This window comes from Lathamus discolor, chromosome 5 (genome assembly GCF_037157495.1).
Source record: "Lathamus discolor isolate bLatDis1 chromosome 5, bLatDis1.hap1, whole genome shotgun sequence".
Lineage (NCBI taxonomy): Eukaryota > Metazoa > Chordata > Aves > Psittaciformes > Psittacidae > Lathamus > Lathamus discolor.
In genome coordinates this window covers 19,222,504-19,337,190 of record NC_088888.1, presented here as the reverse complement: position 1 = coordinate 19,337,190, position 114,687 = coordinate 19,222,504, and the positions used below count along the sequence as shown (strand labels likewise).

Here is a 114,687-nt window from a genome sequence, read left to right as displayed (position 1 = left end):
AGGACCCGGAGCGCTTCGCTTGAGCTCCGGCGGTTTTCCTAATCCGTGGGCAGCCGCGGCTCGTCAAGGGGAGTGTGGGGGTAAAGGCTGACCGTCAGCAGTAATGCTGGCACCCACAGGGAAACCTTCGGTTGAGCAGTGTCTTCACTGCTATGATCTCCCCTGGGCCCAAGGATGCTTAGCTGGCTATCACAGAGCTGACTGCAGCGTATTTCACCCACAGACCTAACCTGCCTGGTTGCAGGGACAAGTGAGAAAATCTCTTCAGACCCTCGATCTAAACTCACAGGGGAGAACGGGGAAAACACACACAGAGCTCAAGAACTCATTTAGGTCCAGGTATTGCAGGTAGAGCCCAGCTTCCTTGACAGTCTTGGGAAATCAGGTGTCTCTGCAGGTACTTCCCCAGATCCAAACTGGGAGAAAGCATAAGCTGCAGAATGTGCTGGAAATTGCTTCACTTTTTCTGAGCTCTGAGGCTCAGCCTTGGTGTTGGGATGAGTGGCTTGCTATTGCTCACTCTGTTCCCCGGGATGAGCAAGGAACAGTCCGTAGGCCTTACGGTCTCACTAAAGGAGATGCATCAGAGAATTGCCAGCCACTGCTTCTTGTGGGAATAGGTGTGACAGCCAGGGTGCTGCTGAAGGAGCTCCTCTTCAAAAAAGGCTGGGAATGCATTTCCTCTTGCCTTTTTTCCCCTGTTTCCATGGGAACAGCAACAAGCAGGAGCAGCCTGCTCTGAATTTTGTTGCCTACTGCTCAGGCACCCCTGCCCAATCCTTTAGGCAGACTTTGCTTGGCTCTTGAGGGTTTCAGACCCATCCTCACACGATGGATCCCATGCCTCCAAGGAGAGCTCACCACTGTGTGTGTGTGTGCAGAGCAAGGCAAAGAGGCACAAGCCCAGCACTACCAGGATTTCTGTAGCAGCACTCTGTGCTGTTGCATGCACACTAATAGTTGCAAAGAATTTGCATGTGTACACGCAATGTCTGCTTTTTATAGTGCTAGGGACTCCTGGAGGAAGCGACTTCAGCTAGACCAAAAGGCGCTGATGGAATGGTCACCCTTCAGGAACAGCTCTGGTTTTCACTCACAGAAGGGAATGTCACCCAAAAAGAGCAAAGCAGAAGGTGGAAGGGGAAAAGGTGATATGAGTTTGTCTTTGCATTAATAGCCCAAGGTGGCTCTTGCTCCAGGGAATTTGTTCATTCACTTTTGAATGCATGTTAACGTTGGACTTCTAGATGCTGCATGTATTCTGTGGCAAGGAGTTCCACAGCACACCCACAGGCCCAAGGAAGCACCTTCCTTCAGTGTGCCCATTTTGGGCTTGTTGTCAGCTTGGACTAACCCTGGGGAAGCAGGCTGCTGCCACCCCTATGGAGCCATCCCCACAGAGCCCTGCAATTTACCCTCCACCAGTGGATTCACTAGCTGGAAACTACTACTGGAAACAGTAGTAGGGTTTCTGTATTAGGCATCTGTGATACTGGTCCCAGCAGCATGTTTTCTGTGTCTTGGAAATGACGTTTCCAAGCACAGCTTGCTGTTTCTGAGCTGAGGTGTCACAAAGAAGTCCTGTCCCCTGATGTGTCCAAACTGACGTTGTACAAGTTCTGGAAACAGGCATGTGGCAGGTTTCAACCCCCCACATAGGAACCCGAGGGCATGGCAGATAACATGCTACAAAAAGCACTGGAGAATAGGAGAAATAATGCTGTATGAGGCATAGGCCTTTTGGAAACTGAAGCAAGATGGCCAACGTCCAAGACTGTGTTCTATGTCACCATCAGAGGGGGAACCCAGCAGTCCTAGTTATAACACGCTGCCATGACCACTCAACCCTCCTTTCCTTGAGGGCAAGAGATGAAAATACATTTGCTCTAATATGTGAGAATCTCCTCCCCCCCCCCCCCCCACCCCCAACACACACTTATTCCTGTAGGTGTCAGGATGTTCTATTGGAAGATTGCATTGGACAGCAGGACATTTCGGGGGGGGGGGGGGGGGGTGTGTGTGTGTCTGATATGACCAAATGGCTGAAAGAAGAAGGGAGGCTTTTAAGATGTGGTGACTGAAGCAGAGGTGGTACCCTTACTGGAATATCAATAGGTTTGTTCTCCAGATACCCTGTATCTGCCACCCTGCAGAGACATTCATATCTCCAAGCAGACATAAAGCACGAGGTCATATTAGCAGTATTTGTTCACTTCCCATAAGGCATCAAACCAGAAAAATTCTCGCACTTCTGCCTCTGCTAGTTACAGAAAATGGCCCTTTTGCTCCTGGTTAAATATGGTTTTAGTTACCCATGCAGTAAATTTGCATTTAATTCTGGACAATTTTGACAGAGGCTGCATTTTAAGCCAGATGACCATAGATACCTACTCTTGTCCTGGTATTTGTAGCCTAACTATAAAACTGGGTTTTGCAGCATCATATATTATGTTTAGCTTTATTTTATCCAATAGGCCAAGTGTGATCAAAACTTAGTCTTTTGTTCTGGAGTAATCAATGATTCCTTGCAATCTGCTGCTTTTTGTCTCTCAGGAAGCTGTGTAGCAGAGAATCCCCTCATGGTAGGGTGCAGGATTTTCTAATTCAGAAACTGATGCCTGTTTAATTGAAGGATTTCAAGGGTATTTTGTGCTGACTGCCTGAGCCTTCCAGAGTGTGTCACTCCAATTAAATTACTCCTTATTAATGCAACAAGGGAGTGTGGGTGAAAGAATGTGCCTCCTGACCTGGTTAAACAAGATCCCTTTGCCACTGCTGGTTGATGGGGGTGGTAGCACGAGTGCCGTCTACCTCTGCAACCATTCTCCTCTAGGAAATCTATGCCATTAGTTGCATTTTCCTTTGCTGCACTCAGAGTTTGTGCCTGCTGGGAGGAGATCCAGGTGTGCCCTTTGGTACTGTGGGAAGGAAACCCACAGGGGTCACTAATTTGTGACTGGGGAACAAGTTTCTGTTCAGCATCACTAGGCAGGGGCCTGCATCTGCATGGGCAAGATGCTAGCAGTCCACAAACACACAAAGTCTTAAACTTCATGAAGTCAGTGGCTCCTGCTCCAGGGTGCTTTCACAGACGAGAATTGCTGTCATTGGAAATTCTTTGATCCCTGCTCTGATCCTTCCCTTTCCAACAGGCTGCCTGTTTGCTTGTTTTCCATCCAGCCCCACAAGAGTCCATTTCTTTATCACCACAATTATTTGTGAAGCTCCACAGAGGTTTCTGGCTCAGGTTAAATTAGTTTCCTCTCAGCAGCAGCCCAGCAGGATACCCAGGGTCCTCTCTCAGATCCCCCTATAGAAATGAAAAGCAGATTCAGAACTGCCCAGATGCTGTTTGACAGTCCTCAGGACATTTCATCTGATGTAACTCTGGAGCAGAAGCTACCACCCCAAGTGCCTGGAAAATGAACCAAATCATCCACTAGCAAATGCCTTGTTCTGCCTGAGCTTTTTCGCCCATCACCCCCAAAAATAAGCAAGCCGTGGAAACTAATGCCTCAGAGAATTTAGCCTATCCCTAGTTATGGTTCTGGGAGTCACCTCCCTAAAAGCAGAAAATAGGAGAGTTGCAATTTGCCTACCCTGCACTGAACAGTTGGAGCTGATGCATCCTGGTCTGGGGAGGCATCCCTTCTCCACCCGACTCTCCCCATGGACCTGAGCAGGCGGAGGAGATGAGGCCCTTCCGAGGAAGGTGCTAAAAGCCCGCTGCATGACTGGCTGCATTACTTAGGGACTATCACACAGGCTGGGGCTGGCAGTGAGGCCAGTGTCCTGGGGTATGGCGTGATCCTACCTTGGGGAATGCCTGCAATCCCACCTTTGGTGTGCCGGGAGCACCCATTATCTGGGCAACATGGACTTGTTCATCACTTATTCACGGCGCTGGGGCTCCTCCATCCCAGGGGATGGCCACCTGCCCTCTGTGTGCCCTGTGCTCCTGCTCAGCACCTTAATATTTCAGCTTGCTCACCCCACCTCCCCACTGCCCTGAGCTAGCCATCCTGCTCACTCTTCCCTCCTAACCCCTGCCTGGGCTCCTTGCTTGCTTACAGTAGAGTGGCTCCACCAGACCTGTTCCCAAATCACTCTGATGCAAGTGTGGAGAGTCACAAGCTCTAATTCAGTCTGGCAGCTGGGTGGTTTAACTCTACTGAGAGCAGAGCTGAGCTTGCATGAGTAATACCTCTGTCAGCACAGCACAGCTTGTTAGGGACCGGCAGAGTGAATAGCCACTTGGAGCACTGTTAGGAGGCAAGGACTGGGCTAGTGGGGGACTGAAGGGCTGCGGTGAGGTGCTGAGATGAAGCAGGAAGCAACTCAAGCAGAATGAACTCAAAAATTAAAGTTAACCCATCCTCCTTTCTAACAACCATCAGCTCCAGTGTGGTGATGCTGAAGCCTGGGACATGGCATCCATCTGTGGTCTCAGACAAGGTGAGCTGGGGGATGGTTAGAGGAGTTGAGATTTTTGCTCTGTCTTTGGTAGTCCCTGCTGGATAAACTGTGCTTAGAGAGTCATGAATAAGCGATATCCTGGTGACGGAGCACGGCCTTCCACAGCCATTCCACAGGGAGGGAGGAGCTCTCTTCATTAAAGCAGTGTGGCCTGACAGAGGTTATCAGAGCCACCCTCTGGAAGTGAGCCTGTCTCTCCAGTAGCTATAAAGGGAGCCCCAGGTGCTGAGATTTCTCACCTAGGGTGCAGTTTCACCATCTATTTAAGCATGGTTTTATTATCAGTTCTCCAAGACCATCTGCCATCCCTTCCCCATTCGTAACCACATCTGCCATCTCCTTTGGGAGAGCTCTGAGCACATACAGCTGCACACACACACACACACATAAATAAATGCATACGGAGACCTTATCAGCCATGCATTTGCTCAGATGTGAGCAGAGAGTGCTGCTGCTGCAGCCACTGAGCTGACAGCAGTTACACAAGGGGGACCTAATTCAGAATGAAATTTGGTTAAACTATCTGCAGGTTTTGTTCATTCGCTTTGTAAGCTCGAGGATTTTTAGTGCATCTTTTACAGATCACATTCTGCTTGTGGAAGTGAGTGCCATGGCTGAGGATGGGGTGAGTTAGGTGTGATTCCCATTCAAAGTGTTAACTGATCCTCCTTGTCCGACTTCCTACTCATCACACACATATATACACACAGTGAACAACAGAAGGAACTAGAAACTGCCCTGTCCACTGTGGGACCGTGGGCAACAATGGGAATCATGTCTCCTTCTCAGGGAGGAACTACCTGGGCAACATGCTGACCACCTACCATATGTAGACAAACCTAATCTGCTTCAGATTATGTCATCATATTGGCGTGATGGATCCCATAACATTATGGGAGTGCACAGCAGAAGGACTAGAGTCAACCAGTATGGACCCCAAGGAGGAGAACTCTGACTAGAAATAATCCCTTACTGCAAAAGCACACAGGTAACTGGAGCAGCATCCTTGGAGACATTCAAAGTGACCCCATGGTTTCAGCCAGACTTGCCACAAAAGAGCAGCGAGTGTTTTCTAGGCTGATTACCCCAGAAAATGGGTACCTGAGGAGGACCTGCTTTGCACTGGTCTGTTAGAAAGCTCAGTCTCACTTCTGGGCATTGAATCTTTAAGAGCCGTGTTCCTGCTTTACTCTGTTAGGCCAGAAAGCAGACTGACCCAGTTTGGTGCACTACAGAGCTATTTGCTGTCAGATATATGGAACAGCAGTCAGAGAGAGCCTTGTTGCCTTTCCTGCAGCTTTCCTCACTCTCCCAGGGCGTCTGCTCTCAGTCAAGAGCCCAGTGCACATGGCTTCTGGGCCAAGATCCCATAGCTGGAGTCCCAGGCAGAGGACTGCTTTGGTGCTTAGGGTGCCCAGAGACATCTCTGGTGTGACAAATGCAGTGGGAGCTTCCTCAGGTAGGGATCTAGCACCTTTCTGATGGGTTCAGTGCTTCTAATGCTGGGGATGGCAGAGAAGGGCTGCATTCTCAGGGCATGAGACAAACCAGTGCTCACATGGAACGAAAGCTGTGCAGTTGGCAGTCTATGTGGGGGCATGTAGCACCAGTCACATTGCCTAGTATGAATTACTGTGGCAACAACTACTTATAACAATTTAATGTTGCTTAAACATGTCAGAGGACCACAGGTGGGAATTACGGTGCCATTATTTTGCCTCTGACTAGGTGCATACTGAACATAAACTCATTTTCCCCATCACTCCCAGCCACACCTCGCTTATTCAGCTCGAGGAACTGCGGAGAAGATGCTGGTGCCAAGCAGTGTGCAACTGAAGTGAGCAGAACTTGGGTTTGAGAAGTCAGATGGAGAGACCTCGGTTTCACTTAGGAAATGAGAGGATGGAATTGAGGAGAGGGCGTTATTACCGACAGTGCCGGGAGGGTCACAGGTCGCCGGGGGAGTCATTCCCTTGCCCAGGCTCTGTCATGATGCTCCTGGCAGTGCAATGGGTGGAGAGACTCTCTGGGCCTGGTTTCTTGCCGGAGAGGCTGTAAGCGCTGGGTACCTTCGAGCAGCGTGTGTTTACACTGACCTCTAGTGGGAACAGATCCCTGCCTCTTCAGTGTTTCCCTGCAATTTTAGCCATTTTAAGTGACACATCTTAAGGGGGACTGGAGAGAGCTCAGAATTACAGACTTAAGAGTAAATCATAACATCAAGATCGGCCTCGTATTATATTTAAATTTTTTTATTCCCTCTACCACTACTTGCCAATATACTGTATATATTATATATATATGCATGTGCTTCTGTGTGTATGTGTACATGCATGTGTATGTATGCGTGTGTGTATATATCTACATCTATATACCTACAGAGCTATAGATCTATATCTATTTAAAGACTCTGAAAATAATGAAAGTCCCAAACCCACATGTCCAGGCAGAAAAGCTCTCTGTTAGGAAGACAGCCTGAAACAAAGCCCAAGCCTTGCTGAATGAGTGACAGAAGGCGAATAATGGGGCAGAGTGGCCAAGTTCATCTTTCAGACTTCCCGGTCAAAGTACCCAAAAATTTAACAGAAGCACACCGAGACAGAAGAGGGGTGTCAGGAGATGGTGCCTGAGCTGGGTATTAGTGGGTGCAGTTGTAAGGTCAGAGCAGAGGGTGGCTGGACCTGGATGCCTGGGTGGCATAGCTGATTTTAATGGGGAATGCCTGGTCTCCAGAGCTGAGCAGCAGCAGACCACTGCAACACAGCCCTGGGAGAGCACTAGCCAAGCACAAGCATGAGCTCAAGAAAGTGTAAGGCTCACCTTAGGGATGCTGCAAGATCGCTAGCTCCAGCTAAACTCACATCATCAGCAGAGGAAGGCCTCCTCCAGGGGCTACTGGGCAGCCAGAGGTGTCAATTGCTTGCAGCACGCTGTGAGTTCCAAGTGAGGGCACTCGAGTTGCCTCCCTGCAGAGCTGGTCCAGAGCTTATTATTAGCTCAGGCTCTGTGCTTTAGCTGAGACACTCCTGAACCAGTACTACCCTGGGAGCAGGATCCACACCTATCCCCCAACCAGAACAGGACAAGATACTCAAGAGGTGACTGCCACTTTCTGCAAAGCAAGCAGCAATTAGTTCACAGTGAAGTTAAGTCTTTGTGCATCACCACACAGGTTTGTGCTGATTTGACCAGACTGGGTTTCTCCCAATATTTGATTTGATCCATGCAGAAGTGTATAAGGAACCATTCCATTATGGAGCCACATCTTTAGTAATATCTAGCATGTTACTAGGGAAAATGGCAGAGAATTTTGTAAGGTATTTGATGGGTAATCAAGTAGCAGCTGGGTACAGAAACCTGAATGAGAAGAAATTCTGGGTGGAGGTCAGAACTTCAGATGCACGTAGAGCTGGGGCGCAACCACCAGCAGGGTGTGAGAGGGAGTGACAGGAGTGGCCTATATCGCTGCCCTGCATTGGGCACAGCTGATAAGATGTGGGAGAAGATCCTTTCCCTTAGTAATTGTAGTCTTGTAGCCAAGGCAGTGCCAGCGACACAGCTGGAATACTGAAGCAGATCCTCAGCGTGGGAGGAAAGCTTGTGACTGGAAACTACTGATGCCAACAGAAACTTCCCCTGCCTGCCTCCTGCTACCCTCGCACCCCAAAACCTTTCTTCCTGCCTGGCTGGAGTCACTTTTCATGGGCAGCTCTCCTGCAGCAAGGCTGAGGTTAAAGGCCTGTGTGGGGAGAGTGACACAAATCCGAGGTGGCAGCTGCAGCATGGGAGGGGGAAGTCATTGGCACTTTGCATGTGGTTTGTGTGAAGTGGATCCCCTTCCCACCACCAAGCTCTCCCCAGGTGAGCTCCATTGCAGGGGATCCTTCCCCTCCTGCTGGGCTGAGCTGGGAAGATGGGCACCCTGTAGAGGCAGAAAGGCATGTAAAGCAATAGAAGTGATAAGTCAAACTGATTTTGAAGTGTCACCTGCACTCAGCTATTTAGGTCTATTCTGAGGAAACCTCACTGCTTGCGACACTGTAAAGTAACTAGATTAAGTCCATGCAGATCCATGAGGAACACAACTGAATAGTTTTGATGTTGGAAGGGGGCACTGAAAAGCAGCCTCGTCAATCATTCACAGGCAGGGACTATTGTTTGAGCTTCTATTTTCAGCTTTGATCTCTGTGTTCTGGCTGTTCTTGTGTGAGCCCAGCAGTCCACTGTGGGCTATTTGCCACACAGAAAGGCAATGCGAAGTGGCTGAACCAACCGACTTGTTCAGCCAGCTGTAGAAACTGCCTGGCTTCTCCCTTTGCCTGTACAGGCGGGACAGACAAGAAGTGTCTCCGTGGTTGAAACGGGTTAAACCATGCACGTGGGAAAAGCAGGCGCCTCCTCGCACCTATCTCTGCTGCCTGCAAGTGGCATCCCCCGTGCCGTTTCTCACAGAGCCTGTTTGACAAAGCCCCATCCCACCCCTAGCAGAGCCGTCTGCTGTTTAAAGGACCCCGGCAGAGCGGGCAGGGGAGGGGGCAGGTCCGGGGCACCCCGGCGGCTCAGTGCAGCGTTCCGCCTTGCGCACCTGGGCGGGTTCTCTCCCTCCCGGTGCTCTAGAGCGGCAGAGGAGAGAGGCAGCCCCGGCCGGGGGGACCAGGCGGGGCCGGGGCGGCACGGCACGGCACGGCACAGGGGGAATCCCGGGCAGGCGGGGCCGGGCGCGGCTGAGTCAGGAGGAGGAGCCGAGGGCTCAGCCTCAGCGCCGGCCGCCGCTCGCCGCCTTTCCGGCCATGAGCCCCCCGGCCGTGTTGGGGCCGGGGCCGCGGCGGGCGGGCGGCGGGCGCTGAGCGATGTCGCGAGCGGAGGGCGGCGAGTGCCGCAAGGAGGCTGCGGGCTGGGAGGGCGAGGACGGGCAGTGCGACTCGGGCATCGAGTCGCTGCGCTCGCTGCCGGGCGGGAGGGAGACCCCCGCCGCCGCCGCCGCCGAGACCTCCCCCGCTGAGATCCCCCCCGCCGCCGGGATCCCTCCCACCGACACCTTTGCCGAGGCCGCCGCTGCTGAGGAGCGGCTCGACTCCAGCTACGGCTCCGGCGCCCTCCCCGAGCCCCTGCCCGCACCGCCGGCCGCCTGCCGCGCCGAGGAGCCGCCGCCCCGGGGGCTGAGCCGGCAGCAGCTGGAAGCTCTCACCTACCTTTCGGAGGACGGAGACACGTGAGTGACCGCGGACCCTGCCCCGCGGCCGGCCGGCCGTCCTTCCTCCATCCATCCCTGCTCGGGCGGGTTTGCCAGCCCGGGCGCCCCAGCCCCGGGCTCGGCCCCTCGCAGCCAGCCGGCAGCGGGGAGCCGGTGCCTAGAGATAAGCCGGGTTTATCTGCAGTGGTCCCCAGCCCTGTCCCGAGGAGCGCCCGTTCTGCTGGGCTGTGAGGGACTCCGTAAGCCCCTGTCCTAGTGCTGAGCATGGATGCTGGGCACCCTGGCATGGGTTTGGGCGGGTGACCAGTGGGGCATCTGAGCCAGGTCCAGAGAGTGAGCAGGGAGAGGCACTGCAGGCAACGTGGCACAGAATGGACCCACTTGGGGAAGTAAAATTCTACTTGCTATGGGGCTGCTAGCAACTGGAGGGGCAAATCAAACTGCCACTCTGTCTCTTCCCTAGACAATGCAGTGTTTCCTCCCCAAGGAGGAAGGCTTGGTTGTATGAGATAGCACATAAGCAAGAGATCAGCTAAGCAGGGCAAGACCTTGAGATGGTTGTGTTAGGGCCAGAGATGCTGCTCAACCGAGCAACCCACGAACTATTTGTTCTCAGGTGGAAATAGCCTTGCCTTGCCAACCCGCCCGCACAGCACAGCTTTCAGCACAGTTGTGACGCATGCCCTGCTACAGGGCTGCCCTCCTGAGCCTCTGTGACAGAGATGAGTGTTTCTTTTCACAAGGGGGGGGGGGGGCTTCCCACATTTGTGATGCCCTCTCGAGGGCAGAGGCATCACACCAGAGTTATTTGGTTTGGCTTCTGGTAACTGCGTTCAGCTAATCACAGCGCTTTCCTGTCATATGTTCCCTCGACAGAAGGTTTTCATAATGAGTGCATCGGTGCACATACAGAGCATGAGCAAAGTGTGCTCACAGCTAAGAAGGGCAAAAGCTTTCCTCCAGACCTAGGTTGGACTTTAATACCAAGTAGTGATGCAAGAGGAAGAGAAACTGAGAGGCACTGGCACAAGCAAGCAGATGTCTTCAGCAGAGGGAGCAGCAAGGAGGCTCTGTCCTTGCCTGGCAGAGCACATTGGTTCTGAGGCTGAAGATGAGCTGGGAGCCAGCTGGAGTGTTTACTTCCCGGTTAGGAAGGAGCCTGTGCATCTGCTAATTAGTTCATTAATGCTCGCTGGGGGATCTGCTCCCAGGATTGGCTGGAAGTCTCGCAGCAAGCAAGGTTATCCTAAACCAGCCTCCCACGCTCCCCAGTCAGGCGCCTGCATGATGCTTCCTAGTCCTGTCCTGGCTGCAGGCTGGCTCTGGGGCTCCTCCGAGTGGAGGAGCTTCACCACCTTTCCCAACTGTAACACTAGAGCCAAGGTGCCCACAGGGAGACCCAGGAGTCGTTTAAACTGTGGAAGACGAGCTCCCCGGGCTCATCAGTCACACAGTGCCCAGGGCTCCCTGCTTGCTGTTCTTTGGTGAACCTGATAGGTCCGGCTGCTTGGAGATGCTTTGGCTGCTTCGGGCTGTTCTGTAAGGTGGCTGAGCCCTTTGCTTGTCAGACATGCTTGGAGAGACCTAACACAAGCATCTCATTAACTAGGAAAACATTAATCAGTGGTGCCTTGGTTACTGTAGGCAGGAGAGGCTCTTGGAGAGCTCTCCAAATGGTTGCAGTTGCTCTTCTGTTTTCTCTCACTCACAGTTCAGAACAGGAAATCAGTAAAGAGTGAGGGAAGGAGTGAAAAGTCAGCTGGTGGTGCAGCTCTTAGAGCTCTGGGCAGGCCATGGCTGTGGCTGTGTCAGAGCTGGCATTCTCGGGATCTACTCCCAGCACTGTGAAGAAAAAACCCTATTCTTGTGGTTAGAGTGGCTGTGGATTTCTGCCTCTGCTATTCCTGTCTCTCCTCCTGACCCTGTGGCAGAGGTAGGCGGCATTTATATTTAGAAATGCTGAACATCCACCACTGAGTTGATGCAAATGGGGACTGAGAACACCCAGCGACTCACTGAGCTGCCTCCGGTTCTGTACACAAAACCAAGTCGGGGCTGCTAGTAATGCTGAAGTCTATGGAGCAGTTGCTCATCTAGTGACAGAAAGTCCCCAGAGAAAAGGAATCAGATGGCTTCAGGCTGCATCCCTTACATCCAGCCAGACAAACCCATCAGCTTCTTTTCATCTTTGTCAGTGGTGCATTTCCTTGTGTGTCTTGCTTTAATATCTGCCACAAAACAGCTCCAGGCTGAGAATTAACATCATGCTATCACTGTATGTCAGGAGACTTGGGCAACAACACTTTCCTGTAATTGTAATTCTGAAAACACAAAAAGTTCAGGGGTTTTGGCCAAGTAGTTCCCGTTTCCCCAGATGCCCTGGCTGGTACCGAGCAGAGAGCAGCCTGCACAAAGGGAGCTGGCAGAAGTCTTGGCTCTCCATCTGACAAAACTCTTTGCTGACCATAGCTGCCCCAGGCTTGCCCACCCGTGCTGCTTTGCGGTGTGCCTGTGAGCGGGCTGTGTTTTTCAGCCCAGTGCTTGTTGGGGAAGTATGGGAGGCAGAGGAGCATGTGCTCAGGCGGGTTGGAGCATCAGCAGGATCCTCCTTGGAAACCTTCCTGCCTGCCTCTGTGGGAGAGGAGCGTTAACCCAGGCAGGGTGAAGCAATGGGGCTAAAACGGGCTCTTCCTGTGCTCAAAATTAGAAGGGGTCCTGTTTCTGCAGGAAGGAAATTGGCTAACAAGGGAGGTGGGGGGTGATGGCCAGTGAAATGTGTGGGTGCCGTCTTCCAACAATCATCTGCCCAAGCGTCAGCTCTCCTCCCGCCTGCCCGGTGCTGCTGGCAGTCCCTCTGCCTCAGGGAAGTCAGAGCTGCAGTAGCTGGGCTCCAGCACCCCAAGAGAGAGCAGCAGAGCTGGCATGGCAGGAGAGATCAGGGATGAGGCATGGGGTGAGAAGCAGAAGATGGTGGGGGCACTTAGGGAGGTGATACATATCCTGCTTATTCTGTGGCTGGGTAGAGAGCAAGGCCTGTGAGCTCAAGCACAAGCAGTTTCCTCCAAGCATCCATCTTTTCCTTGAGAAGCAAGTGGCCTCCTCCAAGCAGCCATCTCTTCCCTGTAAACCAGCTCCTTTTCTGCTGAATGGAGTCCCGGTGGGACTGCTCCATGTGGAAGTGAAGGGAGGGGCTTTCCAGCATGCAGGCATGGCTAGTTCTGACCAGGCTGCAGGCAGCTATATTGCTGTGCCTTGGCCTCCGAACAAGCTCAGCCTTTGCTGGGCCTCACTGAGGAAACTCTCTTTCCCAGCCTCGCCAGGCAGATGTATGAGTCCAGTGTCCTGGGAAAGGGGTGAGTATGGGACCAGCTCCTGTGAAATGAGATAGATCACCTATTGCATTCCAGCACAAGGGAAAACTTCACCTTTCACTTGGGCTTGTGGCAGTTCTGCCAGCTCTGGAGAGGAAGAGTTGATGGACCAGTGTGGGAAATTAGGCAGAGCCTTCCACTCTCTAGGACTGCATATTCTGTCTTAAACTTCAAAACATGTTTTTCCTTTCTGCCCAGGCTGGTCCTTGGGCCACATACTAGTTTATGCCATCAGTACCTGATGCATGGTGATGGGCCCCTTGGGCAGCTGGTAGAGCTTGTGTAGTCTTGCTCTGAGCTATCTGGCTGTGCCATGCTGCAGAAGGCTGAAGGCTATGCCTCTGTAGGAGGGTAGCTGTCTTCCGCATGGGGATCCATATGCAAAGGAGCATGGCTCCTCTGTGGGGCTGAAGGTCAGGGGACCCCAGCTCAGTCATGAAAGAGATACCTTGGCCTCTTTCAGATGGAAAATGGGACAGAGCGGTTTTGGTTGGGTGTGTGTTTTGGGGAGGGAGGGGAGCAGAGGAAGCCTGACTTCCTCCTTCCACTAGAGACAAGTGCTGGCCTGTCTGCTGTTAAGAAATCACGTGCCAGTGACTTGTAGGCTGAGATGCCTTAACAAGGGCTTAGGGGACAGTTAATCGAGTAAAATTGGGGCCCCATGGGAGCTGATGTTCTGAGCTCTCCTCCACCATGATGGTAGGGAAGTGGTCTTCCCCACTGAGCCCTTCCCTGGGTGGGTAGGCACCCTGTGGGGTCACGAGCTGCTTCTCAGCATTCACCAGCGTGTGCCAGTCATAATCCTCCCACCTCATGTCTCTCTGTGCTAGAGGTCTTCCTTGTGCAGGGGAACAGAGGTTGACCCATCCAGGCTGCCTGCTCGATGCTTGCCCTCCTGATCACTGGTGTTGCTGAACCCCTGGATCCAAGTGTGTGTGACAGAAGGAAAACCACTGTGAAAGAAGCAGAGGGCTGGAGAGACACAGTTTCAGGAATGATTAAGAAAAGATGGATGCAGAGAGCAAACCTGGTTGCTGTTTGGCTGCGAGTCCCTTGGGCTGTAGCTGGCTGCCCAGCAGTCAGCTGGCTGTGGTTAGTGGGAAGGAGGGATGCTCTTGTTTTTTCCAGAGGACCTTTGGAAATCTCCTTTGCCCAATTGCCAGGGAAATTCAAGTCTGTCACGCATTGCTCCTAGCACACTGCTGTTGTAGGGCAGACAAGAGAATGAGTCCTAATGTGGGGCTGGCCAGAGGGACAGCGGAACCTTCTGTGTCCAGCTCCCCCTTCCTGAACTCTCAGCTCTTCCTCTGTACATGCTCAGGAGTTTGGGGTGCAGGAGAGGGCACAGGCTCCTTTAGGATGCCCCAGAAGCTGCTGGCTGCTGCAGGGGTCCCCTGTACAGCCTTGGTGTAAGGTGGGTAAGTTCTGGCACAGCCTTCTGAGATCATGCAGGCACAGAGGTTTTTTCCCCCGTTTTGGGTGACTTCAGCCTGGCCTGGAGGAAGTTTCTTCACACTTTCCACCTGCCTTGGTTTGCCTTGGAGCTGGGGAGAGGCACAGGGAACTTCAGCACAGAGGAAGCGAAGGAATGACTGGAAATTTCCATGTCCTGGGATGCAGCAGCCTGCTGCCTAGCTGTAACAGATCGGTTGAGGTGGGAAGGGCTTCAGGTCAGGCAGGCTTAGCTGCTGCTGTGAAAGGGTTGAGCTCAAATTAGCACAGAAAGTTTGATTTTTGTTGGCTTGTGGGGTTTTTTAATACAATGTGGATAAAAGGAATCAGATGTGACTGAGCAGGAAGAGAGGCCATGGGGTCTGAGCTGTGAAAGTGGTTACTGGGCACCTCTCGATGAGCTCCATGTGATACTCTGTGCATCTGGGAGGTGGAAAGCCCCTTTGATGGGGCACATGCAGGGCTGAGGGGGCCCTGAGATACCCAGGACCCATTGCTGGTCTCATTAGAAGAAAATCCTGAGGCAGTGAGGATACTTGCGAGGCTGTAGATGATTGCTGGGGTGCGTTGTACAGGCCCTGGCAAAGTCCAGGCACTGTCCTCTTCTGAGAGGCTGCTCTGACCTCAAGATATCTCAGCGTGTACAGAAACTGTAGGAGAATGTATTTGCCTCCTGATGAGTGAGAATGGGAATTTGCTCCATTTAAAAGGTCCATTGGCTGTGGCATTTTGGGATGTTTGCTGCTTTTACTGCAATTGTTCATCTTGCTTCTCAGCCATGACCCTCTGGGGTGAGACGGCCTGCTTTCTGGCTGGGCCCATCCCTGCAGTGATGGTAGTGTGGGACAGACCCCTGTATTGCAGGGAGCAGTGTTGCATCTGATGCATCTGATGTTCAGTGCTTGTGCAATCCTGGACACACCATCTGCTCAGAAACTGAGAAGAATGCTCACATGTGTGGGTGCAGAGGCTAGAGGGTGTGAGGCCAGGGGTGCCGTATGTGGGTGAACAGGGGCACCTTCATCTCCCCACCTCACTGGAAAACAAGACACCCACAGCCCTCTTGCAGTGCCTCCCCTACCAGGCAGCCTCCAGCACCCCTCATCGCCAGCAGCTACACCAGACCCTCTGCAGAGCACCACAGGAAAGCTGGAGGCTGGCTCCCCTGCTCCATCAGTTCCTAGCTCTCTCTTTGGTCCCAATAGCAGCAGCCTTCCTCCCCCCTCCTCCAGGGAAAGGGAAACGAAACCTGCACAACAGGAGACCCAGGGCTGGAGCAGGGGATATGGGGATGAGCCTACAGCTGGCTGGGATTCGCTGCTCCCTTGGAGCTGCCGGAGGGCAGCTGGAACAGCTTTTTGGAGCAGGGCAGCATTGCATTGGTATGCAGGAAGGGAGCCAGGCTGGGCTGGCAGAGGGCTGCAGGGCAGGATGGGGCTGTGCTGGCTGAGCCTGCTGGCAGAGGTTCATGCTGATGGCTGAGGAAGCGGTTAGCAGTGCAGGTTACGGGGCTGCAACAGGAGAGCAGGGTAAGTGTGGAATTCCCCTGCTGTTTTCCTCCTCCCTTGCTCTCCATAATGTTGCTGCTGGGGCCATTTCCTCTCCTGAACAACTTTTTCATGTGTTAATTGTTTGCATGATTTCACACTGCTCCACTCAGCCAAAATGAGGAGCTGGGAGTGAACTATTCCTGCTGCAGACAGGGATCTTATCTAGAAAGGGAGAAAAAAGTAGAAAGAGAAAAGAATACTAGGAAAAAGCTAATTCTACTGAACGCTGGAGCCCTTGTCCTAGGTGATTCTGGGGTTAGATAGTGAAGGGAGAGACTTCTGAGGACAAGGTGTCTTGTTCTACACATGGCGGGGATCTGCATGATCAGATCTGCACAGTCTTCCCCTTTTCTGGAGGGAGAGGAGAGGATAGCTGGAGATCTGCTGGGACTTCCTCAGTTCCGCCTGTGTCTGAGCTGGTGTCACCCTTACCCCATTCTCCTGTCTCCAATCCTCAGGTGCAGACAGTTTTCCTACCAGGCACTTGAGGTCACTCAGAAGCTTGGGAGATGGACAGCACTATGGAAATGGATGCTTTCCTGTGCCTCAATTAGGACTGCCTTGGGCATGGCATGCTCAGACCTGGGGACATCCCCAGGGATGGTCCTGACCTCTCTGCTCCAGCATCATTATCTCTCTGATGATGGGTAGATCGCCTTGTTCCAGGGATGCCCTGTGCCTTTGCAATTCAGAGCACTAATGAGACTGCTTGTGCCAGGATGGAGCTGGTGAGCAAGTGGCAAAGGTGAGAGCAAGCCCAGCAGTCTGTACTCTTAGGTTGACCACATTTCCCTTGCCCACAGCTCCTCCATCCACAGCCCTTTCCAAACGCATGTTTGCCCTTTCCAAAAGTCGTTGCTGGGCACCCACCCCGCAGCTGCAGGCAGGAGCATGGGGAGGTGGAGAGCAGGCAAGCAGAGAAGGCAGAGGTGTGCAGAGAGAGGGGCTGAGCGTGGAGGGGTGGAGGGTTTATTCTGGCCAAGGCACGTGGCTGGGTGAGGAGTGGTGCCTGGCAGCGAGCAGGTATCTCTCCATCACTGTGCCCTGGCTCTGAGGCCCAGCTGTGAGCGCTGTGTGCCTGCATGCAGCAGCCTGTCAGCAGCTGGACTGCACGCTGCCATGGCGGAGATGTGTGCATGTAGCCTTGGCCAGGAGAAGGTGGAGATTGGCACGATGCCTGCACCTCATGTCTCCCAGGGGTAGGAGGTTTCCCGGGTTAGCTGGAGGCAATCCTGATTCCGGGTTGGCACCAACAGCCTGTGGCACAGGGTGCACACGTGCTCTTGGTGCGCTCATTCCAGGTGTCCTCGCCGTGATTCCAAGTAGCTCACGGCTCTTGCAGCCATTTCAGGAAGCTGAGGGCTGTCAATGAGGAGGGGGGGGGGAAATGCAGAAATGAAAGCACAGGAGGAGGCTGGACCTAGGTGGAGAATGAAGAGGGAAGGGTGAAAGCAATCCTTTGAAGCAGGCACATCCCAGCTTTGGGGTGAAAGCCTGAGCTCCAGGTGGCTGGGGATGCTCAACCCCGTTGCCTCTGCGGCATAGGTCCCAAACTTGCTCAGCCCTGAGTGTCTGCTGCCTTGCTGAGCTGCAAAGTCACCCAAGCCAGGAACAGCTGCCTGGGGTTTCCACATCCCCTGGTGACTGCCCCACTTGTCCCCATGTGATGGCGTGGTGTGCTGTGGGTAGGGGCAGAGGGGATGGGGGATTCCTGGGCAGGCTGGGGCTGGCTGTGGTGGGGAGAGACCGCTGGCTCTGCTCTTTCCCCCAGGAGCCCAGCATGGCTCTGGAAAGTGAAAGCAGCGGAGGTTTAAAGTTCCAGCCCAGTTGCCTTGGGAAGTCCCCTGCCTGAGCAGTTGTATCTCTTCCGTACCTGAAAAAGGCAGATCCCATGGCCTTCTGCATGTGGTGCCTGGGAACCAGTGTGGAGAAACAGGGGCTGTCCCTGCAAGCAGGCAAAGGACACCTTGGTGCAGGTGCCACGGCAGGGACCAGAGGCCTGATGCAAAGCTCACAGGGAATCCCCCTGCCTGGATCATACCCAGGCAAGAGCCTGCCAACGGGAGGGGTGTTCTTAGAGCTGTTTCTGCAGCTCTGCCCCTCATTCTTGCCCTCTGCTACCCTGGCCTGGGCCCCTTGGCTGTGCCTCTGCCCCTGCCCGTGGAGATGCTCTGCCCTGGCTCACAGCCCCCTCCCCTGCCCTGGGAGCACTGGCAGTGGGGATGCACCCCGTGGTGGTGCAGTGGCAAATGTGAGTGGCCTCTCCTACTATTGGGGAGTTCTCTGCTGCAGCATGACCCGGGGCTTCCCCGGGGACAAAGCCTCTCCTGCTGGCTATAGCTTTTCCCCCTGATGGCAGAGCAAAGGGGAACCAGCCTTGTTTTGTCACCAAAAATGGGGCTTAACTTTGGGAGAGTGGCCTCTGGGTTTCTCAGCACACTCATGTCACCTGGCAGCTCGTGAGAAGGCAGCCCCACTTCTTCACTGCAGCACTCTGGGGCCAGGTCTTGCCCTCCCGCCTGTGAGGGATGCTGTCCACCTCTCACTGCAGGTGCCATCCCAGAGCTGGGCTGTATGGTGAGCAGGGTGTCTTGCTGGGGCTGGCACAGCTCTTGCCCTCCGTCCATCAGCCCTGTTTGCCTTCAGCAAGCAGCATGAGTGGCAGGAGCCTGCTTAGAGCCTGGGTTTCACTTTGGAGCTGACATCTGACAGAGATAAAAGCCACCCAGTGCAGTGGCGACAGTGGCTGGGACTGGTCCCTCCTTCCAGGGCGGCCTGGAAGTGCAGCAGGTTATCAGAGGGGACTGGAAATTCCCTCTCGGCACTGCTTCTGTCACGGTCTCACTTCTGTTCTGAGTGCACAGCGGCTGGCGTCAGACCCAGCTGGAAACAAAGCCTTTCCTTGGGCTGGGGGACTCCAGGCTCCCTGGCCACCCCATGGCTGTGGGGTCCTGAGGAGCAGGACTGCATGCTGGCCACCCAGCTCTGATGGCCCCAGTGTCCCTGTGCACTCTCCGGCTCCATGCCAGCACTGTCACAGCAGGGCTGGAAGGGAAGGATAAGGATATGGGGGAGAGAAGAGGAAATCGGTGTGGGACGGCAGCGTGGCAGGCATGGGGACTGTACCCTGCAGGTGATCTTGGACGAGTGCCGGGCTTCTGCCCAGCGTTGGCTGCCTGCCTGCACGAGGGGAGAGCGGAAGCGCGGTTCGCAGCTGGCAGCGGGTTACTGGAATTCCCCAGGCAACAGCCAGAGCCCATAGCTCCCTCTGCAGCTGCCAAACCCAGCCCTTAGGCTCAGGGGAACACATCCCAGGCTTTTTGGACCTGCACCAGTTGGAGGTCTGGCTTTGGCCAGTGCTGAGTCTAAGCCCTGTGCATGCTGTGAGGTGTGAGGGAGGACTCAGCATGAACAAGAGGGTCTGTTCCCCATGTAGATCAGAGTGAAGGACTGCCCTGGGGAGCCTCAGGCCACATTCCTGTCTTAACCTGCTGCTGAGCTTCCCCAGGGAGAGGGCAGGATGGAGGAGTTCCAAGCTGGTGACAAGGGAAGGGAACTGGGTAAGGTGCGTAGATCACTCCTCCATGGAGCAGTGGAAGATACCTGCTTCTGAGCACAGCACTTGGGACTTATTTTTCTTCCCCCCCCCCCCCCCCCCCACTTCCTGTTCCTCCATAGGTTGGTTCACCTGGCCATTATCCACTGCGTCCCAGCTGTGGCACTCTGCTGTATTGCTCATCTGCCCAGGGAGGTGCTGGAGATCCAAAATGATCTTTTCCAGGTATGAGGATGTGATAGGCAGAAGATGGGAGGAAGGTGGGTCCTCCCTCAATAGGTGCCCAATCTGTCTCCAGGCCCTCAAACCTGCTTCCTCCAGAGCATGGCTAACGTCCCATGTGAGCAGCCCCTTTCCAGGGAGGGGAAGAAGGGTATGGGAGACGCCCTGAGAAAGAGGTGTGAGAGCTCCCAGCAGCACAGGGTGAAGGGGTCCTTTACAAGGCCTAGGATGTTTCAGACTGCCCTGGAGGGTGGAGCAGCCATGGCTTGAATATGGCAGGGTAGATAACCCGGGAGAGTGAGATCTGCCCCCCATGGGTGATCCCTGAGCTGAGGCCCAGCGGGGCAGCAAGCTGTTTGCACTGCCCCGGTGTTAGCCACGCTTAGTGCCGGGACAGGGATGGGTTCCTGCTTGGCAGCCTGTCCGTGCCACCAGGCTGGCTCCTGTAGGCTGGTGTGTCTCATCCTGCCTGGTGTCCTGCAGGGCATTCCCCCCTTCCCTGATTTCCGTCCCCACCTCCTCTCTAGACCCCGCTGCACCTCGCCGTGTACCTGGAGCAGCCCAGTGTGATCCAGGCACTGATCCACAAGGGAGTGAACCCCGGGCTGCAGGACCGCAACGGCAACACGCCGCTGCACCTAGCCTGCGAGCAGCAGCACATGCAGTGCGCCCAGCAGCTGCTGCAGGGCACGGCCCCGCCGCAGGGCACCCCACAGCCCCACGGGCACCACCACGACCTGCAGCTCCAGAACTGGCAAGGTGAGACCTGCAGGCAGCCCGGTGTGGAACCAGTGGCCGGGTTGGGCCACAGACCATGAGCTGTGTACGCAGGGATCTGGGAGTGCAGCAGAGTGGGCATGCAGACAGGGCTGGTGTGCCTCAGGGTGGATTGGGCTGACTGTGGTTCTCTCTCCTGCCTCCCCATCCCAGGCTTGGCCTGTCTGCACATCAGCACCTTGAAGGGGAACATCCCGATGATGTCTTTGCTGCTGGACAGCGGTGCCAACATTGACGTTCGGGTAAGGCTGAGCTCCCTTGAGCACTCCGTCCAGCTTCAGGGCAGGCACTGCTGTAAGAATGGGAGGCACTGGATTCTGAGGGAGCAGAAAGAAAAGGTCCTTGAGGGGCTGTTGGGTGCTGTGACAGCAGTCAGGGTGAGGACTGCCCCCTCTGCACCCTGTGAAGCGGGTGCTATGGGACCCATCTGAGGGGACCCCGCACGCACGCCCTTGTGGTCTGTGGGTTGCAGGAGGGCACAAGCGGGAAGACCCCATTGCACTTGGCCGTGGAGTGCCACAACCGCAGGGCTGTCCAGTTCCTGCTGCGCAATGGGGCGTACGTGGATGCGCAGATGTACAATGGGTGCACCCCACTCCACCTCGCCGTGGGCCGCAAGGATGCCGCCATCGCCGCCATGCTCTCGCACTGCGGGGCTGACACCCTGCTGAGGAATATGGAGAATGAGACAGCCCAGGACCTCGCTGATGGCAACGATGATGTGAGTCTGTGTGTGGGGAGGCTGTGGCTCTGCAAGTGTGTTAGGGGGGAAGCTCCTCAGAGGAGTTTCTAGTTGTGCCTGTCCTCCCCTATAGGGTGCAGGCATTGGCTCGGGGGTGCCTGGGGTGGCTGCCTGTTGCCTCAAGCCCTGGGGAATGCCCATAAAGGGTTTCTTGGCACTTCCCCAGTGAGGTGGGAGGCTTTAGGACTTGGGGGTGGGGGACTTAGGTCTGGGCCCCTACCCCAGCTCTGTGGACACACCACCTTGGATCTTTATACATCCACACCTTGGCCTTTGCAGCTCCTCGCCTTGCTGCCCTTCGATGACCTGAAGATCTCAGGGAAGCCTGTGGTGTGCTCTGAATGAGCGGCTGGACTCCTTTAGCCTGTTGGGCTGCCTCCTTGCTCTGCACTGCTGCCTGATGGGACCTTGCCTGCCTGCAGTTCAGTGGGAGCAGCACCACTATGGGACACCTATCACCCCCTCCCCTCTTTGGAAAAGTTTTGTTGGCCTCAGGCTGCCTTCCCAGAGGGAAGAAGGCAGCACTATGAGCACTACACAGGGGAGGCTTTTCCTTGAGTATTCGTGTCCAGCAGCAGGACTGAACAGGGGTCTCTAGCTTACACAGCGAAGGAGCAGGAGACGACTCCTTTGCACGCTGCATGGTGGACAGAGCATCCTCTGGCATCCCCCCAAATGCCATCAGAGTAAGCGTGCGGTGAGGCAAATGAACGCTCACTCTAATAAACATTTGTTCTTGCTGCGGGCACCTGAGGTCTCGTGTGATCAAACCCGTGCTGCTCCCCCGCAGCATCAGGAGGCTGAGCATCACCCTGGGGGCTGGGCACAGGGCTGCAGGGGCTTCCCCACCGGCCCGCTCCCTCTGGGCCTCTGCACAGCAGAAGGTGTGTGGGAACACAGGGACTTCCCCGCTTGCAAAGCCTTTCCAGTGCTCAAGGCTGAGGCTGGGGGATCCCAGCCTGGCGCTCCATTCCTGTGCTGTCCTGCCGAGCTTCAGGCCTGAAGAAAGAGCACAGGAGATGCTCGAAGACCAGGTTGTGGATCCCTGCTTCTGCTATTGCACCTGACATCTTGCTGCCTTGTTGTGCTGTGGTTTCCTCTTGTACAGAGGATACAAAGATCCTGCCCCATCTCCTGGCTTGGGAGGGTGTTAAAAAACTTGGGGCATGGGTCTTCCCTGGGTTTTAGCTTGCCTCGGGCTGAGAGGGGAGGAGATGGCAGGGTTATTTCCACATCCCTGCTGATGTTCAGCTCGCTCCCCTTCCCTGCCCCTTCTCCAAGCCAGAGAAGCACATGTGAGGCATTAAGGAACCAGCAGCCAAATATGCTGTGGGAATGAAGACACTGAGTGTGCTTGACCGTAGCTCAGCCAGCGACGTTCCCACTTGATGCCTGGAAGCAGCTGCTATTGTTCGGGGCAAATCCTGGGTGGTGCAATCGCACAAGATGCTCTGCAGTGAGCAGTGTGCTGTCGTTGCCTTCCTCCCTTCGTGGAAAGGCAAATAGTAAGGGAATGCTGGCGGGGAGGCAGCACAGGCCCCCTGCAGCCCTCGCTGTAGCTGGCGCAGTCTCCTCGGCAACCCTGGGCTGGATTGTTCTGTTTCTTTTGACTCTTTTCCTCTCAGCCCTGCTGCCAATGAGCCATGTTCTGCTCATGGGCCTCAGCCAGGGCCTGCCGGGAGCTGGTGCCCCATGGGGCAACGCTGGTGCCGCCTTCACAGGGAATGTGGGGCCCTCCTGGGGGCGATGGGTGCTGCTGGGCGGTGGCATGGTGGGGCTGGGGTTGCAGCTGGTGGGAAGGGGAGGGAAAGGGCAGAAGCCGGTGATCTGTGTCCAAACTGAGGGTGGGTTTTTTGAGGATGCCTTGTAAAACGTTACTGGTGTCCGCCTGGGGGCGGCAGCCGGCCCTGCAGCCTCCCCGGCCGCTGCAGGAGGCAGCGGTGTGTGCCCGGGGCACGGCCGGGCCCGGCTCGCTGCTCTCCCTACGTTCCGGTGCCCGGCCTGGCGCCGGGGCCTCTCGTCCCCCCGCTCCGCTGCTCCCGGGCCGCTCCTGCCGGCAAGGCCCACCGCGGCCGGACACAGCCGGGGGCACGGCGGCGCTCCTCCGCAGCGGCAGGGGGCGCTGTGAGCTGACGCTGCGCACCCACAGGGCGGGTGTTCCGCCACCGCTGCCGCCGGGAGGGGAGCCCAGGGGAGCCGGCCGGGCGCGGGGCCGGGGCCGGGCGCAAGGTGGGTAGCGAGGCTGGGGCGGGCGCGGAGGGCGGGCGGCCGCGGTGCCCCGCTCGGCAAGCGGGCAGGGGTGGGAGAGGGCTGCCGGCCCGGTCGCTGAGGACGTGGCCGCCCAGCCGGGAGGCGTCCCCGGGGCTCCGCTCGCCCCGCGCCCAGAGGCTGCCTCTGCACGGGCTCACGGCGCCGGTGCCCGGGCTGAGGCCGCCGGAGCCTCGGCGTAGCGAAGTCCCCGGGCGGGGCCGGGATCCCGCACGCCTCTTCCTGGCCGGGCACCCCCGGGGCCCGGGGCGCCGCTTGAGGAGTCCGCGGGAGCGGCCGGCGGGGATCGGGTCCCCCTGGCGCCCGGCGCTGCGGGTGGCGGCCGTGGGCTTCCCCGCTCCAGGCCTGCGCTTGGGCTGAGCCCTTCGAGGCGCAGGAGTTGAGCTCCTGAGGAGCGGCGCTGCAGGCAGGGGCTGTATTCAGACCTCTGGCCCGGGACCAGAGTGTGCACCGCAGGCAGGGGGCTGCGGCCCAGGCCGGCGCTGAAGCGGTGCGTTCGGGCACTGCCGCTCCTGCGCCGAGGGGAACAGTACCCGGGTCTGTTGTCTCGGCTGCCTGGCCCCAGACTAAGGCTCCTTTCATGCCTCAGAGGGCCGCCTGCTTGCTGTGCGCGGCCCACCCCCCGCTTTCTACCTGTAACACTGCCGTCCCTGTTCCTTCCCAGCCTCGGTGGGGAGGGCAGCCCTGCTGCACTGAGTCATCTCTCGGGGCCTGGGAATTGCTAGCGCAGGCATAGAGAGAGCCATTGTCCCTCATAGCCTCCTCTTCACTGCCGCTGTGGGAGAGCAGAGCTGGTTCTCCTCCCATGGCCACGCTGAGGGGGCCGGCGGGGTAGCAGCAGGCACAGTCGTGCTGAGCAAAGCTGGCTGGCTTTCAGTCCCTGTCAGGTTGAAGGGAGTCGTGGCCCATGGTAGCAACCGATCCTGCCATTACGCCTGACTTCTGCAAAAGCAAACGGCGTTTCTGCACAACAAGAAGGCTGCTGCCCTCAACCCGCGTTACTTAATACAGGCAAACCCAGCAGCACGTGGGCAGCTTCAGCCCCAGGTGCCTGCACCGAACCCTGTTGTTGCATCCTGCAGTGATGCCCTGCAGCAGGAGAGATGATGGGTGGAGGTGTCAATCTGCCGTTTCTTGCGGGGGAGAGCAGGGGGAGAGATTGGAAGCAGGCACAGAAACCCACCCACAGCTATTTGTACTTCTCCACAGGCTGGGAATTTCTGGTCCTTAAGTCAGAGAAGGGAGATTTCAGGCTGAAACATGAGCCTCGGCTTAGGTCAGGTTGTTGGGCGCTGGGAGCCTGGCCACAGCAACTGAGGATAAGAAAAGCCCCTGAGGCCTTTCCCAAGGTGACAGAGGGTTTAGGGGGAGGATTTGTGCATGAAATGATGGGGGGCTTTCTTGCCCTTAAAGTTCTGAGTTTCTTCATCTGTGAGTTTCATGTGGGGGCTACCATATGTCATAGCACTATTGTCCTGGGGCCAGGTACTAAACTGGGCCTAAATTCCTTTGACTTGCTTGGTTTTGGGGAAGAGGGAACTCACATCTCTGGCCCTTTTTTGTCACATTAGCTCAGTGTCTTCTGCTGCGTGTTTTTGTAGCCAGCCCCACAGCACCCTCGCCTGGCCCTCAAGGTGATCTGGAGGCTTTCTCTACTGAGAAAATCAGGGCAGGGTTGGAGCATGGACCAAGGAAACCTCATACCCTGATGCAGGAAGCAGTGGATTGCTTTGCAAGGCGGGGGATGCACATGTGGCCTTGGGTGTAGGAACTTCTCGCCTGCTTGCTCGTTCTGTTGTGTACTTGGTGCTCTTGTTCTTTATGTGGCCCCTGAATATCAGAGGTTTGCCTCTGTGAGGGAGGGTACAGCAGAGGGAGGAGCTCCTTCAGAAAGTTTTAAAGCTGTTTTAAAGCTGGCTAGGTCACCTGCTAGGGCTGTAGCTGAAGAATATCAGCTATGCCTTATCAGATAGTCCTGGTAAAATCCCAACCAGGCAGCTGGCAGGAAAGCTCCTTCCCAGCCTTGCTCCCTGTCTGTGTCCTGCCACGTGGGTGACCCTGGTAGTTTCCTCTGGGCTGTGGGGACTGCCTTGGCATGCTCTCTGCCAGGGCTGCATGGGGTGGTGGGGGAAGCTGACACCCTGAGCCCTCCCTGCTCTCCTCCACTCACCTGCACAGCTGGAGGGGAAAGCTCTGAGCTGTTTGCTCTCAGAGGAAGGCAGCTCTGGCCACAGGCTTGAAACATGAGCTGTAGGTAAGAGTCACTTTTTCCATTCTGTGACCTTTACTTTTTTTCAGCTGGGATCTGTGCTAAAGTTTAACCTAAAACAGCGAGGTGCGAGGTGCAAGGTGCTTCTTGCATTTGGAGGAAGGGCGTTGTCAGAATCTGATGGTTACAACAGTGTTCAAACAATCTCTCCAGTGATGGAAACTGAAGTTTCCAAGTCCACGTGTTCCTAACCCAGAGCAAACACCCTTAACAGAAGCACTTATAAATGTGTGGCATATGCTTTTCAACTCCAGAGAGCTTTTCCTACTCCATGTGCTGCCTTCATCACTGCTGTCGCTGGGGTAGGATTTGGGTGCTGGTGTGGAGCAGGCTGGGCAGCAGGGGGTGTGGGCATGCAGAGTGGAGCTGACCAGGTACTAGCAGCCCATCAGCTGCCTCTTTCTCTGCACAGATTTTGCCTTCCCCTTGTACTGGCTTCCCTCCCTACGATGGCGACTGGTGAAGAGATCGTCCCTGCCCTGCAGGACTCATGGGGTGACTTCTGGCTCTTCCGTTTCTTTGTTAATGCTGCTGGCTACGCAAGTATTGTGGTGCCGGGATTCCTCCTCATCCAGTACTTCAAGAGAAGGAATTACCTGGAGACAGGTAATGGCAGGAGCTTCCCTTCCATATCCTGCCCCCCTCTGAGTTCTCTGCACGCCCTTGGTCAACACGGTTCAGTGCTGACAGGTTGTTTCCCCAACCTCTTTTGTCAGACCAGGCTTGAACAGAGATGCATCCCAGAGCTGTCTCAGTAAAGAGGGAGGCTTCCCCTCTCAAGCTAGTGCAGCTTGTGGTGCCTAACTGGTTAACTCTTGTCTCTGTGGTTTCTTTGTTTCCCTACCCTGTTCAGGCCGAGGCATTTGCTTCCCTGTCATCAAATCGTGTGTGTTCGGCTCTGAGGTGAAGTCTGTACACCAGGAGGATGGCTCCCTGCCAGCCCGAGCAGAGCCCACAGAGTCCTCTACAGCGCGACAGGTCTTCAAGCTGCTCTTCTGCGCTGCTGGTCTACAGGTAGGGGCCCCATGAGCGGCCATTCCTCTCTGGGAGGAGGGTGTGGGCAGCAGGTTTGTGGCCATCAGTTCTCTGAACAGCAAGGATGCAAGTGCTGTCCTTGATTGGGGCAGGGTTGGAGGCTGGGACACAGCCTCTCAACCAGGGTAACCCACCAGAGGTGCTGTGTCACCTCTAAGGGCTGTGGAGGTCCGTTTAAGCTCGTGTCATCTGGGCTGGGACTACTGTCCGTCTGATTGCAGTCCTCTGCAGCCATGGGTAGGGAAAATTCTGTGATTCAGCACATTGTTATGACTGCTTTTGTTCTAGCCCTCATGTCAGAGTAGCAGATAGTTTTAGCCCTATTATTTCCCTCTTATCTCTGGGTCATCTTCTGGAGCTGATGTATCCTACCTTGATGGATTAGATTCAGATACTGGGGAGAATTACTGAATTCAGCTACAGATAAAGAGGAATTTTTAACATGAGTTTCCCTAAGTCTCAGCTGCAGCCTGAGTGTCATTAGGAAGGGCAGCTTTTGGGGTCTCTGAGGACTAAAAACAGAAACGTGGGCATTGTGAGAGAAAACCCCATGCAGCCAGCAGGAGACATCCACCTACTGGCAGACAACCCCGTCCATTCAGACTTGCAGCTCACCAGCTCACCTTCCATCTCTCTGTCCCTCAGTTTCTCCGGAGGGGATGTGCTATGAGAGGACGTCTGTGTTACTTTTGCGGGGGGCTTGGTGCTTTCACACCAGACATAGCAGAGGTGGCAGCCAGAACAGTGATAATCCCTGGAGAACAGTTTTGTCTGCTGGGTCTGAGACTAGATTTAGGTGGAGGAACTGAGCCTAGGGAGCTGGAAATAAAAAAACCAATGCAGAGGCCACTGGGAAAACTGGTAGGACCTGCCGCAGGGAGCTGGCACCAAACCTGCAGCAGTGCACGGCTAGCGTTCCCTGGTTCTGTTGGTCTGGTTCAACAGGGAGCTTACAGTGTAACGGCTCGCAGTGCAGCCGGATGTTTGCTTTGAGGGCTTCTCTCCCCTTGAAGAGGCTGTAAACTGAGCAGGTTTTGTGTGGACAGGATGTTCCCGGTTGTAACCAGATGGGACGCTGGGTTCCCTCAGAGGGGTGGAGTGGGAGGTGGCCCCATCTCCCAGGGTCACATTGCGGTGCAGAGGGTGAGGCAACGCTGGGGCAAGCAAGGATCTCCTGGGGTCTGTTCTTCCTGCGGCTGCCTGCAGCTGCCCTTTGTGGGTCCTGACTGTCCCTGTGCTCCTCCTGCTTTGCAGGCCTCATACCTCACATGGGGCGTCCTGCAGGAGCGTGTGATGACGAGAACGTATGGTGCCACTGAAACAGAACCTGGTGAGAAGTTCAAGGACTCCCAGTTCCTCGTGTTCATGAACCGCATCCTGGCCTTTACGGTGGCTGGTCTGTACTGTGCCCTGACCAAGCAGCCGCGCCATGGGGCTCCCATGTACAAATACTCCTTTGCCTCCCTCTCCAACATCCTCAGCAGCTGGTGCCAGTATGAGGCACTCAAATACATCAGTTTCCCCACCCAAGTGCTGGCCAAGGCCTCCAAAGTGATTCCAGTGATGATGATGGGCAAACTGGTGTCACGCAAGAGTTACGAGTACTGGGAGTACCTGACTGCTGCCCTCATTTCTGTGGGGGTCAGCATGTTCCTGCTCTCCAGTGCTCCCAACAGACATGTGTCCACTGTTACCACTTTCTCAGGCATAATCCTCCTGGCTGGCTACATTATCTTTGACAGCTTCACCTCCAACTGGCAGGATGCCCTCTTTGCCTACAAGATGTCTCCTGTGCAGATGATGTTTGGTGTCAACGTCTTCTCCTGCCTCTTCACGGTGGGCTCGCTCTTGGAGCAGGGTGCCTTGCTGGAGTCGGTTCGCTTCATGTCCCGGCACTCGGAGTTCACGGCCCATGCTGTGCTGCTCTCTGTGTGCTCCGCCTGCGGCCAGCTCTTCATCTTCTACACCATCAACCAGTTCGGGGCTGCTGTCTTCACCATCATCATGACACTACGCCAGGCCTTTGCCATCCTCCTCTCCTGCCTCATCTACGGGCACACTGTCACCGTTGTGGGTGGGCTGGGAGTAGCTGTTGTCTTCATGGCCCTCTTCCTCCGTGTCTACGCCCGCAGCCGCATGAAGAAGCGTAGTAAGAAGCTCGCACCAGGCGAGACCCCTGTGCAAAAGGTCTAAGGAGCTGAGGCCATGGTGTTTAAGCTGTGCCTGCTGTCCTGCCTCTGCCTTGGGATACTTGCTTGATTTCTGAGAACCCACTGAGGAGCAGGGTGGGGTATGGATAGACTGGACCAGTGACTTACTTTTCCACCTGCTTTTCCTGGGGAAGGGGCTGAAACAAGCCCAGGGAATGCTTTGGGCTGCCACAGCTCCAAACCTTTCCGTTTGCCTTAATAGGTCAAAGACTTTCAGGCAAGACATGGGCCTGGGGGCTCACATCCTGGGGGACAGCCAGCATGAGGCTGCTGGTACTCCTGCCCCACCTCTGTCTTGTGGCTTCTCCAAAGTCACTGATGAACAAGGGAGCTCTTTTCCCTGGCACCATCTTGCCTCTAGCTAATGCTCCTCCATTTCTGTCACTGCTACAGAGCTCAGTTGGAGGAAAGGGCAAGCAGAACACTAGCTTTCTTTTTCAAACAACTCCATGTGAGTCAAGTCCCAACCTGAGCCTGTCCCAAGGCAGGTGAGGTGCTCCAGGTAGGACAAGCAGAGTTAAGGGAAGGACTCCCAGCCTGTCCTACCCCAGGCCTGGGCTCTACTCTGAGAGAACACTCTGCAGTGCAGGCTGGTACCTCCGTGGCTGGTTTTCTCAGTTCCTTACCCCTGCTCTGAGCCACTTTTCTCCGCACCCCTTAGCCCAGGCTGGCCGGTACAGTTCTCCAGGCTTGCTGAGTTCTAGTTTGCTTTTTGGTTACATCCGCTGCTGTCACAGGCCAAAGGCTGCGCTGCCCAGAAGCCCCAGCATCACCTCGGGGTGCCTTAGTGCCACAGGTTCTGGGCTTTGCAGTTGCCATTCAGAGAAGCACAAACAGCCCCTCTTCTTCTTGCCAGCTGGAGGCACCAGGCCCAGCTTTCTTGGGCCTGGCCAGAGCCCCACTGTGCCTGGGGGGCTGAGCAGTGGGGCAGAACTTGCTTGCGGTGCCTTGCTCCTACTCCACAGGCAGCAGGGGATGAGCAAGTTGGGCACCTGCTTCCCCAAGCAGCAAGGGATGGAGCAGTGGAAGCTGCTCTTCCCCAGGAGCCTGGGTTTTACTGGTTAACCCTTTTCTCCTCAACACAACCTGACTGAAATTCCAGCAGGTTTTGGTACTTTTGAAAGGCAACTTTTTTCTCTTTTTATTTTATTAAATTAAAAATATGCTGCATATAGTGCCCTGGGGGTACATGTTCTTTTTATATTTTTTTTCCTAGCTACCTCAAACGAGGGGAGAAACTTCCCAACCCTTCATGTGTCCCCCCTCAGTAGTCTCCTCAGGACAGCAAACCTGCCTTTTCTTTCCAAACACAGGTGCCTCTGCCCAGGCCAGGTATCAGAAAGGGTTGGACCTAAAGCTGCAAGGCCTGACATGATGTCTTTGCACACATGACTGGGGAGCATAGCCAGGTTTGGGCCACTGCTTATGCCGGTGAGGAGGTGGAGGAGCTTTTAGCCTGGCCCTGGTTTGGCTCCAGGGCTTCCTGCATGGTGCAGCTTGGGCAGCCCCAGAGGGTGTAGCTACAGCCTGTGTACCTAGAGAGGGGGCGCGCAGAGGCCCAAGTCACCAGTGCTGGAGCAAGGTCTGGAGGAACCTATCATTTACAGGGTGCATCTGCACCACGACAAGCTCCACAGGCCCCCCACCAGAGCCAGTGGAGGATTGGGGTGCAGATGATACACTCTACAGGTGTATGTGAAGACCTGGTGAAAAACCTTAGATGTAGGCCTATGCAATCCAGTCATATTGAGGTCTCGGGTCAGAAACAGACCCTGGCCTAACACCTGGAGAAAGGGGAGACCTGGGTGAGGGCTACAAGAGGAGGAGACTAGGGCCAGGAGCTGCTTACCACAGTGCTGTGCCAGCAGGGGTACCGGAGGCTGTGCCTAGCACAACCGGGGCTTCAGAGCACTTGGCTCTCCAGCAGTTTCACCTGTGCTCTTTTTCTAGCTCCGAGCTCTTGAAAGTGGCTGTGCAGCCTCACAGCCCTTCATCCTGCCTCTGCAAATGCCACCCCAAACATCTGCCCCCACTACCTGCTGACAGACTGAAAATGGAATTAATTTTTACTTCGGTCAAAAGAAGAGGGCAGAGAAAAAAATAAAAATGTTGTGTGCCAGGCTGGACTGGGATCTCTGTAATGCCAGTGTAGAGTTGAAAACAAAGTTAAAAATAATGTACTTCCATAGAATGGTTGGGGTTGGAAGGCACCTTAAAGCTCATCCTGTTCCAATCCCCTGCCACGAGAAGGGACACGTTCTGCTAGACCACGTTGGTCAGAGCCCCATCCAGCCTGGCCTTGAACACTTCCAGGGATGGGGCATGACTTTACTCATTTGATATTTGGCAAAACCTTCCCATCCAGACAGAAACCTCGTTAAACACTTTCCCCCCCTCCTCTCCTGAGGGAGATAAACCCATGCTGAAGGGACTCGCCAGCTCAGCTCCAGCACTGCCCTAGCAGTGGGCACCTTGACAGCTGCCCACACAGGCAGCACAGCACCTTGGTGTGCAGCGAGACTTCAGCAGGCTCTGCTGCCTCCTTCCCTCCCTGTTGAAGATGGACACTGGCTAAAGCCCACTCCATTTTGTGCCTGTGGTGGCTGGCAGGCAAGCAAAGAACTGGATGGTGTCACTCTTCCCTGACAAACCCCAGAAGGCACTGTGGCTGAGGGTGACAAACCCCACTCGTGGTGGGAGTTCAGTGCAAGCTGTAGATTAATCAGATGCCCCAGGCTTCTCAGGGGACACAGGCAAAAGACCAGATACTGGTGGCCAAATACTGCCAAACCACCACCACACACCCCCCACCCCTGCCGGCTGCAGAAGCCCAGAAAGAGCAGGCTAGAGGTGGAAGGAAAGGAGGAGTCCAAAGAATGAAGCCTTTTCGCCTAAGAGCTGAAGAGAGGCAGCTGGAGTACAGTGCTGAGCTGTCGCTTCCCCCCTGCCCTGCACCACAGCAGAGCAAGCAGATGGCTCCTGCCCCAGGGATGCTCGGATCACACCAGCCAGCAGCAGTCCAGGCTCAGGCACTGGCAGCAGCTCCGTGTGCAGTTTGGAACATGTTTGTTCCCAGTCTGTGGGTATGCAGCAGTCCAGAGCTGGAGAGCTGCCCACTGGAGATGGCCCTGCCTCCACAGCAGGCCTTGTGTTTCTCCTACCCCCTTCTTGGTGCCTGGGCAGGCATAGGATATGGTAGAGATCACCTAAAGCAGTGTGAAAACCAGTCACAGTGTAGGGGAGAGATCAATGGCCCATTACCCTCAGGCACAGGCTGAGACCCTTTCCTCTGTAAGGTAAGCATGAAACACAAAGGACCCTGGTAGGTAAATCCCATTCTTCAATATTTTAATTTCAGAAGAACATAAAAGCCCCAGGAAAATAAACAAAACATAACTGAAATACAATATCCTACCCTGGGGGTTCAGGGAAGCAGCAGCTCAGAGGAAGGGCTCTCCCACCCCAGTAGAACAAGGTTTGATGCCTACTGGGAACATGGAAGACCCCCTGGTGGGAACAGAGAAGTCTGATGCCTCCTCACCTCCGCTCCCCATCAGCTGGTGGGAGCTGTTCCTACACAAGCAGAAAGACACAGAACAGACATGCCTGAGGCTGTCTGAATCATTCACTACTGAGAAACGGGGAATGATGACGTCCTGCACCCTGCCAGAAACAACCCCACACAAGCAAACCCAAGAAAACAGACACCACCAAGGAGTCAGTAGCAGCTGGTGGCAGCAGACCCCCCCTTCTAAGCAGACATGATAAGGGGCAGAGGCCTGGCAGGTGAGAGAAGAGGCTTCCTCTTGCTTTAGTCTACCTCTTCCATGCGGGATGTATCTTCATCTCCCTCCAGAGGGGGAACTTCATCAGGGGCAGCTGCACTGGGTACCTCTGCAGTCACCTCATCTTCATCAATGCCTGGGAGAAGGAAGAAAAGGGAAGGATGAGACCTCCAAGTGACACCTGATCCCAAAGGCATTTTCTGCCCACAGTCTGAAGGACAGGACTATTAGCATCCAGTAGTTATGCCAAGCCACATCTCCTGATTTACATTTTTAGCTAAATAGCGAATTTGGAGGAAAGAAAGCTGAGTCCAAGCACAAGCTGTTTATCAAATAGGTCATATCTCCCACAACAGATTTTTGACATCCACTCTGAAGTAATAAGAAACACCTCAGTTTGAGATCTGAGCAGCTTGGCAGTGGCTCCTTGCCCTGGGGAGGACAGGACAGTCCACTCAGAGCCCTGAGACCCACCCAAAGTACCTTAATTCCAGACTTCACTTGCTCCTAGCCACCTTATGTAGGGAGCTAGTTCTGCACAGCACACCAGCAGCACAGTTACTGGCCTCCCTGCCCCAAGACAGTACACGCTACCCTGACCAGCTTACTTGCTTTCAGACCTGCTTTCAGCCCTGAGAAGCTGCATGGACACCTACCAAGCCCCAGTTTGATCATCCTGTAGATGCGGTTGGAATGGGTTTGTGGATCCTCCAGGGAGAAGCCAGAGGAGAGCAGAGCAGTCTCAAAGAGTAGCACCACCAGATCTTTGACAGCTTTGTCATTCTTGTCAGCATCAGCCTTCTGGCGGAGGGTTTCCACAATTGGGTGGTCAGGGTTGATCTCCAGGTGCTTCTTGGCCATCATATAGCCCATAGTAGAGTTGTCTCGCAGTGCCTGAGCCTTCATGATGCGCTCCATGTTGGCTGTCCAGCCGTAGGTGCTGGTGACGATGCAGCAGGGAGATGAGACCAACCGGTTTGAGACAGTTACCTGCCAACATAGCCAAGGGTTAGCTGAACAAGGTCCATACACCCTGGACTAGGCCCAGCCACAACACACAGGATACCACAGAGGTCTTTGCCCCAGGTTCACCTGAGGACACCCCAAAGCAAGCACAGATCCTCCAAGCAGCTCCAGTACTGCTGCACAGATCGGTTCGGACAGCTCAGCCAGCACCTTCAGCACCCGCTGATGTTTCTGACACTTACCTTCTCCCATCAATGCACGTTTTTGGGTAAGTGCCCCTCGCCTGCAGCCTGGCTGCTTAGAGCAAGATGGTGCATGCTGGGATCTCCAGTCTCCTTTAGCGGCTCCTCTGCAGGAGATGAGAGGCATGCGTTGAGCTGGGGCCCTTGCCTGTATCACAGAGGAGAGCCAGCTCTGCTCCCTCCAGCCCAGAGCTGCACACCCTGCCCATCTCACCTTCTCCACCTTCTTGTCCAGGATCTCCTTCATGAGTTTGCAGAGGGTCTCCAACTTGGCCTTGCTCTCCTCCATCTTCTTTTTCTCCTCCTCATCCTCAGGCAGCTCCAGCCCCTCTTTGGTGACGGATACCACAGTCTTGCCATCAAACTCCTTGAGCTGCTGCACGCAGTACTCATCAATGGGCTCTGTCATGTACACCACCTCAAAGCCACGCTTCCGCACGCGTTCCACAAAGGCTGAGTTGGCAACCTGCTCCGTACTCTCCCCTGTGTTTGTGAGGTGTAGAAATGAAATGTCACCAAGACATAAGAGCTGGTTTCAGCAGGACAAACAGCACCAGTCGCTCAGAACCCCTAGCATGAAACTGGATGCAGCCAGGGCTCTAAGCCTGGTGGTCTTCCTCCAGCACCCAGGGACAGGCTGTGATTCAGCCAGGAAGGTCTGCTGAGATCATCAGCACCTACCTGGAAAAACCTGCTCTTAAGTCAGGGGCTGGTCAGCAGGTAACCTGCCTTCACCTCACTACGACACAGAGAAGCTCTGGCTCACCTGTGATGTAGTAGATACTCTTCTGGTTGTCCTTCATACGGGACACGTACTCTGAAAGCGAAGTCATCTCATCACCCGACTGAGATGTGTGATAACACAGCAGCTCTGAAAGGCGCTTTCGGTTGGTTGAGTCCTCATGGACGCCCAGCTGGGAGCAGAGGAGATGCATGAACCCTCCAGCACGGGAAGTGCATGCACTTGGCCGCCTCTGAGGCACAGCCGCCTCTGCCCACCCCCGATCATTTCAGTGTTGGGCTTAGGGCAGCCAGCTGCCCACAGAGTCTCTGGGGCACTTGCAAAACCCACTGTATCCCAACACCCACGCAGAGAAGACATTGCACAGGGACAAGGCTGCTCTTCAAGGCAGACAGGTCATGGGCCGCCCCGTCCTGCAGGTGCAGGGTGCCAGCTCACCTTCAGATTCTTGGAAAAAGCCTCATAAAATTTCTTGTAGTTCTCCTTGTCCTCTGCCAGCTCGGAGAAGAGCTCCAAACACTTCTTCACAATGTTTTTCCGGATCACCTTGAGGATCTTGCTCTGCTGGAGCATCTCACGAGAGATGTTCAGAGGCAGGTCCTCAGAGTCCACAACACCCCGGATAAAGTCTGAGTAGGGGAAATGAAAACAGGCATCAGGTTAAGAGCTTCATCACAGGAGGAAAAGCGTTAAGACACTGACTGCTGTGTGCCCACGCCGGTCGTGCCACTCTGTACTGGGAGCAGTACCACAGTCTGTGGTAGTCCTAGCTCCATACTGGGACACAGAGGTAAGGGGCTCTTACTTAGGTACTCGGGGATGAGCTCATCACAGCTGTCCATGATGAAGACACGCCTCACATACAGCTTAATGTTATTCTTCTTTTTCTTGTTCTCAAAGAGGTCAAAAGGGGCACGGCGCGGGATGAAAAGCAGGGCCCTGAACTCCAGCTGCCCTTCCACAGAGAAGTGCTGCAGAGACAGGAAAGAAAAACAGCTGCCCTGGTGCTTCCCTTCTGCCCCAGGGCCCACTGTGGGCAGGCTGAACTACTGCTCGTCAGCACTCGGACTGGCAGCCTGGCACATCCAAGCAGCCTGCATTTGTTCCTCCTCAGCCTCACTTCCTCCTACATGCCAGGGGTCTCTGCTATCCAGCAGGCCTGGACAGACAAGTTATGTCTCTCTGAGGCCAAACACGCTTCCATCCTGGTTCTAGGCTGGCACTACCAACCGCTCCACCTGCATCAGAGTTGCAGTGCAGGCTGAGGCACCAAGTGGCCTGGAGTCCTCAGTCCCCCTGAGGCCCAGCCATGCGGTGGGCTGGAAAGGGGCCCTCTGCCTCACCCTGGAAGCCAGGGTGGTCCAGCACTCACCTTGACAGCCAGATGGTCCTCCCAGTCATTGGTAAGGCTCTTATAGAACTCGCCGTACTCCTCCTGGGTGATGTCGTCAGGGTTGCGTGTCCAAATAGGCTTGGTCTTGTTCAGCTCCTCCTGGTCAATATATTTCTCCTTGATTTTCTTGGTCGTCTTCTTCTTGCCTTTATCTCCTTCCTCTTCCTCCTCATCAGAGCCCACATCCTCAATTCTGGGTTTCTCCTCGTTTTTAGATGCTGACTCTTCCTCTTCCTTTTCATCTTTCTCCTCCTCTGCCTCATCATCACTGATCTCTTTCTCACGCTCCTTCTCAGTCTATGGAGAAAGGGACAAGCAGCAGTCAGGTTTATCCCCAGGCAACTGTTACCAGGAATCCTTTTGCTCCAGGTGAGAGAAATTAGTATCCTCCAAGGCCCAATAAATGCAACATCTGAAAACAGGGCTTCTCGTGAAGCCAGGCCTCAAAGTACCTCCACAGCACGTGCAACCAAAAGCTGTGTCTGAGAAAATGAGACAAAGGGCACAAAACCACCAAGCCTCCGTGGCTGGTTTAGATGACCTCCGGCTGCACAGATCAAAGGCCCAAAGTGTGTCTGGATACCCACCACCTCCACCCCAGCCTCAAATTATCTCTGGCCACAGAAGCTGGAAGCACCACTGCTCAATACCCAGCAGCCTGAAGCTATGTGAGGGACCAGAAGTTACTCTGCCCTTTTCTGGGCTGTTGCTCACAACATCACCCACCCCTGCGTCCAAGCTTCCCAATGGGTCCCCACAGTCCTTCCCTTACGTACATAGAGTGTGATGGGGTAGCCAATGAACTGAGAGTGCTTCTTCACCACCTCTTTGACACGCCGCTCCTCCAAGTACTCTGTCTGATCCTCCTTTAAGTACAGGATCACTTTGGTGCCCCGTCCAATGGGCTCACCTACCGTGCATTGAGAAAAACATTAGCGTTTCAAGGTATAGTGCTAAAGGGCTGACTCCAAGTAGGACCAGCTTCTTGATTCTAAACGCTACTTGATACCTAACGAGCGTGACTGACAATGCAGCATAGCTCTGGGAAGCACCAAAAAAAGGAATGCTTCCAGCAGGTAAATATATTATGTGGATTTTCTGTACAATACATACCATGGTCAGGTCGGACAGTGAAGGAGCCCCCAGCTGATGACTCCCAAGCATACTGCTCATCATCATTGTGCTTGGTAATGACAACCACCTTCTCAGCCACTAGATAGGCCGAATAGAAACCGACACCAAACTGTCCAATCATGGAAATGTCTGCACCAGCCTGTGAAAGAAGAGGAAGATTGACAGATCAGTGAAGAAACAAGAGATGTCTACAGCTGATTCACAGCAGCAAGAACTGGGTCAAGCATGCAAAGAAAAACGCAAGTGTCAGCAGGCAGCCAGCCCTACCCTCGGCTTCTCCCTGCCGCTGGGAAGGTGCGGAAGCACAGCTGGGTACACCAACAGCTCCCACAGCCAAAAAGGCAGCATGGGTATGGTTATATTCCAGTACAAGCCTGTGGCCCAGGCCCTAGGAACCTCATGCAGCTAAAGACAACCCACCTGCAGGGCTTCCATGAAGGCTTTGGTTCCAGATTTGGCAATGGTGCCCAGGTTGTTGATGAGGTCTGCTTTTGTCATCCCAATGCCAGTGTCCACCAAGGTGAGTGTGCGCTCCCGGGAGTTGGGGACTATGTCAATCTTGAGATCCTTACCACTGTCTAGCTTTGAGGGGTCAGTCAGGCTTTCATAGCGGATCTTATCCAGTGCCTAAGGGAGAGAGTGATGCTCACCGCCGCCCCCCCACTCAGCACACACCGCCCTCCCACAGCAGGCACCCGCCTCTCCCCGGGCACCCCACGGGACATCAGCCTCCCCGCTGCGCCGAGGAAGGGGACCGTGCTCACGTCGGAGGCGTTGGAGATGAGCTCCCGCAGGAAGATCTCCTTGTTGGAGTAGAAGGTGTTGATGATGAGCGACATGAGCTGGGCGATCTCCGCCTGGAAGGCGAACGTCTCCGCATCCTCCTCATTGCACTGCACTTGCTCAGGCATCTACAAAGCAAGCACAGCCCGTGAGCACCTAGGAGAACCACGGGAGGCCCGGCCCGGCCGTGCGCCACAGCCCGCACAACGCCCACCGTTCCAGGGGAGAGCAACAGCCGAAAGGGAGGCGGCTTCCCCCGGCCGCCTTTTCTAGGCACGGCCGGGACTCAGCACACACCGTCTCCTTCCGCCTTAAAGCGTCCCTGGTTCTGGCAGCTCACAGTAAGCGGCAACCAGCGTTGCCGTTTTAACGGCGGCTGCCATGGTGGAGGCGGGCCGCAGTCTTCAGCTTCATGCCGTTTCCGGGCCTGCTGCCGGCAGCGGAAGAACACCATCACGGTGAGCAGCAGTAGTGAGGCACTTCCAGAGGCTTCCAGAGGGGTCGTGAGTGGTGCTGGCGGTGGCGGCTGGTGCTGGGCTCCGCACGGCTGCGGGCCTGGGAGGTTTCTGCTGCCGCAGCGGCATTCCCGAGGCTGAGAGCCGCGCAGCTCTGCCGTCCAGCGGCTGGCTGCAAGCAGACCTTGTGGATGAGGAGGGGGGAAGATGGCAGGAGACGGGCTGCGGGGATCCCGTTGGAAAACAGCGTTTGGGCGTGCTAGACTTTTAGCATTCAAGGGTAAAATAAATCTCATGTTCTATCCTCCCTGTCGGGGCTGCAGGCGCAGGGAAGCCGGAGGGGGGATGAGGGGACCCTGCCTCACAGCCTTCGCTGAGGCTGGGGATGCCGCGGGGTGGCAGCCGCCGGCAGGCGGTGCAGTGCCGCCCCCGGAGCAGGAGGTGGCACTGCGGCTGTTGCAGGCACAAGGAAAGCTTTCGGGTGCGTGTGCTGCGGGTCCGTGCACCCCGAAATACGCAGGTCCATTCCCTGCTCGTAAGTGCCGGTGGTCCCTGGTGAACCCTGAGGGCTGCGACCCGTCCCCGTGCTGGCTCTCCACTGAGCCTGCCCGCTGGGGGAGCACAAGCCACTTCACCGCCCAGTGCTGGCTATGGCAATGCCTGCTGCCTCCGTCCCTTAGCCCCTCCACAGCTCTCTGCCGTGTGGCGATGGAGACACACACATACCCAAAGGGTGTTTCAGTGTTTTTATAGAAAACGGCAACTGTACAGACGCGTTTACACAGATGAGGGATGGGGAAGCCAAGGGGAAGGTGAGGCCTCCCCCTGCAGCTCAGGCGGGCACAGGGAGGGCAGCCTGGGTGGGAAGGGAGCTGCTGCGTCTCCTCCGGCAGCCCGCAGTGGGACATCCCGTCACACAACTAGGAAGCAGAAACACAGTAACAATCACACACAAAGTAGGGGACAAAGGCAAGGAGAGGGGGAGAAGGTGGAGTGTGGAGACCCCCTCCTCCCTCAGCCTAGCCACGGTGTGGGGTCTTTATGTGGGTGGGACACAGATGTCTATGCTCAGGGATACTGCTGGGCAGCGGGATGTGCGCCGAGCAGGCAGCAGGGATGGGAGGCTGGCTGGGGCTCTCCTGCCTGCTTGCAGTCTCAGCAGCAGAAGTGGGATGTTCCCAGCCCCCTGCAAAGAGAGGAGAGCACGTCCCTCGGTGCCTCGGGGACAAGGGCAAGTGAGGAATAACACTGGATACCAGCCCTCAACTCCGTCAAGACAAGGAGGCTGGGAATGGCTTTTGGCCTTGAGCTGGGGAAATTACACAGCGTGGGAGGCAGCTGGACCTCTGCGAGATCCCGGGGGTCTTACACACACACACACAGCACGGGGAAGGAGAAGGCACGTAGGCCTGAAGGCATCACACAGCCAAGCATGGCAGGAGCCAGGCCAGTCCTGCAGGAGTGGAACCGTCCCTGGGTCTAACATCTGCTGTGGCAGTGTGGTTTGGCAGGGGCAGGCGTGAGGGGTTATCTCCCCACAGTGCCAAGGTGTCCAGGGTCTTGGAGGAGGATGCGGAGCCGTCTCTCAGTGTCCCTGCACCCTCCAGGTACCTCTGCTAGATGAGAATTCGGAACAAAAAGGAGACGGCAGCTCCTAAGGCCAAGCCCAGTGACAGGAAAAAGGCCATGACAGCTCCAGCTGTCTCTGCTTCATGGGCAAGCACTTTCCTAGGTGGAAAAACAGGTTATCAGATGTGTCCTAGGCGATGCGTGTCCCATGCCCTGCTAAGTTCAACGAAGAGCTGAGAGGAGGCCACAGAGGAGCCAGAAGCTGTGCTCCTCTGCACAGAGGAACAGCAAGAACAAATCCACCTTGGCCCCAAGAGCCTGCCTCCAAAGCAGGGGCTCATAAAAGCAGAGTGCATCAGGCAGGCTTCCCTCAAGCTTCCAGAGCCAGGGACACCCCTCCCTGGCTCCTGCCCCCATGCACTGCAGCCTGCCTGGCTGAGCCCCAGCAAGGCTGCTCACCCTGCTGTGGGTGCTGTGCTCGCCAGCATGGCAGGTGAGGGAAATGGGGAGCCCAAACAACAGCTTCCTCATCTCTAGGATGTGGAGGCACAAGGCAGATGGGACACTGGGGTTGTCTGCCCTGAGGTAGCGGGATTCCCTGAGGTTCCCCTCTGCGCCTGCACCCCCTTCTCAAGATGCGAGAGCTGAGCAGACGCAGGCCCCAGCAGTCATGCTGGGGCTGGCATCTGGGCTGGAAACAGCCCTTCCACATCCACAGCTCTTACTCACTTGGGCCCGAAGCACATGCAGAGGCTGGCCAGGTAGCCGTTGGAGACAGAGAAGAAGATCATGAAGACGATGTACCAGGCATCGTGTGAGAATACAACAGGCAGGTAGTCACGGGGTTGCACGTTGCACAGCATGAAAAGAGGGATAAAGATGACACGGAGGGCCACCATCACTGGCAGGAGACAGCTGTCCTTCCCGGGCTGGGAGAAAAACACAGGTCACTGAGCAGCTCAGGAGGGGATATTCTCTATCCCATGGGATGCCAGCTGGGGCTCTACAGAGGCTGTCACTACTACACTGGGGCTGAGGAGCCACAGAGATGGCACAGATGCTGAGAGACTTTCTCTGCTGCAACAAATCTGAGCATCACCACCTAACTATGGTAAGGAGGTCTGAAAGTCCTGCCCCAGCCAACCTGGAGAGCAGCAGCATTAGAGCCAAAACACTGAGCTGGGCTTGTGGGCTACTGCTAAACCCTTGCTGGAAAAAACAGGCAGGCAGGAGAGCCTTGTTTATGCTCATACAGTCTCTTCCTGCAGCCTCGAAGACAAGGCTGGCTGAGGTAATTCCCCTCTGGCACCTCAGGGCCTGCAAAGTGGGCCTTAACCAGCTCCTCAGCCTCCTACACCATCCCCCAGCCAAGTGGGGTAAGATCCAGCAATCTGGGAAAGGGATTATGCTGGGGCTGTTCTGGACAGTGCTGGGAATAGCACAGACTGAGTTATGGTCATCCCGGATCCTAGCAGAGTTCCTGGACATGTGAGGCTGGGATGAAGAGGCACCATCCCCATGTTGTTCCTGCAGCTGGGACCGAGCCCCTGGTACCAGACATTCCTGGCTCCATCTGGGGTCCCCTCAGTGAGGTGCCAGGGTTGCACATGATGGGGCTCTTTGGTCTCAGGTCAGGAGGGACCCACAGCTGCCTCAGGAGCTCCTGAGCTGGCATAGCCAAGGGACACTGCATGAACATGGGGGAAGCTGAAGTTAGGACAGCTGCTGCATCCCGGGGCAAACTAGCAAGAGCAACAGCCTCTTCTGCTTGAGGAGGAGAAAAGGAGCAAGTGGGGCCCCAACCAGGGAAATGAGGCCCAAACCACACACACAGTCAGACTTTCCACACAGCCTTGTTTTGGAAATGTCTCCTGCTGGGTCATCCCACCAGAGAGGCTGTGGCCTGGACACCAGGCAATGCGGCTCATGGCCAAGGCCAAGAGCAGCCAGCAGTGGTGGCCAGGGGAGAAGCAGCTTCAGGCTGTGGGGAAGCCAGGCCCGGAGAGACCCACAGCATGTGTTGTGCTGAGGAGCTCCTCTAAACAAACAGCCTGAACAATACGGGGGGAAACAGCGCTAGGGGGGTGGGTGAAGGGGCAGGAAGAGACACAGACAGGACAGGCCCCTTCCTCAGCCACCCCCATTACAGCTCCCATCCCTCAGCCCCAGCAACTCTGCACCAGGCAGGGGAGAAAGGAGCAAGGGGATGGGTCAGGGGCAGCTCTGTGACCCACATGGCATGGCTCTGCCCTGCTCCCAGGACAAGGCTCTTTAAAGCAGCTTTGTCCTGTGCTGAGTCCAGAGGTTTTATTTTGGGCTGCCCTGTCTTTCACCCTCTTCCCCTGCCGCCGTCCTGTCTCGCTGTGTGCATAGCTGGAGTGAAGGTTTGTTTACAAAGAGGCTGAAGTGGAGGAGGCAGCTTCATCCAAGCCATGCCAAAGGAGGGGTGGGAGGAGAGGACAACACTGTGGTTCTCGGCTCTGACCCATAAATCGCTGCTTAGCACCTAAGACCCAGGCAGGAGTTGCTCTGCACCTCCTTCCTGTTCCAATCCATGGATGGTAGCCTCAGCAAGAGCCATGGCTGGGGCTGGGGTCTGCCTGGGCACTGGTCTGCCTTTGCTCCCTGCCCCATGCTTACCCATGTGAAGAGGGCAGTGAGACTCCGTCCTGTCCAGTCAAAGACATTAAAGAGCAGGAAACAGGAGACAGGGATGAAGTATAAACCTGCAGAAGGGGGGAGAAGGTAACTGATGAGCCCAGGGTGCCCCAGGGCCTCCTGCCACTCACATGGAGACTGTATTTTGGGTCTAGGTCATCCTGGTTTCCCACTAAGCCCTGGAATGGTCTCCCAGCCAGGCCAGTGTCCACATCCAAACCACTGTACACAGCAGTTTCTTCTTCCCCTCAGGCATACTCTATCGGGTTTGTGTGGCAAGGTTTTAGTAGGAGGAGAGCTACAGGGGAGGCTCCTGAGAGAAGCTGCCAGAAGCTTTCCCTGTGTCCAACAGAGCCAATGCCAGCCGGCTCCGAGACAGACCCACCACTGCCTGAGGCTGAGCTCATCAGCACCAGTGGTAGCAGCTCTGGGACAACATAGACAAAGCAGATTCCCCTGCAGCCTGTGTTGCAGACCGTGGTGAGGCAGCTGTGCCCCTCCGGCCCGTAGAGGTCCATGGTGGAGCAGATCTCCACCTGCAGCCCAAGGAGGACCCCACGCCACAGCAGAGGCTTGCCCAAAGGAGGCTGTGACCTGGTGGGAAGCCCGCGCTGGAGCAGGCTCCTGGCAGGAGCTGTGACCTTGTGGTGAGAGGAGCCTGCACCAGAGCAGGTTTGCTGAAGGACCTGTGACCACACAGGAGACCCATGGTGGAGCAGTCTGTGAAGAACTGCACGCCATGGGCAGGTTTCCTGTTGGAGAAGTTCATGGAGGGCTGTCTCCTGTGAGAGGGACCCCACAGTGGATCAGGGGAAAAGTGTGAAGAGTCTTCCCCAGAGGAGGAAGGAGCAGCAGAAACGTGATGAACTGACCACAGCCTCCATTCCTCATCCCCCTGCACTGCTGGGGGGGAGGAGGTAAATAAATACTAAGTAAAGTTAAGCCTGGGAAGAAGAGAAAGGTAGGGGAAAGTTGGTTTATGGCTTAGTTTTTATTTCTCATTACCCTGCTCTAATAAATTAAACTAATTTCCCCAAATTAAACTCATTTCCCCAAGGCAAGTCTGTTTTGCCCGTGATGGTAATTGGTGAATGATCTCTCCCTGTCCTTATCTCAACCAACAAGCCTTTTGTTACATTTTCTCTCCCCTGTCCATTTAGGAGGCGGCTTTGGTGGGCACCTGGCATCCAGACAGGGTCAAACCACCACACATACCTACTACTTCAAGCCTCACTTTTTCTCCCCCATTTGTTTGCCGTTTCCTCCTACCCCGCCCCATCCCTGGCCACACTTACCCCATTTGTTTCCCTCTCCGAGGACAGTGGACACCTTAGCTGTGATGGCAGGAAAGACGCCGATGGTGACAGTGAAGACGAAGCAGACAGACACAGCCATGACCCAGAGCTAGACAGGTGAAAGAAAGAGGCTGGTACCAAACACAACGCAAGAGACCAGCGCAGGGCTGGTCTCCTCATCCCCTGATATGAGGGTCAGGGCAGGGGTCGCTGGCAACCCACAGACCTTCTTAAAAATAGCAATGACCGAGGGCTTCTCATCAGGGTTGTGGATAGGGATGACCTTTGAGTTATTCTGCTCCATCCCATTGGGCTCATCTGCAGGGAGAGACACAAGTAGGGCATAGCAGACCCCAGAAAGCCGAGATCTGGTTTAGTCCTTCTGCCTCGTTCTTCCTCTCTGCTCTTCCTTTTTCCTTTTCCTCTTCTCAGTCCCTCACCTTTTTTAATCAGGTCTCTCTTGGTCTCCAGCTCTGCATTGTACACACTGTACTCTGTCTTGTCCTTCATGGAGTAGTATCGGAAGAAATCCTGCAGAGAGACAGCCACAGAGAACTCACTCACACCTGAGGAAAGAAGGCTGTCAGGGGCTGCATGGTGACAGCAGCAATAGGCAAGATGGGCGAAGAGTTCCCTCCACTTGTGTCTGATACTGATGCTTTCCTGCTTACCCAGGGGCTCATTCCCACAGTACCAGTATCCCAGAGAGGTCCCTTGGAACAGGGTAGAGCTTGCCCTGACCCAGGAGGTGAAGGCTGGTAGGAGCCACTGCTGGGGTGCTGGTGGGCTGCAGTCCTCCTGCCATGGTGCACAAAGGTCCCACATCCCCACTGCCTTCCCCACCAGGGTGACCAAGTCTCACCATGCGGGGCAGAAGGATGTAGGAGAAGATTGCCAGCACGATCGCCACACAGGCCGTGGTGAAGTAACCAATGAAGCTCTCGGGCTGCTGGGCGCCAACTGGAGCACAGGAAGGGAGGAGACGGGGGAAAAAGCATGAAGATGATGAGGGCCGGTAGGAAAAGGCTCTGCTGCAATCTCCCACCCAACCCTACAGCATGATCCCAGCAGATCCTGTCAACAGCAGTGCTCTGGAAAGGCCCAGTCACCCACAGGGCTGGGATTACTCACTGGCAATACTGAAGATCATCGCCAAAGCAGCAAAGGTGCCTGCCAAGCCCTGCCCACTCATGATGGGAGCTGTGTAGCTGGCAGGCAGGAGCCCTGCCAGCCCAAAGAGGCTGCTCTGGAGGATGGCTCCAAAGGCTGCAAAGGGAAAAGATGAGCAGAAATGAGAAACCAAAAGCAAGGATGGACTGCACCTCTGCAGGGAGCCAAGGCCCTTGCCCTGCAAGGCAAGGCAGGTCCCCCTCCTCCTTGGCTCTCCCTCAGTGAGTTTCATGTTTTTCTCCCTACCCATGGGGCTGTGCCCCTTTGCTTCCCCCCACTGCCTTACTCACAGTTGATGAAGACGATGCTGATCATGGTAAAGACGAAGAAGGGAAGAGGCTCCATGGCAACCTTCACCATGATCGCAGTGACTAAAAACACCAGCCCAATGGCCACCAGGCTGCCCGAGATGCGGATCTGCTGGGGAATCCTGCAGGAGAGGGTCTCAGTGAGGAAAACCCACCCACCAAAAGCCTGTGAGGCTGGTGCCAAGCTCTCCCATGGGAACCGGAGGCTGGTGTTTTGCCTTTGACTTGACTGAGCAGGCTGCAGCTTGGCTCAGAGCTGGGGCAGGATGGGCCAGGGCTGGGCAGCCCAGTGGGGGCTGGCAATGGCAAGGACGGGGCAAGGCTCACCGCTGGTGGATGAAGGAGTTGAGGCAGGTGAAGATGAGGAGGGGCACCATGGCGCAGAGAGTCATGAAGTTGTCAAACATGGACTGCAGGTAGGATGGGGACGCAGGAGCCTCACCGGTCTGGTTCCAGCCGCGGCTGCTCTCCTCCGGGTCTGCGAGGCGGCTGATGAAATACTGCGAGGGAAGGAGCCTGGTGGGGCCCTGGTGCTGCGAGGTCTCCCCGTAGCACACGCAGGCAACCCTTGTCCTCCTCCGGCCCCATGCCCAGCCCTCCTGCTGCCTCAGCACAACTCGTCCCAGCCAAGTCACCCATGCTTCTGTCTCCTGCAGTAAACTGGGGGCTCTTCTGTGCTGTGCTGCCACACCTACACCATGGTCCCTAGATGTGACAGGGGATGATCAGTGTCATGGGCAACAGCAGGAGGGAAGCCCTCACCTCCCTGGCGGTCATGAAGAAATTCCATGGCAGCAGTGTTCCCAGGCCGAGAATGAAGAAGATCAGCCAGACAGCTTTGTACCTGCAGAGGGGACAGAGCGGTTTGGAGTGGGACGGTGGGCAGGGAGGCAACAGGCATTGCTTCTATCTACAGCAGTGGGAGGCACCAGGAGGAGGAGGAGGGAAGATGGAATTTATTGTCCTGCCCCACATCCCACATCTGGGATGCAGGAGGGCCATGGGAGACCCTCCCCAGGAAGGTACGAAGGCAGTGGGAGGCTGGCACGTGGTACCCAGAGACACAGCGGCTGTCAACAGAGCTGGGAGGGAGTCACACTCCTGGTCACAGCCCGCTTGTAATGGAACAGCTGAGCATCCCAGGGAAGGGACAGCTCAGTACCCCAGTGAGCATGCAGGAGAGAGGGTCCCACAGATGCTGGGTGCCCCTGTCCTCTCCCCCACCTCCTGGTATCCTGGACGTGCCCCCACACCTACACCACAGCCCAGCATTACCTGTCTTGGGGCCCGTCTCTTGCTGTCATCTTGTGCAGCAAGATTCAGCACAGGTCCCAGTGAGTCTCGTGGCCACTCTCCGCCTGGAAAGCAGACAGAGAATTTTACATGGAGTGAGGGACACAGGCCAGGCAGGGGCAGAGCTGGCTTCAACCCCCCGGCCATGCCACCGGGTAAGTGCTCCACAGGGAGCCACAGAGAGCCCGCAAATGGCGAGAGCACAGCACAACGGCTCTGGGAAGCTGTGGCTCAGTCCTTCAGCCGGGGCGCAGGAAGCCCTCTCTCCACAAGGAGCACTGCTTTCCCAGGGTGCCCTGGCTGCCAGCTGCTCCGCAGCAGGCTCTTAAGGGATTTGTGAGCCTGCAGCTCTCTGCCCCCAATCCCGGGGCTGGGAGCAAAGCATATGCGCGGCAGGCCGTGTCCAGCCGCTGCCCTCCCCACCTCCCTCCAACGCCCGGGGCACAGCGGCACAAAAGACACATTTAATTCTGCAGCCTCTGCGGCCAGAACCACCGACGCAAACCGCTGCTTCTTATTCCCTCTTCCCTGGGGCGCTCGCAGCCCTTTCCTGGGTCACCTTGGAAAGCCAAGGGCATCCCTGGCACTGCTGCTCCCCTTCCCCCAGCACCCACCGCTCTTTTTCCCCCATCACCACCTGCCCAGCACCTGCCACTACCCGGTAGCCCCAGGAGCCCCAGCAAGGGACCTTCCCTCCCCGGTCCCCCCCTCCTCTTCCTGGGGCACAGTGGGACTAGCCGCCCAGAGAAGCCACAGGCCTGCCTCGTCCTTTTCCAGTCCGGGCAGCGCAGCATGGGGTGTTCCAGCACCTCTCCCAGGCCGTCATCTGCAGCGAGGCTCTCAGTGCTGAGCCCCCGGCCCACCCAGGGCATGCCCCTCAGGCGGCTGCACCGCTGCTGCCGGCTACAGCATCCCTGCCTGCTCCCGGCCAGGTATGGGAGGAGGCAGGCAGGAAGCAGCATTCTGGGATCTGTAGTCCCTGCCAGCCCCAGTATGTGTTAAAGGCAGCGGAGCCCGTCCCTTGTGCTCGGTGGCTCTGGGCACAGCTCGCCTCCTCCCTTGGTGTGTTCCTGCAGGGTGGGGAGCCTACAGCTGCGATGGAGCCAAAACACAGCTGGCAGGATGTGGAAAGGGATTTGGGAAGCCTGCTGGCTGCTTGGAAAAGCCAGAGCAGGATGACAGGTATGTTTGCCTGGAACCCAGAGCCCCACCAACCCGTCATGCACTATCCTGTTGATGCCAGAGCCATCTGCAGCACAACTCCCCTGCCTTCCCATGCAGACAGCTCCTGCCTTGCCCTTGGGAGCCACCTGGGCTTCCAGAGAAAACATCCCAGCATCTCCTCCCAGCAGCCTGCCGGTGCCTCTGGGGGCAGGAGGCGCCCTGAGCCCTGACCCTGGGTTAGCAGGGGGATCTGCAAACACAGCTGACACCCTGCTGCCCCGCCGGGGCCACGGCTTGTCCCCGAGCAAACAGATCTCACCTCAAAACAGGCGGGAGAGCTCCAGCTCCCCCCATGGCTCCCCAGCAAGCCCTCAACACACTGCCCCTTGCGCAGCCAAGCCCCCAGCTCCGCTCCCAGCCCCCAACAGCTCACACCGGTGTCCCAAGAAACAGGGGCAGGGACCCTGCAGACATACCTGGGGAGCAGGACAGAGCCAGGGCAAGCCCCGTGTTCGGTGTATTTGAAGGGGCGTGCGTCCCTTCCACACCCCCTGCTCTTGGGGTGAGCGCCAGGCCCCGGCTCAAGTCACGGGGGCTGAGCCCATGCGAGCCTGGTGGCATCCGCAGAGGAGGAGGAGAGGTGTCGGGTACCAGAGCTGGCACAGGGCCGAGTCCCGCTGCCTGGCCAAGGGAGGAAGGGAGGGGAGCTGTGGAGCAGGGAGCATGGCCGGGGGTGCTGGGCAGAGCGCTCCACCATGCCGCTTCCCAGCCACCTCCTGCTTCCGTCCGGAGAGCGCCCGCATCCTTGCGTCAGGAGCCCGACCTCCCCGCGGGCGCTGCCGGCCGCAGCCTCTGACCCGCTCTGTTTGTTTTCTGTCTCACTTCGCTAAGTGCCTCCTAATTTTTTCCACAAGGAGCTGGTGCCTTTGTGCCAAGGGGCGCCTGGGTCAGCACTCATTACAGCAGGAAGCGCGTCCAGCCACCGTGCGTACCAACAACCCTACAGCAAACACAAACCAACGCCAGCAGCAGGTGGCAAACCCCGCTCCCAACCCGCTGAGAGCAGCCCCACCATAAGGGACACAGGGACATAAGGGACCAGGGGACAGAGGAGCAGGGGACAGAGGCCACCCTGCAGCCACCGGGCTGGCACAGCACAGCTCTAACCACCTCCTGGAGGAGCCCCCTGATGTTTAACCCAGCCAACAGCCCTGTGGCTGCACAGCCTTGGGACAAGGAAAAGGAGCAGCGGTGTTGTGCCTTGACATGAGGCCATCCATTTTATTCCTGGGTGTAGAACAGTCTGTCTTATCCCCTCTGAACTGATGTGTAAGCAGACGGAGCAAGATAACACCAATGGGCTTAACAAACCTCAGGCTAGCACCTCTAAGCAGGTACAAACAAGAGACGGCACGATTTTAATTGCCTGTTCACGCCGCACAAAGGCCTTGACAGATGCTAGTTGACACCTGTGTATTGGGCCACACTCAATCCCATCGCCAGCCAAGCCCGGGGAGGCCAGGGCAGCACCAGCCATCACCAAAGCCGCCCAGCCTCTGCAGAACTCGCACTGCGGGACAGCCACACCTGCAGGCAGCCATTTGTCACCAGGCTTCCGAGGTCTCCCTGCCTCCCCCTTCCCACGCACTGCCTACTCTCCTCCTTTCTGCTTTCAGCTAAGGTGAGCACAGCACACGCTTGGCTTTCCACGCCGGAGCGATCCCAAAGTGCTGGGTAGGCATGCTATACACAGAACCACCGCCTCGCTGAAGAAAAGCCCTTCACACCACGCCAGTGTAGCACTGTCCTTGCAGTCCCTACACAAGGGGCTGCCATCAGACCTGAAGGAAGCACCCCACGTCCTCCTGCCATCACCTGCAGGGGATCACTTTGCAGGGATAAGGTCATTGCTTCCTCCGAGTGTGGCCAAGATGGAGCTGGGCCAGCTGCCTCACCAGGCTTCACCCCATCCCTACATCCGCTCACCCCTGGGTGACACCAGGACGGGGGCTCATCCAGGTTTACTGTGGGCAGGGAACAAGCTGGCATGAAGTGCTGGTGGCCATGACTCAGCTGGAGGACGTGAAACACTCTGAGACCACCCGTTTCGTGAGGTTTCATGTGCATGCCTGAACTCTGACCAGACCGCTCTCAGGTCCTCCTACCTTGTGCTGGGGTCTGGGGCACCAGCCTGCTGGGCAGCGTCCTGCCTGCCTCCACCTTCAGCTGCCAGCTGCAAGCACGCGTCCTGGTATTGCACAAGACATATGAGTGTGCACAATTGTGCCCCATTACTGCACCGCTGGCACAAATGCAAGTGCTCCCAAATTGCGAGTGCTCCCTGGGTCAAATCAGAGGCCAGTCTGACTCAACAGCTTGTCTCCATCAAAGGACAAGACTGGCACAGGCATAGACTTAACTCCCTGATGGCTCCCCCAGCCTCTGAGCTGGGAAGGACACGCTGTTGGTGTGTTTTGCAGCCACAGTGGGTTTCGTTTCTGTGAATTGCTGCGTATCCCTCTAACTCGGGAGTCTCTGAGTGAGAGCATCTCTCCCTGCACACAGGGCCTCAGCTGGGGCTCCCCTACACTCACCATCAAAGGGAGGATGAACATCAGAGTGGCTTCTCCATGCCAGCCGAGGCTTTACAGGCCTGGATTGTATCCACCCTACAGCACATTTTCCAAACAGAGGAATTCTAACTCACTTAGTCATCCAGCACAGCTCCTCCTTGCTGCCTTCGGTCCTCCCGGCTGCTTTCCTCCCAACCTTGCCCTCGACCCTTCCAGAGGCGCTGGGGTTGGGGGCACACAGGGACTGCGAGGGGGTGATGCCAATCTGAAGAGCAGCACACGGCTTTCCTGCCTTGTTTCTCAAGAGGCTGATTCTATGATGCGTTTTCATGCACGCCAAGCTACCCGAAACTGCCACAGGCCTTGCGGCGAGTGACCAGCTCAGCATGTAATCTTGTTTGTGAATTTGGGGCTTTTTGTTTCCCCTGCCTCCTCGGTTGATAAATACCGGTTGATACTTATCTAAACTGAATTTCATCTGCCTACCACCCAGTGTTGTAATGGCCTTCTGCACTCTTCCTAGCTGGCACTTGTCCTCATGAACCTGAGTAATCCAATCACCTCAGCAAGCCCTGTCATCTCATTGCTCATTCCCTTTTCCAGGTCACTCACAAACATGCTCAAAAACCATGGGACCCAACGCAGCGATCTCTTTCCACTGCAGCAACTGACCACTGACTCCTACACCCTCCTTCCTGTTTTTGTACCAATTACGGAGCCATACGGGGACCTTCCCTCTTGACCAGCCAGTTCCCTTAAAATCTGGGCTGAAAGCCCTGACTGAATGTTGTCTGGGAAGTGCTGTGGGCACCCCCAAGCCAAGTCCCTACTAAGTGCTGCCCCAGCTCGGGGGCCCCTCAGCAGGAACCTTCCCGGCTGCCCATGGACCCCATCCCTGCACAGACAGGACACAGCAGATTCACTGCTCAGCTTTTCCATGAAGTTCCTTCCTTCAGGCCTTTCTTAGAAACGAACGTCACATCTTTCCCCCCTCCCATTCCCCGGGGGCCAGGGCAGTTGTGAATGAATGACCAGAGGCCACATGTGACAGGCAGCGGGTTCACCCTCCCTTTCCTTCTGGTAAACATCGCCTTGCCCTAGCAACTTGTTGCTGTTCAGGCTTTGCTTTCTAACCCTTCCTCTGCAGATGCTCTAAGGAGCCCCCCAAAAGAAGGTGGAAGAAACTCTTCTGGAGCAGAGAGGCAAAAGCTTTATCCAGCTTTCCTGCTACAGCCTCTCCTCCACTGATGCCCCATCCCATCAGTGGACTGCAGCAGGCTTCCTGCTCCTGGTGTGCCTTGTGAACAGTTTCCATCGGACAGCTGATAGCACTTCCTATTACTCTTGTTCTTCTCCTTTCTGAGCCCTGCCTCTCTGCAACAGGCTGCACCATCTGCTCCCCCAGCGCTGCTCGTGCCTCCATCCCAAGGAGCAAATTTACCCGGGGTGGGGGGGGCAGGATGAGGACATTTCTGCCTCCTCCCTTGCCTTGCTGCCTGCACACAAACCTCTCTGCATTGCCAGGGCCTGGCAGGCAGAGTCAAACCTCCTGCAGGGCAGCCCATGAGGACCCTTAATGAGGTGAGGGTCCCTGGGCAACGTTTCTGACCCGCTTCACCTTGCTCCCTCCACTCCCCCATGGGCAAGAGCAGAGGCAGTGCTTAGACCTGCTCTGCCTTCAGGCTTGCAGTGCTTCCGGCAGAGCTGGAGGTTCGGAGGCTCCCAGCACCCGCTGTTATCTCTGCTGCCGGGTGGCGCGGGGGGAGCGTTCAGCCCCGTGGTGTGTTTTGAACCCGTGCACCAGACAGCTGCCGAGGCCCTTATCTGGAGAGCCCAAGGAGCCCCGAGAGGCTCCCCAGGCACAGCAGGTAAAGCAAGCCGTCTGCAAGGGACGTTCCCCAGGGCCCAGCGGGATGCTGTCCCTGTAGGGCTTCCCACCAGGGAGACGGGGGTTGGCAGCGACGGGGCCCTAAAACTACCCCAGGTAACACAGCTCTCGCACCCATCACCAAGTCCCACAAGGGACATCCCACACCAGCAAAGAGGTCCTAGGGGTGGCAGCCCCACAGTGAATGCACGCACCTCTCTCCTCAGCACCCAGGGAGTGCCCAAGCCCAGGCAAACCCTTGGCCAGAGAAAGCCCCTCCAGGCACCCAGACAAGCCCCTGGCCACCCGGATGGGTGCTCCTGCTCAGCGTCCCATCAAATGCTGCGGGGGGGGGGGTGGGGGGGTGGATTTTAATGTCACAGCAATGAGCTTACCAGCAAGGCAGCTTGGTCCCAGACCTTTGCTCCTGGTCACTTCAAGCCACAGGACTGCCAGGACAGCGCAGACTTGGGAGAGGCAGGAAAAGCCCCACAAACATGGGAGCAGCTGCCTGCCCCAAGGCCGGTGGTTTAGAGGTGCAGAAGGAGATACAGTGCACAGCGGGGCAGGAGCTGAGGAGGGACGTCATTTCTGAGGCAGCAGCGTCAGACAGGGAGAGATAAGCTGCTCTCAGGAGCATGTTTGCAGAGACAGGATTTGCAGGGGCTCTCCCAAGGAGCTGGTTTCCTTAATGGCACCGCTAGGCTGTTGTCCCCAGGGGCAAAAGAGCATTCCCTCCAAGCCACAACCTTGACCTGCTTCTGGGCAGGCTGGGGAAAGAGGCATGCTCTTCCAGGCTGGGCTGGGGCTCCATTTGTTGGAAATTCAGAAAAATAAAGACCCTTTCTCCCAAGGGGGGAGAGAAGGATTTGCTCAGGGCTCCTCCATTCAATGCAGCTGCAGAAACCACCTCCAGGACCTGAATGGTGCCTCCAGGCAGCCCTCAGCACCTCTGGGGAGGTGTGGTTGGGGTGACCCGCTATGGGCAGGCGCAGAGGCTCACACCGTGCTCATGCCACCTGCCCATGGCTTCCCATGGGTTTAGGGAGTGCCGGGGAATGCCTCCTTATCTCAGGCCTTCATCCTTGCCTGGCATCCTCTGCAGCCAGCTGGACCATTCATGTCTGCAGGGCTGGTCCAAGTGCCCCAGGGGTGCTGGTATGGTTGGTGGAGGTGCTGCCCGGCTCTGCCATGGGAAGAGGGGGGTACTGAGGGAAGGGGTGCTCCCTAGGGTTGGCCTGGGGGCTGAGGCGGGAAGAGACACAATGGGAGGAAACCAGGTTTCCGCTTCCCAATGGAGAAAACCTTACAGGACCCTGGGGAGAGCAACCGGACACCATTAATGTAAAAATCAGGCGAAGTGGCCAGAGGAAGCCCCGAGGCAGGAACTCATCCTTCTTGCATCTCTATGCCTGGGGCTTGGTGCAGCGGTGGCATAGGCCACCATGTACCCGGGTAGCCATGCACGGACAGAGGCAATCCCAACCCTGACACAGCTCAAGGCACAGTGCTGGCTCCCGGCTGCCCCACAGGCAGTGGCACTCCTTATTTCCACCCAGCCCCTGGTGGGCTGGCGCAGCACTTAGGTAAGAGCCCCTAGGGCATGGATGCCAGATGGATCTCTTGCTTTAGCAGCTCCCCCTGAGCCATGCTTGGGCTTGCTCAAGAGGAATCCCCATTTGTGCAGATGGTATCTCGCTGGCCGCACCTTGGGCAGCAGCTAAAGCACGTCGTCAGAGGGATGGGCTGAGCCTCTAGGACAGCGTCCCCAGTTTCCCCCCTCATGTCTGCAGCTGAAAGGAATGAAGGTGAGACCTGTAAGAGGGAGCACGTAGTAAGACAGGATGAGAACAAAACAGCTCATGGCCAGACAAGCCTGAAGACAAGGACTCAATGAATGCATGGGAAGAAACCCATGGGAAAAGTCCCATGGCTCAGGAATGGAAGAGGGGAAAGATGAGTTTCTTCATACCCTGCCTTCTCCTGGGCTGGAAGGACCATAACTACCTGCAACATGTAGCTATTCCAAGGTCACCACTCAGGAGCAGTACTGGAAAGGAAGAGCAGCCCTGCAGGAGGCCACCCGCCACTGGTGCCCCCAGGGTGCTGGAATAGTGAGTGGAGAGGATTCCCCTGGTCCTGGCCCCAGGACTGAACTCAGACCTGGCAGACCCAGGAAGCAGCCAGGCCAGGGACAGTGGAAAGGAGCTGAGCACAGAGCATCGTGCGGTGAGAGCTGGAGGAGAAGGATGGGGACAGCGTATGTTGCAGCTCCTCAAAACAGCCCTGCAGTGAGGGGCAAGGCTGGGGGGGGGGGCTGTGAAATCATTGGAAAGTCCTTTTAAATCCTTCCCCAAGCTATACATGGAGCCCCCTCTATGCACAGAGTCCCTGGCACAGGAGGCCTGGAGAGTAAAACTCAACCCCAAACATGCTCTGTCCTTACAGCTCTGGCTGCTTTCCATACGGAGTCAGTGCTGGATGCAAATGCGCAGAGCTGGCAGCAGGCAGGCAGGGGCCCCAGCGCTTCCCACACCCTGCGGCAGCTGCTGATCCACATGGACCTGGGCCGTGCTGTCCCCTCACCTCACCCGGTCCCACCTCTCCCCGTGTGGAAGAGCATCCCTGGAGCTGGGCAGGGCATGCCTTGCCCTGCACGCAGACACTCAGCAGAGGGGCTGCAGCCCGGCCAGGCAGAGCTCATTTTCCCCCACCGGCAGTTTTCTGGAGGCTGGTCCAGGCTGCACAGCTGCTTCCAGGTTAGTGGTGGGGTGGAGGAGTGAAACCAGAGCCAGAACAACACCATCTTCCCCCCGCGCCACGATCTCCCCAGCTCCCAAGCTTTGGAGGTGATTCCTCCCTGCTGACCCCTGGCAGAGGCTGGGACCGAGATAATGGGGACAACCACAGCCAGACCTGTGGCAGGTTGAGGTTGGCTCCATCCTCCACATGTCAGCTGTGCCTGGCAGCAAGGACAGAAATACAAGGGCTATTTTGGGTCCCTGCAGACCAAAGTGACCTTTGGTGCAGGCCAACTCAGGAACAGGGGCCCTGGCTGACTGCTGCTTTCCGCATGGAATGTCCGCAGCCTGACTGGGAAAAGGGATGGTGAGCAGGGAAGCAGGATTTGGCACCTGCCGCTGTCCCTCTGCCAGCTGCCTTGTCCTGCCAAGATCCTGCTCGTTGTCTGGACAGCCACAGTATCTCTCAAAGCCCTAACGCTTCAGCTGCTAAATGCAGCCATCTCACAATGGATGGGTTTATGGCAGCTCTGCCCCTGGAAGCGGTTCGTCTCTGTCACCCCTAGCCAAGGGGCACCCCAATATCCCCAGAAAGGAGGGAGAAACAATGGGTACCCCTGCTGGGTCTGCTCCTCGAGGAGCCACACATGCCTGCACGTTTCCCAGTGGGTTTTAAACCAGGCTGAGGGGAAAACGCTGCCTACTGAGAGCCGGGCTTGCCACGTCCCTGCTTTGCAGCAGCTCCAGAAAAGCTGTCTGGGCAGCACATGGCCTGTGGACCGGGGCATAGGAAGCCAAGGTGGCAGCGGGCCATCAGTGGTGTGGAGCAAGCAAAGGACTTGGAGTAAACACCCAGAGCGGAAACACCACAGCTGGCACCCTCTTCCCTCCTCCCTGAACAGCTCAGCTTCCCCAGATGGCCTGCCAGGACTTGGGTCTCACATGTGGAGCCAGAGCAGGGCTCCAGGCGGACACCTCCTCCAGAGGGAGTAAGTCAGAGCCCAAACCTCCCGCTCTTTGCGCTGGCCATGGCAAACCCATGGCAAAGAGAAGCTTTATCTGAGTAGGAACAGGCAGGGAGAGCCAACAGGAGGCGAGGAGCTCATGCCTGCGTCCGCCCATCCCTGGCAAAACAGTCTCCCACACGACTGACAATAACAAGCCTGCTGCAAGCAGGGAAAGGGCAAGTCACATCCCCTCCAAATCCCAACCTGGAGGCACTGCCACATCCATGCAACCAGCCACCACCCAGCGTGCTACAGCCGTGAGGTCCTGCACTGCCTGGGACCATGAGCATCCTCAGGGATGCCTCAGGAAAGCATGCAGAACCCTGCATGAGAGCCACTGAGTGCTCTGCTCATGCGGAAGCAGCGCTTTGCAGGTGTTGGCATCAGCTTGCAGGCTCTGCAAACCTCCCCCGTGTTGATTTGGGAAGCAAAGGAGATGAGGGCGGCACTGAGACACCCTGATGGTACCATAACCTTCATCAAGATGTGCTGGCCATCTGGCAAGGCATCCTGCCGGAGCTTGCCCAGGCGCCTGAGCACGCTTGGACCTGATGCATTCCCACAGTGATGGTGGGCAATAGGAAGCCCAGGAGCCGAGTCGTGCTGAAGGGATCCCTTTCTGGCACACAGCATCCTCCCTCGCAAACACAGGGGAAGGAAGGGAGGGACAGCTTGTGGCAGACGACTTGTATTTGTTTATTGATAGCCAGGATCTTTACTGCTGTTGGGTTTTGTTTCTGCACAAAGGCCCCAGTTTTGGATCAAGCCCAGCTGCAGAGCCCAGGCAGAGGAGCACAGCAGCTCCCTTCGCCCTCCGCAAGGCACAGCTCCTGCTCCGCATTGCCTGGGAAGCCAGCACCCGCTGCCCCCAGGGTAAGAGTCCTGTCAGGGAACACACTGGCAGATCAATGCCCTGATGTGGTTCACCACGCAGACACACCGGCCTTGTATTGCCACAAGGAGTAGATGTGAGGATGGGAAGGAGAAGCTGCAGAGAAGGGTGGATTGCTTCTTAATAGCTCGGTTGTGTTGCTGTTGGTTTGCCTCCTCCCGTGGTTAATGGATAACTCTCCTGGTCTCACCAGGATGGAACAGAGATCTATCCAACCCCTACACCTACAAACACTGACGGTGTTTCCCAAGAAAACTGAATTGCCTCAAACTTGGTGCTGAGGTCAAGAGAAGACAAAGGCTGCTGAAGGAAGGGCAGGCAGCTCTTTCAGCCCTGAGCCGCTGGCCAGGACCAAGAAGACAGCTGTGCCACCAGTCCCTCCCACCTTCCTCAGCTATTCTCCAGAAGTAATCCCCAAGCCTAAAAGGAAGGAGATCCTCTCACAAGGATTCCCCACAAGCAGACCTGTAGCAAAACTCTAACAGGGCTGCCCACCCAAAAGCCCTCACTGTCTTTGAGCCAGCCCTGCTCTGGAGGTGTAAATCATCTCCCTGTCCCTGCATGGCGCTGGTGAGAGGCTGTGCTAAGTGTGAGGAACCAGGCAGGGTGAGGACCACACCTGGAGCTGCAGCATGGGCAGCAGTGAGGGAAGCCAAGCAGGATGGCTCAGGTGGGACACCCCTTGCAGGAGGCTGGGGTCATTTCAGTGGTAGTCCAGGGGCACTGGCGGGCATTCAGGTTGATGGCTTCCACTCAGCTAAGCAAGGCTGATGGCCCGGTCCTGCTGCCATGACTCAGCCTTGGTACATGGCTGGAGCAGGCTGCTCCCAACCTAGCCTTGCTCTTCTCCTCCTCCAGCCCCTGCCTGCCTCCTCCCTCCGTAGTTTCCCCAGTCTGCTCATTCCATGAATTTCCAGCTGGAAATCTCACAGTGAGGCGCTTTCCCATCAGACAAGTCCTAAAGGAAATGAACTAAAGCAAATCTCGCTGGCAGTGGTGGGAAGAAGGCAATAAGGCTCTGCGGAAATCTGCCTGATTTCCTGCTGGCTCCTTCTGCACGAGCCAGCAGCAGGCAATAGGTCTCAGCTCCCCTTTGGCCTGAAAGAAAAAAAAAAGCTGTTCTCCTGGAGCTGAAATCTGACTGTGCTTACCATGGCTCAACCAAGAGGCTGAAAGAGAGCCTCGAGCACTGCACTCAGAATGCCAGCCATAACAGCCATGCGTACCCAGTGCTTTGAGCCTCCCCTTTCTCAGGATCGGTGAGACCACAGAAAAGCATGCTTCAAGCCAGAGCAGGACCAAAATGTCACAACAGTGATGTTACTCACACCTCCAGCATCAGCAATGAAGTTACGCACCATCCCTATGCAACAGCTTCCCTTGTCTCATGGGAGCAACAACCCTTATGCATGGTCCTCACGCAGCACCATGGCCCCTGTCCCACGTGGGGACCTCAGAGCCCATGTAGACCCAAAACCTGACCAGGTCTGCAGGGCCTGGAGTGGGAGATGGAGTGCAACCTCAGCTGGGGCACTCCAGTCCCTCCAGACCTGAACTACTAAAGCAAGAGATCCTGATATGACCAAACTCACCCCCCGTCTGCCCCTACTCCATACACATCTTTCCCCATCCCACATCTTACACACTGGAAGCACTGCTTAATTAAATCCTAATAGCTGGGTGGCTGTTAAAACCCTGACTCCTGCCCATCTGTAAATGCATGTACCTCACCCCGTACAGTGCTCTGCACCTGAGCTGGGTCCTAGTTAGCATAGAGATGTGACCCCACAAGCTTGCTGTCCTGCAGTCCCGCAGGAGCAGTGCCGGGCTGGTAGGGGTCACAGGGCAGAGCGAGGTGCTAGGGAGGCTCAGGAAGGCGAAGGGAGGAGAGTGGAGTTTGCACAGTAGGGGCTCTGTATGACATAGCAAGAACCACAAGCAATAGCACTCTGCTGATAAGAGTGGGTGCTGCAGCTTCTTTAACGCTGCAGCTTCTTTAACACTTGCCAAGGACCTGCATGTTAGGCTGGATGAAAACAACACTGACCTACATGTGCCCCAGAGAAAGCACCACAGGCTGCTCTCTGCCTTCCTGAAGCTGATGGCTGGTGCATTCCCATCTGGGCAGGGTAGGTGGGTGCTCCTGGGCTCCCTCTGACCCAATGGGGTGGTCCCCAAGTCCTGCTTCTGCCAGGGCAGCTGGGAATAGAGCCAGGCAGAATGAGGAAGGTGCACCATAGGAATGAATGGGTCAACAGGTGCTTTTGTCCTCTATGCCATCTTCCCTCCAGATCAAAACAAGGAGGAAGACAGGTCAGGACAGGGCAAAAAAAAGCCCATGGCTCATTTTCAAAGAGGAAGAGGCTCATTAATACCTACCAGCCCAAGATAATAAGAGCAGAGATGACACGACAGGGAAATTATGCCAGTAGTTAATTATGCAGCTTGGGGAGGAAAGGTGAAGAGGGACAACTGCAGGATGGAGGTTTCCTACTGCTCTGTGGGATGGCACTGGTTCAGGCTGAAGTGAGTTTCTTCAGCATCTTCACTGCAGGTACCTGGCACAGCGCAGAGCCCCTTGTCTGCACTAGCTAGGGGCAAACCACCTCCTGGGGGCTGTGCTACAGCCCTCAGTGCTGTGCAGAAAGCGCCCTGTAAGGAACATCTCAGTGAGCCAAGAGAAAGCCTACCTGTCTTTTCCAGGAGCAAAAGGCAGCAGTGAGAGCAGGAGTGCCCTGGAGAGCACATGTCTGGTGCTGGCACTGCACTGACACTGTAGCAATAGCCTATGAGCCACACTCAACCAACCAGTGAACTCAAGAGAAAACATCCCTGCATAGTCACATCCTGAGACAGCTTTGTAGTGCTCTGGTGAGACCCCACCTGGAGTACTGTGCATAGTGCTGATGTACTCAACATAAAAAGGACATGGAACTGTTGGAACAAGTCCAGAGGAGGGCCACGAGGATGATCAGGGGACTGGAACACCTCCCGTATGAAGACAGGCTGAGGAAGTTGGGGCTGTTCAGCCTGGAGAAGAGAAGGCTGCGTGGGGACCTCATAGCAGCCTTCCAGTATTTGAAGGGGGCCTATAGGGATGCTGGGGAGGGACTCTTCATCAGGGACTGTAGTGACAGGACAAGGGGTAATGGGTTCAGACTTAACCAGGGGATATTCAGGTTACATATATGAAAGAAATTCTTACTGTGAGAGTGGTGAGGCACTGGCAGAGACTGCCCAAGGAAATTGTGAATGCTCCATCCCTGGCAGTGTTCAAGGCCAGGTTGACCGGGCTTGGAGCAACCTGGTCTAGTGGAAGGTGTCCCTGCCCATGGCAGTGGGGTTGGAACTAAGGTCCTTTCCAACCCAAACCATTCTAGGATACTATGAAGGCAGGGCTGGAGGGAACCCAAGGTGTCTGGCAGCCTGCAGGGGCTGACAAGCAGGAATGATGCCAGGATGGGGTGCAGAAGGGGAGTGGGATTTCCCATGTCGGCACTCACTGATGTCCCTGGATTGTGTCGGCTCACAACAGGCAGCTGAGGGGCCGTTGGGCTGCTTCCTGCGCTGGGAAGTGCACCCAGCTGTGGCCAACAGCTGCACAAATTCCTCCTGCAGCCCCTAGCCCTGGGGAATCTAGTGGGCTCAAGAATATAGGCTCACTTGTCTGCAATCCCACAGCACCAGGGCTTGGCTGCTGCCGCCTTCCCACACAGCCCGCGGCTCCACAGCCTGCTCCCGAGAGTGCTGGTGAGTACAGGCAGGGACTGTGCTGGTCTGGCAGTATTAGCACCTAGCAGGGGTGTGAGCTCGGATTTAACTACAGGCTCAGATTTTACTACAGGGGTGGGGAGGACAGCATAAAAGGGCTCCACAGGAGCTCCTGGTGCTCCTGCCTGGGCCAGGCTCCCCGTTAACACAACTGGTTTGCTCAGGAAGGGGAGGAAAGAAATCTTCCCCAGCAGCCCACAGCCAAAACTGGGAGCATTTTCTCAAGCAGGACCTGGAGCGACCCCGGCCCCGCGGGTTTGCTGCCAGCCAGGGGGCTGTGCCCCACTGCTCGCACAGCAGCACATGGCGCCCAGCCCATGTGCCTTCCCGTGGGTCCTCGCAACGCGCGCCCAGCTGCGGCACTGCACACAAGCAGACACAAACACGGCCGATGGCAGAGATGTGCATCCCTGCAGCTGGAGGACAGCGGCACTACCCCCTCGGTGAAGTCCTGCATCCTGCATCACTGCGCTTCCCAAAAACACATGCTAGCTGCTCTGCTTTGCCTCCCCAAAACCACGTTCTCCTCACAGCAGTAACTACGGAAGGAGATTTGGAGTTACCGTGTGAGGCAGCACAGAAGAAAAGTCACAGAAGAAAAGCCCCCATCCCAAAAGGCAGCATGTATGCACGCAAACCCCCCTAGCCGCCACTCACACGCCGCATCCCCACCTCGCCGCGGAGCTTGCGGCGCCGCTGGCTCCTTCCCAGGGCTCCCGGGGCGGGGGGGAACCACGTACCCGGCAGCTTTGAAACGCTGCTGGGAGCCATGCAGGGAGCCGGGGGGAAGGGGGGCTCGGAGGGCAGGGTACCACCTCCCCGACTTTAAGCCAATACCTTGGACGCGGCTGCCCACCGCTGCGCCCCGCTCCTTGCCGGCTCCGGCGCCTTCTGACCCCGGTGCGGATGGGAAGCGACCTCCTCCTTACCCGCTCCGCAAACTCCTCCTTCCTCTTTTGCCGCCTTCAGCGCCACGCGGTTCCCGCATGGTTCTCCCCGCCTCCCCCCACCTCCCCCCGCGGGGAGGGACCCTCCCGGGCGGCCCTTCCACCTGCGCCGCGCTCCGGCACCTCCGCCCGGCTGCCCCCGGGGGAGGCAGCGCGGACACATCCCCACCGCATCCTGAGCTGCACCCGGCTCCGCTCTTGCGGCCCTGCCCATGCGTTACTAAACGTTACAGCTCCAAAAGGAGCTCTGCGTTATAATATGGCGCTAAATAGAGCTCGAACTGGCTCTGTTTCCTCCGTCCATCGCTTGTTACCCACGCTGCGTCCTAATGCAGGCAGAGGAAAAAGGCAAAGGGGGTTCCCTCTGCTGGCGGTTAGCACTGATGGGTGTAAATATATATATATATAAAATACATTATACATTATATATATATTATACATATATATATACACACAGGTGTATATAGAATCATAGAATGGTTAGAGTTGGAAGGGACCTTAAAGCTCATCCAACTCCAACACCCTGCCAAGGGCAAGGACACCTTCCACTAGAGCAGGCTGCTCAAAGCCTCATCTAACCTGGCCTGGAATACTGCCAGGGATAGGGCAGACACAGCTTCTCCGGGCACCCTGTGCCAGGGCCTCAACACTCTCACAGTAAAGAATTTCTTCCATATATCTAATCTAAATCTATATCCTTTTCCAGTTTAAAACCATTCCCCCTTGTCCTGTCACTACATGACCATGTAAAAAGTCCCTCTCCAGATTTCTTGTAGCCCTCCTTTATGCGCTGAAAGCCACTCTGAGGTCTCCCCAGAGCCTTCTTTTCTCCAGGCTGAACGAGCCCAGCTCTTTCAGCCTGTCCCCGTAGAAGAGATGTTCCAGCCCCAATCATCTTTTATATATATATATATATATATATATATACGAGCATATGTGTATATACATATATATATAATTATCTTGGGTTGCAGAGAGGCTCAAAGACAGCTTTTGCACTGTTCATTCATGGTGGTGCTGCCCAGGATGGCAGGTAATGTGCAGACCCCTCTGAAGTTTAGCCATTCCCCTGTATCCAAAGAATAAGTGTCATGTGTGTCCAGTATCCAAAGGGGATACTGAACACACATGGGCTCAAAGCCAGTTTTTTTTTCTGGCTGCCCGTCTCCAGGCTCCTATCTCTCCAGAATAGGTGTCTGCTCCACTGAGATAAAAGCCTGTCGGTTTGCTTAAGTGCCAAGGTACAGCAGGACTCGGGGTACTTTGTCCCGCAGCAAAGGGGAGTGCACCTGAATCCAGCCTCGTATCCGGGTGGTTAAATGTTCTGCAGAAATCTGTTTTATGTATCTCAGTGTCTCCAGGTGCTTCTGGTGGAGCACGGGCCCCTCCTCACTCACTGCTCCCCTATGCTGGCACCAGGAAGTCCCTGCAGCCGCTTTGAATGCAAAAGCGTTTGATCCATTAATAACCAGCCTCAGAAAATTCTCTGCAGACAGTGATGCAGTTTGGGTTGGAATTAAAATCAGAAGTTAAAACACCCCCGACCGCTCTGGCAGATTCCCACCCTCACGATCTCTCAGTGTGATGATCTCTAACACACATCTTCCTGCAGAATCCAAGCACCAAGCTTGTATTTTAAGAGATGTGCAAAACACCGCCACATAACTAGGCCTTAGAGGAAGGGCATGTTCTTTTAAAATCTAACATACATGTTTTACAATATTTCTGTCTGCACTGATTTTCACTTTTTCTCCCTTTTTACCCCTTTGGCCTCTTGGAGTTGTCTTTATTTTCCTTTATTGTCTATTTTCTATATTTGGAATTAATTTTCCTATCTCCTTTGCCATGAGAATACAAGCACATCCAAAAGGGCACCTAAGAGACACAAATGGCCCATAAATCTATGCAGAAAATGCATATATATATACAGGCTTCCCAGGGAATGTGTATAAACATTCCTTCCCAGGAATCACTGAATCACTGTCCCTGTAAGTGTTCACAAACTGTGTAGGTGAGGCCTGCAGTGACATGGCTTAGTGGTGGCTTTGGGAGTGCTGGGGAACGTTTGGACTTGTTGATCTTAAAGGTCTTTTCCAACCCAGTGGATTCTATGAGTCTATAAGCAAGGAGTCCCCAGAGCCCGAGAAAGAGGCAGTGGGGACAGGGGTGAGACAGTTCTCAGTGCTCTCCGAGACACAATGATGCCACTGCAGAATGTCACCCCCAGGAAGCAGCTTCTTTGCTGTCCTGCTCTGCAGCAGCCTCTGGTGCTGGATCTCTCCCTCTTGCTGATGGTAGATACTTGTTGTGGTTATGGGGTTCCGAGGCCAGATAGTAGGGTGCACTGACAACATCAAATGAGCAGCAGACGATGTTGTGAGGTACTAAGACAGGAAGACAGGAGGCTCTGGTCTTAAATGTAAGATTCGTATCAGATCAAATTCAATTTAAAAGCTCCCATCTCTGCTTCAATTAAGCTCCTGCTGTGCCTCCCAGGCAATGATGGATCCAAGCCCTGGGCCTGCCTTTCTTCAGCCCACTTTCCCTAAGCCTTTCCAATCTGGAGGGTCTTCTGGGTTAAGCTTCAACACAGGAAAAACCTCCATCCTCTCTTCTCCTCTCTTTCTCTCCTCTCCTCTTCTCTCCAGAAAAAGCAAAATAGAAGAGCGAGGTTGCCTGCTGTGGGATGTCTCATGTCACCTCCTCTCTAACTTTCATGTGTGCCCTGCTGTCACAGAGCCCCATGAGCCCCTGTGGCAGTCCCTGCGACATGGATGCTGTGGCTCCTCAGCACCCACGTTTCCCCTTGTCACGTCCACATGCTCAGCAGCACGAGCTAAAATGTGTCAGCGCCACAGTTTTATTCTTCTATATAAGCTCTGACTTCAGCACAGACTAAAAGGTGTGGGAAATGATGCCTGAGTGCAGGGTCCAGACTGGCGGTGCCCAGCCGAGCCGCCACCATGCTTCCAGTAGCCATGACAGGGCTCTCAGCATCATTAAGAGCCTCAGGCCCCGTCAGGAGGAGAAACACCACAAAATTTACCTTTGAGTGGATATTCTGGGAAGTGTCTGCTTCAGGACAGGGTGAGTGCAGCCACTGCGTCACCTCAAGCTTTCAGCAATGAGGTGCATAGCACTTACCATCACCAAAGGACGGGATTAAGTGTTCTCTAATTCACAGCTCTGTTCCTGTCCACACAGCCGATCCCAAGCACGGGAATCAACATCTCTCAAAAGATAAGTCTCTCGGTGGAGACAGGGGGGTTGAAATCCATTAGTGCTGAGCAGCATCACAGCCACGGGTGACTGCAGGCAGACAGGAGGCCAGCACATACACCGGAGGGGAGGAGAGGAGAAAGGCAGCTTCCAGCTCCTAAACACAGGACGGGCTGTCTGCAGTGTCTCTGCACAGACCTCAAGAGCAATATACGGCCCTTGGGGCGTGTGATGCCAACGCCAGTGTGTGGTCTCAGGGGGACAACACCTCCTCTGTGAGGGGAGGTGACAAATGACACAGCTGGTGACAACTCACTGCCCCACAAACACGGTGAGCCTTTGCTGGAGAGCCAAGCTGCCTTGCTTCCTTTTGATGGGGGATGTGTTGCCTTTGCAGAGCCCTCTGCTCCCAAGTGACTCTCATGTTATCATCTTCACCTTTGTGAGTACAATAACAAGCCTCCCAGAAGAAGCAAACAGCTACCAAAATGGTTTCTGCTCCAAACTGGAAACAGCTGCTGCTTTGCCCAGTACTGGTACTGGGCCCACCGCTGTACACCACCAGTACAACACACAGAGCTAGATGTTTCTCCCCTCTGAAATGTAGGCAAGGAGAAAAGACAACCTCGACTGGAGCCTGGGGTCTTGTTGCTGTTCCACCCTCCCCATCTCTGAAGCAGCAGCATGGTGCCAAAATACGCTGCTGCTGTTGGCAGATTGCTGCTATCCCCCGAGCAAAGCAGGAAGGCAGAGCCCTGGTTTCCCAGAGGAAGGCAGCCAGCAGAGCCTCTCGCTTACATAAAGCTGGGAATCCCATGGACATGCTCCCCAGGACACGCTGATGGGGCTCGAGCTGCCCACACCTTAGAGTTTTTTTCCTGCAACCTCAAACGTGCACTGCAGGCACCTGAACCCCAATCTGTATGCTCTGCCCTAAGCTAGTCTGCAACAGGCACAACAAACAGGCAAAGTGCGCTCCCTTCAGAGGCATCTGCTGCCAAACCTGTCACAAAAGCTGGGTTTTTTTAGTTGGGCTTTTTTTTCCCCCTCCCTTCTTGTAGCAATTCCCTGCTTCAACTAAAGCCATGAAATCCAAAAGTGGGAAGCAAACAAACAGCTGGTTTGGAAAGCAAGAGTGAAAAGGGAGATTTATTCCAGGCAGTGGGTAATGCATCATATGAGATGAAGGAATATTTTCCATTCCTCTTTGGTAATATTTGAATTTTAGGGCCTGAGGAGACAGCATTTGCAGGCACTCAGTGTTTCCAGGATCCTTTACACTTGGCACTCAGGTCAACCATTATCCTTGGAGATTTGCAAGCACTTTGCAACCATACATTAATAAACCTCCCAGCCCTCCTCTGCAATGAGATTTCCCTCTCCCTCTAATGTGCCTGTGCTTGAGGCAGGGGAAACTGAGGCACGGCGAGGCCATCACCCTCCAGCAGGGCAGGATGCACACATAAAGCTCTCCTTCCCAGTGCAAAACTGCCCTTCCCTTTGCCAGCGTGACACACAGCGACAGCATTTCCCTCCATCAGGCTCTGCCCGCCCTGTAGCTCACCTCAAAAAGCCTCTGCGCTGGCTCTCAGTGTCACAGAGCAGAGAAACAGAGAGCCAGTGTGTTTAAAAGGCAGAGCAGGGCAGGCAGGAGTGGGGTAGCAAGCAGATTAGCAGCCGTATCCGATTCTCTGCATGTGCAACAAGGCAGCGGAGCACAGCCGGGTTGGGAAAGGGGGAGAAGGGGCATTTTAATCAGTCACATGGAGGGAAACACAGAAGATGCTGGACCTCTGTCAAGTGCCAGCAGGTTATTAACCTATTAGCCAATGGGGGGGTGAAAGGGGGGGGTTGGGAGGGGTGACCACTACAGGGTCCTGGGCATCCAGTTATAGTGAGACTGTTGGATGCTCTGATAGTCAAAGCATCTCAGCCTGTTGCTGAGATCAGTGAATGGCCTGGGGACAGTTTTAGTCTTCCTGTTCCCTTGCTGGCCCTGGCTGACCCCGCAGCAGGGCCCTGGCTCCAGAGCTGCTAGCAGAACCTTCTGGGGTGGAAGTTCTCTGGTCATTACTTGCAGGGCTCCTGATGGTGACCCCCTGAGACCTTGATGCCCTGTCCTGAATTTTGGGAAGAGAGGTGGCAGGATGGAGGTGACACTCACCTGATGGCCTGAGCCCGGCTGGAATGAGGTGGGAAAGGAGCCGTCTGTGATCCCCTCCTGAGCTCTGCCTGTGGCACGGCAATCCAGCCAGGCACGTCACCGCTTGCAGGGAGCCATGAGGATCTCCATCATCCCGCCATCCTTCTGCTTCCTCACACGACTCAACCTGCCGGGATAGAGTCAGGCAGCTGCCTGGGATTTCTTCACCAGGGCACTGAGGGCAGCTAAGGAGGAGCACTGGGTGAAAACCTGCAAGGAGAGGCCAGGGAGAGGGAGGCACATGCTGCCAATTAGCCCCACGGCCTACCCATGCCCAGCATCCCCCCTCGCTGGTAACACCAAGGTGCAACGCTTGTGCACTGCTACGCCCAAAGCACTCACAGCTTCAGTGAGCAGCAGGGAAGGGCTTTGACCCCGAGCACCTCCAGCCCAGTGGTGGGGCTGTGGGTATTTTCCAGCTGGGCAAGCAGAAACAAACCCCATTGTGCGCTAGGTGGGCACAGCTCGGTAAGGGGCTTGGAGTGCCCACAGGGCTCCCAGGGGCTGACATGGACAGTGGGGTCCAGCCAAGCTTCAGCTCCTCTTAGATGACCAGAGGAGAAGGCCGAGGGCCTGGTACCCTGTGGGACAGCAGCATCTTTGGGATGCAGAGCATCTCCCAGCTGAAAGGTTGTGGGGAGACACAAACCCCTCTGCCTAAACTACTGCTGAGGGTCTCTCATCCCTGTCACCTTCTGACATGATCCTTCCCCCACAGCAATCCCTCCCCACTCCATCCCCATCGCTCTGCCTCCCTTCTTGCACTGCTGCTGCCCTCTCCTCTGCTCCAGCTGCCCATTTGCTTACTCTTACAAGTAGTTACTGCCTAATGACACCAATTAGGCACTGAGTTGCTGGGTGACTAGTTACTGAGTGACAGCTGCACAGCCATGGCCAAGGGTTAACCCCTGCTGAGACCTGGGCAAACTCAAGACACACAGTGCAGGCTCCCACCAGCCAGGGTTAACCTGGCACAGTGGCAGGCAGCAATGCCCTGCAGCATTCAGACACGGCAGCCCCGGGGCATGGCCACTCTGAGCACCCAGCCTCACCATGTCATGGTCTCACGCTGGGTGTCCTTGGCGGAGGAGGGAGCTGGCATGGGCAGGGACAGCTGCACTATAGTCAAGGTCATCCGGCCCATTGAAGCTGTGCCGGGGGCACATCCCGCTCCTTGGCCTGCAGCACCAGCCTCCCGCGATGGAGCAGAGCCATTGAGGAAGGAGCCTGCTGGCACACGGCCACCCTCGTAAAACACCACAGGGGAGCTGTGAGCAGCTGGGAACCGGGGAACCTGGCAGGAGGAAGAGGGTGGCAGCCGCTGTGTGGTCCCGCTCCCTGCAAAGCCTTTGTAGAGCACGGCTGAATCCAAGCCCTGAGCCGACACCTGAAGCCGTGGCTGCCCATCAGCCTTCCTGAAGCACCTCAGTGGCAGTGGGCAGTCATGCTCTAGCTCTCAGTGGCCAGAGGCTGCTCACCCTGCACGGCAGGGCAGGGGCAAGGCACCCGCTGCTCCCGCAGCCAGCCTGCTCCTGGGCAGGCTCTGTGGCCAGTGGCATCCCTGGGACCATGGCACATGGCCATCTGCAGAGATGAGGGCTCCAAACACAGCCCCTGGAGCTCTCACGGCTGTGTTGGCCCTGGTCTGTGCCCAACCCAACAGTTGCTGGCTGGTGTGGCAGAATTCAGCCCTGTGCAAACGTCTGGCACGGCTCACTAAATCCTGTTTGGAGGCTAAGCCCATCCCGTCATGCTTTCCCCCTTGGGCGAATGGGCAGCAGAGCTGTGGCTGAATGCTCCCAAACATCCCCTAGGGAAGTCTCCAGGAGGACCCTTTCCCACAGCTTCCAACAGTACCAGCCATTCATCATTTTCCCTCCTTGCCAGTCATGCTTCCATGGGTTCCCAAGTGGAAATGAGGCCCCCAGGCCACCTGGTGAAGCAGAGCCATGAGGCATCAAAAGAAGCGGCAGGCTGAACCCATGACCGGCAGCCTAGCCATCCGGTATCACCTGGGCATCATCCGGCCTGCCCTCCCTCCCTCCCTCGGCCCCTCTGCAAATCCACCCACGGGCAGAGGATGTGTTCGCGCGGCCCAGGGAGAAGGGAACTCTCAGGGGGGGTGTCCTGCACCCCTCACGCGTGGGGCTGGGTGTAACCTCCCTGGAGGCCCTGCGCTCATGCTGCTGGGGGGGCTGCAGAGTTCTGGTTGCCCCTAGAGGGGAGCCACCTGCTTCTGGGCGCTGCCCATCCTGCTGTGAGGCTCCGCGCCCCCGGACGGGCTGCAGCGGGGCTGTGCTGGGTCTCTACCGGGGGCTGCGCTGCGACCCCCGCCAGCACCCACAGGCTCACGCATGCCGGTGCTGCCCCCTGCTGGCGCGGCCCGGAGCAGCCCTCCCCTTGCGGCGGCCCCCATAAGGGACCAGTAGCTGTTTGGGGAGCCTAACCCGGGCCCCCCCCAACCCGTGACCGGGAGCCCACGGGGAAGGGCTTAGCCAGCCGACAGGATTAAGTGGCCCCGCGGCATGTGGGAAGGAAGGTGGGAATGCAGAGAGGGGGGAGCAGCAGTGCCTGGTGGGAGAAGGTCCACACTTTCTGAACCGGCAAGTCATCATCCCAAGCTGTCCCTCAGGCAGTGGGATAGGGAAGAGCAGGCAAGGGCCGCAGCCCAGCCTCACTTTGAGGATGAGGAGGCAGCAGACTAGACCAGGGAGATGGAGGCAGCACTGGCACTGGGAGCAGTGCGCACCAAGTGGGACCAGGCACCCCAAAGCACAGGCAGTGATTCGAAAGGCTTGTGGTATGCCCCCGTACTAACCCATGGCTGTGTGCAGAGTGGAACTGGGGATGTGAGGGAGGGAGCCAGGAAACCTGGGGTGGGGGATAAGCAGGGAAGTCATCCAGCTCTTGCTTTGGAGGAGGTGTGAAGGAGCAGGGCAGCATTTGCCTGTCGGTACCACCATGCAGAAGGGCAGGGATAGAGTTAGAAAGCAGATTTCAGGGTCCTGCTGTCACCCAGGATGGATCACCTGAGGACACAACACAGTGACAGTTACCCTGAGCACAATACCTGTCTTGTGGGGCTGTGCTTGCAGTTCAACTGCTGGGCATGGAGAAAGGGGTCCTGGCTGGTCCCCCAAGATCCCTGAGTTTCCCAGAAATGGGACGGGACACGATGGGTCGACATGGGACAGGACAGGGAGAAGCACAAGGTGTTGCTCCTCAAGGTAGCACACTCCTCAGAAGGCAGCTTGCCTGCCTCTCCCCAGAACCCTGGGCTATAAGGCAGCCAGGAGCATCCTTGTGCCACAGCCAAGTGCCCAGCACTACCTCCCCAGGGGTTCGTGGCCCGAAGCTGACTTAACACATCCATCTCCAGCTGACAGGACTCACAGCCCGCCTGCAGGGAAACAGTTTGCTTTGCCAACGCTGCGACACAGACCCAGTAATCTCCTTTCTGGCAAGCCAGAAGGGGGAAGTCAGCCCTGACAATAGCAGTGGCTGGCTCCCCATGAAGAGCACCCCTTCTGAGGGGGAGTTGCAGGCATGCCTGCCTTCTCCATTCTCCCCATAGGACCTGCATTTCCAGTGCAAGCAGGTGGAAAAGCCTCACTTGGCTTTCACCACCTGGAATGGCAGCAGCATCCCAGCAGTGCTGAGCTGCTGCGCAGTGCCCAGCAGTGCTGCTGCTGTGCTGCTCCTGGCCCTGCTTTGCAGCTGTAGTCGTGGAGGTGCTTGGATCCCTTCAAAATGCCAGGCTTCTCAGAAGAAAAAGAATTCCATGAAAGCCTGGCTTCCTAGTAAGCCCTGGAATGGCTCGTTGCTGCTGGCAGCTAAGGTCAGGGCTACCTGCTGTGATGCAGGACAGGTTGCTTTGCCACTGCTGCCCTCATCCCCCATCCCACTGCTCCCACTGCTGCCCAGCACACTTTCAGGGGTGCTCTGGCTGCTCCTGGCATGGAGCAGGGGCTCCTTATATGCACATCACAAGCAGGCCAGCAGCAGCATGTGGCCATGCTCTTCCACTGCATCCTCCATCATCTTTCCCGCACGGAAAACAGCCTCGGGACTATGACAAAGGGTTTCATGGTTTCCTATCACCCAGCTGTGTCAGCTTCCCTTGCTCCCTCCCTTTCTCCATCCACCGCAGCTCCTACAGCACCTGCTTCCTCCCTGCAGCAGCATCAGGGCATGGGAAAAAGAGGGACAGCGAGCAGCAGCAGGGACCCTCTTTTCTTACCTCTTGCATGATGCCTGTACTGGGTCAGTAGGGTAGTGCTCTGACCTCAAGAGGCACCACAGATACTGGGTAAGGGCCACCCCATGAAGCCTACACCGCCCGTACCTTTGTACAAGAGGTCAGGCTCCTGCAAACAAGCCTTGGATTCCAGGGGCAGCCAGGACCTCTCACCAGGCCAAATCATGCTGAGGGCAGCCAGGGAATGGCGCCTGTGGCAGGAAGGAGCTGCACGGGGAATGGTGCAAGGGTAGAGGGCAGGCTCCCAGCTGCCAGCCGTCAGCCTACAAGTAGAAAAAGTCTGCTCTCATGAGCGAGTGCGCAGCTGTGGGCACAAGGGGACTGTGAGAGGCAGATGGGGCTGCTGAAGAAGCCCTGTCAGGGAGGAGAGGGGTGAGACAGCCCCAGGGCCTCCACGAACAGGAAGGGCACCCCAGCAGCGTGCACCCCTGGGACCATGCAGATAGACATGGGACTGGTGGTGCAGGGAAGGAGCCAGTGCTCAGGGAAGGCTGAGACTTACACTAAAGATGGCAGGGGCCAGTACGAAGGCCATGCCAGCCCTGGGGTGACATCCCGATGAGCAGGGTAACCAGACACCATACCCACCTGGCTGGTGCTGGGGGGTGGCAGGGAGGCACTTGCTGCCCCACGACACTATCCTGGTGCCAGCCATATCTCCCGGGACAGGGACAGAGACAGGTCCCCCTGGGGGGGGGTAAGGTGCCAGCACCTAGGGATGCAGGGCCGGGTGTGCTGGGGTGAAGCACCCGCCGGACCGCCTGCCACCCCTCAGTACCCCAAGCCCGGGACGGGTGCCGGGGCTGCCCTGGAGCGCTGCCGCTACCGCGGCCGGGGTGCCCGCTCTGCCCCAGCACCGTGCGTTCCCGCAGGCACCGTTCGCGGCCCCCCGCCCAGCCCTGCCCGCGGGACGCCGCTCCCGCCCGGGCCGGGGTGTCCCGGTGCTCGGCCATGCTGGCTTACGTGGCTTTTTCCTGTCTGGCAGGCTCTCTCCGCGGTGCTGCCGGCGGGCAGCGCAGGATCCCGCTCGGCTCCGGCACAGGCACAGCGCTGCCTGCAGTGCCTGCCTGCGGCTCGCCAGGTCCTAGTGCGCTGCCTGCCGCCTCAAGGACAACGCGCACAAGTGTGCGGGACAGCCCTCCGCCACAGCCCGCGGCAGCAACCCGTGCTCCCAGCCCTGCCTGACCCTGCCTCGCACCCCGCTCTGACCCGGGACTCCCCGCTGCAGCACCCGTGTCTGCGAGAAGGATGCTTCTGGGGTCCCCCGCTGTCGCATCCCCGGCACAGGGATGCTCCGTGCTCTGGGTTTCCCCAGCGCCTCCCCTCCTCCTGGAGCAGACGGCTGGCCCTCCTGCCCCTGCGAGCTCCTGGCGACCTTGCCCCGGGAGGGGGACACCGCTGTGCTGCGAGTTTGCAGCCCAGGCAGGGAGGACAGGGTGCCGGCAGCCAGCCCCTCCAGTACTGCTTCCCCCTTCCACTCCCCGTCTGCAGCGGGGCCAGGCTCCAAACTCTCTCTGCAGCCACCGGACTGGAAAGCCACGGGTCCTGGTTGGAGTCCCAGACCTCTGTCCCCCGGGGGTGGGGGAGCACGGCAGCAGGTGATAGCTCCAGGAGCTCAGCACAGGCTACAGGGTGACCTTGCAGCAGCACTGCCGTTAAGCCGAAACGGGGAGCAAGTCCTGGGCTCGGCGAAGAGGGATTTGAACCAGACCCCCAGGGAACACCCTGTACCCGAGGGAACAAGGCGCAGCAGAGACAGCACTTGCAGTGATGACCCCCCTGCCTGCACCTTGCCGTTACCTTGAGGGCTCAGTTCTCCCGGTGCCAGAGGCTGCTGCCTGCAGCCTCCTCGCTGCGCGCTGCCAGGGGGGGTCGGGGCTTCCCGCGAGGCAGGACCAGGGTGCAGAGTCTCCACTGCCCGCCGGCTCTGCAGCCGGGGAGGGTTTGGAAGCCCTGGTGCTGGCTGGGCCCGGCTGAGCACGGCTTCCGCTGGCTCAGCAGGTGCAGCCTGCAGGCACGGGCAGATTAGCGGGCAGGGGGAGGAGAAGTGGTTTCTGCCATAGGAAACGGCAACCGGGATTCGTCAGTGAATTGCAGCGGGGCCGAGCGCCAGCATGGGGAAGGAGAGACGGGCGGCTGCGAGTAGGAAGCCACCCCGGGGGAAAAATGTACCCTGTGCGAGGAGGACAGCCCCGGGCACTGAGAGCAGTGCTGCGGGCGCCAGCATCCTCCCTGGGATGGCACAAGTCACCCCATGCTGCTGTGCTGGACTTTGGCTATGGCAGGACGCTTGCTGAGCCTCCACCTCACTGTGGGTCGGCACCAGCCCCCTGGGGCCTGAGGGTGGGGACCCCTCACACAGAACCCCCCTAGCACACTGCCCCTCCACTGGGCCCCTCAGCTGCTCAGGAATGAACTGGCATCTGCCCACCGGCTGCTCTCCTGGTATGTGCGGCCGGAGCCTCCTTCCTAGCCCATCCCAGGCTGGCCCTCTCCCAGGACATTCTCCCCTCCCAGCCCTGCTATCCCCTCGCCTCTTCCCATTAAGGCAGCACAGGCAGCTGGGCTTCAGTGCTGGAGGAAAACAGGTGTCGTAGCCAAGAGCAATGGAGCCAAGTGGAAGGTGGGAAGGCACAGGGGGAGCACTAAAAGCACAGCAGCACCCCTCGCCGGAATGTCCTCCCACCCCACAGTGGGAGCACGGAGAAAGCCCCTCTGCTGGTGATTCCAGCGTGCCCACCTCCAGTCCCAGTGGCACTGCAGGAGGGAAATGGGGCGGCGGGAGGACTCCTCTCTCAGCCCTTGCTGCAGAGCTGGGCTGCAGCCAGTACTTCTATTTTCAGCCCCAAAACATGTATAAGGAGGCGAAGAGTGTGCGCAGCCCAGCCTCGCAGGCTGCCAGGGAGAGGCCCTGCTACCCAGAGCCCCGGAAGCTTCCCCTTTCTCCCCCTTGGGCTGGTGAATGCTCTGTGCAGATTGGGCTACCTCCTCTTTCCCTTTACCAGTGCAGCCAGGAGCCAGGGCAGCTGAAGCTGCTGGAGCCTGGTGAAGTTATTGCAAAATATTTGGGATGCAGGAAGCCCTGGGGATCTGGCTACACTGCCCTTACTCCGCCATGGCACATAGTAACTGCCTGCCATGACCTGGGCCAGCGGCCATCCAAGAGCTGGGCAGGCTTGGCAAGGCTCAGCAGGCAGGAGGATTTGCTCTTCAGTCAGTGGCTTCCCCACCAACCTCCTGCAGCAAGGAAAAGGGGCCCAGCTGCCCCATGGGATTAGCTGGGCTGGGTACAGGCACAGAGGAACCACAGGACAAAGCATCCTTGTGAGACGCTCAGGCTTTTCCACAAGTAGAACTGAACCCCGCTGCAGAGGTCTCCCTCGTCTGAGGCTTCCCCGCAGCAAGGACCCCCATGCAGAGCCCGACGGGTGCTGCTGGAGGAAGAAGCTCCCACACAATGTGTCTGTTTATTTTTTAATAAAAACAACACCGCCCGACCCCCTGCTTGTGCTGCGTGTCGGCAGGATGCCTGGGGAGCCAGCGCACCCAGGCAGAGCACCCGGCAGGAGCGGTGCTCAGCGCCGGGCTGAGGCCAGAGCTGCGGTGGCTGGAGCAGAGCTGCTCACCGCAGCCTCTCTCCCCTGAGGAGGCGGTGAGCTGGTGCTGGGAGCAGAGACCATTCTGGGATGGCACCCAGGAGGACCAAGGGCAGGCTAGGGCTTTTCTCCCCATTGGCTGGGGCTCACTCCTTCTTCCCAAAGAACTTCTTGAAGACGGATTTGTTCTTGGGGCGAGGGGGGACAGGGGTCTTCTCCCCCAGTGTGTCCTGTGGGGTCCCTGGCCGGGCCACGAAGGAGTGGCAGCGTGCTCGGGGCACAGCGGGTCCTTGCTCCCCAATGTACAGCGTGACCGAGTAGCTGCTCCCAGCCTCCATGGGTTCCTTGGGCACAGCCACTGGAGTGATCCTCTGGTAGGTGGCTGCAAGAGGGAGCAATCAGCAGGGAGGGCAGGGTACAAGCAGATGCTGCCAGTCCCCCAGAGCTCACCCCAAGTAGGGAGCTGCAGCTCAAGCACAAGGATGTGGGACCGGGTGGATGCTGGAGCAGCATCACACCTGCCCTCGGCTGTCGGTGGGGACAGGGGCAGTGGTGCCACCTTCTGGCAGTGACAGCAAAACCAGCGTCCTACCTGAGGTGAAGGAGTAGGACCTCCTCTTGTTGGCCACCAGCCCATAGTCATCATCTTGGCAGCTGCTGTCCCACAACCCCGGGGACCCTCTGGGTGACCACTGCTGCTCCCTGTGCCTGGACATGTGAGCATCCTCTGGAGCAGAATAGAGACAGGTCATAAAGCAGGGCCACCACAGGACACCCAGAGAGGACAGCGAAATGTATCCCAGGAAGTGAAAGGAGGTAACCGGTGCTTTTCCCAACCCAATTCCTGGTCATGGGGCTCTGGGCCTCCTGGCCCAGACAACACCCAGCTCAAGACTGATTGACAGCCTTCAGTTCACCCCCAGTCAGCAACCTTGCACCTGTCTGCACTGGTGAGAGGACAGCAGGAGCCCAGCCAGCCAGAAGAGTCACCTGCTGCTGCCACAGCTCCATCGGCTGTGCCATCCTGGCTGCCCAGAGCCCGCTGCAGCCAGGCGTTGGAGCAGGGTAGCACCACGATCTCCTGGCTCTTGGTGGTCGTGACCAGATGCTGTCCCTGGAGGTGGGAGCTCCCAGGGCTGGGGACCTTGCTGAAGCTGGGGAGTAGCAGAGATTTAGTTAACCCGACTGGCCCCCTGATATCCTGCTGGAGCAGCTCACAAGGGCAAGCATGGGAGAGAGGTAAAACAATGAGATCCAGCTAGCCGGCTCCTGGCTACTCACCCCCCAGCACTGCCAGTGCCCTCGACATGCTGTGCTGCCACCTGGAAGTAATCCACTTCGGGGAAACCTGGGGGCACAGAAAACATCCTCCTAGGTGCAGCAACGTGCAGGGCCATCCTGCAGAGCCACCCCCACCTCTGGGTGCGCGTGCTGCATGGCGGGCCCCTCCAACCTCCTGCTGCAATGCCTGCTCTCAGGTCCTGCCAACCCTGGTGAGACCTGAAGCCCCTTGGGTATGGGTACAGCAGTGGGAAGACCTCAGTATTGCAGGTCTCCTTGCCTGGATGACAGGCAAGGTCTTTCCAGGCCACACAGAGAGGATGCAAGAAGACCAAGGCGCAATTACAATTTTCCTGACACTAGCTTTTCGCTGCTGCGGCTCCACTGACGTCAGTTGTGCTATTCCTGATTTATAACTGTGTATGTGGTGTGAAAACAAAGCCTCCAAATCCTGCCTGGCAGAGATCTGCTGTTCCCAAGGCAAGTTAGGAGGAGGCATAAATCAGAGACAACACCATACTGCTTCTCTTCTGACCCTCCATGTACTAGTGGGGCTGCACACCATGGTACGCACATACAGCCATGCCCCTCTCACAAGCAAGGGCTGCTCACCTGAGTTTTGCTGCAGCTTGGAGACCCATTCATTCATGAGGGGCTGGGAAGGGGCCCTCAGGAGGTACTCGGAGCCATCCTGCAGCCTGCACGGAGGGAGAACAAGTCAGCAATGAGACAGACACAGGGTGCAAATACCACAGCCCCTGCCAGCCTGAGAAAGAGGGGAAACGGGAGAGAAAGAAAGAAGGAAATCATGAGCACCGCACTGAGCCACTGAGCAATGGCTGGTATTGGTGCGCGTCTGTCCCAGCAGGGGCACATCAGGGAGGCCTGTGCCCGGGGTTGGGGTGACTCACTGAAGCCTGAAGCAGTTGGTCTTCTTTGTGTACTCGGCATCTGGGGTGCAGACTGCCCCAGCGAGGTTCAGGGGAAGGGCCACCACGGAACTCTGCAGCACGGGGAACAGCAAGAGTAACAGCAGGTTAGCAGGTTCTGCCTTCCCCGCTGCCAGCTCCGTCCCGTGTCACTCCACTCTCCCCCACCACACCTTCAGGCTGTCCCTGCGGTCCTGGTAGAAGCACAGTGTCTGCCTCATCAGCACGGCGTGGAAGAGGCCCCAGGCCCGGCAGCTGGCCTGCAGGACACAGACGGGACAGCTGTGACACCAGCAGCTCTGGGAGAAGGCCATGCCACCCAGAGTGCTCCCCAGCCCTGGTGGGCTCTGCCCCCCCAGCAGCACTGCATGGTAGTGCCAGGAGCACCCCTGGCTTCACATTCATGCCCCAAAACCTGGATGCCTCCTGCCATGTCCCAGCGCTCTAGCCTTGAAGAAGCCCTGCAGCCACACACGTACCTTCCTCCCTCCTGTCTGCAACACGTGCTTCCTTTCCAGTGTGCCCTCCATCATCTGAAACTCCGTTTTACCGGGAGGGACCTGTGAGGAGACGGGGGTGAATGCTGCATGTTCTGGTAGTGCCATCTCAGGCCCTGAGCACGTGGGGTCTGCCTGACCCATCTCCCGCAGGCAATGCCAAGGTGGGAATGGGACAACAGAAGCACTGTTCTGTGCTGTTTGTAGGCTTTTGGGGTGAAGTTTGCTGGAGCGGGTAACCCAGCTGCTGCCTGGAATGTCCCCCAACCCACTGCTTGACTCCGAGGGACTCTCCATGGCTCTCACCTTGCTGCCCTCCCTCTCCTCTTCCCCACATCTCCGCAGATCCCAGGCGCTGGGGCCATCCAAGGAGGCTGTGGACACCAGCTCCTCTGCGCGGGGGGACACCCTGTGCCTGCTGGGACTGCCAACACTGCCGTGCCCTGCGCCAGGGCTCTTCTCTCCTGAAGGGCTGTGGAGGAGCCGGGCAGCAGTGGGAAGGGTGAACTTGGCCACTAATACGTTGCTGGCTGACGAGAGGATGAGGGGCCCACCGGCAGTGGCGTCAGGGCTGGGTACGCTGCCGGCCCTGCTCCCTGCTTGGCGGTGGGTACGGCTGCCTGCCGGTATGCTGGGTGCCTGCTGGTCATCTGCCCCATTCCAGATGGCCTGCAGCTCCTCCTCCTCTTCCTCAAACTGCCCGTGGGCAGGGTGGCAAACCTCTCTGGTGCCCGATGCAGGGCTGAGGGGCTGAGGGGACCCCAGCTCCCATTCCAGGACAGAGAGCTGGGTGGGGGCAGTGGGGGAAGCTGGGGACACTCGGGGCTGGCCGCTGCCGGCTGGCTGCTGTGTGCGGGCAGTGCTGGGCATGGCTCCGGCCCTGCCTGGTGTGCCAGCAGGGGATGGCCCCAGCTCCAGCCGAGCGGCTTCGCAATGCCTGGCCCTGCCGGTGGCACCGGGGCTGCCGTCCTGGCTCAGCCGGGCACACAGCTCATCCCCCTCCCGTCCGACCCGCTTGCGCAGCACGCCGACGCGGGGCAGCCGGCTCGGCCTGAAGTCCAGGGGGTCTTCACCAGCGCTGCCAGGGCACCTTGGGCTCCAGCGCTCCTCACCAGAACAGTGTGCCCTTTGCTGGCTGTAGCTGGGGTTGAAGCTCACCTCCTCGAACCACGTTCCTCGCTCGCTCTTAGGGGAAGACCCCAGCCCCTCACCAGGTCCCTGGGGACTGTGCCCATCCGCATCTACCTTCTTCTGCCATACAGCCCCATGCGTGCCTGTGGGCTCCTGCGGCCTCACCACCCTGAGCTGCCTCTGCTCCTGCCCCTCCGCTTCCTCTTGCCGCACCGTGGCCCCTCGGTGGCACCCCAAGACCGCCGGGTCCCGGGGCAGCTCCAGGCTGAGCACGGAGCCCAGGGAAAGGTGGGGGCACGTGGCTTTTTGGCTGGGGAGGTGGGTGTCCTGGGGGGCCGCCCCGCACTCAGCATCAATGTCCCGCACCAGCGGGTTCCTGACGTAGAGCAGCAGCTCCCCGAGCTGGGGTCCAGCAGCGGCTGCTCCTGGGCCCCCCTTCCTCCGGCCGCACTTCTGAGGCCATGTGCTGCTGGGGCCGTGCCGCTCCTCGGGCGCGGGCTGCAGGGAGCTGGCACCCATGATACCCTGCAGGGTCAGCAGCCGGGCCTGCTCGGCCCTCGCCTGCTCCCGCCGCTGCAGGCTGTTGAAGAGGGAGCCGGCCCCGGCCTTGGGCAGGGTGTGAGAGGTGGACGGGGTCCCGGTGCTGGGTGCTGGAGGCCGGCGGGTGACGGTGGGCGGCCGCTTCGCACTTGAGGTTTTCCCTGCCTCTGCCTGTGCCTGGGGACACAGAGACGAGAGAGGTGTGACCGTCATGGCTGAAGCCTCCATTACCCTGCACCGACCACCCCCTCTCCATGCTGTGCCTAGGCAAGTGGGGAGCCAGGGGGCAGGCAGCCGAGAACGCTCACCAGCGGCACACGGCGAGCCGGGAGCAGCATGGCTTCACCTCAGCCCCCTGAGGGCTGCTCCCACCTCCGTGAAGGCAGAGGAACCTCTGCCCATGATGGAGTTGCCCTGCTGCGGTGCACTGAGGGCTGCCTATGCCTGTAGCTCTGCTGCCACCCTGCCATCACGTCGGGGTGGGCACTGAGACAGCAGTCACTGCTGCCCACCCCTGCATGCCCCTAGGCAGCAGAGCTGTGAATGCACCGAGCAGGGGCTGAGCCCCCCCGTTCCCTGCAGAGACCCTCTCCAGCCCGCCCGCAGCCCCTCTCCTGGGTTTCCACAGCTGCAAGGATAAAAGCTGCCCGCAGCAGCTGGAGCAGTGTGTCTCTGTACTCCTTGGGCTGGAGGGTGTTTGCTACCAAAACTCTCCTGGCAGCCCCTCGCTCTGCCCCACTGCCCTCTGCCACTCCAGCCTGGGGCCTCCCCCTTGGGCTACCCATCCTGGCTGCGCTGGGGTGCCCAGCCATGGCTGTCCCTGGGACAAACAATGCTTCATGCAGACGGATGCAAGCACCAACAAAACACCGGGCTCCCAGCCCCAGGCTTACAAGCCACGCAACCCGGAATGAGCCCTCCCCAGACGTGCACCCTCACATGGCCCCATCCACCCTTGCTCCCTTCAGTCGGCTGCACAAGGGACCGCCGCTGCACTCTGGCAATGGAGGGGGGAGACTCTCCCGCCTACCATGGCTACCAGAACCAATTACCCAGGGGGCCAAGCTGCGGCCAGCCCTGCCCAAACTGCCTCCTCACATGCCCCAGCACCCACCACACTCTGGAGCTCATGGCTCCAGGGGGGTTTCGCCTCCCCTGCGGGACCCCCACTGCAGGGCACAGCAGCATGGCAAGGAGGGTTGGTAGCAGGCAGGTTCACACCATGCAGCCACTCTGCCCAGCATGCAGCCTCCCCTGGGAATGTTACCTCTTCCACTGGCTGGTGAGGCGGTTTTCTCTTTCGCTTTAAACTACCCCAAGTGTTTCCTAAAAGCCCCTGGCAACGCTTCCAAAAGGTTTTACAGCCTGAGGGTTTAGTGGCAGAGAGCTGAGCAGGGGGAGAGAGAGACACAGAGAGAGTTGAGGGCAGAGTGAGTGAAGGAGCCAGAGCAGGAGAGCGCAGGCAAAGGGGGTGGCGCAAGCTGGTCCTCGGCCCTTGGGCATCGCTTGGCATCGGCACAGCCAAAGGTCCCTCTCCTGAGACTGATACAGCCCCAACAGCTCACTTGAAAACAGCCCGTGGAGGGTGGAGGGTACCCCGCAGCCCTCAGAGCCTCCCGGTTTGCATGGGTGCGCGGCTCTGGGAAGCCACCCTGGCTGGCCCTGGGACAGGCACTGCGTGCTCACCCGTGGCTCTGCGGAAGCTGCCTGCCATCCCCACGTACCGTCCGCAGCGCCTCCTCCCCCAGCCGCTCGCCTCCAGGCACCGGCTGTGCCTTCTTCTTCTCGCCCTTCTTGCTGATGCTGAGGATGAGGTTGACCGTCCCGCCCAGCCCGCAAGGGCCCCGCGGCGGCAGCAGCAGCGTGGAGGTCTCAGCAGGATCCCAGATGACAGCCTCCTCGTGGGGTCCTGCACCAGGGGATGCTGAGCTGCTGGGCTCCCCCCGGCTCTGCTCCACTCCTGATGGGGCATCTGAGTGGGGCAATGCCTGAGGGGAGATGGCCGTTCCTGCTGGCAGCCGTGGCTCTGATCTTTGCACAGGCTCAAGGACGGAGCAGGGCACAAACTCCACTGGGCTGTGGATGCTCTCCAGCTGGGGCTGAGCACACATGGCATGCTGCTCCTGGGGAGAAAGGCAAGAGAGGGAACGTGGGGGAAGGTCTGCCAGAGGCAGGCATTTTCTCAGGACAATCTTCCCTTTGCCCTGACTGAGAATCCCAGAGGTATTGGCACACATCCCTCCCTTTCTTTTACACCACCCACTCCACCCGGTGCCTCTGCTGCCCTCAGCCTCAAGGCTGATCCTGCTCCCTGATCCTGCTCCTCAGCATGGCTGGGTACTCACTTGGCTGGTGGGAGACATGCCCGAGGGGCTCTCCGGGTCTCTTCTGTCCTCCTGCTTGCTCCCTGGGTCCCGCTGGTGTCTCTGTGCTCGCCAGCGCACCAGCACCCAGCCCAGCATGCTCTGCAGCTCCTCCAAGCGCTCCTTTATCTGAAGGGAGGAGAGATGCTGGGCAGCCTGCAAGGACTCCTGGCCCACGGACACTGGCCCCACCAGGACACTCCACTACAGAGCAGTTTAGGAGGGGTTTTTGAGGACAGTCACATCACCTCAGGTCTCAGCATCTACTGCTGAGTGAAACTCCTTCCTGCCCTGAGCAGCCCCAGGAATGCATGGCTGTTCACCTGCTGGGGCTCTGCACCCACACCTTGTTCCCCCTTGCCCACAGAGGATTCTGGGGGGTTCTGAGGGTTTCCCCGACCTCATTCGCCCTGTCCTTACTGTTGCACTCAGGTAGTGCTCTTCAGACACCAGCTGCTGCCCTGATGCTGCCAGCGCCTCAAACTCCTTGAGCTTCCCTTCGATCCTTCTCTCCAGCTCCTCACACGGAGTCTCTGGGAGGCCGTGGCCACTTGAGCTGTCAGAGAAGATCTGAGCCCGCGTGTCCTCCGTCCAGGAACTGTGGGCATGTGAAAAATGGGCTGAGGAATGACCTACTCCCTCCTCGGCCCTGCAGGCCCCAGAGAAGCTATTCCCATGCTCAGGGATGGCTGGAAGAAGCTCGCTAGAGTAGCAGCAAGTCTGGTGGGGCAGGGCAAGATGCTGTGGGGCTGCCCCACAGCAGGGAGCCCTGGCACAGCCCTTGGTTCCAGGCTCCCCATGACCTTGCCTGGCTGCAGCTCTGGCATTGCCCATGTACCCACCAGCAGCCCATGCTTCCACACCGTGCTGTCACCAGCTCTCCCCAGCCCCTGCAGAGACAACCCTGATGGCTTGCCACCACTCACATCATGGCCAAGTAATCCTTGAAGAAGAGCCGCAGCCGGCTGGCCTGCTGCACACGGGCCCGGGTCTCCTGCAGCAGCTCCCGCAGCCTTGCCCAGGCACACAGCGTCTCCTGCACCTCCCGGCTGACAGGGCACAGATGAGTGGGGCACAGCTCTTCCAGGTGTGCACTTGCCCTCTCCAGCTCCTCCAGCTGTCCCTGCAGGGTCTCTGACACCTCACGCTAAAGAGCACAAGGCAGAAAAGATTCAGGATGCACCCAACCCTCTGTGCCCAGGCTGGACTCCCCTGCGTGCTGGGATGATGGGATGGAGGGGAGGATGTGGGGATGGAGGATGCTGGCACAGGGAACAGGCAGAGCCACCCTTGGCAGGAAGATGGGCAGAGCAGAGGGCTGCCTGGTTTCCCTGCTCTGCTGGCGTGAGTCACCTCCCTGCATTGGGAAGATGAGTGAGGTGCTGGCAGCCAGAGGCTGGCACACAGGAGCTGACGTAAGCTCTTCTCCCCTTGGCCTGGCCCGCGCTGGCAGAGGGAGCGGAGCGGGGCAGGGCTCAGCTCTGCTGGAAAATTCCAGCCCAGCCTGCCATGGTGTGCCAAGGCTCACAACACCTGGGCCCCTGAGGGCCAGTGCCTCCCTGGGATGGCCCCAGCCAGCTGGGACGCCTCCCTACCATGGGCACGGTGCTCCCTGGGTCTCACCTCCAGCTCCTGCTGCTGGTTCAGCAAGCCCTGCAGCCCCTCGAGATCCTTCTCACTCTTCACCGCAGTGAAGCCGCTCTCTGCTTGGGCAGTGTCACGAGCTAGAGCCTCGGCTCTGCATCGAAGAGCCTCCAGGCATGGGGACACCTCTGCCACCTGGATGGGCATTAGGGAGAAGGGATGAGCTCTGGTGTGGGACCCCCTGTGCCACCACTCACCATGCAGCCCCAGTCCACCCCAGACAGACGGCACCCTGCCATGTGCCTGCAGAAGGGCAGGGAGCAGCAGCAACAGAAGGAATGGGTATGACTTCACACAGAGCAGCCCCCATGTATCCAATGACCTTATGTCCCACTGGGACCGGCTAAGGTGCATGCCCTATCCCAACTAGCTAGCATATTCAGCTACAGGTGGACTACACAGCTGCTTCCCCAGACCCCTGCCTCCATCCCCTACCAGGCGCTCCAGGTTCTCCGTCTCTGCTGCCACCTCTATGACCCGCTCCCGCTCCTTCGCTGCATCATTCAGCATCTCCACAGCCTCCTGCAGCTCTCCCAAGGGATGGCTCAAGTCCTCTCTGCTCAGCGGCTGCCCGGCCTGGGCCAAGAGCAGGGGAAAAGACCCCTGTAAGCTGCAGTGACCGCTCCCTGGCTGAAGCCAACAGAAACAACAGGAGTGAGGGATGTGGGGAACATACTCCCAGGCAGCTGGGCTGGAGGGGGACACCCATGGGGTCCCCCTGCCAGCCACCAACCAGCCCTAGTTCTGGTCCCAGGTAGTGGACGATCCCAAAGGATGCCTGGTCCCACTGCTCACCGCTTCAGGTCCCTGCCAGCTCCGCGCCTCCTCCTCTTGCAGGTCCTGCAAGAACTCAGACAGCACCAGGGAGTCACGCAGGTCTGCCGCCCGGCGCCGCAGGGCTGCCTGCACACGTGCCAACCTGTGGGGACAGGCACCCATCACACATGCTGGCACCGTCCACACTGCCTCGTGGCAAGCATCATCCTCCCCGCACCTCCTCAGGGCAAGCATCTTCCTCCCTGCCCAACCTGGGAATCAGAGAGGAGGCACCTTCCCCCAGGACTCACTTCTCCTCCACCATCTCCACCTTCCTCTGCATCTTCCTTGCTCCCTCATGCTCAGTGGGCGACTCGCCTGCCGCCTCCTCCCGCAGTGCCTGCAGCTTGATGCCACACAGCACGAGCTGCCTCTCCAGCTGGCTCATCTCATCCAGGTCCTGGCGTAGCTCCACAGGGCTTTTCATGGCAGCCGGCTCTGAGAGTGACCCGGCCACGGCTTGCAGCCACCGCTCGGCCCGATCCAGCTCCCCCACCAGCTTCAGTGCCTGGGGGACAGTGGGGAGCCCATCAGCCTGGCTCTGAGCCACCCAGGAAAGGCAGAGGCCATGCCACCCCACTGTGGGTACCCAGGGCACTGGCAGCTCGGGTGGTACAGTTGAAGCAGTGATGCCATCCGGAGATGTCAGTGCCAATGCTGCAGCTCTTGTCCTGATGAGCACCTTGCTTGCTGACCCCCAGCAAGCTGCTGCGGCAGGGGCATGCCCTGTGCCCACCCCAGCCCTTCCTCCATGTACCTTATCGATCTCCCGCAGCACGATGCCATTCTCCTGGTGCTTCCTCTGCAGGTCCTCCCAAAGCTCGCCCAGCTCCCGCAGCATGGCCTCCACCTGCGGGCTCCCCGGGGGCCTCCCAGGCACTGGCCCCTCCTGGCAGGCATGCAGGGAGGGTGGTTAGGATGGGCCCTGCTGCTGTCACCCTACAGCCTACACCTGAGGGGGCTCACCAGGAATGCGGCCCTGGAACTGGGGTCTAGGGGCTCCCGCTGCGTCTGTGCTTCCTCCAGGCTCTCCACATCCCCCAGGCATGGGGGGACTCTGGGACCCACACTGTCCTTGTGTGAGGACACAGTCTGCTGAGGGGCAGGGAGATGTGGTACATTAGTGCCCAGACCAGGGACAGCATGCGTGCACAAGCAGCATGCCCACAAACAGCAGGAGGGTGTCAGGGAAGGGACTCCTGCCCCTCAGCACGGGCTCCCCTGGCTGGACAGGGTGCAAAGTGTGGTTTTGGGAGACATTACCGTGTTCACCACATGGCACACATCCTGCACATGTGCCTCCTGCTGCCGCGTCCCCCACTCAGTCTCTGCCTCTCTCCTCCTCCTGCAGAGACAGAACTGCAAGGTTTCCCCTTGCACAGGGGATCCCCATCCCCTCCAACTCCATCTCGCTCCCTGCAGCCAGTACCTTTTGCTGTCCTCTCCCTGAAGAAGCTGCATCGCCACCGGGGAGCCAAGGCTGCTCCCCTCTCCTCCCTTGTGCTCCACCATCTTCCCTGGTACATCCTTCAGTACCTACAGAACAAAGGCTCCTGTTCCTCCCTTGCCGGCCCAAAGCGTGCTTCCCTTTGTCCCAGGCCTGGCACTTATCACCTCCCATAAGCAGTAGGGCCAGGTCCAGATGTGCTCAGTTTGGGCTTTGCTAACACCTCCCCTTTCCCACAAGGTTGCTCATTTTTCCAAGGCAAAGGTGCTGGAGATGTCTGGCGGAAGGTAGACGCCTGTGCTCACCGTGCTCCCAGGGACTCTTGTCCATTTGTCTTCTGCTTCCTTCCCTGCAGCTCGGGACTCAGCACTCAGAGCCACAGCTTTTCCCCCTGGAGAACTGCTCACCAGCACCGGAGCCTTCCCTGTCCTGTGAAAGGGGAACAAGAGAGGCTCAGGGGAGCAGAGGATGAAGAGACACCTTAAGCGGAGCTGGTGCCCCAGAGACAGCCTGCCAGGACCTAATGCAGATCTTTCCCTGAGCCTCCACCTCTAGAGGGTTCTGGGGGTCCTGCCGGGCTATGCCCTACCTCAGTGCTTGCTGGAGCTGTGCCCAGCTCTCCTTCACCTCTCGGTGCTTGGGGTTCACCCGGGCTGCCAGGCTGGGCTGCAGGCTGAGGAGCTGGGACACGGTCACATCCAGCATCTGGAGGAGAGAGAGCAGCCAGGGAGCAATGACAGGATGGGAGATAAGCCACCATGGCCACAGTGCAAGTGCATGATGGCAACCCAGCACCAGCCCTGCGGGGCCAAACCTGGTCCCCTCCTGCCCCCAGGAGGGTCCCCCATTATCACACAGCCCCGCCACCCCATGTGGCTTTGGGGTGCTCACTGAGTCCCCAGCCCTGCTGGTTGGTGCCAGTACTGACCTGGGAAGGTACACACATCTCCCCTCTATTGGGATGCTTCCCAGAGCTCAGGGCATGAGGCAGTCTCTTGCACTTACCATCACCTGGCTGGCTATGTCCCTGACATCCCGATCCCGGCATGGCTCGCCCTCCCCTGGCTTCCCTACACCACAGATGCTCCTTTGCTGTAAGAAGAAGCTGCAGTGAGCAGCAGGAGGAGGACAGGGCGCTCCCTCAGCTCTGGCAGAAAGGGATGCTGCAAAGCTGTGCTTGCCCCTTTGGTTCCCCTTCTTACACCAGGCTCTGTCTCCCAGCTCTCTCCCCAAGCCCCAGGCTGAGGGTGCTGGGACCACAGCAGCCCCCATGCAGGGGATGAGAGCAAGATGCTACCTGCCCAGTTTTGCTCTGAGCATACAGCAGCCCCGCACCAGGCTGACCATGGCTCCAGTGCTGGTACCTTGGTGTGGATGGCCCCAAGCAGGGTATCCGCTTGCTGGAGGAAGGCAGCCACCTCCAGGGCCAGCTGCAGAGCCTCATGGTGCTCCCTCAGTGTCCCCTGCAGCCGCAGCCACCTGCGCCAGTGGAAGGGGAGAAGTGAAGGGCAGCCTATGCCCTCGTAGAGAGCGGTGCAGAGCTGGGGTGAAGGGAGGCAGGAGGGAGGTTCGGGGGTCCTGCTTCCCAGCCTGTTGACTCCCAGTGCCTGGCTCAGACTGTGCATCCTCCACTCACGTTTTGTTGAGGTGCTTGCGTCGGGCTGAGATGCTTCTGCTCTCAGTTTTGCCTTGTTTCTCCAGCTTCTGGGCCAGGCTGTTCAGCTCCTTGTGCAGGCTCTGGAACTGCTGCTCCTCCTGGCCCGAGCAGAGACAGACATCAGCATACCCCCTCAAGGACCTGCACCATGCTCCAGGTTCAGGTCACCCAGCAGCTTCTCACCTGCTTCAAGTCAAGGATGCGGCGGGTGAGCTGGATCTTGTCCGGGCTTTCCTGCAGGAGGGCTTCCATGGATGGCTTCTCCTCCTGGGCCAGGGGAGAGTGTGAAAAGGCAGTGGGACAGCCTGGTTGTCCCCCTCCGCGGACCGCGCCCTGCGCACCCCACACCTTGTGCTTGATCCATGCCTCCAGCCGCTCAGCTTTCCTGTTGAAGTCCTGCAGGCTCCGCAGCCCGCCCAGGGCTTTGCTCTGGCTGGCTGCTGTCTGCTTCAGGAGCTGCCACTGCTCCCGCAGGGCCAGCAGTTGCCTGCGCACTGCCTCAGCGCTGGGGCTGGCCCGCCACATCAGCTGCTCACCCATCTGTGGACCCAGTCAGCGTGAGGGGCTCCCAGGGACCCTCTGCTCTGGAGAGCACAGGGACACAGGTGTTGCAGGGAATGGGAGCCGTGCCGCCATCCACCCTCACCTGGTTGAGCTTTATCAGCGTGTTCTCAAAATCCTTCATGTCCCGCTGCAGCGTCTGAGCCACCTCTTCCCAGTCCTGGAGGTCGCAGCCGTCCTTCAGGTCCCGCAGCTTGCCTCGCACCCATCCCTCTGCCTGCCATGTGGGAAGAGCCACATAGCCAGGGACCTCCACCAGAGACCCAAGGACACGGCTTTGGGGACTCAAGCTCAAACCCTTCCAAAGCCACAACAGGGACCCAAGAGTACTCTTTGGGCTGACAATCCATCTGCTCCAAGCACCAACAAGCCAGCAAAGGGGCTCAGGATGGCATCAGTGGCAATGGGAGTGAGAAGGTGAGTAGCATCTTGCTTCTTCCCAGTACCTGCCCCCCCACTCCAGCAGGGCAGATCAGGCATCTCTGCACAGGACATCCCTGCATGAAGCATCTCTTCTCCCTGCACCCTCCTCCGCAGTTCAAGCACCCATGCACCCTCCCCAGCACAGCAAAGAAGCAGCCCCCCTGCACCATCCCTGTTCCCAGGGATAGGGACTGGGAGGAGGAGGATGGGGGCCGGGAGCAGCGTGCGCACGTGGGGAGGAAGCAGGGCCCTGGTGTGGGCTGACCCCCTCTCCCTGGGGCCGACAGCCAGGGAGAGGCAGCCAAACATGATCTCATGCCACAACCACGGCTTCGCTCAGGGCAGGGAGTTCAGCCTCCCCGGCGCGCGCCCTCCCCTGCTGCTCACATGAAAGGCCCTGGTGCCCCCCACTCCACTCCCCACACAATTCCTAGAACGGGCACCCATCTGCCCTCACCTGCAGCATCTCCCGGTTGAAATGGGCTACCAGAGGGCTCGGGTCGAGGAGGAGGGCTGCTCCTGCACCGCTTCGCCCATCACCTCTTGGTGCCGTGCTGGGCTCCTTGCCCCTGGGGCTCTCTTTCTGCGGTGATGATGCCAGGGATGCTGCCAGCTGGGGTGGGCAGAGGTGGGGGGTTCATCGTGCTGCCACAGAGAGCCCTCCCCATCACCTCCCAGGAGCATTTCGGATGCACAACTCAGGTATGTCAGCCTGCCTCATCCCTGATCCCACTCCTCCACTGACATAGTTAGGGTTCTCTTCCAGCATTCCAAGGCACAGCTCTCCTGTACCAAGGTTGCACCGGTGGCTTTCACAGCCCTGGCAGGGGGTTGCCAGGCTGTCCCTCAGCCCTGGGTCACTCCAGGCTAGTGGGATGGCACCCAACACCTGCACCCAATCTGGAGACAGATGTGGTGCTTGCTGCCCCTCCAGCCTGAGGCTGCATGTCCCTACAGGGAGCATTCCTGTCTGTGGCATCCATTTGGTGTCACCCCAAGGGACACTGCCAGGGGATGGGATGGGGAAGGTATGGGGCAGGTCCCTGATGAACTCAGCCTGTCGCCCCTTCAGGGGCACCCGGAGCTCCCATCCGAAGTGAGTAGTGGTGGTGGGCAGAAAGCACAGCACCTCCCGCGGGACTCAGCCTCGTGGGCAGACGATGCTGACGAAACCCTGTGTCAGGGCTTCAGCTCTGCCAGGGGTGACGGCAGAGGTCAGCCAGTGAAAGCACTGGCCCTCTTCCAAGCTCAGCCCCGGGCCCAGCTGCATGTAGCCCAGGGGACAGCACAGCCACCCGGGCACTCGCTTCCCACCCCACTGCCTGGGGAGGAGGACCTGACCCTGTACTAACTGGTGGCAAACAGGAGCCTGGGCATCTCCAGGAGAAGCCTGAAGGTGCAGGGCTCGCTGCTTCTACTCACCAAGCAGAAATTTCTCCCGGGGCAGCCCAAGGGCAGCCTTCCCTCCCCAGGGAGCTGGGTGCAAGCTGCCCCATGGAGTCCTAGCAGACCCCAAGCCTGCCAGGGTGCCGTTTCATAAGAGCGTGTAGAGCAGTGGGCTTTGGGCAACTAAGGCTCTCTAAGCACTCTGGCATGTGCTGCCCTGCCGATGGCATGGGAGTCGCTTTACAAAGCCTTTCTGCTTAACCACAAGAACTACAGAAATCCTCTGTCTTGTCTTTTTTTCTTTCTTTTTTTTTTTTTTTCTTCTTTTAAATAGCAACACAAATTCTCAGGCCCTCCGGTGACTCTGGGATCTTGGGTCTCTTGACCTCCAGGGCTGGAGGAGCCTGTAATCCTGCCCCCTTGGAAGCAATAAACCCTCTGGGCACTGGCCTGAGGGGCAGACCCCTCACCCCGTTATGCCTAGCTTGTCCCCTTACTCATTTGAAGCAGCGAGGCTCCATCTGCACCTCACCACCAGTGACTGCCCTCACTTGCTCAGCTCAAGCTGTGCCCTCCTAAACAGCGAGGGCAGGAGGACATACCGCATAGAAGGGGGAACCTCTGTCCACTGGAGAGCAGAAACCACCAGCCCGGAGGCTCACGGCCTCCTGCTGCTCATCCTCCACATCCACATCCTTCCTGAGGAAGACCTAGAGACAAGATGGCACAGTCATAAGCCTGGAAGTGTTCAACCATCCCATCAGCTGGAGGATGGAAGAACATGCATCTGCATCCCCACGCCCTTGGCCAGAGGAGGCTGCTGGCAGTACCCACACACTTGGCCGGGTTCTTGCCCATCCCTCCTTACACATCCAGGCCAGGCTCCTCTACGCAGCATCCACAGCTCCTGCCATGTGTTCAGCAACTTCCAAGAGCTCCCAAGGTCAGCACCTTCTCCATTTTCCCTCCCACACAGACACCCTGTTCCCCCTTGAACTGACTCCAAATGCTGCAGAAACCCATTCAGTGGTCACTACTGCCCCTGATCATCTGAGGACAGCGGGGCAGAGGTGTGAGGGCACAGGAGGACATTAACGCCACCGGCACAAACCTGAACCCTCTCAGCTGCCGATCCCTGACCTCGGCGTGGCTGGAAGGCAAGAACTAAGGGGGTGGCTGGCTTGCAGGGAAGGGCTGGCTCCCTTGGGATGGGGGTGAGGGAGGGAGAGGCAGGAGGAAGGAAGTCCAGGAGCTGCAGCCAGGCACAGAGAGGAGGTCCAGGATGAACTCCACGTTACCTTGTCCTTAATGGAGCCCAGCCCCAAGGGGAGAGGTGCGTGGGATTGATTGGATCATGCACAGGGGCTGTCACTCTCATCCTCTACAGATGGATCTTTTCTTGGGCTGTCGGATGCAGCAGGCCAGTGCACGGACCTCCTTCCACTCCCTCCCCAGGGCCACCTTGCTCTCTCTCTAATAGCCATCCAAGTGTGCACAGGGCAACATGAGGTGGTGGGCAACGTGTGCTGCCCCGACATCCTTTCCTCTTAGCAAATGGGTGGTGGATCAGCCAGAGCCAGACCCATCCCACCACACTTGGACCACTACAATCTGGGGACAGTGTCCAAGGAGCAACCAACACAGGCAAAGCAGGACTCCCTCCCTGCACAGAAAGTGACTTTCTACTGTCTGCAGGATTGCAGAAGAGTCCCAGCATGGACGGCAGTCTAACAACCCTATCATTCCTGGCAGATGAGCACCACCAGACCTTCCTAGGGCCCTCCAAAGCCCAGTTGGTGGCTGCAGAGGACAGACCACCACCACACGCCGCAGCATCCCATCCTGAGCAGGAAGAGCCGGCAAGGAGCGAGGCTGAGTCACGGCCCAGCACGCTCAGTGCGTCTGGCAGGAGGGTGCCAGAAGGAGAAGGCACCCCCCTGCCTGACAGCAGGGCTGAAGGATTTGGATGCCATTTAGGGAATGGCGGGGAGCTAAATATGAAAAGCTTACGGGGCATAAGACCCTAGGAAGCTTCCCACACCGGCTGCAGCAGGGCTCAGCCGTGGGAGACAAGCCTGCAGGTGACACGGAGCTTTATTTAAAGTCCTCGTCTCACGATCGTCAGCTGCAGGAAAACAGGGCTGCCGGCACAAGGATGACTTCATCCTTCCCGCAGAGCTGCTCTACCGGGACTGCCCCCCCCCCCCCCCAGTCCCTCACAAGAAACTCCCAGCAACCAAAGGCTGGGAGAAGGAGCTGTGCCCTCCTCAGCATCAAGCCACTCCCCAGCAGGACCCCAGGCTTCACAACACGGGCAAAGCCACACATGAAATGAGCGCAGCAGCCTCAGCTGCCTCTTCTGTGAGCGCTTCTTTCCCTCATACATGCAGGATTAACATGGCACATACGCTCGTCACATTCCCATAGAGAAATAAGCGTCAGTAACGTCGCATGAGTGGGAAGACCATGGTCAGACCCTCCTGGGCTGCACTGTGCCCATGCCAGAGGAGTCCCGCATTCCTGCAGGGCAGAGCCAAAGGCCAGGGAGCACACTTGGGAAAGACCTAATGCGTCTTCTGAGGAGTACAGTGTTCCCTTCTGTACTGCATCCACTATCCCACCAAACACACGTTTTCCCCTGCACCCTGGCTCCCCCTCTGCCACCCAAAGCTCCATCTTGCAGCCTGCCCCCCCTCTTCCAGCTCCACCCCCGAGGCCGGACAGGAAGGAGGGGCCGATCCTGGCAGCTTCCCGAAAGTCCCGCACCACACTGCGGAGCCGAGCACGTGTCCCTGCCTTATATGAAAGAGGGGAGCCCTCATGCCGATGCCCCTTGGGCTGCGCAGGCTCTGGCTGCCCAGTGAGGAGCTGCCTGCGTGCTGGAGGAAGCAGCAGCTCTTGCGAGGCCGTGTCTGGCCTTTATTGGCAATGAGGACGAGGGTTTTGGCAGTGGGCTGTGCGGCTCTCCCTAGCGCTATCCCACCGGAAAACCAGCTGTTGCGGTTCAGGGTTAAATCCCAAGGAGTTCCTGCCTGCTCTTGCCAGCAGCAGTGAGGTCTCTGAGCTGCCTTCTGCCCCATCCCAGCCTCAACGGGGGGTCTCCCTGACTCTGGCACTAATGGATTCGAACCTCTGTGCCTGCTAGGGCTCAGGCCCAGAGGGTGGGGTGATGGGAGCCGGGGTCCTGCTCCTAGCCTTGTCCCAGCTCTGCCTGGCTGTGTGGCCTTCCATGAGTCACTTCCCTTCTCTCAGCCTCCGTTTCCCCTCTGGTAAATGGGAAAGTGAGTTCTCAGCTCCCCACACACCATTGCCTCATCCCAGGCATCCCAAGAGCTAAGCCCTCCACAGCCAGGCTCTGAGGTAGAGCTTTTCTGGGTCATCTTAGCCCTACCGAAAGCTCTTCTCTAGCAAAGACCTTCTGCCCTCCAGCCTGGCAGCACAGAGAAGTGCGGGAGGGGGGAATGTGGGAGAGGACATGGGAAGAAAAGCAACTATCCCAAGAGCCCTGGAGTGAGTGCTACCTCGAGGGCATGGGGACAAGGCAGCACGGATCCCTCGGACCTCCCCAGGATCTACCCCTTCCCTTGGCAGCCCGGAAGGGGTACTGCAAGGAAGACACGGAGAGGAGGGTACAGGGTTCGGGTAGTGCTTACCTTGAACTGAGCTTTCCCCGGCCTACTGTTGTTGTTGTTGTGGTTCCTCTCGCCGCCTGCCCGGCCAGGGTCCCCAGGTCCCGCTGTGTCCCCTGCGCCGGTCTCCCCATGCCAGTTGGACAGCGTGATCTTCTTGATGGAGCGGGCGAGGGAGCTGCGGTTCAGCCGCTCATCGTCGGTGCCCCCGTCCTCGCCGGGGCTGGGGCTACGGGGCTGACCCTCGGGGGCGACGGGGCCGGCCCGGGCGTGGGCCAGGTAGAGGGAGATGCGCTCATTGAGGCTCCGGCGGAGCCCGCGGTGGGTGTCTAGAGCGGAGGTGAGCGCGATGCCGGGGCAGGCGTCCCCGGGGAAGTCGGCGGCACACTTGGGCAGCGAGAGCTTGGTGCTGATGGTGAAGGGCTGCACCTTCCTGGCCGTGCTGCCCGACATCCTCCCCGCGGCCGGCCGGCAGGGGAGCAGCCTGCTGGCGCTGCCCGGGCAGCGCGGGGCCCCCGCCGCCGGGGAGCGCCGGCGATGGACACAGCTCGGGCGGCGCCGGCTCCTTCCCCGGGGCGGGCGGCTGCGGCGGGGCCGCCCCTTCCCGCGGGGGCGCTCAGCGGGGCGGCCCAGCCGCGGGGGGCAGCGGGGCGGGGGGCGGCCCGGCTGCCATGGTCGGGCGGCGAGGCGCGGGCAGCCGTCCGGCCCCGGCTGCCTGGGCTGGGCTGGGCTGGGCTGGGCTGGGCGGACCTTCCCCTGCCCCGGTCCCTCCTCCCGAGGCGGGCAGGGCTGGCGGGGGGGACCCGCCGCGCCCGGCCCGGCCGCGGCCCGGCTGGCGTCAGTCGTCCACCTTCTTGCGCAGGTTGAGGAGGCAGAGCAGGCAGGTGAGCACGGCCTGGCGGCTCTCCCGGGAGCGCAGCCGGCGGCCCAGGCGGCGGAGCGGCGGCAGGAGGCGCTTGCGGGCCAGCGGCAGCAGGCGGGCGAGCAGGGCGCGCAGCAGCGGGGCGGCCAGCGGCGGGGCGGGCATGCTGCCCCCCCGAGCCTGCGGAGACACCGTCAGCCCCCGGCACCCCCCGAAGTGCCTTGGCGGACCGGGGGGTGCCCGGGAGCTCCTCACGCTTCCGTGCGGGAGCCCGAGCGCGGGGCTCGGACCTCTGCACCGCTCCGGGAGCAGGGGGCTGCTTGCGGGATGCTCGGAGGAGAAGCACTGGAGGGAACCGCTGTCCTCCCCACCTCGTTCCCTCTTTTCTTACCCTCCTTGGAATCGTTCCTGCTGGGGCGCACCGCTCAGCCCGGTCTCCCAGAGGAGCCTGCACTGTTCAGCTCCCCCCACGTGGACCTGCCAGCAGCCGAAATGGCAGGAACAGCTCCAGAGCAAGGGACAGCAACAACAACAAAAAAAAGCCAGCTGCCCATTTAAATGCCCCCTCCTCCCAAGCCAGACACATGCTCCATGTAAGCGATACTGCTCCTCAGCCCAGGACCCCACTTGTCGGGGTGGCAGTGCTGGGGGAAGAAGGGGGGTGAGGAAGGAAGAACATCTGCCTACCACAGAAATGTGGGCTGGCAGGGGGGGGTCCTGTTTCACTACAAGCTTCGCCGAAGCCCTGAGCAAGCAGCCAGATCCAAAATATGCCTGTCATTCTCTGCCAGCACCAGCGATTGCCACCCTGCTCCCACCAGGGCCAGGAATGCAGAGCAGTTGGACTGCAGGGCAAGAGGTGGCCCAGGGCATGAAGTGCTGAGGAGCAGATGGGCACTACCCTGGGGAAGAGCTGGGATCTGGCTCCAGAGCAGGCTGGTAACCAATGTCCCATGCTTTCCAGCTGTGCTCCCAGGCTGAGCTAGCCTGGGGCAAGCAGCCAAGGTCCTGCAGGCCAGGAAAGTGCAAGCTAGCCAAGGTGCAGGCAGGAAGGTCTTGCAGGCTTGTTTCTGTGCCCTTCCGCTTCCCTCCTGCCCCTAACCTTTGTTTTGTTCCTGGTGGCTGTCTGGCTTCATTTCCTCCCCTTGTTGTTCTCTTCAAAAGCCCTGCCAAAGCCCTATTCTTGGCTCCCACTCAAGCAGAATTTAGGCAAATGAACAGATACAAGGGACTAAAAGCTACTGCTCCATCTCCCAGCCTGCCTGATGCAAGCTGTCCCTTGCCCGGGGAGTCCCATCCAAGGGCTGTTAGTTCAGCCAGGGTGACCTTTCCCAGCCTTGTGGATTCTTCTCAAGGAGCCAGCCGCGGATGAGGAAAGCAGGCCGGCTGTGCCTCAGCACAGAGACATCGTGTGCCGAAACTAGAAACAGCTCCCCAGGGGCTCAGCTCCAGGCCCAGGAGCTGCAAGGACCGTGCCTGACGTCAGCCCCCTGGGACTGGCCTCCTGCAAGCTCTCGAGCGCTGGATCTGCCATGGTCGGAGGGCTCTGGCTCCAGCACGCTGCTCTGCTGTGCGCTGCTGCCAGCCCCGTGCCGGCGGTGTTATGGGGAAAGGGTGAAGGTAGCAGGAGCCAAAGCTTTGGTGCAGCTGTGTCTGGGTTTACACCTCCCTGGGAGGGAGCTTCTCCCCTTTTACCGGGGAGGCAGCGGGTGCAGTGTTAGGCCTGCTCTGGAGACTCCTGGGTTCGCTGTGTCTGATCCCAGGGAAGTCTCTGCCTCACTCAATGCCTCAATTTCCCCAGCAGTACTATCCCTCCCTATGCAGAGGGCCTGTGCAGTGCCTTGCCTCTGAGCCTGCTGGGCACATACTGGGATCAAAAGTGAAGTGTCCCTGGTCAGTGATAGTGACCGCAGTGATGGAGGAGAGTGGAGCCTTACTTATTCCTAGGAAGAGCCCTGCTGAGCCCAGGGAACTGCCCATCCTACCATGCCTGCCAGGGGAATCCTGTCCTCCAGTCCCACAGGGAAAGGAAGGTGCCAGGCAGGTGAGAGGTGTAGCAGCAGAAGTGTTGCAGCACGTTCCTGGGGACACTGCATCTGAGCATTATGTGGCAGAGATACACAAGGGAGGGGATGGCAAATCCCTTGGGAACAAAGGGGCTTCAGTGTGCGGCTTCTGCAGAAACCTGTTCCTTCCCAGGGAGTGAGCGCAGGTAACTGCAGGAGGGGTTACCCTGCTGTGAAAGCCAGATGTTTGCAACATCCCAGCACCGGGCAGAAAGTGGGGCAGGGCTTGTTTGCCAGGCTCTTGGGTCTCATAAAGAGGCAGATCTTGGTCTCTGCCAAAAATGCAGAGACATTGCTGAGCTGCTTTCCCTATCTGGAGGGTCAGGGGGTTTAGCGTCCTTTCACAGTTGAGCAAAAGCACAGCCCAGGGAAGCAAAGGGACTTTATCCTGTGCCTCTGGTGAGTCAGGCAAAGAGCTGGAAAGAGAATGCAACCTTGAAAGAAACCAAGATTCTGCCAGTATCTACTTCCAAACACAAGGTTTAAGGCACTGGAGTCCTGTACCTGTGTGTTTCCTAAACCAAGGCATATAGACCTTTGCTTTAACCTCTCTGATCCATGGAGGACTTTCTGCTCCTGCAGTCACTGCTCTGACTCTCAACCCTTTTTCTTGTCTATCCGTCATCCCTCTTCACCAAGGCGCTCAAAATCCCTCACCAGGTGGCCAGATATTTTTTTGCTGGATACGTATTGAGGCCTCCCCTTTCAGGCACCCATTTTCTGTATCATATCAATTGCCAGGGAGGGCAGGGATCCACTTCCTGAGCCCAAACAAGGACCATGTACCCTTTTAGCGCTTATTTCTCTCAGGTGGTCAGTTAGCAGCTGGACATCAGTGAACAAGGGGCAGGAGATGCCCCAGGCAGTGCAAGGCAGGCCCAGGGTCCCAGGACCTGCTGGTCAGCCTGCTGCCAGGACAGCATCTCTGCTTCATGGGACAGCAAGACCCTCATGCCACAGGGGACAGGACAACCATTAGCACCTACCAGTCCTTAAAGCAACTGCTGCATGGTGAAGGCTCCAGAGGATTTAGCAGGGAGCAGGGGTGCTGGGAAGCAGGGTATGGTCCTTGGGCATCTCTTCACAAGGTGTGCAACATCTGCTGCAAATCTTCCTCTGGCGTTGCACTGGGAGCTCACAGAATAGCATGGGAGGAAGAGGAGAGCTGGCCAACAGTCTTTTCTTTGAGAAGACCTCATCCTTCCAACAGGGACTCAAAGGAATGTTGGTGGGGACACCAGTGGTGCTTGGCACCGCACAGGAGGAATATGGGCCATTCCTGCTGGGGTGGGACATGAGCACTATAAATAGTTTGCTTAAGGCACCGTGGACAGGCCCTGGAACACCCTGGCCCAGGCACATTCCCTGTTGCTGGCACTGGGATGGCAGCTGTTGAAAAAGGCCGAATCCAGCAGCTGCTGCTGGTGCTCTCTGCCCCCACTCCATGCCCCCATTCCTCCCACTCCCCTCATGGGGCGGCTGAGCCCTGGGTGTCCCATGGCATGGGTGACAAGGCATGCCAAGGAGGTGCCAGATCTCAGCGTTGGTGCAGCTCCCTGTGCTGGTGGCTGCAGGATGCTCCCATCTCTCTGCTGATGGAGCCAGAGAGATGAAGAGGATGGGAGGGGGTTTTCCTCCCTGGAAGCATCAGCGACACTGCTGAGCCTGGCCAGGAGCCGTGAGGCCACGCAAGGCTGGTGGCAGCTGCTTCCCACACACTTGCCTCCGGCTGCAGCTCTCCCAGCCCCAGCTCGGGATGCTGGGCTGCGCCATGGCCCCCCGCCAGCCTGCTCCACTCGCACAAAGGCCCTTTGTGCCCACGGGAATGACATTCCTGCAGCCACGGGTCCGGGGCAGCGCAGATGGGATCAGAGCCCGGCTGCCAGGGCAGCTGGTGGGGCCAGGTGGGGTCGGGCTGTGGTCCTTCCCCCCATCCTGTGCATGCAGGATGGACATGAGCAGCTGGGGTGTGGGGGGACCCCAGCACGGGCAGACTGCTCTGGATGCAGGAGGCAGGAGCACAGGGCATGGGGTGCTGGGGAGCAGGAGCAGGGGTGCTGTGCACCCATGGGTCCTACTGCCCACCTGGTGCACTCCTGCCCGTGGGGTAGGTGTGGAAAAGGTGGGAGCACCCATCACATGACAAACCCAAAGCTAACAGCAGTTTTGCCCACATGTGGCCCCCAGCCCCCCTTGTTCCTCACCTTACACTGGCATTTAAGGACTCTGCTGGGCCTCCTCCTTGTCCCAAGAGAAAAGGGGGATGATCCAGGCTACTCCTGGTGGCATTAGCTGGGGCCCCCCTGCCAGTACTGGTCTGCCAGCTGCTGGGTGGCGAGGGAGGGGATGTGCCAGCTGGCCCCGGAGGGAGGGAGGGAAGGAGGGGGCTTCTGGTAAGGCTATGGGGGCACCTGTCATCCCAAAGCCAGGCTGTCGCCCTACCCTACAATTAGGCTTGTGTGTGTGTGTGACAAGGCCCTGCAGCTGGGACAGCAGCAGCAGCTCTGCATGCTTGCTCCTGTGTCCCAACCCCACCTGAGCCCTTGTTTTGCAATGGCTTTTGGGTTGAATGCAGGAGCAGGGCCTCTGGACTGGCAAGCCGCAAGGTACCCCCACCCTATGGGGGGCAGCGCAGCTTACAAGTAGCCCAGTGCAAGTAGCCCCCCTCCATCTAGCCCCAGGAGGAGAGGGCAGCAGACGGAATGCTCCTTTCTGCCGTCACACCTCAGTTTGCCTCCATGCTCTGAGTCAGGTTGGCTTGTCCCAGAGCTGGGTGCTGTCCCACTGCGGGGATACTGGTCCCAGGGAGCTGGGCTGGCACAGACAGCACCCACATAAGGGATACTGAGATGTTGGGGGAAATGAGGGGCACAAGGGGCACTCCTTTTCCAAATGCTGAGTCCCCCTAGGGCCATGTGGGCTGCGATGCCCTTCTGGGGTGTCAGCAAGGGGCAGGATGTGCACGCTGACAGCAGGTCCTGCTCTTTGCAATGCAGTGGAAAGCTGCATCACTCAGCCCTCCACTGTCATTTTGGTGGAAGGCTTTTGCCTCCAGCTGTAATCTCAGAAGAATCAGGGGAAAAACACCAACCTCCCACAGCCCTTATCAAGGGTCATGTACCTTGTGTGGTCACTTTTTAGGGTCCAGAGCTCCAGGCTGCCCCCAACTCCCATCCACTCCATGGTTAAATCCATGCTATCCAAGCAGACCTCTTCCCCATACACAACCTCCCCAAGACATTTCCTCCCCTTTCTTTAAGAGCAGATGCACCCTTGCTGCCGCTGACACTGGGGAGCAAGCACTGGCTTTTCCTCCGCTTGAAAAGTCCCTGGGATAACCAATCAGCCCTGCCAACAGTATAATGCTTGCTCTCACTTTGAAGAGCAGTGCTTCCTTATGCCTTTCTTACGCGGTGCTTCCCCTATGTGTCAGTATTAAGATTCCCTTGCACAGGAAAAGGCGAGTTATAAAATCCCGGGGGATATAGAACCCTCATTCCCAAGGCAAGACCTGCACCTTGTGGTGCTCCTCCATCCGTGCCCCAGGCTGGGCGAGATGTGTGTCCTGGGCTTGGCTCTGCACCTCATTCCCTGAAACCCAGGCCCCAGTGAGCAGAGGGAGAACACGACCCCCAAGTCAGTGCCCAGGGCCACATGTCCAACAGATACGTTTATTCCTGGAGCACACAGTGAGCGGGATGAGGAAGCAGAGCTGCTGGGCGGGCAGCAGTGGTTATTGCTGCAGGAGCATCCTCCAGCCATGACTGGGGGCTGGGGGGAAGCTAACTGCCTGCCTGTAAAGGACTGGCCATTGCCCACTGCCAAGCTGGAGCCACCCTGTTAACCCAGGAGAAGGGGAGGGTAATGGAGGAACACAGACAAGTGCAAGAATGTTGGCGCTGGGGTCCATCTGCACAAGTCAGAGGAGCCCAAGGGAAGAGGAGGGTGTAACTGCATGGGATGGTGAAGGGAAGCACGAAGAAATGTGTGCAGGAGAACACCCCCTTCAAACCACCAACTCCTCCTCTCTGGGGGAAGGCATTGCCGCTGGGGTTCTGGCCCCCCTGTCCTGCTGGGGACCATGAGCAGGGGCAGGGATGTCCCAGGAGCTCCCAGGGATAGGAGGGGAGGCCAAGCCAGTATGATGGTGGTGGCATTGCTGTGTCCATGCGGAAGAGAGGGGCTTCTGCTGCACTACAGAGGTCATGCATGGTCATGCAGTGCGGGAGCCCACAGACATTCAGTGCTTAAGTTGGAGGGCTTGACCCAGCAATGGGGCCAAAGTCATGGGCATGGAGGTGGGAGGGATGTGTTGAAGGCCACACAGAAGGAGCCACTGGGCTCTATGCTTTGGTCATGGTTAGTGGTGAGTGCAGTGCAAGGGTACCAAGGAGTATGGCCCTTCCTCCTCGCAGAAAGCCAGTGCAGCTCACTGGGAACCTACTGCCTCTGACTGAGCAAGGCAGTACCTGCTGATGCTCCCAGGCATGGGCGCACAGACGGCAACATGTGCTAGTGGGGACAGGGCAGCATAGAGCAAGCGATAAGAGTCCTATCCCCCCTTTTCCTCTGCAGCTCCTGCTTCTCCCTGCTCTGCAGATGTCCCCCAGCCCACTCCTTCACTCCTCAGTGCGGGGATGCACAGGTACCCCGTGCTGCGTGCCCTCCTCCTGTTCTGGGCTGGGGAGAGGGGAGCGGGAGTGGAAAGAAGCCCAGCTCAGAAAAGGAGAAGGGCATCCCCTGCCTGCCTTGACCCCTGGTCCATGAAGAGGGTGGCATGAGGCTTGTCAAGAGGCAGGGCTGGTGTCTCAGCGTGGGATGGAGCAAGGAGGGAAGAGTATCCTGTGTCCACAGATCCAAAGGGAGGCACTTGGAGAGGGCCTGGGTGCTGGGGTGTCCCAGTGGTAGAGTATCCGTCGTGGTTCCTAACCGCACATCGTCAGGAGCAGCCACTGGGAAGGAGAGGAAGAAGGGATGAGAAATGTGTAGCCTGCAGCAATCCTGTTTTCTCATATCGATCTTTTATGGTCTCTTTCTGTACCCAAGGAGCCGGAGGGCTTTCTACCACCCCACTCCATGTGCCCCATTCACCCTGGTGCCTGATTTCCTTGTCTCCCACCCTACCTCCCACATAACTGAGTTCTCACCTCAGTGAGGTTCATGACGGCTGTGCCAGTGCCTTCAGTATCCATGCTCTGGAAAAACCCTACAGGTGCACAAGAGCAAGGTGATCAACACGTCCCTGTGTGCCTGCCTGTCCTGCCCCAGAGCCACACTCACTGAACATGGCCTCCAGCTTCACGAGGCAGCAGACAAAGTTGTCGAAGTCCACTCCCATGTCGTCATCTGCATAGCGGGCCACCACCACCTGATGCAGCTTGTTGTTCAGCTTGAAACCTGCAAGGCAGAGAGCAGTCAATGTGCCAGGGAGGCAGGAGAGGAGGGTGTAACTATGGCAGCCCACGTTACCCAAAGGGGCCATCAACCAACCCAATGAAGGACACCATGTCCAGCCTCAGCAGGAAGAGAATGCTCCCCCTGGAGCCATATGACTATGATCACTGATCCAGCCTGGGCCTCTGCTTTGCCAGGATGGGACCCTGCGGCTCACAGGAGGACAGAGGTTGGGACCACCTTATGTGCATGCCTAACTCTGAGGTCCCAGCACTTGGCACAGGGGGGATGGAGGGAGCCCAGTGTAGTCATGGACCACATCTCACTGCCACGACAGGTTGGCTTGAAGCATGCAGTATAGGTTGGTTACACTCTTCTCCAGCTACTTGGGGCTGTGCTGACAGCAGGAGCCCCGTTAGCATCCTTCTCCAGACTTACCAGCTGACTCTAGAGCCATGCGCATCTCGTAGGAGCTCATGGTGCCGGACTTATCCAGGTCGTGCTGCCGGAAGATTGTCTGCAAAAGCACCACAGAGCCATGGCTGTGCAGCCTGGCTCTCCCCCCACCCTGCTGCCCCCGCGCAGTGTGCCATGCCTGCCGCTCCTCCTCACCAGCCAGCTCCGGATCTTGTTCCACAGGATCTGGAACTCCACCAGCCCAAGGCGGGCGCTGCCATCTTTCTGGGGAGCAGCAGGTCAAGGAGAAAGCAGCCAGCAAAGGGGGTGGTGTAAAGGCAAAGCTATGAGATCCAAGCCCGATAAGGCAAGAGAAACCTGGCCACACTCGCTCTGCCCAGTTTTCCCTCCCAGGTTCCCTTCTCTGTCCTGCCACATTAGCAAGATCAGAGCTTGCAGCCCAGCAGGGATAGTACAACGCTTAAGCTATCTGCCATCCACTCCCTGGGAGCAGCTGTGCTGCTGCTGTAGGAAGCACACTGCTGTGGTGTCCTTGGGAAAACTGGGCTGGCCTGCAGTGAAATGGGATGCTGCAGGGCCAGGCTGGAGAAGAGCTTGGAGGTGCTCCTCTACCTGATCCCTCAGCTCTGTGTCCTTTTGCGGGCATGAATAAAGACCATGGCTCGTGTTGCTTTATACCGCTCATCCTCAACCAGCTGGGCAGAATAGTTTAAGGAGATAGCAGCCCATCAGCCCTTATTCCCTTCAGGGAGTGCCATGAAGGCTGGGTGGCACCACAGCACATCAGGCTGGGGAGCCTATGAGGAGGGGAAGCAGAGGGAGCTTTGTCCTGGAGGGGAAGGCTGAAGGCAAGAGTGGGGCTGGGCTGGGCTTCTGGTGGCAGAGCCAGGGCCCAAAGCAACAGGGAACTGATGGCCCTTGCCACAAAGGGCTGCTAAAGCCCAGGGATGTAAAGCAGGTGGCCCTGAAGCCACAAGGATTCCTCCCTCCCTCCTCTGGCTGAACAGCCTCGGCATAGCCAGAGAGCCAAGCCCCAGCTCCTGACAAGTCTTGCCAGCAGGCTGAGCACCAGGGAAGCTGGCCCCTGCTCACAGCACCAAGACGATACATCCATCAGGTTGACCATGTTGCGGCAGGAGTCCAGGCTGAACCCGTCCGTCTTCAGATCTTTGTCTGAGGAGGAAGAAGGAGGTGGAGTACATGCATGAGAACCCAACCTGCTGAGCAGGCGGCAGGGAGCGAGGGGCAGGGAGGGCAGCGCTTACGTCTAGCGAGGACTCTGTTCAGAATAGTGCGGAGCTCGAAGACACTGATTTCCATGTCCTGCAGCAGGAGCAGAGTTAGCAGCACCCCTTCCCTGCTCTCCACCCCACTTGCAGTCATTCCTCCCTCTCCTGCCTAAACGTCTCTGCCTCAACCACAAAACATTAGGGTACTACTGCATTTCCTGCATGCCCAGGAGAATTTGGGCCACAGCTGGATGCCCCTTCACCACCCCTGGGGGAAGATGGGCTGAGCAGCAGCAGAGATGGAATTGTCTGTAGGATGGAACTGAGGCAAGCATGAAGTGGGCTGGAGCTCACAGCCAGGTGTCCCATCCTGTCCCCTTCCCCATTCCAGGGTCTCCCAGAGCTCAGCACAGCTGTACCCACCTCCCCTGCCAGCTGCTGGAACATGTTCTTGAAGCCATCCTCTATGTCATCCTCAGTTATTTCCTCCTGGGTTGATGCAGGCCAGAAAAAATTGGTTAGTGGTCAAACCTGGGTTCTGCCCTGCCTCCCAGGCTCAGCAAACCTGAACTGGAAGGGAAGCTCTTCTTCTCATCCTTGTTACTTCCCGTATCCCCATCACCTTGACCCTGCCAGCCTCTCTCCAGCCCCAGTGACATCCCATGCCCAAGCAGCCACCTGCAGCCTTCAGCTCCCCCTCCCAAGCCCCAGAGCATCAGCACCAAACAAAACCAAAGTAGTGGCTCCTACTTCGTCTGCCAGATCTGCTGAGATCTCCTCATCCAGCTCCCTGTGGGCAGAAAGGAGGAAAACAAAGTGATGAGCAGCCAGCAGCCTGCCTGCGGTGGGGAACTGCCCCGTCGCCCACAGACACAGGGTGTCCCCAGGCCAGGCAGAGACTCACTCCGTGTCCGACTGCTTCTCGGTGAAGACTCGCAGGACGAAGTCGGCCTCCTTGTGCGGCTCAAAGGTGGAGGGCACCACGATGTACTCACCGGGGGGCAGCCGGATCTGGTTGCTCACCTCCCGCAGGTTGATGAAGGTCTCAGACCGTGCCCGCGATTGGTTTTGCAGGAAGAAATCCTTCTTCAAGTGCACGTTCTGGCTGCCCCGGGCCTGAGGAATGAATGTGCTTAGGGACCAAAGCCCCGCAATGTGGGGGGACCAAAGCCAGCCTGATCAGGCAGCACATTCCTACCCTGCCCATCCCAGCAGCCATCCCAGCAGGAGTCAGTCCTCCCTCAGGGAGGTGCCCAGCACCCATTAGCAGAGCACAGTGGGAGCTCTCACTTCACTGGGTGCACAGCTACCATGTCACTGGGTGCACATGTGTGCATGCACTATGTTAACTCATTCCTGCCCACTCTTGAACTCCCATCCAGGAGGGGTAGCTCTGGCAGCCCAGGACGTACCTCCTCAGGAACCTGCAGAGCAGAGAGAAGAGGCAAAAAGCCAGTCAGAATCCCAGTACCTGCCCCCATCCCATACAGCTGCAGGGAGCACAGGACAGGGCACACGAACCCACAGAGTGGCAAAGCAGGTGGGAAAGGTTTCCTTGAGGACTGGGGTGCCAGGTTGAGGCAGGACTGGCAGGGATGAGCCAGTTCCAGGAAGCAGCACTGGGGCGGGCAGGGCTTACCTCGTAGACAGCAAAGCCGATGGTGTGCATGTCACCGCCGACTCGCCGCTCCCGCCGCCGATGCTTCTGCATTAGAGCCACCAGGAAGCTGCAGGCCACCTCGTCATCCCCAGGGTCGTCATCCTCTTCCAGCAGCTTGATCTTAAACTGGGGGTTGATCCAGAACGTGGCTGGAAGGCAGAGGATGTGCAGATGAAACATCTGGCTCTGTCACACTGCTGAGAATGGAGATGTGGAGGAGAGAGGTACCTGGGTGATTCCGGCAGCCCCCGGCAGTGCTTCCCCGGCGCCACGTGCCCTCGAACACTTGTGTGTGCCATCTGCTGAGCTCATCCTTGGTGAGGGCATCAGGGGTCAGGTTGCAGATCTCCAGCCTGGAGAACTCCCTCATGAAGTCCCGGAAAGACATCCTGTGGGAGCAGGCAGGGGCTGAGGCCAGGGCACTCCTTGCGTTAGGAAGAGGAGTGCAAGCAGCTCCGGGCCCAGCCAAGATGTTGGCAGAATTAAGTGACAGCAAGAGCTTTTTTTACCCTGAGCAGTTGTAGCTCATTTAAAGCGCACTGCTGGGTTTGGGGAAGAAGGGATGGTTACCCTTCCTAGATGCTTTGCATTTTGTTGGGCTGAATTTCTTTAAACAGAGGAAAATTATTAACTAGATGAGATGAGAAAATGCTAGCAGGTTCCCCAGCGCTGGAAAGCCAGCTCATAAACACAGGTCACGCATTTCAGGACCTCTCCTCAGCTTCTCTGCTCCTTTTCCAGGCTGGCTGTTGTAAAAGAGCAGCATTAGCACTCACCAGAACTCTCCATCCTCCATCTTCAGCTGCAGCTCTTCCCTGTCACCAGGGTCAATGTTGTCCCACTCGGAGGAGCTGCAATAGCAGGAGAGAGACAATTAGATGAGAACTACTCAAGGTGAACTGAGAGCACTTCAGAGCTGGCCCTCAACTGCCCCCCGCTCTGATGTGAGGAACACTGCACACTGAACCTCCCCCTGCAGTGCCATGCTGTGTGTGCAGTGGCCGCTGGCCTGCTGCCCCTGCTGTCCAGCTCACCCATCGCTCCAGGCTCCTGTCCACTCCACCTGACCCCAGGGGTTCCTGATGCGGATGAGCTGTTCCTGCTGGCCCCGGTAGTTCACCTGACAGCAATCAGATATGGGATGCTGAGCCCATACCACTGGCCAGGCTGTTTTATTGCCATTAAAGTCTCATCTAACCAACTCACATCTCTGAAGGCTGTGACAGAATAGGCATGGCCCTTCACCAGCTTCTTGAAGGTCACTGCTTCCATATCAAAGGCACTTGTGATCTGAGGACAATGTGCAAGACTCAAGTGAATATGATTAAAACACCTAACCCTTTCCCTCCACCATGTGGAAAATCCTCCTTGCTTTGCACTGCTGTAGCCAAGAGAAGCAGCAGGTAGCAGCTCCCTGTGCTCAAAGGCTGCTGGCTGAGGACAATTTAAAGACAGTTTCCCTGCTGGAGGATGCTGAAGATGCATCAGAGAGCCACCCAAACTCTGAAAGCACGAGAGGGAGCAGCTGGAAACCCCTGCTCCAGGTAATTTGCAGACATTGACACAACATGGCCAGAGCTGTAGGCAGGCCCTCGTTCAACAGCCTGCACTCAAGATGGCCATTCCTGCTCCATCCAAAGAAGCCCGTTCACAGCAGCTGGGCTGCAGCCCCATGCCAGCTCTGACAGGGTGCTCTGCTAAGAGGGGAAAGAAGTAGCCTCCTGCCCAGTGTCCGAGTGAGGGCCAGCCCTGCTGACACAGTCTCAGGCTGTGAGCCCTTGCTTTGGCCATCGCTGGGGCAGAACCCCTGGCCCATCCCACCACACCACTTACGTCGATGGAGCAGCCGAGCAGGGAGCCCCTCTCCAGCGCCTTGCGGATGATGTGGCCCATGTTGCGTGGCGGCCGTTTGAGGTCATACATCTCTGCCACGCCGCCGGTGAAGTCCTCGAAGCCCTCGGTGGTGCTGCCCCCCGAGAGCGACTCGTAGCAGCCATTCAGCCTGCACGAGAGGGAGGGCGGAGGTGGCAAGGACACAGCCACTGCTGCTCCCCTGGCACCCAGCACAAGCAGGGACAGGCATAGAAGAGACCCCCTCGCTCCACCCCACACTGTGAGGTGCCCTGTCCCCCATATGCCTGCCTCAAAGGTACCCACTTGGCATAGGCCTTCTCCAGCAGAGCACTCCAGAACTCAGTGCACTCTGCCGAGTGGACAAACAGGAGCTCCCCGTCCTTGGTTGGCAGCTGGTCATCCACCACCACGTCCACCCATTCACCGAACTGCCAGATCTGCGGGGTCAGGAGAGAGTGGGGTGAGCTTGGACCATCACACGACTTGCTCGTCCCTACCCTCAACCCACCACCCTCCGTCCTACCCCTGAACCCAACCAGCTATGGAGGGCCAGGAGCTCGCAGCGCACCTGGAAGTGGAAGATGCCGGCATAGTCGTCCTGGAAGCTCTGCCCATGGGGCACCACGCGGTGCAGGAGCTCCTCGTTGAGCGTGAGGGAACCGATGGCAGCCAGCAGCCAGCAGTCACCTGGGGGAGGAGAGGAAGCTGGTGTGAGCGCCCACCACCTCCCTAGCTGGGGTAGGTGGTGGGTGTGTAGGAGCCTGTGGCGTGCTCTCCTTGCAAACACTTGGGGCTCCCCAGCTCCAAAAGCACATGGAGAGAATGGAGAGGGTCCAGCAGCCAAACAGAGCTCAGGGAGCCAGGCTTGCTCAGCCTGCTGCAGAGAGGTGTGTTAGCGCCAAGCAACAGGGAACAATCCTCCCTGACCAGGAGCCTGTGTCCAGGCCACTAATAACCCCCTCCTGCAGCCATTTATCTAGACCCTCCTGGGGCTCATTCCTGACTGCCCTGCACATCACAGACAGCGAGTTCTGCAGTGGAATTACACTGTGCATAAAGAAAACATTCTGTCCAGCGAGTGTTTAACACCGTTTCCCTGGCTTATTACACTGTGAGCCGCACCTCTGGGCATTTCCTTCCAAGTGCTCTTAACCACAAGTGCTGCTCCAGGCCAGCACTGCGCTTTAAACTGCTTGCCTTGGTTCCCCATTCTCCTTTGCCTTTGAAGCGTGTCACTCCTTAGCCTTGAGCCTGGAAAACCCGTACCGGGCTGTGGCTTGACAAAACGGCAATCCACACTTTTTAATGACCAACTGAACATCACCACAGTGCTCTGGGCTGTTAGGTGCTCCAGTTACCACCTCGAGTTTGTTCTAATTAGTGGATGCGTTAAATGTGGTCAGCCCTGAAAACAGCGTGCTGTGTGTGCTGCTCCCAGTTGGGTACCCAACTTGATCCAGACCAGGATGACACTCTTAGTGGTACCCGGATCTGGTTTCAGTTGCCAGCGCTGACAGCGTACCCAGCCCATTAACACTGCTCTCCTTGTTTCAATGCCTCTGCCTTGGAAGACACCCCTGGAGAAATAACTAATCACCACCTGTACTCTATAGCTCCCTTCTCAGTTCCTTTCTGCCACATATTCCTTTGCAAGCACTTTGTTATGACCAGCACAACCTCACCTCAGTTTGTTACTGCCATCCAGCTGCCATCCCTCACCATTCACCAAAGCAAGGAGCTCTTTGGAGCAGCTCCTGGCACTGTTGTCAGCATGTGGCAGGCATGGATCCACCCAACATCTCCACTGATCACAGCGTGGTCAGGCTGTGCACACATCAACCCATCAACAGGTGCCCCTTTCCACTGCACTAAATGGGAAGGGACCTTTGGTACAGGGATGGTTGTGCAGAGGCTGGCACGAAAATGTGCTGCACGGGCCTGGGGAAAGGTGCTGTGAAACTGCTCCACTCTCAACCTCTCCTCCAGCCACTGCTCTCCAGACCAAGATCTGGGGACAGAGCTCCAGCACTCACCCAGAGCCCCTTGGCAGATGTCTGTCCGGGTTGCACCTCCAACGATGAACTGAGGGTCATCCACTAATTCCTGCAGGAAGACAAGGGGGTCAGATGCTGGATCTTGGCAGGGCCTGGGATTCTGGGAGACTGCCACCCAGTGCAGCTCTGACTCGGGAGGAAGGGTATACGGTCCCTGAGAGATGCACGCCACCTGCCCTCTACCTGGGGACTGCAACCGCAAGGTCATCAGGGTAAGGCTGCTATAGCCATAGGAGGACACAGCTAGATGGACTAATGGCATTCTCCTTGCACTCGTGGCACCAGAAGTTATACATCCTCAAAAGCCCCAGTTACCAAGGGTGACACATCCGTACTACAACACCTAGAAGCAATGCCACAGCCCACACATTGTAAAGCCCACAGCCTGCTGCCCAGAGGAAGCAGGGCCTGCTAGCCATGATGCTTTTTCAAGTAGAAACTCATGGGGCATTGCTCTAGGCCCTTGGGAAAGCAGGTTATGCAGCACTGAAGGGACTGAGCACCGAGAGGAGCAGGCCAGCACCAGGCTGCAGCCTGGCAAACCACATCAGTGCAGACGCTGCAGGGCAGGGATGCCAGCCCAGCCCCAGGAGAACCAAGCCGGGCACTTACCGACGGACGCTTCCACTCCACCCCCCGTGTCTTGCTGGAGTGTGGCCCCAGCTCCTTGAATCCGAGGGCAGAAGGGCCAGCTGGGAACTGCGGGTCCCTAAAGAGGGTGCCGCTCTCAATGCACTCCTGTTTGAGAGCCTCATAGTCCTGGTTGAGGTACTTGATGGCGTTGTTGTGCTGGCCGAGGCCCTCGGCCTTCAGGCGGTCTCTCTGCAGACGGGCAGCCATCCCACCAAAGGGATTCATGGCAGGGCACCGGCAGCACTACCTTCAGCTCCGCTCCCTGCAATGAAAAGGCACGGTGGGGCTGAGGCAGGGCCCGCCGCCCAAGCAGCCCCTGGGGACATCAGTTTCACATCCACGGCTGGACCCACAATTCACCACCGCTCCCACAGCAGGGACCCTCTCCACCAGCATCGTCCTGGGGCAGTGAGCAGAGCCGGCACTCAGAACATCCCCCGGGTGGCTCCAGTGCCAGGAGCACCCCCCAGATCAACCCCAGCACAGCCCCGTTCTGAGCCCCGGCCCCCAGCCCGGCCACCGCAGCCCCGCTCTCCTTAGGGGACACCGGCGGAGCAGAGCCCCTTTGAGGGCCGGCTGGCAGGAGGCAGCGCACCAGCGGCCAGACCGCAGCTCCCCCGGCCCGTGCTGCCCCTGGCACACGGAAGGGCCGCGCCCGGAGGAATCTCTGCCGCTTTCCGCCTCCCGGCGCCGCTTCCCGGTACCTTCCCTCATCCCGGCTCCTCCTCGTCCGTCGCAGCCGGGAGGGCGTCAGCGGCCGCCCCGCAGCGCGTCCCAGCCCCTGGGCTCCTCTCCCTCGAAAGCCGCCGCGCCTGCCTGAGCCCTGAGTCAGTAGGGCCGGGAAGGGAGGGGCCCGGCGGGCGCAGGCACAGCTCTATCTATGGGGCCGGCGAAGGACGAGGGAAGGAAGGGGCGGGAGGGGACGGCCCTTGCCGGCGCACACACGGGCAGGGTGACTCAAGCCAGCGGAGCAGCCTGCGGGAGGCACCGGGGAAGAGATGTGGGGCGCAGCAGGGCACCCCGCACCAAGAGACCGGGGCAGGGCAGAGCCCCCACCCCACCCCGCGCCGGTCGCTCCAGTGCTGCCTGGTTCAACCGTCCATGCAAGCAGTCACCTGCAGCAGGGCCATGGGGCAGGGGACACCACCATGGGCCCGCTGGTGTTTGCCACTTACCCTGCCCCACTCCCCCCATCTTAGCTCCCTCTCAGTGCCGAATATGCCGGAGGTTTCCCCACACAAAGCAGACGAGCAGTCCTCGGGTAAATAACCAGTGACCGGTGCAGAGCCCTGGGCTGGGGTACCAGTGCTGGCCTGCTGCCTTCCCAGTGCCCCATCCTAGGGAGCAGGCTGCAGCCTGGCGCTGGAGAGGTGGCTCTCCTTGTCCCGCAGTGCTGTGATAGCTAAGGGAAGGCAGGCAACAATGGAAGGAGTGCAAGCTCTTAGCATGTGCAAAAAGCATAAACTTGGCTGCTAACCCAAGCAGCTGCCATAGCGAGAAGCTTTTTAGGAGGAAAATCACTCACTCACTCCTCTCCCTCACTCCGCCTGCCCTGGGGTGCTCTAAACTCACTATTTTTCTCCAGGGCAGCCACCCCTTCTACCCCGACAATGGCTCCAGATTTATGGCCCTTTTCCACCATCTCCTCCCTCCCACTCCTGCTCTGCAGCCAGCACCCTGGCAGCCTCTCCCAGCAGCGCGGCACCCGCTGCCTGCAGGGCTGGTGGGATGGCTCCTCTGGTCCAGGCCTCTGCCCAGAGCCCAGGGGCACCGTGGGGGGAGGAATCCCAAACACGGAGCCTCCAGCTCCTTTCCCCAGCACCCACCCCACAGCCCCTGCGCCCGCTCCCATGCTGCCTACCAGTGCCGGACATGGCCGCGGCCATGGGGAGCTCTGTGCTGCCTGCACACGGGCAGCATGCGAGTTATTCTTAGCTCTGTGGCTCTAAATTCTCGGGAAGGTTGGGCTCATGGCAGACGGAGGTCACGCAAGCGCAGAGTGAGGGAAAACATCTGAGACCCCGATACGGGACAGGAACCACGTGGGGCCTGAAGAAATAGGGTCAGCTGCTGACACCTCCGCAGGCTGATGCTGCTGGGCACTGCAGGTCCTCCACAGTGGAGGCAAGTGCATGCAGAGACAAGCCAAGCCCGCGGGGCAGTTCTCCACACCGGGCACCATCCAACCACAGGATGATGCTTTCCTCTGTGTGCAGGCACCTCTGATCCCTCCCGGGTGCGAATGAAAGACACGCTGGTCCCCGCAGGGTCCCTGACCTCGTGGTACCATAGCCCATACTGAGAACCCCTGGGCAGCATCACTGCTGAAGTCCAGCCAAAAAATCTCTGCAAACCTCTCGTCCAAGAGAGGTCTCTAAGCGCCAGCTGCTCTTAGAGATCGAAGGAAGAGGGAGCTCCCTTCCTTAAAACCAGCCAGGCCGAGCCCTGACACCGCATCCTGCCGCATACTCAGCTCGGGGCAAGGAGCCACAGCCGCTCATAGGGTCCCGCTTTGCGCAGACAGCTCTCGGGCCCTCCCCACTCCTCCGAAGGACAAAGACCCTCCTTTCCCACAGGCATCCCCTCGATGACATGCGGGGCTGGCATCGCATCGCGGGTGGCTGCGGTACCCGTTTTACTCTCCGCCCCGATCAGGAAGCCTCCGGCTCTCTGTGCCTGCATTATCTAACGCAAAAGTCCCCGCGGACAGAAGGGGGATGGTGGGGATAGAGCGGCAAGCCTGGAGAAGCCCACAGAACCCCCCCACCCTGGTGCTAACCCCGGGTAAGGGTGGGGATGGGGGTGACTTACGGAAGCTGCTGCCGCCACCGCCCAGCCCAGCTCGGCTCGGCTCAGCCCAACCCGGCGCGGCCCGGCTCAGCCCCGCGGAAGGTGGGGTTTCAGCGGGCAGGATGTGCGGATGCAGCGAGGGCGGTGGGAGGGGGAATTAAAGGCGTCGCGGCAGCCCACAGCGACGGGAGGGGGTTTATCGGGGCTGCTGGTGCGGTCCCGGCTGGCAGCGCCCCCTCCCAGCTGCGGTGCCGCCGGGCTGGGGCGCTCCCTCTGCTCCGAGCTAAGGGCGCGGGGCACCCGGAAAGCGGGGCTCGGAGGGGAAGAGACCTTTCCCTAGGAAAGGGTTTTGGGGTGACACGGCACTGCCCCATGCTGCTGGCACCTCGGCTGGCTGACCTTCTGGCGCCCGGGCTCAGCATGGTGGTTCTAGTGGGTGCCATCCGCTGTGTGGCTCCTTCTCATCGGATCAACCAGGTTGGGAAAGACCTTTAAGGTTATCAAGGACCCAGGACTGCCAAGGGATGGACGCACCCCAGGTCTGCCGAGTCCTGCGGTCTCCTTCCCAGCTGCCTGGGGAGGCACCACCCCACTCCTGCAAGCACAAGCAGGCAGGGCCAGCACCCCCCCACCAGCTGCCCCTTGCTGCTGGGTGCCAGTGGGGCCACCCCAGCAGGTCCCATTGCCCTGGGGCCTCCCGCAGCGGGGATGCCCGTGCATGCCCTCTGTGACTCAGGGTGCGGCAATGCTGGGTGGTGCCCTCGCCAGCCAGCGGACATGGCCACAGCAGCATGGGTTTGTGTGGCATGGCATGGCCCAGCACAGATTGCCCTGGTGTGGTTTAGCCCAGCATGGCCCGCAGCCCAACGGATGTCACCAACTGTGGGTTCCTCCTCCTCCCCTCGTGCATGGCTCCTCCGTGCTCCCCAGACTGCCTGCTTTCTAACCCTACTTTCTAACCCACACCACCTTGCCCCAGGGGGGTAAATCCTTGCTAGGCAGGGAGCAGGTTGCACCTAGGGTCAGGAGCTGCATCCTTTGCCTGTGGGAAGGGCACCCAGCATACTCAAAACCAGTTGTAACATGGTCCTGCTGCTGCACCCACAAGGAAAGTCCTGGCCAGGACATGCCGGATCTGTCCTGTTGGCATCCCCACCCGAGAGAAGCCACCACAGGCAGTTTGTTCTGCCCACCCTGACATAGAGGAGGCTTTGGGGTGCCCTTTATGGCTCCAATCCAGCCACAGCAGCCACTCCATCTTAATCTCAACTCAAATCTGCCTCTCAAATCTTAATCTCAACTTAATCTGCCTCAAAAGGCAGCTATGCCCCTGCCCGCAGGCTGGAAGGGTCCCTGCTGGGCTCACAGCTCTGCGCAGAGCTGCAGGCAGCAGCGTGCTCTGACAAGGAGCAAGCAGTCCTGCAGTGCCAGGGCAGAGCAAGTCCTGGTTTTTACCTGAATGGATCTGCCAGCTTCGTCACTGGCCCGGACCACCACTGCTTGCCTTGCCTGCTCAAACCCACCCAGGACAGAGCCCACCCTTGTGACCCCATTCACCTCCTGTTCATCTCTTGCCTCATTATCCCTCAATGACCTTTAAAGCTGCTTTCACAGCTGACTCTCCTGGGCTAGGAGACACCTCCTGCATAATCCCATCATGCAGGATTCCCCGTGTCCTGCCCCTTGTGCTTGGGAGCAGTTTCTGTCAAATACCTGCACAAATACCTGTGTAATTTCCTTGACTTCTCCCCTCAAGTTTCCCTTTGCCGCAATGCCTGCAGAACTTGGCAGCAGGCACTGTTCTGGTCTTTAGCTCTCTTTGTTTGGGTCCAGGCGTTGTCCCTCTGGCTGTGGGCTGCTGGGGGAAGGAGGGCCTTGTGCCCCCCCTCATGCTGTGCTGCTGGCACATCAAGCTGCGGAGCCTGAACACGGGGAGGTGGGAACCGAGCTGGGAGCCTGCGCTCACCCGCCCGGCTCCGAGGCCTGCCCCACACATCGCCTCTCCCTCGGGCCGTCCTCCAAGCAACAGCCACTGTACATAAACCCGTGCGTGCAGCACCCGCTGGGAGCACCCCGGCTCCAGCCTGCACCGCAGAGCGGCAGGGAGCAGTCCCGGGGGCTGGCTGCTTGCGGCCTGCCCCGTGCTCAGGGGATGGCAGAGCTGCAAGCAGCATCACACAGCAGGAAAGCAGACTCAGCCAGGCTGCATGCCAGGGGTCTAGCACCCCTCATCCCTTCCCAAAGGCTTTAGCTGTCCACACAGACCAGGCT

At 58.0% G+C, this 114,687-nt stretch overlaps 6 protein-coding genes across 18 annotated transcripts; 2 read left to right on the top strand and 4 right to left on the bottom strand.

Moving 5' to 3' along the window:
• The first annotated feature begins 9,145 nt into the window (after positions 1-9,145).
• NFKBIE (NFKB inhibitor epsilon) lies at positions 9,146-22,088 on the top strand. Its single transcript, XM_065679998.1, has 6 exons — positions 9,146-9,688; positions 19,722-19,824; positions 20,349-20,580; positions 20,752-20,840; positions 21,071-21,319; positions 21,620-22,088. Exons 1-6 carry the CDS (start codon positions 9,327-9,329, stop codon positions 21,683-21,685), a joined length of 1,101 nt encoding a protein of 366 aa, XP_065536070.1. The 5' UTR covers positions 9,146-9,326; the 3' UTR covers positions 21,686-22,088.
• Positions 22,089-23,482: 1,394 nt separating this feature from the next.
• SLC35B2 (solute carrier family 35 member B2) lies at positions 23,483-30,299 on the top strand. 3 transcript variants are annotated; one of them, XM_065679996.1, is made up of 4 exons: positions 23,483-23,569; positions 26,290-26,483; positions 26,731-26,891; positions 28,167-30,299. In XM_065679996.1, exons 2-4 carry the CDS (start codon positions 26,327-26,329, stop codon positions 29,103-29,105), a joined length of 1,257 nt encoding a protein of 418 aa, XP_065536068.1. In that variant the 5' UTR covers positions 23,483-23,569; positions 26,290-26,326; the 3' UTR covers positions 29,106-30,299. The 3 variants fall into 3 exon arrangements, with proteins under 3 accessions (XP_065536068.1, XP_065536069.1, XP_065536067.1); XM_065679997.1 differs by lacking the exon at positions 23,483-23,569 and adding an exon at positions 23,936-24,957; XM_065679995.1 differs by lacking the exon at positions 23,483-23,569 and adding an exon at positions 25,095-25,862.
• A 2,150-nt stretch (positions 30,300-32,449) lies between these two features.
• HSP90AB1 (heat shock protein 90 alpha family class B member 1) lies at positions 32,450-38,469 on the bottom strand. 3 transcript variants are annotated; one of them, XM_065679986.1, is made up of 12 exons: positions 38,382-38,469; positions 38,149-38,295; positions 37,805-38,011; positions 37,364-37,523; positions 37,027-37,160; positions 36,230-36,547; positions 35,663-35,828; positions 35,296-35,486; positions 34,882-35,029; positions 34,330-34,598; positions 33,564-33,897; positions 32,450-33,043 (listed from the first exon to the last, which is right to left on the bottom strand). In XM_065679986.1, exons 2-12 carry the CDS (start codon positions 38,293-38,295, stop codon positions 32,934-32,936), a joined length of 2,184 nt encoding a protein of 727 aa, XP_065536058.1. In that variant the 5' UTR covers positions 38,382-38,469; the 3' UTR covers positions 32,450-32,933. The 3 variants fall into 3 exon arrangements, with proteins under 3 accessions (XP_065536058.1, XP_065536059.1, XP_065536060.1); XM_065679987.1 differs by lacking the exon at positions 32,450-33,043 and having other exon boundaries at positions 33,653-33,897; positions 34,116-34,598; XM_065679988.1 differs by lacking the exons at positions 32,450-33,043; positions 33,564-33,897 and adding an exon at positions 34,128-34,222.
• Positions 38,470-39,354: 885 nt separating this feature from the next.
• On the bottom strand, positions 39,355-73,520 carry SLC29A1 (solute carrier family 29 member 1 (Augustine blood group)). 5 transcript variants are annotated; one of them, XM_065679991.1, is made up of 14 exons: positions 73,358-73,520; positions 67,261-67,426; positions 46,898-46,980; positions 46,385-46,466; positions 45,950-46,122; positions 45,605-45,744; positions 45,276-45,410; positions 45,007-45,104; positions 44,585-44,675; positions 44,371-44,462; positions 44,145-44,253; positions 42,832-42,917; positions 40,921-41,120; positions 39,355-40,350 (listed from the first exon to the last, which is right to left on the bottom strand). In XM_065679991.1, the coding sequence occupies exons 3-14, from the start codon at positions 46,924-46,926 to the stop codon at positions 40,239-40,241; spliced, it is 1,347 nt and encodes a 448-aa protein (XP_065536063.1). In that variant the 5' UTR covers positions 46,927-46,980; positions 67,261-67,426; positions 73,358-73,520; the 3' UTR covers positions 39,355-40,238. The 5 variants fall into 5 exon arrangements, with proteins under 5 accessions (XP_065536063.1, XP_065536064.1, XP_065536061.1 ...); XM_065679992.1 differs by lacking the exon at positions 73,358-73,520 and having other exon boundaries at positions 67,261-67,493; XM_065679989.1 differs by lacking the exons at positions 67,261-67,426; positions 73,358-73,520 and adding an exon at positions 61,768-61,903.
• Positions 73,521-75,017: 1,497 nt separating this feature from the next.
• LOC136014864 (spectrin beta chain, non-erythrocytic 2-like) lies at positions 75,018-94,037 on the bottom strand. Of its 5 annotated transcripts, none has more exons than XM_065679981.1 (32): positions 93,482-94,037; positions 90,431-90,538; positions 88,900-89,055; positions 88,105-88,236; positions 87,807-87,998; positions 87,642-87,725; positions 87,438-87,556; positions 87,166-87,280; positions 86,807-86,893; positions 86,391-86,506; positions 86,107-86,230; positions 85,784-85,890; positions 85,618-85,699; positions 85,321-85,449; positions 85,112-85,243; positions 84,606-84,862; positions 84,334-84,457; positions 83,974-84,168; positions 83,518-83,673; positions 82,821-83,041; positions 82,315-82,492; positions 81,877-82,023; positions 81,256-81,654; positions 78,167-79,708; positions 77,843-77,923; positions 77,537-77,623; positions 77,346-77,437; positions 77,047-77,132; positions 76,435-76,501; positions 76,144-76,307; positions 75,746-75,880; positions 75,018-75,535 (listed from the first exon to the last, which is right to left on the bottom strand). In XM_065679981.1, exons 1-32 carry the CDS (start codon positions 93,908-93,910, stop codon positions 75,300-75,302), a joined length of 6,279 nt encoding a protein of 2,092 aa, XP_065536053.1. In that variant the 5' UTR covers positions 93,911-94,037; the 3' UTR covers positions 75,018-75,299. The 5 variants fall into 5 exon arrangements, with proteins under 5 accessions (XP_065536053.1, XP_065536057.1, XP_065536054.1 ...); XM_065679985.1 differs by having other exon boundaries at positions 79,019-79,708; XM_065679982.1 differs by having other exon boundaries at positions 85,321-85,446.
• Positions 94,038-100,042: 6,005 nt separating this feature from the next.
• Positions 100,043-112,542, bottom strand: CAPN11 (calpain 11). The gene is made up of 22 exons (XM_065679980.1): positions 112,438-112,542; positions 109,606-109,888; positions 108,973-109,042; positions 107,508-107,626; positions 107,243-107,376; positions 106,919-107,087; positions 106,292-106,375; positions 106,120-106,205; positions 105,862-105,936; positions 105,314-105,474; positions 105,065-105,234; positions 104,838-104,849; positions 104,330-104,541; positions 104,176-104,215; positions 103,849-103,914; positions 103,462-103,519; positions 103,305-103,369; positions 102,392-102,460; positions 102,218-102,296; positions 101,666-101,782; positions 101,533-101,591; positions 100,043-101,337 (listed from the first exon to the last, which is right to left on the bottom strand). The coding sequence occupies exons 2-22, from the start codon at positions 109,849-109,851 to the stop codon at positions 101,311-101,313; spliced, it is 2,118 nt and encodes a 705-aa protein (XP_065536052.1). The 5' UTR covers positions 109,852-109,888; positions 112,438-112,542; the 3' UTR covers positions 100,043-101,310.
• Between the last annotated feature and the right edge of the window lie 2,145 nt (positions 112,543-114,687).

Coding starts and splice junctions, on each gene's coding strand:
- NFKBIE (XM_065679998.1), top strand. CDS start 9,327: ATGTCGCGAGCGGAGGGCGGCGAGTGCCGCAAGGAGGCTGCGGGCTGG. Junction 19,825..20,348: donor TCCAAAATGATCTTTTCCAG/GTATGAGGATGT, acceptor CCTCCTCTCTAG/ACCCCGCTGCACCTCGCCGT. Junction 21,320..21,619: donor TCGCTGATGGCAACGATGAT/GTGAGTCTGTGT, acceptor TGGCCTTTGCAG/CTCCTCGCCTTGCTGCCCTT.
- SLC35B2 (XM_065679995.1), top strand. Junction 26,484..26,730: donor AAGGAATTACCTGGAGACAG/GTAATGGCAGGA, acceptor TACCCTGTTCAG/GCCGAGGCATTTGCTTCCCT. Junction 26,892..28,166: donor TCTGCGCTGCTGGTCTACAG/GTAGGGGCCCCA, acceptor CCTGCTTTGCAG/GCCTCATACCTCACATGGGG.
- HSP90AB1 (XM_065679986.1), bottom strand. CDS start 38,295: ATGCCTGAGCAAGTGCAGTGCAATGAGGAGGATGCGGAGACGTTCGCC. Junction 35,829..36,229: donor AGGACCATCTGGCTGTCAAG/GTGAGTGCTGGA, acceptor CTGTCTCTGCAG/CACTTCTCTGTGGAAGGGCA. Junction 33,898..34,329: donor TGGACAAGAAGGTGGAGAAG/GTGAGATGGGCA, acceptor CTATGTTGGCAG/GTAACTGTCTCAAACCGGTT.
- SLC29A1 (XM_065679991.1), bottom strand. CDS start 46,926: ATGACAGCAAGAGACGGGCCCCAAGACAG. Junction 46,123..46,384: donor TCTTCATGACCGCCAGGGAG/GTGAGGGCTTCC, acceptor CTTCCCTCGCAG/TATTTCATCAGCCGCCTCGC. Junction 41,121..42,831: donor TCACTGCCCTCTTCACATGG/GTAAGCATGGGG, acceptor TTTTTCTCCCAG/CCCGGGAAGGACAGCTGTCT.
- LOC136014864 (XM_065679981.1), bottom strand. CDS start 93,910: ATGTCGGGCAGCACGGCCAGGAAGGTGCAGCCCTTCACCATCAGCACC. Junction 82,493..82,820: donor AAGGATTACTTGGCCATGAT/GTGAGTGGTGGC, acceptor ACATGCCCACAG/TTCCTGGACGGAGGACACGC. Junction 76,502..77,046: donor CAAGCTGCAGCAAAACTCAG/GTGAGCAGCCCT, acceptor CTGTGCCCCCAG/GTTTCCCCGAAGTGGATTAC.
- CAPN11 (XM_065679980.1), bottom strand. CDS start 109,851: ATGAATCCCTTTGGTGGGATGGCTGCCCGTCTGCAGAGAGACCGCCTG. Junction 102,461..103,304: donor ACATGGTCAACCTGATGGAT/GTATCGTCTTGG, acceptor GCTGCTCCCCAG/AAAGATGGCAGCGCCCGCCT. Junction 101,592..101,665: donor GAAGCTGGAGGCCATGTTCA/GTGAGTGTGGCT, acceptor GTGCACCTGTAG/GGTTTTTCCAGAGCATGGAT.